Raw genomic sequence first — 144179 nt, 5'->3', positions numbered from 1 at the left:
ACTGCAGAGAACAAAAATGGGCCAGGAAATCCCTACAAGATTCATCCTGAGTTGTCTGGAGGTCACAGACATTTTGTTCTGAGAAGATACCACCCGCTAGAAGGAAAGACATTATCTACACCAAGGTCAGCTTTAGGAAATCTCAGAATCTGGGTGAAAATTGTACCATAGGATGGTAAGTCTCATGCAGGAACTGGAGATGCAAAAGTTACAAAACTTAGGGCAAATCATCTTTGGAGCCTCACTCTCCCACTTCCAATCAGCCAATTTGAGACCTAATTTGTGGCCTAGGCAAAAAGAGATGTAAACTCATTGTTTCATAGTGCAAAGAAACTTGTTTTGCAATCTACTAATCATTCCAAGCTCAGTATTTCCCTTAGCAGTTAATATTCAGAATATTCAGAAGCACAGCTGTAAGAAAGCACAATTCAATTTCACATTAATCTAAAATCAAAAGTAAGAAAGCAAATTGTCCCATGCTTAAAGGCAGCTCTGATCAGCACCTCCTTTGCAGTTTTCTCTTACTGATGAATGGGCAAGAGCATCAGCCTCGATGGGAAAAATACATCCTACCCAGCCATCAAAGGGACATAGAAGATGCCCACTAGCTAGAAGAAAGCAAGCTACCAGTCTCTGGCACTTCATGTGCCATTAAAAAAAATATATTCAAGATTCTGCTTTGCTGTAGTCCAATCATTCAGTTAAGGTTCCCACACCAGCTGGATAAGTGTCTGTGCTTGTGCATCTGGAGGCAGCACACAGGTGGGTTGAAAAGGATGCCCAACCAGCCTCTGCTCCCTTCACTGCTTGTGTTGTTTTTCCCTGCCAAGAGCTCACATGCCAGGCACCTCTCACCAGTCACTCACAGATCATGTTAACAATTGTGTCTGGCACCTGCGGTTATGGTGCAGAAAAGGGACTGTGGCACTGAAATATTTAGGACGTGGCCCAAGCTGGGCTGGCAGGTGCTGCTCCCCCACCTTGGTGCTGATAATACAGCTACCGGGTATATGAGGGCAGCAGGGCATTGCAGCTTGTACTGCAGCTTGTCGAGCTTAACAGTGACCCTGGGGGTGGAGGTAACCTGCATGCTGGGGATGGGAGAGCAGGCCAGATTGAACAGTGTGGCTTGGTGAAAAGGAAAGTGCCTAAGTGTTTTGTTGAATTCAAGCACTAGGATGGTGGCAGGCTACAGAGCATGTGAACATTAGCTAAGCATCTGCGGGGCACGCTGAGAGAAAGAAAGCATGTCACTGAATTAGTGCTTGTGGGCAACCAAATGCCAGAGGTGTAACTGAAGAGCTGGGAGGTGGCAAAGGACAGTAAGGACTGTGTACGCAAAAATTGTTCATTCAGGTCAGAGTGCCAGGCTCCCTGCACCACTTCCCATACGTGCCAGTTCAGTTCTTCTTGGGCACACGAGGGAAGGGCACCCAACAAGAGATGCTAAAGAAAATCAATAGCCCTTGCTAGCTGCTTGGTTTCTCCGCTTTTTTCCATGCAGGAAGATCATGCTGTTTTTTCTACCTGAGAGAAAACCTGGGCATCCATGCATCCACGCCAGCACTGGTGCACGCAGAGTTTCCACCGTGCCAGCCTGCGCTGCGGCGTAGACAGCCCCCCGCTGCTGTGCCTCGCTGCCTTCTGCTCAGCTGTCCCGTGCAGCAGCCCCAGGGCTAGGGTTACAGGACAGTTTCTAACTTTGTGCCTGTCCCAAGGCATCAGCATGGAGGCACATGATTTGTAATTTATGAGGACACCCATAGAGCTGTCACTTTCAAGGCAGGTGTTGAGAAACTGGCCAGCAGCCCGAGCAAAGAAAAAGACTGACCTCACCCTGAAATAATGGTGGCCAACATGGTCACAGGACAGAGAGCATTGACATAAGCGGGCTTTAAAAATAAATAGGTCATCCCACTAGACTAGCTCACTCTCTTATACAAAGAAGCCATGAGGTACCAATTTATAGTTAAAGGAAGAGTATAAACAGCTATTCAAGGCTTTGACAAATGTGTAGCGTTTTGAGTCATGATTTTATTTAGCTTTTTTAATTCTCCTACCCAAATCAAATTTTAAGTTGTATCACTAGGCATATCATCAGAATAACAGGCAATCTTTCAACGCCCATGCTAAAATGAAGCAAAAGACCATAAACATACAGACATTTTGATGCAGAGGAAAAGGTGTTGAATGTGTGTTAATACAATCTGGTCTTAGGAGAAAAAAAGGAGAGGAATTCCAGAGAAGAAATGACTATTTCAATGGCTGATCCAAAATTCGGGGGAAAAAAAAATAAGGCAGATTGTTTTCCCCTTCATTCAAGTCTGTGGCAGGGCTGGGTGCCTTCACACAATTGTCATTTTGCAAAAGATGTTTCATACCTCCTTAAATCAGGACATTTCGGACTAATTCATAGAAGGAGAGAAACAGGATTTTGTTTAGCCAGAGAATTCAAACAGTTTCAAATAGTTATAGGAGTTACAAAGTGCCAATAACAACCTAAGTTTTGACATTCACCCATCACACATCTACCTCCTGGATTTGCTGCACCCAGTTAATTCCCAACACAGTTCAAGAGCACCTGTTGCCGCTCCTGCCCTCTCCAGCTCTTTCATTCATTAGAGAGGGAGAAAAGGTAACTTCCCTATAGGAGACTTTCACTCTTTCATACCACCTGAATGGTTCAAAAGGAGAGGACAAGAACAGGGACAAGGTACTAGCTACTACAGCTCTGTGAGAGCACAGACATTGCGTGCCCAGGAACATGAGAAGTAAATTCATGTACTGGTTAACTCTATTGGTTTTGTCAACAATGTAAGTTCACAGCAAATTCTTCTCAGTTCTTGCTTCCTAAGGGAAAACCATCCCTCAGCACAAGGATACAGCACCCGTGCATTAGCAGAACTGCTTTTCCTCAGTCAGGAAAACAGAGAAACAAATAATTCCAACATAGAAAACACTTGCTTTTGCTTAGACCAAGAGTCCCTTTGAGTCAGCTGTTAATGTTTTGTCACATGGTGACTGTCCCTCATGTGGGTAACTAACGAACTACCATAAAAAGTCCAGTATCGCTGGCATTAAGTCATTTGTCAAGCCTGTAAAGCAGTTGCCTAAATCAAGACATCAAGTTACCAGAGGTCAATAGATTGCTATTTCACGCTTGTTTATTTCCATGCTCCCTCTAAAAAGTACTTTCTAATTTTCAGTTCCTCAGCTAACCCTTAATGATGCCAAAAATGTCTTGTTCCAATACGGCACCTATTCTGCTGCTTCAGTCATTCATTTTTAGCATTCTCAGTCCATTAACCCAGGGGAGAGCAACACCACATCCAGTGCACCGTGTTCAATTTACATTTAGTTCTTCCATTGCAACTCACTTTGTGACTATAAGTCCTACCTTTGCAGTTCTGGAAGACTTCAGTAGCTTGGTCTCTAAGGTGCTAAAGTGAATCGTAAGAACAGTTAAAATGAGCCAGGAATGTAACAAGCCATATGTACTTTAATGCCCTTTTAGTCAAAAAAAGGAAAGAGAATCTTCCTGTTTCTGGGACCCATTTTGCAAGGCAGGCTGAAAACAGGCTGTAAGCAGTTTGCAGCATTTCATGGCAAATTGTAATTGACAGACCAATTAAAGGAGAAAAAAACCTCAACAAAGCAGATTCTGTGAGTCCAAACATCTTATTAAAGTGACAGGCCACCTAATTAGCCTCAAATAGAATTAGGAGCTTGCTCCCTGTTTCTCCTCCAGTAATACGGCCATCCTAATTATCCATATCCTATTTCATTCATTTTGACTGTAAACACCTTTCCAATAGAACAGATCCCTTCTTAATCAGTGTATTACAGATTAGGTTTGAGAAAGCCACAATGCCTGTGCAATTGTTCCAAGTTGGTCAAGCCTCTTTGGTGATTTCTCTGTTACAACATAGCTCGGAATCATAGTGACCAGCCTAATGACTAATTTCTAGATAGGTAACTGGGAAAAAAATTACCCTGTAAGAATACTATCCTCAAGTGTCAAAGATGTACTGCAGGCTGCCACAGAACAATATTAGTGTCTACAAGGTGATGACCATGGAAACTCTGAGATACCTGTAAGCTGCCAATTTGGCTGAGTCAGGAGATACTTTGCATAGTTGCTGTCCCAGTTTTCTTTCTTTTTCTTTTCTTTTTTTTTTTTGATCTTTGCCCATTGTTTTAGTTCCCTGCTCTGTGGTGCTATGTTCAGAAAAGGGAAACTAAGTTGGGTTTCAATCGCTTATCTGAAATAAGTCCTGGCAAGTGTTTTGAGCCTGCAGCAAGAAATAGAGTAAAGCACGGCCTAGAGAGAAGATTACAAAAAGGTCTCAGCTCTCTCTCTCTTCAAGTTATTGACACATATAGTGTCAATGGTCTGATAAGTGACTTCCACAGATAATCTCCAACCACCTGTTAACTACATCCACTTGGTCTGGTATTACCCAGCCAAACCTCAGGCAAAAGCAATATGAATGGTTATTGAAATGTTATGCTGGGTTTATAGCTAGATGTGTAGCTTTTCCCTGTGCATGCACCTAATAGAGCGTGTCCTTTAGTAAGGCAGAAGCGCAAATCTCCTTGGCTTTCTCTAAGACTTGTGCTGCTAAGTTATTTAGCAAAAGCCAAACCTAACTAGTTAGAATTTTTAGATTGGAGGAAATGATGTGTCAGTGTCAAAAGACAGGAAAAAATTGCCAAGATCACATTGGTGAAAAAACGCTAGAGACAAGTCAGTTAGTTCTCACAACACAGATTCACAGACGATGAAAACCATCCACAGATTTAATGTGGGACAGCGGGCACAGCATGCAAGTCCCTCTAGGTGCAATTCTGTAATTTGTCTTTAGAGTCATTAAACAGAGCAGGACCGAACTTAGCACTGCCGGCACTCGCTACTGTACGGCAACCTTTCTTTATCTCATGCCCAGAGAGAGGAGCGGCAGGAAAATGTTAAATCACAGGGTGAAATTTGGTTTGGACTGCTAAGTTAAGCAGCCAAAAGTAAGTTCTGAACAAACTCACTGAAAAAGTATACAAATAACTCATTTCTGCTAAACCTAATGATAGTTACAAGTCAACTGTAATACATCTAGGCAGGTGAGAGCTTCATATTTTGGAGTTTTGTACCAGACTATCTAAAAAGAAATAATATTCAAACAATAGCTAGAGTTGCTGGGAGGCTACTTGCAGCTTAACAGATATTCTCATTATATTACAGGTTAAGTAGGTTGCATGTTTGAAGGTAACCTACCAGCAGACATCTTGATTAAATATTTCCAGGCTGACATCATCCCCATGTTTCACTTTTCAATAATTAATTCCATGTAGCATGTGTATTGTTCCAGTCACATAAAAGCTTTCATTATGGTCCTGATACCATCATTAACATTACACTAAATTTTGCATGAAAGCAGGGGTTCCACCTCATTGTATCTGTAGAAATAACATACATTCTCCACTCAAAGAGCAAAAGCTTTAATTTTGGAAGAGCACCGTATTTTCAAGTGAAGGTGCTCACAGAAGCAAAAATCTCGCTTGGTGGAAACATTAGTATAGCTTAAAGGCTTTGTCAAGCTAAGGAGGGTCTGAATTATTCTACAGCTATATGTTATATGCTATTTTCTAACTATATATGGGTATAGTATTTATATACTGTGGGCATGCTGATTAAAGCTTGTTGTACAATGTATAATTTGATACTCATTCTTCTGCTCCGTTTCTAATTAGCTGAGCACATTAGCAGAGAAATTAAAACAGTACTGTTTCTGATTTCAGGAAAATCCTCTTCTTCTTAAATCTCTTTCCTTGTTACTAGTGCAGTGAATGAAACACTAATGCTGGTTTTCACCCAAATGTAGGTTGCAAGTGTTCTCCTTGACACTCCAGCTATAAATGCCCACCTCCCCCAGCACAGCTTGCAGTGCCCTTAGTTTGCACTTAAGAATTCCCACTACACCCAGTTCCCCGCTTGCTCTTGTAACCGTTGAAGCAGCTCAACCACTAGGCAATAATTTTATGGAAGTGATTTTAATCACTAAAATTCCTTTGCTGGGCTACAATACTTTTTGCCTACTCTTTTTCCCTAACCCTTGCAATCAAGGATGTTTTCAACTCAGATATTATTAGGAGAAGAATACCTGCACAAGCAAATATCAAAGGCGCTATACACCAAACTAGGTCTAGGAGACTTTCTAACTATCATGTCAGCCATCTTCCACCCAGATGGGTGGCCGAGAAAATAATAAATTTGATCCTTGCAAAGCAATTCCATGCAGTCTCATTATTGAGAGTCAGACACAGGATCCAGTTAACTAAATCCTCTTGGCATGCCAAAAGACTGCAGTTTTCCTTAATCTCCACCCAGTGACATTTGCAGTTCTTTATGGCTACACCAACGGACCGGTCTGTTTCCCCTGCTCTTCTCCGTACCCTTCACCACTCTGAAGTCAAAATATTTTCTTTATGTCAGTCACTGGAATTTCTTCTTCCAGTCTACTTTCTGAGGCTACTCTGTAGAAGTTTTCCCTTTTGCCATATATTTGGTCCTTTTTTTTTTCTGGAGTTGCAGGATGATCAGTAACCTAAATTAGGCTGGCACTGTTGCAATGGGTATTCATGCTGGGCTTGAGACAAATTTACTCTGGTACTAGCAAAGTAATAAAGTATACTTCAAATTATTAAAAACAGTTGATTACACTAGACTCAAAATTTGAATCTGACAGGGAAGAACTTACAGAAGTGTTTCTACTTGATGAAATATTAACAGTTCAGAATTAAACTCGGAAACCTGCAGTTTATGTTCATCAGCAGATTCATTCCTTAGTTAAAATATTGTTTCTTTTATCAGCTAGAATAATCCGTCTTGTCCTTCCATAGAGAGCTCTGCCTGAGATGCCATTAGCCTCTTAATACCTGCTTTATCCCTAAGGACTGTGTAGGGGTAAACTGTTACGAAGTCTAATGCAATGAACTTCTATTATTAAAGCTCATTTCATTAAGGAACCATAAAAAATATTGTTTTTCTTTCCATGGGAATCAGATCAAATTCAGAGACCCATTCGTTGCATTTCGTAGAAGAAGCAGACAGGAAGCAAAATGCTACCTCAGAAAGCCAATAGCTTAAAGTACTGCTTGAAACACTCCATATAGCTGGAAGGAAGATTTCTTGGCTTTCAAGAAATATCTTTAGAAAGAAATCACTGTGGTACTGCTCGTATTTGTAAATATTTAAACTGATTTAAAGAAAAGTACCCAACATCTCTGGGAAGAAAGGCTTGGGAGGACAAAGTGGAATGGCTGTCTCTCAGAGGAGACCTTGTAGGCTCATATTTCACAACCCTGTCTGTCCCCATTAGTTCCAGTTGCTAGATGGTTTGAATGGACTTTCCATTAAATGTTACATTTATCTCCCTCACCCACATCCTTCATGCAGCCCTGCTCTTCAGAGGAAAAACTTGATCTGAAGCAAATATGAATTGCATACAAAATTATATCTTGATTTAGCCACATAAAATATTTTTAATATGCTAAAATGGAAAGTACTAAAGAGTCCATAAAGTAAGACCATCCAAATGTAAAATGCACAAATATGCCATCAGAACTTCATTGAGGGAATTAGTATGAAAGACTTTTGGAAAAAGGAACATGCCTTGGACGTAAGATACCATTTATTGGAAATAGCTATTATTTCTTTAAATGAAAGCGTTATTGGCCTTTTTCTTTGGCATCACGAATTTTATACATTTATGGCATGAAGTAACTGTCCACTGTCTCTATTTTCTAAAATCTCCATTCCTAGAGGCATTTAACTAAGTCTTTGGGTCCCTTCCTATTCAAGAAACCCACTCCTTAATGATGGATGAATCCAAGGACACTTTAGCATATGGTTATGTTCTTTTCTCAATTACAATTTAACATTTTAAATCTAAAGAAGCTGCTCTTTAAAAAGTTTTTCATTTTGTACAGAAACAGTTAGCTGTCATTACTTCTGGTGACCTAGTAAGTAGAAAAGATAGGATTTAGTGTGGCTAACTGAAAAAAAGAGTAGGCCAAAGTTGTGGGCAATAGCCAGGTTGGCATGGTCTGGCAGCGAACGAACTGTTCTAGTCTCAGCAGCTCACTGCAGGCCTTTCGCTTGTAAATCCTCGGCGTGAGCGAGGCCTCCCTCAGCCACAGTCAGTTGCTGCCTCTCATGGCAAGGAAAATGAGTTGGTGGTCTCAGACCAGGTGCTTGTGCATGGCAAAAATCCCCAGCACTAATCGATACCCTTGATGACAGAAGTCACAGCAGAAAGGCCCAAGACCAAAATGAACATAGAAATACATTAGTGAGCACAGGACTCTGCTCTCCTCGAAGGGGGTGGGGGAGACATGAAGGGAAAGATTTCTGGAGCAAGTCGTGCAAATGGGTCAGTGTGGCAAGAATCAGTGCTGGCGCCAAGCTGTACCTTTTTGACACAGAGGGCTCAGATTCCCAAAGAAAAACTTGAGACGCTTTTGTAGACAAAGTAAGATTTTGCGCAAAGAAAGAGGCAGAACGTTAGCATACCACGCAGGCAGTCTGGAGATAGCAAACGATCCCTAACTAATTCTGATATACCAGCTGCAAAAAACCTGGTCCTGTATTCCTGCAGGACAAATGGAGAGCTAGAAACTTGATAACTTGCCCCTAAATCACCTAAAAAGTCTTCATCACAAATTAAAGCAAAAATCCAGGAATACTCACTCCCCAAAATCTTGTTGCTGAAACCACAAGCACAGCCAAAGTCTTATTCACAGTAAATTTTTCTTTAATTCACCAGACGGCAAAGATGAGGAAGGAGGAAGAAGCAGCAAATTTCTGTTTATGGTCCATCTTCCATCATTAAGGAAAAACTGGTCACAGGCGCAAAATATTTATGGCTGATTATACAGAGGCAGTCAAAAGATGGAAAACATCGGCTATTAGGTAATGCTCCAGCTCCTTTGATCTAGCTGAAACACGTTACCTCATTGTCTCATGCGCATTCCCAGTCACCACTAAGTCATTACTCGTAGACCTGCCCCTTGTCCCTAAAAACGGCAGATGCTGGTGCTATAACGTGGATCTCGTGGATGCGTCCCCCCGTCGGCCCTGCCACGGACTGCCAGCCCTGCGAGAGGCTCGCAGGCATGGTGAGTTAAGCCTAAGATTCTCAGGATTCCCCACAACATAACAGTGATGCTTTGGAGAGTTTCTGCAGCTTGTTATGGGGGATGCCATGCATGGTTACTAGAGGGTATATTTTCATTTAGTCTGAATGCTTGGCACACTCAAACCGTAAACAGAAGCCTAGGTAGAAGTAGATGGAATTATTTGCTTACACTCACAGTGATGAAAATGATTAGTCAATTAACTTTACTAATATACAGTATCTTGTGAGAAGATAAGGCGCCAACAAGCAACACAAGCTTCCAAATTGTGTCAAAAAGAACAAGCTCGCTGGCATTTAGGCTGATTTATGGTGAACTATGACAAGTATGCAAATTATGAGAGTCCCCTTTTATGTTTACATTTGTGCATTTTTCTTTGGCTATTTCTGATGATAGGCAGATTAGTGCAGCTACTTATAATTTGATCTCATTGACAGAAGTGCATTCAGCTGGAAAGATATTCTCCAGTCCCAGCCCCAACTTCCTGTTACTACAACAGACTGAATGCACAGTGTTGGTAAATATTTTCAAGGGGAAAATGGCAGCTAAAATTAGCCATGATGACATTACAGTGATCACACAAAAAAGCCCAGATGAAAAGTTTATAACATGAGACAGGTTCAATTAGTTACTCAGTTCATTTAAGTAGTTCAGTTGGACAATTATAGACAGCTACCAATTCCATTACATAACCGTAAAGCAATGTCCTCATGAACTTCTATTTGTGCATCACTGTATCTGTCCAGGATCTCTAAATCTCTTTCCAGTCCACTTGTCAAATCCCTCACCTTACATAGAATTTTCTCACTCCTAGGCTGTTAACTGGGGCATGTTACCTGTGCTACATAGTTTAATCTGTAGGTGCCTCAAGTCATAGAGGCACCTTAAACCTTCTCCAACTGAATGACCAGCTCAGGTACTAAATGTGATATAATCACAGGTTGTTTGACCTGAACCAGATGCTACCATTCATTCTGTGCAAAGATAACCTTAGCATCCTGCACTCCCGTGCTAATGGGCGTTTTCACTCCCCCCATGCTAATCTGCTGCTCTCGTTCAACTGAAGGAAGGTGAGCCTTATAATACACAGCCAAGCAATGGGCTCCCCTCATGTGCATCCAGCTTTGGGACAGAGATCTTAAGCAAAAATGATTAAGGAATGAATTTTACAGCACTGCCCCAAACTCTGTTTGAAAAAAGTCCCATGAGAAGTCCTGCTACAGTTGTTCCAAGAGAAAGGAGCAGTGGTCATGCAGAAGAGCCAGGACATCATTGGTGAAAGGCTTTCATAGCTGTAAAATCACTCTTGGACTTCAATGGCTCACCTAGTGGCTGAGTTATAATAATGTCATTTCTGGAAGCCATGCTACAGGATATTATATTTGAGACTCTACTACTTGTCCCTGTAAATTTTCAGAGGGCCAGTGAGAGGATGATGAATATCTCTTCAGCTTTATCTGGTTAGGGACCAGCCCTGTCCTCTTGCAGACCTCACATCTCCAGATATTTCTGTGCAAACTTGGAAAGATTAGGAACTGCAGTGGAAGGAATTTTATGAGAGGGGATGCTGAGTACCTGCTTTTTCCCCTCCATGAGCTACAGTGAAAGTTCTTCCCTCCTGTGTGGTTAAAACACCCTACAAAGTCTCTTACAATTTCCTGAATGGGGAGTGCTATCCCAATTGGATTCAACTCCCCATGTCTTTGGTTTCAGTGGGCAGTTTTGGTGAAGAGTAAATCCAAGGGTTATGCTCTACAGAGAGCATGCTTTAGAGATTTCCTGTGAATATTCGTTTTCCATTTTTGACAAGAGTCATTCAAAACAATCTGGGTGGTTTTGGATACTGATGGTCATTTTAGATGACTGAGATGGTTCGCTCTAAGTGAAGGCCAACACAGTCCAGAATATAAGGAGCAACATACCTACACCTACACTTGTCCATATGCCTTTTGGACAGGCCCTGCTCCCTTGTCCTATTTAAACAAGGTCCAAAGCAGTTTTATGCAGAGCAGGTTGGTTTTAATTTCCTCTGTGATGTTCCAGGCTCAAAATTTCCTGTCCTAGTAAGGAAAATGCTATACCTCCCAGTCTGCTCTGATGTGGTATCAGAGCCGGCCATGCCCTCACCAATGGGTGCCATCCCACAGGGTCTGACTACAGCAGGCAGAGCAGGGAACTGGCAACGGGAGCCATTGGCAAACCCAGATATGGCAAATCATGAACCAGGGCCAGGGGCTCTCCAGGGGCTCCTGTCAGGAGCAGAAGGACATGGGGAAAGGGACAGGGCTCGGCACAAGCTACAACATCTGATCGAGGGATTCACTGAGGAGAACAGCTACCTACAGCACAGTCAGGTCCATCCAGGATGCGGGGCCGGAGCTGGCACCACTGCAGTTTCTGTGCATCTGGATATCTTGTCCAGGTAGTCCTGATATAGGTAGCTTTGTTTGTGAGGACCTTTCATCAGGTATGTGTCACAACAGTTTGAGGCAACATCCAGGCCATTAAAAATACATAATATTAAGGAAAGCCTAAAATTGAAATGAGATTTATCATCTACGTAATCAATTGTTGAGTGTGGGCATAGCTCATAGTGGACAGGAACATGTTAAAGCAGCCATTTAGCCTCAGCTGTAGTAGCTCATATTCTAAATTCATCATGTCCCCCAATTCAAGCTCAAACTATAGACCAAAATGGTCCTGTCACAATGAGGTAAGCGGTGGTAACATACCAGACCCATTTTTAGATCTTCTTATATTTTACTTAACTGAATGCTTTATGTAACTACCAATATTCTCTTTTTTCCGGCATTTGTCTCCAGTGCACTGTGCTGTTATCTATTCCAGAGTTGTCAGTATTGCCAGCTACTTGTGCATATTTTTTCATGTAATCCTCTCCCCACACTGAAAATTAAAAAAAAAAAAAAACTCCAAGAGACTTGTTGAAAAACTGCAGACAATTTAAGATTTATTAACATTTTCATGGATGTAATTTTGATGTAGGTATGTGCAAAATAGCTGTTGATTTCAAAATTCATTGTATCAGCAGGAAAAAAATTGAACTTGCAATTGCAGGGCTATATGAATTATTTGAAAGACAGTCTCTGCTGAAATTAAATAATGCTCTGCCTCACAGCACTAACCACTGCTGCTAGATTCCCCACAAAACTGAAAGGCAGTTCATGATGGCAGCCTACCCTAGCAGAGGCAGAAAATCAACTCCAGCTTAATCTTTTCCAATGAACATAGTGCTCCAGCATGATATGCAAAGCTAACTGGCCACCAGCATTTCCAGGCACCCCAGTGAGAGTTCATTGGGTGAGCAGACCCCACACAGTCCCAAGTAAGCTCCCCAGGGCAGCTCCCTCATCCCAGCCCTTTCCCATTCCCCTGGACATGACACAGGCTTCTCCTCTGGCCTTGGCTGGCAGCTGGACATGCAATCAGCCCCCTTCATCTCGGTCATTCATTCAAGCGCAAGGTGTTTGCCTATGTTCTACCTGGCCACAATTTCTTCCTCTTTAAGGGAAAGATAATAATAATATATAATATAATAATAATAATAATAATAATATAACGGTGATGAAGAATTATATGGGGGAAAATAAAAACACATCACACTTCCAAGCAATGATTACAGTGTCATATTAGACTATTCTAGGCTACAATGCCAAAGAAAACCAGATTATTTAGATCTGATTCCAGCTTGAACCTCTCTCACATCTATAAAGTCTGTGAACAAAACTGCATGTCTCAACACTTGCAAGCCTTGGATTCAGATCTAAACATTGAACAGGTCTGCAAGAGCGAGGGTGATGCAAAAACTCTCTCATCTGAGTGGACCCTGAGCATTAGCCAAGCACAGTCACAATTCCTTCAGGGGATGCCAATATTTTCACAGCAGCTTCCAGAAGAGTGAAGAGGAAGAGGCAAGGTAATGCCATCATCTTTGCCTTCTTGTACAGCTGCCATGTATACCAACAAGTGACGTCCTCTGCGCCAGTCACCACTCGGGAGGTACAGCACTTCTGCTGGATTCCTACAGGCTGCTTACAGTTGTGAGGGTCTGGGAGAAAACCTAGAAACTTACAATAGGAAGCTGTTTTCTTCGCCACTTGTTCACAGAACTGCTGAGGTTGGAAGGGACCTCTGGAGATCATCTAGTCCAACCCCCCCTGCTCAAGCAGGGTCACCTACAGCACGTTGCACAGGATCGTGTCTAGGCGGGTTTTGAATATCTCCAGAGAAGGAGACTCCACCACCTCTCTGGGCAACCTGTTCCAGCACTCTGTCACCCTCACAGTGAAAAAGTTTTTCCTCATGTTCAGATGGAACTGTCTGTGTTTCAGTTTGTGCCCGTTGCCTCGCATCCTGTCGCTAGGCACCACTGAAAAGAGTCTGGTCCCATCCTCTCGACACCCTCCCTTCAGATACTTGTACACGTTGATAAGATCTCCTCTCAGCCTTCTCTTCTCCAGGCTAAACAGGCCCAGCTCTCTCAGTCTTTCCTCATAAGAGAGATGCTCCAGTCCCCCAACCATCTGTGTAGCCTTTTGCTGGACTTGCTCCAGTAGTGCCACATCCTTCTTGTACTGGGGAGCCCAGAACTGGACACAGTACTCCAGATGTGGCCTCAGCAGGGCTGAGTAGAGGGGGAGAATCACCTCCCTCGACCTGCTGGCAACACTCTTCTTGATGCAGCCCAGGATACCATTGGCCTTCTTGGCCACAAGGGCACATTGCTGCCTCATGCTTAACTTGGTGTCCACCAGCACTCCCAGGTCCTTCTCCGCAGAGCTGCTTTCCAGCAGGCCAACCCCCAACCTGTCCTGGTGCATGGGGTTATTCCTCCCCAGGTGCAGGACCCTGCACTTGCCTTTGTTGAACTTCATGAGGTTCCTCTCTGCCCACCTCTCCAGCCTCTCCAGGTCTCTCTGAATGGCGTATCGGCCACTCCTCCCAGTTTTGTACCATTGGCAAACTTGCTGAGGGTGCACTCTGTCCCTTCATCCAGGTCATTGATGAAGAAGTTGAACAAGACTGGACCCAGTACTGACCCCTGGGGGACACCGCTAGCTACAGGCCTCCAACTAGACTCTGCACCCTGATCACAACTCTCTGAGCTCTGCCATTCAGCCAGTTCTCAATCCACCTCACTGTCCGCTCATCTAGCCCACACTTCCTGAGCTTGTCTATGAGGATGTTATGGGAGACAGTGTCGAAAGCCTTGCTGAAGTCTAGGTAGACAACATCCACTGCTCTCCCCTCATCTACCCAGCCAGTCATTCCATCATAGAAGGCTATCAGATTGGTTAAGCATGATTTCCCAAAAATTTGACATTTATTGTAACACAACTTACATGTATAAACTCATCTGACATGTCATATCTGTTACATATGTGCAGATGATCCATTTAATGTTTGTGTCTCACTCTTTGTTGCAAAGTTGTTTATTTGCCCAGTAATATGTAGTGAAGAGCTTGTACTAGATATATGCACACCTCAGGGCTGCGTGCTAAGAACACAGTGAAGGGTTATGTCACTCCTGCCAGACCAAAAGAAGCCAATTTTCTTTTTATCCAACCTTGGGGAGTACACTACCACCTTTCAAAGATGGCATGTTACGTTTTTGCATCAGCTGCTTGAGTCTCAGCCTAATTTCTGTATGATCAGCAAAGACATCGAATATCTTGACTGCTGATCAACAGGAGCAGTCAAACTTGTATCCATAGACTCCAGTCCCAGAGGACCCACTGATTTTAATGTCCGTGTTAGATGCTCAAGCATGTCGAAAATTCAGATTGTTGAACTCCTACCTTTTGAACTAAACCAGTCACTGAGTCTAATTAAATGACCAGTTCTTACCCTCTCTATGGATAAGTCACACACAGTGAGGCATACAGTTAAACTCTTCAGGAGCCAGTAAGACATTTCTTTCTTAAAATCAGTTTATTACTTTAAAAATGAAATAGCGGGTAAGTCTGAATGAAGTATATCAGTAGAGACTCTGAAACTCTGTCTTTTGATATAATCAGAGTTTCAGCAATAGCAGGAACTAGATCTTTCATAGGAGCCAATCAATGCTACTATGGAGCAACCTCCCTCAGTAACCAAAAACCACCACTGAATTAAAAAGTCTCTGCTGCAAGCACACAGCTCATTTCATACACACTTGGCCATGCAGCAGCATTTATGTCTGTGTGCCTGCATATTACTTTTAAGATACCAAAACAAAAACCCTCTACTGTGCACATGATCCTTCTGGCCTAAAAGATGAGAGAATAAGCCTGTGACAAGTGTTAATTATATTGCCTGAAGCAACACCGTAAGAAACTTGGACAGTCTAATGATGAACATGCAAACTGAATGTATGGAGAGCAGAACTGAATTTTAGCATAATATCTCTGAACTGGAATTTGTGTAATCAAACTCTATAAAACAAGCATAGGCTTGCCTGCTGCTAAGAATAGCACCAATGTGAACATAAAGCAAACTATATTAATTTCTGTGTACATTGTAGCTGAGATCATGCTGATGGTTGTTCATTTTAAAAGGCAAAGTAAGGTATGTGATCTTATTCATTATAGCTCAAGCTCAGCAAAATATCTTAACTTTAGACACATGCTTTGCCCCAGAGGACCTGTTTGCTCAATGAAGGCTTGACATGATCCGTGCAAGAGATAAGAGAGGTTCAGGAGCTCAGGATATGCACTTCTATAAAACTAAGTTTGCAGGACAGTGACAGGCACCTCTCCTCTTACACGCACAGCTGCTCCAGAAATACTCACTAGTTTACTGTCTGCAGCGGGTGTGCAAGGAGAGCACGCCTCTGCTGCTGCGCCGCAATTCAAAGGCGCACGTAACAAGGGGGTGCGTGCCTGCCGAATCCTCCTGTCAGCAGATCCTCTCAGTTTTCACTTCTTCTTCGCTACTTTACAAACTCTCAGTTATTTTTTCCTAAGTTGTAGCACGGGGGCTCTTAGAGATTATTGCCATTCTCCCCCTGCCTGTCATACACCTTGTTTCCAAGTATGGTCACTATGAGGGAACTGTCGCTTGGAGCCTTTGTGGAAAATTAATGGCAGACAGGAAAGGGCAAAAAAGACAGGACAGATGGCTCTGTCACCACCAGCAGCCTGATGCCATGAAAGAGGTTCAGTGCCTTTGCAAATGCCACTGTTCCGCAGACTTGCTCTGAAGTTGATCCGATTGCACACTTGGCAGCTGTCTTTTTCCTTTTTTGTAAGATTTTTCCTTGTACTTTTACTTAACAGACTCATGCACATGGCAAATGCGAAAGGTCAGTTTTTAAATCAATGTCTGGGTGCTGATAATCTGAAATGCTGTTTAACTATAAGCATATTGGAATCCTGCTAGAAGTAGACAGTGTTGAATAGTATTGTTAATAGGGCTTGTTTACTTGCTGGTTAAGATCCAACTCAGGTCAGCTGAGACGTGAAGGGGCAATGAGTAAACTTCTAACTTGGTAGGTGAACAGGGTGATGTTACCTCACCTCTTTAAACAGCTTTCTGTCTAGTTTCACTTTCACAGTGAAATGCACACCCATATTATATCGGGTGCACATTGGAAGCATGAAGAGTTGTGTCTTATTATGTGAGTGATACTGCAGTGTGGTTCACTTTATGCCCATAATCAAGTAAAGATATGGTTACGATTTTATGTGTTTAAAACATGATGAAGCCTCAATAGGTTTTAGCAAATTCTGATGCGACAATGGGATCATGCAATCCAAGTTTGCAGGGAGAAAGCAATCACCTCGTGCTCTGGAGAAGCAGGGCTGTAGACTCTTGTTAGGTAATTTCAGCCTATACAATCATCACTATAAGAAAAGTTCTATGTTGTATGCATCCCAGACTGCACAGGAATATTTACAGTTAGGATGGGACAGTTCATGTCAGGCATATTTGCTTGCAAAGTCTGGTATATTTGTAATATTTTGTTAATTAGATGCAGGATGACGAGTTTTTCATTTCCACCACTTTTGATATTAAAGGAAAACATTTTTCAGGCTCGCATAAAATTATAAGAATAGAGAATTAGACTGGCAACTGGAAGAGCTAGGACTCCAATGCAGATTGGAGTGGACCCATTTGTCTACTTATGAACATGTGTCACTGTCCCAAATCAACACACAGTGTTTGACTGCAGCTACTTGATGTGAACACATTTCAGAGATCTTGCACTTAATTGGGAATTCTGAGACAGAAGTCAACAGACCATCAATCACTGGTAATTCTTGCCATTCCTATATCTCACTCCCGAAAAGAGGTGCAGGCTGTTTCCCTGCAACTAGGTCTAGACCCTGCGTACTGTGGCCTTTTCACACGAGGTATTTGCATCAGACACCAACACTACTGAGTATTTCAGTATTTGCTGAAAACATAGCTACAGAACTGCAGGAAGACAGCTGAAATCCCAGCTTCTTCTATTGCTGTGAAGAGTTTGTTTCACCATCACAGCACCATATCACCAGGCTGATGACACCATTTCTTATGTGGAAGCCTGCTATCCAGTTGCTCAAACAGATTGATTTTTTGTTTTCCTAATCAAAATGATCTTCAAGCTTCATTCAATTAAAGTTTAAGGTGTTAACTTTTTAAGGTAGGGTAAAGATCTAGTTTGGGCAAAAAATGTTCATTCCATAATGATAGGTTCCAACTATGCCTGAATGAAAAGTATTAAAAGAATTTACATGATCTGGGTGGAAAAGGGACCTGAAACAACTGAACTTGCTACATTGTGCTGTTGAGATTAGCAGCATCCAGCTTTGTGCCATTAGTCCACGTATAAGAGAAGACTACTTTGTGATAATACACAACATGGCCAAGTATTTAACAGCAGGATTTCATGAATATGCAGGATAAGGCACTCTTCCTATCATAAAGCAGTTACTGACAAGTTTTCTAGATTTAACTGTTTGTTCTGTATTCCTCCTGCTCCTCTGAGCAGGAACCTGTAGCTTGGTTACACCATTCCCAGTAGACCTCACTTCTGCTTCATATTCGGCCAGATCAGAATGGGAGAATTTTATCTTTGGGATCTACAAAGCAAGATGGTGTACACAGTGAAATTCAGTGACAATGCCACTTAGTAGGTTAAACAGGGAAAGATACAAGTACTTGTATGCCAATATATCTGCTTAATGAATTGGTGTCCTTTTCTTGTGAAGTCTTCCCTGATATATCAGCACTTAAAGCATGAACAGTAAGCATACTGCTCAACTGCAAAGTCTACTGTAGACAACGCTATTGAATCTGTTGCAACCAAAACAGGCTCACAGAGCTGTTCACTTTGAGGCCTGGAAATGTCCATTTGTGTATTCCTCTCCCTGTGCTAACTTTAATCAGAAGCTGAAAGGAAAAAGAGGGCTGGGAAGGATATAGAAACATGACTGCAGTCCAATATTCACTCTTGACACTGGATGTGCTGTACATGTGAGGTACCATGCTACAGTCCCTAGTGTAGCAACTCTGAATTAACTCATATATGCAATTTCTTGTCTCATTAATTCCAAAGGCAGCTTCCACACTCCCTAAATTTACTGAGGGTACTGCAGTCATCCTCTTTGCCTTTTCCAGGGTGAACCAGAAATATCCTCCTTCCTTTCCTGATGTTTTTGCCTCATGATCTCTGTTCTTCTCTCTTCTTATCTGTCTTGAAAATTCCCCTAACACATTCCCCGTGCTCCCCCTCTTTAACTGGTCAGGTATTCTGTCCTTTGCCTAGCTAGATAACTTGGCTTTCTCAGTCCTGGCCTAGGTGTGCCAGTTCTACTTTTTATCCTTGTGGAATATAAAGAATAAAGTGTTGCTCATAGAAAACAAGAATAGGAAAGGACATTTCTCTGAGGAAAAGAAACCTTTCAGCTGAAACCGTAAATAAAGGACTTAAGGCAGCTTTTTGTTTATAACTCTCACATTGTGTTCTATAGAGAAAAACCGGCCATTAGCTCTTGCTGTGGTCTGCATGTCAAGTGGGATATAACATCTTCCATGGCTAGAAGGAACTGCAAAAGAAAGTAAGGACTGTATGAGTGTGGTGCTTATGATCATGCTTGCTTAGAATCAGAGGGTGTTTGGTCTATAGCAGAGTAAATAAGCACAGGACTTTTGTTTTTGCAGATGGAAGCTTTTCTTCATGTTCCCACCTGCTAGATATCACTTAGACATATCAAAATGCATCAGATAATTTCCTACTATTACATTTTCTTGTCTGCAAGGCCATAATCCCCACATGAAAGTTATGTCATGATGAATGGGAAGGAAGAGCCCACCGTCATCCCCCTGCGAGGACAGGTACAGTGCCGCTCCTTATCTTCACTTTTGCATTGCAGAGCTTTCTGGCAGCCCAAGATCCACACCTTGGTCATGTGCAGTTCTTGTTCCGTATTCCCTCTTTATATGGCAATAAGGATATGTCACTGCCATGAGATCTCATTAGGATGGTGGCAGAGGGAGTTTAGGAATATCAAGTTCTTAGGCAAACCACAAAGCCTAACATGAGGTTACTTTTTCCAGGCTGCAAGCCTGCGTCAGGTGCTTAATGGAGAGTAACTAAATAATATCTGCCAGCCTAGAGCATATGTTTGAAAAACAAAGGTGTTGTTAGAGTAAGCCTGGAGTTATGTGCACAAACTTGGACTGCAATTCCTCTCCTTGGCAGTAAGCCTTGGTGCTGTGAAGAGCCTAGATGAGCTTTAATGAAAAAACAGGGTAAACGGTAAATTTACAATACTTGTGAATTTAATTATTTCATTTCCCAGACAGATAAGAGGAAAGACCATTTTCCAAAAAAAGCTTAGAATTTGAAGATACGGCTATAGCCCAAGATTGACCGGTGGTGGTAACTACTCAGTGGCAGTGTTTGGAGGATGAGCACTGGAGTAAGACAATGTTTCAGGGACAAACCCATCGTGAGTGGGGAGATGGAGCCCCCCTACTCCATAGGTTCAGATAGGAAGGCAGAGTGTGCTCCCTGGACTCCCAGCCAGAAAGGAGAGTGCCACCCAGAGGCGTAGTCACAGAGTCAACAAACTGCTCACTGGTGGGCCGAGAAGAGCTCCAGAAACAGCTACGGGAAGTCACATTGCCTCTCCCTGTCACCCATGTCTCCTGTTTTCCCACTGTGGTGCTGACCCCACTCAGATTCCTGCAACAGCACTCCAAGTGTTGTTGCAAGGGAAAAGGAAAAGGAGATTAGCAAGTGAATAAAGTCTTCCCATCTTCACCACTCCTAAATTTACAAGCAATACTGGTGAGCTACTGCTAGCTGCAGCTTCTTAGGAGAGAGAGAACCCTTCCTCCTGTTTTTTCTCTGACAAAGAGTCTGTTGATAATCAGAGACTGACCCTTCGCCTCTTGCTGGAGATGGCTGAATGAAGAAATCACACGGATCAGAAGTGACATGGAGGACAGGACAGTCACATCACAGTGACAATGGAACTGTTCCTGTGTCTACCTGACACACAACTGCGTCATACTCGTTGTAGTCTGGGGAACACAAAGAGACAAGAGCTACTCAAAATACTAACTCCCAAATGTCTCATCAGATGCACTGTGTTGCAGCAAAGGGCTGGAAATAAGAAGGTTATGTTCAGTGACACAGAAGTCATGTTCGGTGTACGAAAGTAATAGCGAGGAGGGGGGGAAGAATGGGAATGCTACATGGGGCTGGAAGTGAAAATGTTAGAAGTCAGGACTATATGAACGTGACATGCACATGGTCTTAGTTGTACAGGATGCTTAGAATACACAGAATACCCAGGAGGACATAAACAAGGTGTTGGATGACAAGTTATTAAATGTCAAGTGAACTAAAATGTGTTCTAAACTGGGTCAGGTGAGCACTAATTAATTATGTCTGTGTCAGCAAAATGGATAAGTACTTACAGTTGCTCTAGAAGGGCAGTTACACGAGACTGAATAAGATGTCTGTATCACTTGGACATTCATAGCGAGAGACATGGCTTGCAGCATATGATGGTTACAACGCTTTTGTGAGGCAAATTTAGTACTTTTGAGTGGCAAATGAGGAAGAACCTGGAGAATATCACTGAAATTGTGAAAATATATTTGAAACCTAGAATAAGGAATGGGATAGGAAATTAATGCAGTCTGAAAAAATGATTTGGATAGCTTCTGTAATAGAGGAAAATGAATCTAAAGCACAGCTTATATGAAAGGAAGTGCATGTGGACATATGGGCACACATGTGCAACCTAAAGGAAAGGAGGTGGAGAAACAAAGTGGCCCCCATAAGAAATCACAGCCAAGGACCTAATGATGCCCAGACTAAGCTACCTGCTCACTAGAATTTGGAACTCATCAGTTCTTCACTCAGCCCTATCTGCTCGCTAGTATCAAAGGTTCACTGCTCTAATATTCCCTCAAGAAATCCACGTTACTCTGGTAAGCTTGCAGATATCCCACGTCTCTTACCCACAGGTTGGTTCTCATTATCCAGAGGAAATGCTTGGAAGGGAAGGGTTTCTGGGCCCATTTTATTCATCAGTTTGGAAGTACTTCCCGCCTACCTGTCTCTGAAGTTTGTTTTGGAAGAGAACCTCAAGAACCCCCAAAATGGCATTAATGTTTGGGCGGGTGGGGCAGGTTGGAAAAAGAAGCAGAGAAAGTCTCACCAACAGTTCTGATCACAGATAGGAAGTTCAGTCAGCCTGAGTCAGCCACATCTTAGAGACAGTTCCTCACCGAGCAGGCAAGATCAAGGATGGACTACAGGGCTTCAGCTTGTGCAAGACTTAGATACGAAATGAACTATGATAATAATCCAGAGCATTTAACAAAGTGTCAAATTAAACCTCTTGCTTTTCTTCCTTCCCATTCCTTCCCTTTTGCTAGGAATAATGCAGGGAAGGGTGCTATTAATTGCAAGTTTATGGGAACAAAAGTACAGAGCAAGCACATTTTTAGAACATTCTCTCTAATATATTGTGAAAGCCATATCAAACCAATGGAAATAATTCTTCCATATTTCCAAGGGCCCTGGGAGTTCAGAGTGTCCCTTAAACACCATCAGCTTTTATTATTTGATCTGACTCTTTAAATTTTGGCAGGAGCAATTAGTCAATACACGTATCCAGAAAGACAAGCATCAATAATGTCAGCCAAAGGAGATATGTGAGTAGCTTCTGTATATAGATGACATTTGTCACTACTGTGGGGACAGAGATGAATAGTTCTATGTGACCAGACACAGCCCACAGGCTCTTCACGTCTGCAAGAGCTCCTTCATGACAATTCAGCCATCTACACCAATGCACATATTTAAACTTTTTCAGAAAGCCACAATCCACTTGCTGTTTAATTAATTGACAGCAAAGCCAGTCTCCATTAAGCTTTTATTATAGAAAGTATGAAGTAAAAAGGAGGCAATAAGCAACTCAGAGGTGGAAGGAATAATAGCAGTTGGGCCAACAATGTTCAAGTCAACTGGCAGTAGTGAATGGGGAAGGAGGGACCAAGAGCAGGAAGAGCAGACTCAAAAAATTTGAACAGAAAGACCTCCCATTCAATTAAACCCTATGCTTTTGAAATGATTTAGCAGCTCAACTCAAATAAGCAATGTAAATGCTTGAATATTTGAGGGAGGAATTAATCTTCTGGCCTTCCCCAGACATTCATGACCTCTCTGTGTCTTTGCTATCCCATTGTCTCAGATCAAATAAATGCTGTCTCTCCACCTCCATCATGTTCGCAGAACAGGACATTCAAAACAGATCTTGAATATTGTTTTTCTTTTTGATCAAACAGGATGACAATGGTGATGAAATCAAACAGAGAGTTTGCTTTTGTATTAAAAACAGAACTAGGGAATTCTATTCTGAGAAAACTGTGGACAATTTAATGAACTGTTCAAGATTCTAAGCTACTTCATCAGGAGAGAGGAACCTGTAGTATCTCTTGTAATAGCTTATCATTCCAACCAATCAGAAGGCATTGAGCAATGCTTAGGAAGGTCAACATTTAAATTTATGCTAAAGAGAAAACATATCACTTTTGTTGCAGAGGAGGTCAAATGATGAGTGAACAAAAGTAATAATGTGTGTTTTAAAGCACCCAAAGAACAGTTTAGACCTTGCATGGTTTGGATAAAGGTATTACTATTAAAGATGGATTTTTGCACACTTTTTAAAACTCCGGATTCTGCTATCAAAACATTCTGTACAACTTGGCTGAAAGATATCAAGCAAAAGATTTAAATCTTAAGAGTTAGCATTTCACTAGTGAGGATATACATATAATCACTAACCAGGTCTAAAATGTGCAGCTCCTCTAACCCTGTTACCCTTGGTGACAGCCCCCTTGCCAGCTGGATACATCAGCTCTGCCTTGCATGGAATTTTCTTGGTTGTCTCTCTTGAGTGGCAGCTCCTGGCACCCAGCAAGTGTGAGGAATTCGCTGGCATATTGTGGCTTGGGCACAGCAGACACCCGAGCATAGCAGAAAAGCCAGCTGAGACCCTGCTAACTAAGGGCAAAGAGCTCTGAAAAAAGAAAGAAAAGGGAGGTGGTTACTGGACCAGTCCTGAAACATTAAAGGTTTTCTAATTAGCTTCTGTCCGAATAGTAATCAACATTGTGCACCATTTCTTGCCTGCACTGTATTGATTAAACACTGCAATGACAATGTGTTAAAATGCACACACATGCACACATGTACCACTGCTGCTGAATTCAGATGCTGACAGTCACAACCAGCTCTCCATGGCTCCAGGTAACAGTAGGCTGGAATAGCCCAGATAATCAAAAAGCCCAAATTACCACCTTCGGGTTCAGGCTAGTGCTTCAGACCCCCGCGCTTCTGGCTCTGTGTGGGCTTACTTAGCCCAGGCACAGCACTGCCAGCACCCCTGGAGTGAGCTCAGGGCCAGCATCAGTAGAGCTGCACCTCACTGTCCTCTGAGTCCAGCAGCAGGATGGGCAATGCTGTGCAGAGACATCTAATGTGGAAGCAATGTCTAATGTAGCTCTGCCTGGGCCTCCTCTGACCCAAAGGGTAGCACCCCTTGGCATACCTGGAGTGCCCACCACATGTTTCTGTGCCTCTGCAGCATCGCTTATACCCGCAGAGAGCAATCTGTCCACAAGGAATGAAATCAGCTCTGTCTATGCCTGGGTGCGCATGACTCCGCAGATGTATTTCCTCTGGCTCCAAAGCTTTCATTAGCCTGGAAGTGTTTAAAATACCAGACTGTTAATAGTGGCAGACATTTGCCAAAGAATAGAGGGCACATTTCTTACTGCTCTGTTGTTTAGTAAGTGTATTTCTTATTAACTTCAAGTATGCTTCTTTGTGCTGTAACTGAAGACCTCTTGGAAATTTCTGTTAGAGCAACATATCTCAGGCAGTCTGCCTAGCAGAGTTTTCTACAATGAATGTGTTACTCAAGCCTGCATTACCTACCACATTTTTCTCAGGATAAAAACTAAGGTCTCAGTTTTAACCAACACATTTTTAAGCAGCTTGGTGTTAGATTCCTTAGAAATAAGTTATTTCTTTATGCTATTGGCAGAGATCAGATGAGGCATCTCCTGTCTACATCTCCCCAATATCCCAGTAGGTATCTCTAAGCTGCTTTGCTCTGAGAGAGGGAGGCTGCCTGTCTTTGCAGAGAGGTATTCCAGACCTACCAGCCTGGGGAGCTGAGCCCATGCCCATGTCAAGGAGAGCTGTCCCAGCTGGGTGTGCCCTGAAATGTTCTTGCTTTCCTCACTGGTGCCACTCTCAGCCTGGAGAGCTCGTGCAAAGTGTGCACCCTGTGATGCAGCGCTCAGCCTGTCCGAGAAGAGGATAGGGACTAAAACCTTACACGTGCTTGTAGTCTTGTCCTTAGGGAGAATGCTTCAGCAGAACAACTGAGATCCTACTGTAAATACTGGAACTTCATAAAGGTAGAGGATTTTAGTTCGACTCCCCACTGGGTCTCTCCGGTGCTCCAGAGGAGGCTGGGGCTTTTCAGGAGCCTGGCAAAAGGCAGCAGCAGTGAGGGCTGTCTTGGGAAGCATGGGGTATTTAATTTAGTAAGTTTCCTTCACGGTCAGTATTGCACAAACATTCATTAGGGAGAAGGGGGAAAGGGAAATGGAAATGGAAAGGGAAATGCAAATGCAAAGGGGAAGGGGAAAGGGAAGGAGAAGAGGAAGGGGAAGGGGAGGGGAGGATATAGTAGTTCACTTAACTTTTAAAAGGCTTTAAACAATTCAAAATTTTAAATGGCTGACATGACTGGGTTTGAATGGGTGCCTGTGCAATGCAAGGGCTCATTACATGACAGAGCAGATCAGTTTGAGCTCCACCGTGCAGGACATCTCCATCAGACTCCTCTGTTCTGAGTCATCACTGAACGACACAGAGGTTTGTGGTGATGAGGAAAGGTACAGTGTCTACATGGAAATGCATGTTCACTTCTTTAATTCATTATAATTAACTGTAATTAAACATCGATCAACACAATAGCCAACTCACCCAGCCTGAAATTACCTGGCTGATTTCTTAGATGTCTATCAACATACAGAAGGGGTTTAGGAAGGGATCTCAAGGACAGGCAATGGTCTTTCGTAATGGGTTCAAGAAGGTCATTTTAGGCCAAGGAGAAGTAGGAAAAACCCAGAGACATTGTGTGGGACAATGCCAAACAGGCTGCCATTGCTAGTGTTGAAAACCAAGCAGAGATGTGATATGAGAGGAAACAAGTGTAATTGCTATCAGAGTGCTGTGTCCAAGGAAGTAGTCCTTGCACAAATGTTTGGACTGACTCATTTTTGCAAATGGAAGCACTTGATTACTGAGCAAGCCAAAATGTTTATTTTCTAACCAGCTAATGTGCTGCTGTTTCAATTTCAAATTAGCTTTCCCAGTCAAAGTATGACCTTGTGGAAACCAGATGCCATGATTCATCCTTCTCAGGTAAGGAAAGCCCTGCCATCATATGACTAGATCATGTCCGGGTAAGAAGCCAGGGCTCTGGATTTCTACCATGAAGAAACGAATGGCATATCCTTACCTTTAGCAGACATTGTAGGAAGTCTGTGGTCAGAAGGGAGCTAGAAAAGCCTGCTATGTCCTCCCATGAAGTAGATCAGCTACCCTCTGAATTACAGGAGCCCAAACTGATGAACTACACATGGCGCTGACATTAAATCATGGTGCGTCTCGCTCTTTTTTTGGTTTTTAAATATGTCTACCCTCTGTCGGAGAGTCAGCATGTGCTGTCACAGCTTGGCTGCCTAATTTTAACCACTAACAGGGCTTGCTTATCCCCAGGATCCAGATTCAGTCCAGAAATAGGGAGCCGAGTGATGGTCATGTGTTTGACAAGGAGCCAGGCAGCGGGCCAAAACACATTTGAGCTGGATGGAATTTCTTGCCCCTGTGAAAATGCGGCGCTAACTCTTCCTCCCCCACTCGCCTCTTTATACACAAGTGGAGTGCTGCGGTACAGTGAACTGTCACCCGAAACTAACAAGGAGGATGTGTCTCCCGGCAATCCGAGCTTCGGTCAAAAGTTCACCGCTTGCCAGCCTGATGCCAACTTGGACCAAGATTTCTGGAATGGTTAGAAAAATATTTTAATGTAATTCAACTTGCTACGCTATTTCATTAATAACCTCTAAAAATGCAAAGAGTGCGGCCTCCAAATTCCTTGACATCCTCAGCATATGACTAATAATAATGAAACTTTTTCGCTGGAGGTGGAGCCTCTCCGTGAGTGCTCTGCTTTTCCCTGGAGTTTCATGGGGTCTTTAGCAAATGCAGCACATTTGCCATGTCCATTTTTTACAGCCTAGTAACTGCTGTTCAGCCAGGCTCATCTGAGCTGGCTCTTTGTCCACCCCACTAAACTGCATTTTCTTTCCCCCCTGCATTGTGCTATTTTTCTCACAGAGCATTTTGTCCAGGCATAATTTGGACATGCATGAAAAACTCTTTTACACGTTACCTCTTTCTTATTTTCTCTATATTTGTTTTGATTCCAGTCTCTCAATGTCTTCCAAAATATTTTGTCCATGCGAGGCACGGAGTTGTTACCAGTTCAGGATTGTGTGCACTTTGTATTGCATTGAGTGAAAAGGACTCAGCCATCGGATCAAGGCAGAGCATGTCTGACATGCCATTATATAACATGAAACCAATGTATACAAGCCCATCTTTAAAAGAGCCTTTTACAGGGATCCCTATTTTTATATCTTGCTTCAAACATTTCTTTTTAAAAATAGTCTTTTGGGAGTCAGTGGACCAGATTCTGATCACTCAGTGTAAATCCAGAGCTATGGGATTGCCTTCTGCTCAGTGGTTGGATTTAGACTATCACAACCAGGAGTTTTATAAACAAGTGGATGGTACCTAGAATTAAAATAATGGTCCAAGAGGCAGAAACAGAGCAGAAATGAAAGTGTTCAGTTCTCAACGCCTCCCAAACTTGGCCATTACACGAGCGGTTCAGATAATGATTATTTTACATTTGTGATTTGATAAAGCTAGTAATAAAACAGAAGTCTTCTTATCATCAGGTTCTTTAAACCTTGTAATAAAGCCTGATTAGGGCCCACGTGGTATACTCCCTATCCATCCTTGACAGGTCCATCTATACTACAGACCAAAATCTGACAAGATCTTTTTTCCACAGTTCCCAGTTGACATGGGAGTATTTGGAGATACCATGCTAAGTCACTGGAATAACTCCTTTAGCCAAATGAAGATCCCTTTGCACCTGGGAGGTTTACAAAAGGGATATGAAGATATTCTTGGGAGCTGGTGATGATTTTCCCACCATAAGAAGGACTCGAGAGAAAATCAAGAGTACTACCAAAAACCATGAGCGGTTATAATCCAAACTTACTCTCTCCAGCAAGCTTAGCCAGGGGAAACGGTTCTCTGAGGGTCATCCTAGGCACTGCACAACTGCCAAGCTGCCCTATTTTGTATCAGGAGTCTGTTCATACCACACTCAGAGGTAAACAGGCAGATCCAGGAATGTGTAGAAAGCGGAAGTGGCTTAGAACTATTTTTATAGCCTGATGAACTCCCAGGCTATAAATTATTCTAAATTATTAATTCTAAATTATCCCTTTCCTAAAGAAATCCCATTTTTCCTAACAATGTCCTGTGTGTGACGCAATTAACAATTCATTTTTAGATTAAATGTGATGTTCACGAGATGTGCCATGTGCACTGCAAACTTCTTCCTAAGACCTTCACTAACTAACAAATGCAATCTTCCAACATAGGGTGAAGTTGGCCAGTGAAACACTTTTCCAGAGATGAAATGGAGATGCAATAATTTTTTCCAAAATATTTTCCTGTTTGCTCGATTTTTTTCCTTACTTGTTCAAAAATTGGGTCCAGGGAAAACCAGAAACATTCCAACCTGCTCTAGGGGTAGGCAAAAAAATGGGGAAAAGAAACAGAAAAATGTATCAACCATAGCTTAATGGCATTTTAAAGTCCAGAATCCTCCTGGACAGCTGTAAATATTCCTAACCCCAGTCCCGTTGGATTTTGAAACAGCACCGACAATTAATGGTGGGCTTGAGAGTACAGTTTTTGTGATGTGGAGATTTGATTTGCTTTGCAGAAAACAGAGACCAGCTTTCCTCTAAAGTATGATCAGTCGTTATATTGACACCAAACACTGCTATGTGAACATGAACACTCTTTAGGTTTTTTTTTTTCCCCACAGGTCCGACCAATGCCTCCAATCACCAGTTTGTAAACCCACAGTACGTGGTGACGAAGCAGCTGCAGTTGGAGAGCTCCTACGGAGGGGGAGAAAGCATTCCCTTGCAGGTGCTATCTGGGAGCAGCCACTTTCCGTGACCTCCGGGGTGGAAGTAGAAAGAAGGAACTGTTTCTGGCATCTTCTGGTTTCAGAGAAGCATTAATTACTTGGCTGGGTTCATGTTTTATGTTGAGACATTTCTTCTGCCAAATACTACATTTTTTTAAGAAAGTTGTCCTTTTCCCTGGTTTTGGTAGTTTTCAGGGAAAAATATGTTGGTTGCTGACAATTTTCATCCCCAGAGAATGAAAAATAGTGTGTGTGTGTATATATATATATATATATATATATATATATATAAAAATACATATATGTATACACATGCACATGCATATACTATTCTTTTTTTAAAGTTAGTTTTTTTTTTGGAAAGTCAATATAAAATTAAACTTTTTAAACAGTCTTATTGTCTTCTTCACAGGAAGCACTTCTACTTCCTGTTCATTTGTCACAATGATATATTGACTCAGGGGGATATCCCAGACAGCTAGTATAGCAGCAGTGTACCATTCTGAGCAGTCTCAAATCCCATTCGACCAGTTAAGCCAAATGTGCATGTGTTGTATGCAAATTGATCAGTGGACAGAATCCAATGCATGCAAATTAATCAAGAAGACGGTTTGGGGAAAGAGCTATGAATATAACAAGCATTTCTGCAGGCTTATTCTCACTGCACTGGTATTGGCCCATGATGCTCATACTGATTAAGTGTGCTTCTGAAAACTTCTGTAAACCAGCCCTGTTCCTCCACTCCTTTTCTTGCTCCTTCCCTAAAGGTCCTGCCCATAGCAAACCATTTTCTTGTTTTTCCAACTGTTGTTCACTCTGGGTCAGTGAGTCTGTGAAGCTGAAAAACCTCAGTGCAGGTGTGAGCAGGCTGTCAGAAGCATTTTTCACACATCAACAAGACCTGCCCTGAGTAGGTTTACATAGCATGGTGTCAAAGAAGGCTGTAGCAGCCAGCTGGCCATCCACGCTAGGAATGCTGCTTACACTGGCAGGGCTGATATGAGGGTGCAAGTTTCTAGGAAAATGTCCCAATCCAAACACGGAAATGCAGGGCACCTATTGAAGGCAGATATGCAGCAAGATGTTGCAGATCTGTCCAAGAAAACTGAAGGAACCATCCTGGGACCTAAAGGGACTGAAACTTTAGCTGACTTCAGAAAAAACGGGCAGAAAGGACAGCTCTGGCAGAGGAGGAGAGCATACATTGAAAGTTCCCCCCATGATAGAAGTGCAAGCATTAGGAAGCAATACCAGCTAATGAATCTATGTAGGGTTTGTAAAGATGTTAACGTTAACAACAGGTAGCTTTCCAACTTTCTTTTGAAAATAAAGAAGGGGGGGAAATATGGACTGGGTAGAGTTGTGTGAAATGAAGGGTTTTGGTTTGCAGCAAGTGCCTGCAAATGACAATGGCGAATGCTATGGGTCTCTAAAAGAGAAGAGACTGGAGGTGAATCTTGTCTGTGAAACTGCTGCATGTTACACTGCTGGCTGCTGAACTCTGGGGAGCTGAAGTGCTCCTTCAGATCCGCAGTTTAGAGCTCACCCTGCTCTATCTTACAGCTCTGAAGGCTCAACTTCTAGATATTAGGAGCTCAGCCTTCCCTTTCCATGAAATCCCCTTCAAATAGTCTCTACTTGGGTATCCAATAATTGTGAGAAATTTGAATAACAGGCAACCTCTGAAACTCAAAGGAAGAGCAGGACACACACCCCTAACTGTCTGTGAGCAAAAAAGCAGCTGTAATTTTGCATCTAAGGACTATGGGGTGAGAGAGAGCATAGGGACAAGGGGACTACAGAATATTTTTCAACACTGGCTTCAAACAGAGTAATAACACTCATAGGTAAGGTGACCATTGCCATGGCACATGGTTGTATTTTGATGAATAATCAAAGTTGTTCTCCTCCCAGATGAGAAGAAGATGCTCACCTGGAAAAGAGCACAACATCTAGCAATTTGAGTTGTAGTTGTGTTTCCCCAGAGCATGGCAGCAAGCTGTGCTCCTTCCTGCAAGGGGCAGGAGCGGGACGCCCCGTGCTGCAGGAATGCGAGGACTGTGGAGTTTGCATGGTGCTGGAAGGCGAGACACTGAAGTATGGCTTGGCACACACATGCTGGAAAGCCACAGCATACTGAAAGACATGCTTCTGCCCTTGGGCGGGCAGGAGGCTGGGGCGCAGTGCTGGGTGGCTGTGAGAGCAAAGAGCACGGAGGCATTTCCAGCACTCCTGCTCTTCCTCTGGAGCATGGAGATGGCAGACTTCCCCCCCCACCGATGGCGCTTTCTTGCCCCTTTCTGATTTCCCTGGAAACCAGCCTCAGCTCCTGCTTCTGCTGGGGCAGCTCAAGCCACTACATGCCTGCCTTGGGAAGGCACCTGAGGGACCCCAGGGACGGCAGCATCCCTGCTGGGCAAAAGAGGCTCCACAGGCACCCCAGGGCCCAAATCGGAGAGGGGTGCTCCACAGGTTGGAGGGCACCTCAGGAATGCAGGGTAGATCAGAGCTAGAGTCACACACACCGTCAAGCACGAAGTCGCCCCCCATGACCAGCAATAGCCAGTATAACAAAAAGCAGTGCCTTAATGGAGTGTACGTCTACTAATGCAGCAGCTGTATTACACCTTCAATCAGGGGTAAAGAAATCGCTTTAGCTGCCTTCCCCTTCCACTCTGCCAGCTCTTCAGCTTTCATATTCTCCTCAACAATATGCCATCCAGCCATCTGATCAGTGTGAGTTCATATCGATCGCTACAAACCGTTATTCAAAAAGTTATGCCAAATTCTGTGCCTAAACATTTTCTGCCTATTCACTTCTTGTGAAGCAGCATCTCCAAGCATTTGTTACCTTATGATTATGATTGCCCTATGTGCTTAGCTCTCATCGACTAATACAGAACTCCAACAGGAACTTAAAGCTAACTTAAAGAGATTTCCTGAATCAGGATTTTTTTTTTTCTGAAATGAGCTTGCATTCTCCATTATCTAGTCTGAAAATCAACTAAAACGTTGTGCTGTATAAACTAGACCTGCATTTCTAAAGCTTAATTTGGTATGGTACTATCTCCATGAAGTCAGCTCAGTAGACCAGAGATACCTTAATGAATGTGAGTCCTTTTAAGGGAAGAAAGCATTATCATAGAAGAAGGTATAAAATGACTTACTTTCTCTAAATTCATGACTCATACCTCAGTGTGAGAAAACATCCCTCCTAAAAGTGTACAGCCATCATGTGTGAAGATCCCACCACATGACCCCCCCATTACGATTTCCCATTGGTGGTGTGTTTATTGCATGGAATTTTATACCTATTCTAGTATTTTTGTGTACAAGCAGGGATGTGGAGCAAAGATTACATGTCTACTCAATAGTGTCTGGGACATCATTAATTATTACAAATCATTCATCTCCGTACTATCTTCTTATCCTTAAGTATTAAATGCGATAAACAAACAGAAATACAAATGAGAAGCTATGGCAGAGTTTCCAGTGTATGGGTTGGGCTACAATAAATAGGTATTATTATGAAAATCAAATGATATTTTTTCCTGTTCTCCCTCACATAGACTGAGTGCATACCTTCCATGGCAACATCTTCTTTTCTACTTTTCATCCTTTCTTAGCATCTTCCTCTCTTTCTTGATTGTATTTCCAACTTTATTTCTAAAGATGGGGTTTGCTTTTGCAATTATTAGGACTAAGTTTTCTGTTAGGTGTAGTCACAAAAATTTTAAAATATGGGCTCTGTAAATTTTCAGAAAATTGGGTTATTTTCCAACCTTTTATCAAGAGGGGGATATTTCTGAAATCACACCTGTTTACACTCAAGTCAGGAACTACAATTCCAGGAGATGAGAACACAATTCCCTGTACCATGGCTCCACCTCCAGTATTTTGCTGTTAATTTTCTTTTTAGCTCATTTTGCACTTATTTTATGTAAAATATCTTCTGTTGACATTTCATAATGGCATTTTCTCCAGGCTTAGCCAAATGCACATTGAAGTAAACAGAAAGACTCCTATTTACTGCTGTGAGTTCTATATTAAGTCTTTCATGAGGGGAAACTTTTATGGCTTGTAGTGGGCAATATTATATCATTCCAGAGGGGTTCACAGCTTCACTTCTTTTTCCCATCTTAGTCTCATCTTGTCATTATTATATGAAAATCTGTGTAAACAAAAAAGTATGCACCTTACTGTTTGTGCTTTAATGAAAAGCTGATAATATTATCATTTCCTTATATCAAGCCACTTACTTACTTCCTCAAGCTGCAGTCTCTCTCTGCCATCTACCTCCCTCTGTCTGAAATATTAACTAGAAAAGTGGTAAGGAAACCACTTCTGAGATGAAAACATTTGTAGGGATAAAGGCCCTCACATAAAAACAATTTCTTTTGTGAAACAAAACAGACACGTGTATGAATGCACACCATTAAAATTCCTGAGGCTCCATATTGCAGAGAACCCACATGTCACATTTCCTTGAAGAGTTTAGTGCACATATTGCATGAATAGGGCTGCTGCTTAAACAACTTTGACAGAGCTTGGAATGAACACAGCCTGACTTTACTTTTACATGATAGCGGTCAAAAATGTAAAATAAACCAGAAAAAGACTATTTTGTGCTGATGGGTTTGGGAGTCATTGTTAGGGGCCATTTTGTCTGAAGTTGCCTCTCTGGCCTGAACACAGCTCTGGAAATATGCATTTCTATTTCTGACATATAAATATGAAAACACCCCTAGAGCATCTTGGTGACTGCATCTCCAAAGGAGGCAGCCTCAGCCTCCAGGGTTGCAGTGCCGGGGAGGAGAAGTGCGCAGGGATACCCTGCAGCTCTGCATGGGCGCATTTGTGAGAAAAGCCACTAGCTCCACCTCCGCGGCCAAAGTCGAGCCTCTTCCCATATAGATTCATGGGAAAAGTTCTGTGAGTTTTCATGGTGAAAAAATCAAGTCCTAAACTCCGTGTGTTCTCAGACATGTTAATATATTCCCTCATGATAGCTCTAGATTTCCCTTCCAGCCCTGCACGATGATCTCTTCATCTGCCGCAATCAGTAGAGGAGAGACAGGTGACGCCTGCAGCACCCAAGCAGGCGCGCGCGGCAAGGGCTGGCTCGGGCGAGTGAGTGACACACACCACATGCTGCGCCCCGTTCCCGGCTGCAGCTCCCCGTTAAATACATCATTGAGGAAAAATCACCATGTACATTCCAGCTGCTGCAGACTGTGTCACTGGAGTAGATGTGCTGTCACATATACAACCATGCACCAAATAGTATCTATGCGCGCAATTAATTAGAAGCTAACTGTTAATTTTTAGAGCTGCAGGAAAAAGGAAAAAAAAAAAAAGGAGGGAAAAAAAAAGCATACCCTTAAAGGAAAGATTAAAATTAATTCTAAAATGTTTCTGATCTCAATTTTTTTTTTTTAATGACACTGTGTTCCTTAAAGCAGTGAAGGAGACAAGGAAGTCAGTAATATGTGTCCTGATTCTACTTCACCATACCAATTTTTATCTTTAATTTCAGTTACTTCAGTGCCCATGAAAGCTACCGAACTAGCAGCTCTTGAGACTGAACTCTTCTGCATCGATATAGATTTAGCAACTGCACCTCAAAAACCCTGGGAACACCATGGTAACAGTTGCCAAGTCCTAAAAAAAAAAACCCAAAAAGCTTTTAGGGAGCCTGAACACAAAGACTAACAGTATAAGAAAGAAGAACAGCAATATTGATCTTAGTTCATTTCAGCCAAATTTGACCCATGTAAACACACAAGTAGTGCATTCAACTTAAAGTGTGCTGAATTCTTTTTGATGGATTGAGAGAGAATAAAAGAGTGCAGAAATAAGAAGTCCAGTGAAAACTGAAATTATTGTCTCATAAAGGAGGCACAACACAATAAAAATGGAGCACACAGCAAATGGACAAAAAATTGTGTAAAACTGGAGTCAGGAGAAAATCCTTTTTATATAGGAGCATTCTTATTAGCTAGGTTGTGAATCATTCAAGATTCATCAGTAACCTGAAAGTTGATATAAACTCACAGAAATAATACAATGGCTAGAAGAATGGTAAGTAAGACGGGAAATGGAACATATGAAAAGACCTTAGTCTCTCGGAAAGTCTCTTGGCACTTTCAAATAAACAGCATGTGAATGGCACCATTGGCAGCGTTGTGCATCTAAGAACAAGGACCGCAAGCGATGGAAGGGATCGTGGAAAGAATGACTCTGCAAAGGCTCATTAACAAGTATCATAGGATTGCATGGGATCACCCACAGCAATGAGTCTGGTTACCTGCAATATCCATCAGCCATGTGAGAGCTTGGAAGAAATATCCCTGTCATGGAATGGCAGAAATAGCCCTGTACTGACCCCTCCACACAGCAAAACACTTGAGTTTTACAAACTCATACCAGTGATTTTGAAAATAATGTAGAGATCACAGTGGGAAAGCAAAGCAGCATGAGTTCCTTGTGTTTGATTTTGTTGTGGAAAAAAAGAGTAATCCTCAAATGTAAACAGAATTTGCTAAGAAGGGATTTTATTTCTGTGTATACCTTTGGCAAGAGAGATATTAAATCAATAACAAATTCTAGTGTCCACATTTTTAATACAATATTGAAAAATTTTACAGGGTACAAGAAAAAAGGCTACAGAAATTATCTGAGACTGGAGAAACTGTCTTAGAAACTTAAGGAGCTGGATCTGTGTATTTTGGCAGAAAAAAAAAAGTGCTATGTGGAATAAAATAAGTGTCATAGGAGAAAGTATTACATATGAAAGAGCTTTTTAGCTAAGTGAAGTAAGCCATTACAAGAACCAACAGCTGGAAGCTGAAGCCAGACCAACTCAAACTAGAAATAGGAAACACTGAAAACTGTTAAGCACAACAACAAATTGCTAAAGGAAGGGCTAAATTTTCCATCCGTTTCAAGATATCTTCCAGTCAAGAAAGCACACCTTTCTGAAATAGTGTAATTTAGCCAGCAGAAACTTTTATGAGCTTGCAACAAGGTATATTATCAACATGTGCATGAAGCATATATGTGATCAGATTTAAGAAGAGAACGATCCTTTCTGGCCTTATAAATATTTAATCTCCAGATTAGACATGAGGTTCTCTGGTCAAACTTTTGCAGACTGGGCAGACATGTTGGCATTGGATGTACTATTTCCAGGGAAGGTAAGCAAAAAATATAGTTGGACTATCATGTTTTCATTACTTTTTTGTCAGTCTTTATGAATGTTGATGCTTTGTTTGATGATTTGTTTGCTTGTCCATTGAGCCATTCACAGTAACACCCGATTCTTCTTTTGTGAAAGGGTATTTCATTTTTCTTTTCACATTACTGCTGTGAAATATTACCAGTGTATGACCATAGGACAAGGCCCATGTCAGTGTGTTAATGGTACACAGCTAATTCTAACCCATATCCTTCCTATAAGTGTTCTTTCCTTCACTGCTGCCGTGATTTTCTCTGGGAGATATGTCTCAGATGTTTTTTCCAAGCCTTTGTAGCTCCTTATGTGACTCAACCCACCCAAAATTCTTTAGTTAGAACCAAGAAAAACTATTTATATATAACTGTAAATATGCAGTGAGATCATTAGTGAATATAGATAGTTTCTGACCCTTGGTTTCCAGGATAATTTCCTATACAAGTGCATTGAAAAGGCAAGGCAATACCAGCACTTTTTCATGAATACTTGTACTGCTCTGCATTAAAGCATTCGAGTTTACTTGTGTCTTACATTAACCAGGTTTTCAGTCAAATAGCTGTTTATAAAAGAAACAGAGTCCACACCAAACTGCATCATCAGATCTAATTCCACTACCATGCACTTGAGTGTGAAGTAAACCCACCAAATTCAGCCCTCAAGGAGAGATTCTCCAGGGTACACAATCTAGACTATTTGTCACATCACAACACATAGCACCATGCATTGCTTCTACAACTTGGGTTTCTTTCTTTATATGAAGCAAATGCTCTGCCTTGAAAAGTGTCAGGTACTGCCGCTCTGGATTTGCACAAAGTTGCTTGTGAGGAGCTTGTTTAAGTAGCAGGAAAATACACTGTCTTTTAGCATATGTATTTGAAGCAGACTTGCCTTCTAAGAAATGGACCTCTTTTTACATATCACCCAGCATACTGTTACCTTTGAGACACACACAGATCTCTCCACCATGGAGAAGGCGACATTCAAGCTGCCAGCCTGTCCTACCTCTCAGGAGAGGGGTAACACAAAGAGCAGCAGAAGCGAGGTCCCATGGTCCCAAGTGAGGTCCTTCAGTCTCTTGCTGCAAGGAGCGGAGCGGCTGTTCCTTAGGAGACTGCCTTGTTTTGGATGCCAGCCACAGACTGAGTCCTTACTTTGCTGCTTCTCTCTATCTACTTCTACTCAGAAGAAATAAAATGGTAGACAACGAGATGCATTTCCTTTTTAAGGCCTAATGCTAACAGTTCTTTCCCTTGTTCACTTCTCAACCACTGACATGAAATAGGGGAAGGAGCTGTGCTGGGGCTGAACTGTGCAGCTGTTCAGTTCCAGGTGGAGGTTCAACATGAAAAACAGATTTACCAAACTGATGGAGGGAGAAAATAAATGTTTGAAATATGCATCTGCAACTGGAGCAGAAAGATTTTTAAATCATACTTAGTGGTACTGAAATATCATTTTCAGCAAGGACAAGCATTCAGAATAATTCCTAGCACTTGGAATATAAATAATATAATTTTTAGAGAAACAGACAAATGTTCATTTTTAAAGTATGAGGGTTTTCTGATAAAATTCAGTTAAAGAATTCGAGGTCTTCAAAATTTGAAATGCTCGTTATTTTTTAGATTTTTTTTGCATAATTTTGTAAATAATCAACATTTGAAAAGCAATTCCTTCCTTCCTTTCTCTTTCTTTCTTTCTTTCTTTCCCTGTATTTTTGTTGACTTTATTATATATGCTTAAAAATGAGAAAAATGGATCTCTTTTCACATGGGTCTCTTTTGACCCATACTACGAATCTGAATGTTTCAAAAGGTTGGTACTGAAATGAGAACTTATGCCTCTATGTTGCAAACTAATCTCCCTCCTATGCCTCGTCGTCAAAATTAAGAGTTAAGACGCATTCATCAATTCGTGGCTGCGAAACTATGGGCTGCGTCCAGTTTACCTCCATGACAATTTGTTCTTTTCACGTGCTCTTTGCCCCAAGCGCTGTTCCAGTCCCTGCTGGATGCGAAAGAATCTCCATTGCTGGAATTCGTCGTTATTCAGAATTTCTGAGCAGTTGCTCCTCGTGAGGCAGCTAACCTTTTCCTGCTCGGTCTCTCAAGCCTTCGAGCCCCTGCCACTTTCGTGGCGGCGCCCTCGGGCTGACACGGGACCCCGCGGCCGGAGTCGCGCCAGTGCCCCGCACCACGCGCGCCGCTTCGCTGCTCCGTGCGCGGCCGGCTCCGCGCCGCCGGCGGACGCGCGCAGCGCTGCGTTAGGCAGCGCGGGCCCCCGCGAGTCTCGGCGCGGGCCGCTGGGAGCCTCTGCCCGCCGCGGGGGGGGCCTCCCTGCGCGGCCCGCGCTGAAATGCCCCGGCGTCCGCGGAGCCCTGGCGCCCGCCCCGCGCATTTGCGGGCGTCTGCGTGCCGGGAGGAAGCCGCGCTATAGCGAGGGAGGCAGGGAAGGAGGGTCGGCGGGGGGGTGTCACCTCGGCGCAGCGCGGTTTGATGCCCCCCTCACTCCTCCCACCAAGGAGCGGTGCCTCTTAACCCCCGGGAACCTCCCTCCCGCGAAGCACTGCTCCGCTTCGCACAACGCGCGTTGATGACAAAAAAAATTATTATTGGCCGCGCTCAGCCATGAGCTGTTTGGATGTTATGTACCAGGTCTACGGTCCCCCCCAGCCGTACTTCGCAGCAGCCTACAGCCCCTACCACCAGGTATGTGCGGGGGCAGCGGTGAAGAGGCACCGGGTGGGAGGGGTGTCCTCTGGAGGATGGCCGTCTGGGGCCTTACCAAAAGGAAAAAGGGAAAAGGAGAAGGGGAGGGGAAAGGGTGGGGGGAGGTCTGGGAGTCTGCGATGGTGATCGGAGCAGAAGTGCATCCCACCTTTGCGCGGGGCTCGGCCGGCTGCTCGCCCGGGGTATGTCCGCCGGCGGCGACTTAAGGTCTGCGGGCTGCTTCGGGGGCGGGATTTTAACCCTCGATGTGTTTTTCGGTGTTGGGGTGGTTTTTTTGTTGTTGGTGGGTTTTTTCTGTGCAGTTTGGGGGGTGCTTTTTTCTTTCTTTCTCCGAGGCGGGCTCCAGGCGAGCGCCGCGGCGGGGGGCAGCGATGCCGGTGCCTCGGGGGCGCGGGCGGCGCTCGGGCGGCCGGGGGCGGCGGCGGCATCCTGCAGCCGCCGCGGGGAAAAGCCTCGCCGGTCTTCGGGCTGCTATTTTACCACCCCTCTGCGATGGGGGCCGGGGGGGACGCTCCTGATTTTCCCTCTGGAAGTGGGGGGTGTGCGGGTGCCGCGGAGCCCCGAGGAGGAGGCTGTCGGGTTTCTCCAGCTGGTTTGCGGGGGAGGAAGCCCCGGCTCCAAGGGGTGCGCAAGGCTTCTCGGAGGGAGCGGCATCCCGGGGATGCTCCCCGCTCCCGGGGCCCGGCGCGGCGCGGCGCGGCGCTGTCCCACGGGCCGCCCGGCGGCGGCGGTCGCTTTCGAAACACCCGCGGCGGTTTTGTGGTTAGGAATAACGTCTCGCCGCCGAGCTGCGTGCAGCTCGGTCCGGGTTATCAAGGGGATCGATTAATCCCAGGATTTCGATAAAATGATACTGCCAGACGCGGGAGTATTTCGTGGCATATAAAGTCCGTCGAGAACTTTGCACCGCAGGGTGTACGCTATCCCATCAAGATCACGCTGTCCCATCAAGATCACAGATCATTTTCTCCGAGCTGCACCTGCTGGACAATACTTTCTAGCTCTGGGTTTCTCTCTTTTCCTCCCCCTCCACCTTATTGCTTCCAAAAATGGAAAGAGGGATATTCCAGCAAACGAAAAAGGGGCTCGATAGAGACAGAAGCACCCCGAGTCCCCGGCGGGCGGCAGCTCCGGCCCTGCAGGGCCGGGGCCAGGCAGCCCCGCTCCGCTTCGCCCCCCGCGGCTCTGCGCAGCCCCTGGCGTGGTGCAGCCCGTGTGACACGGGGCTCCGTGACCCACCTCCAGCGCCTGGCACAGGGACCGGAATACCTGTTACAAATAGCAAATGATGTCTTCCCCCACCTTGCTTCCCCCCCCTCCCCACTGCTCCGTGACATTATTTAGGGGGATGATTATTACCTCAATGGCCGAGCCGGCAGCCAAGTGGAAAAGCGGTCATCATGAAGGAGTGACATTATTAAATATCTCGCGTGTCTTGGCCCCGGGCGCTGACCTGGCTCCCGCCCGCCCGCCCCCTCGGTGCTTCTCCTGCCGCCCGGCCCGGCCCGGCCCAGCGCCGCTCCGCTCCGCTCCGCCCGCACCGCCCAGCCCGGCTCCGCGCCCCATCACTCGTTTCTAAGAAGCTCCCGGCAACTGCGAGCACGCTAACGCGGATAAAGAGAACATGGGATACATCCAGCAAACTTCTGAATGCTCTTTTTTTCCTTCTTCTTCTTTTTTTCCACCCTCAACGGAATCCAGTAAAAACAGTCTAATCTTGTAGGAAATACCTGGAGCTTCTTGCTTGCCAAAGAAATGCTTTTCGCCCTGAAATGTGTTTGAGGCTGCCAGCCCTTCTTCTCCCTTCCTCCTCCTCCTCACCGCTGTGGTTTACAGGACACTCCTGGGGGGCAGATTTTGTCGGCAGTCACGTTTCTGCGAGCCGGGGGCCGAGCGGCGCTCCCCTTTCCCCGCGGCTGCCCGGGGCCGCGCCGTAGGTGAGGGGCCGCCGTGCGCCCGCGACCCGCAGCGCCCCGACAGCCGGCCCGCAAAACGCCTTCGTGTGCGGAGCTCCGGGCTGGCAGCTGAACTCGCCGCTGCGTTAGCGGGGTCCGGCCCCGTCCGGCCGCGGTCTCTGTCCCGCACGGAGCTCTCTTGCCCCAGCCGTGCAGACGTCTCCTGCGGTCGGAGCTCCAGCCGCATTTGCAGGCTCTTCGCTGCCCCCTCGGCACGTGGGGGTGCGGAAATGCAGCGACGTGGGGGAAGGACGATGAGCTGCTGCTGGGGCCCCTCGCTGGCGGGCACCGTGGCGGCGAGGCGGCTCTCGCATCCCCGGGGCAGGCTGCGGGAGCGGGCGCGGGCGCGGGCGCGGCGCCGCACCTCGCCCGACACAGGGAGGGCCAGCCGGACCTGCGGCCGGTGCCCCTGGCTCCGCTGCACGGCATGACCGCCTGTGTTGGGGTTTTTTTTCCCTCCCCTCTCCTCTCCCTCCCCCACTGCCCGACAGAAACTCGCCTTTTACTCCAAAATGCAAGAAGCCCCGGAGAGCGGCAGCAGCGCCAGCACCAGCAGCTCCTTCTCCAGCCATGCCCCGGCCAGCATCAAGGAGGAGGACTGCAGCCCCGAGAAGGAGCGACCCCCCGAGGCCGAGTACATCAACTCCCGGTGCGTCCTCTTCACCTACTTCCAGGGGGACATCAGCGCCGTGGTGGACGAGCACTTCAGCCGGGCGCTCAGCCAGCCCAGCAGCTTCTCGCTCGGCAGCGCGAAGGCGGCGCGGAACGCCGGCTCCTGGCGGGGTGAGCGCAGGGCGCCGCGCAGGGCTGCGCAGGGGAGTCGCGCCCTGCCTGCGCCCCGGCGCACGCAGCGGGGTGCCCGGCGCGGCGGCGGGGAGGGAGGGTGCTCGGGGCTGCGGTTTCCCCTGCCGGGGGGGGGCGCGAGGCAGGGAAGCAAAGGGAAGCCCTGCAAAGGGAAGCAAGGCTCCACGAAACCCCAAGGGGAGCCCGAGCCGCAAGGACCTGCAGCGCTGAAAAGAGCCTCCCCCGCCGGTCCCTGCCGGGGCAGCTTTAAGATTAGCGCGTTGATAATCGAAAAATTGAAACGAAACGAACCAAAAAAAAAAAAAAAGTGGAAACGATTTCACCAGCTTCCCACCTTTAAAAAGCAAATTGTTTATGTCCCTAAATCTCGCCCTGTGCATAGCACCGCCCTGATTGGTGCTGGAGCAGAGGCAAGGACCCTAAATCGTCGAAAACGGAGGCGTTCAAAGAGCCTGCCGCGCAGCTTCCCGCGGCGCGCTGCGCAGGGCGGCCGCGGAGCCGTCTCAGCGCGCCCGGTTTTGCCCGCGCCGACTCGCGGGGACACCCGGGGGACACCCGGAGTTAAACGTCCCCGTAGTTTCTCCTCTGCCCTCTGAGCCGCCCGGCGTCGGCACTTCTGGATTTTCGGGGGCCCTCCCCGGCGGGGCTCCCTGCCCAGCCGAGAGCCCGCCCGAAGATTTCCCAGCCTCTCCATGAATTTCTGTCGGTGGTTACGATGGCTGAAATATTTCACGGGCGAAAGATATTCAGCTCTGGAATTGATGGCAGGAAAGGAGATTTCCTTGCCCGTAATGAACCACTTCCCTTTCTCCTGAGTAATGCCAGAGGTGTAGAGCTGGCGCACCTCCCTGGCAGATGTGTATTACGAGCACGTTTTTATTTGTCTCCAGAATGTACAGCATTCCCAATCAATAATGCTTAACATCTCTGTCTATGCTGTTAATATTCACTATTTCATCTTGCCCACTGCTTAACAGGCAAAGAAAATGCAGGGTCCTTGTCCTTTGTCCTGCTAGTCCTAATAAGATCTGCAAAATGCTTTCCAAATATATATTAATATATACCCGAGAAACAGACATAAGTCCAGTGTAATAGATGGGGAAATTGCCCCCAGGTGTTCAGAAAATTCAAGCTGACCCCTAGTCAAATCTCATCCTGCTCTTGCCTTCTTCGAAACTGTGCTGAGAAGCAACCGGTTTCCTGGCAGGGTCAGGCATCCTCCAGGGTGCTGGGTGTAAATGTGTAGATAGGGAGATTATTGCAAAGACGAACAAGAAAAAAAAATCTGGAAACTACTGTGGGGCGGTAGTTTCCAACTCAATTTCCACTATTGAGCAAAAGAGACGTCCCTCACCTTAGTTAAGTCTTTTCCTCCAAATACCCACCAAAAGAAACTTGGAACAAATGGTTCCAGTTTCATGGATAAGCCCTGGGCTAGGTCTGTTGGATGTTTAGCTGGAGAGGTATCTGTATTCGCCCGGAGCAATTCTTATGCTTGGCAGTTGCCTAGGGGATGAAGGGAATCAGAGGGTCTGGTTTTGAGTAGGGGGTCTGGGGAGGGGCAAGAGTGCTGGGGAAGGAGATCAGTGTTCGCTGGGTGTTCATGCTGATTTTCCTCTTTCGCTGTCTCCTCCGCCCCACTCTCTTCACCTAGATGGCTCCTTCCCTATGAGCCAGCGCAGCTTCCCGCCATCCTTCTGGAACAGCACATACCAGCCCTCCTCCGTCCCCGCCACCCTGAGCAGTCCCTTGGTGGCTGCTGCCCACAGTGAGCTGCCTTTTGCCACCGCCGACCCCTACTCACCGGCCTCGCTGCACGGTCACCTGCACCAGGGCAGCCCCGAGCCCTGGCACCATGCCCACCACCACCACCACCACCACCACCACCATCACCCCTACATTGGGACACAGAGCAGTGCCTACCCTCGCCCCACTGCCATGCACGAGGTCTATGGACCCCACTTCGACCCCCGCTACAGCTCGCTGCTAGTGCCCACCGCCTCTGTCCGCCCCCACCGCCTCACGCCTGCCTCCATGCCCGCGCCGGTCAGCCCCCAGTGTGAACTGGGCAAGAGCGAGGCGGGGGCCACTGCGGCCTGGACGACGCCAGGACCCTTCCCCAACACCGCAGGGGACATGGCACAGAGCCTCAGCCTCAATGTGGATGCAGGTAAAGAGCTTCTCTCGGCCCCTTTGGGGTCCCCCCATCTGAGCTCGACCTCAGCCCCCTGTCTCCTTCCTCCCCACTCGCTGTCCTTAAGGTGACAGGGAAGTAGCCCTTGTGGAGTGGGAGCTGTGGTGCTGCTTTGGGTAAATAAAGTAGGGGAGAGAGAGGTCTCACAGGAGACACTGCCCTTGGTGCCCCTCTCAGGAGACTCTTGAGCCAGACAAGCGAGGAAGAGGAAGGGGGAGGATGGGACCAGGCAACACATCAGCTCCCCCAGTACCCTTTGAATTGCTGCAAACATGCCCTGAAGAAACTGGTCGCTTTGAAGTGCTCTTGTGCTGGCCCTAGCCCTGTCTTGTGTCAAGCAGCAAGAGCTGGGAGCAGGATGGAGCCACCTCAAGGGGTCGCTCCCTCCATGGGGGCACAAGTGCAGACCACCATAAAATTGAAGGTTCATTTCTAGGCTTTCCTTAATTTTTCTCCCACTTTTTGAAAGGAAAGCACAATTGCAAGTTGGTACTGGAATCTCATGTCTGGTCAGGTGCCTGGATGTAAGGCCGGGGGCCACAGTGGGGACAGGAAGGTGACGCGGGCATAGCCAGCACAGGCAGTTCCTAAGGCAGTGGTGGTGGAGACAAGGAAAGCCCTCTCTCAGAAGCATTACTTCATACTGCAGTTTGGTTACTCCATCCACAAAGGGTTCCCTTTGGTGGCCTCAGGCTAGGTGAAAAGGGCCATGTGTCTGTCTCTGGTTTAGTGTGGGTTCTTCTCTTCACTGCTTCCTTCTAGTGCTGAGGAGTCTCTGGCCTCTTGCAGCAGTAAAGAAGTTTGTCTTTCTCTGTCCTAAATGCCTATACCTATTTTTCTTCTTCCTCTTTTTTTTTTTCTTCTCTCCATTCTCAGGTTTACAGCCTCAGGATAAAAGCAAGGATCTATACTGGTTTTAGAGCTGTCCTTCACTCCTCTTCCCCTGGCTCTCCCCTGTAGATCTCTGCCTGTTAGACATGGTGACATTCAGAGCTGAAATCGGGTCAGTTTGTAACAGCTTCTGGTCTTGGTTTGCAGCTCGACGTTACTCCTTCTGTGGTGGATCCCTTCTGAGCTGATCTGCTGCCTCAAAGCCTCCTAGATCCCCCTTGCCCTTTTCCAAGCCCACTGTGGCCCTGCAACTCGGGGAAAGACAACGGGACTTAAAACGACCTGGCAATGCAAGGATGGTACTTTAGACTCATTTTGGAGAGGAAAATCCTTCTGTTGAAAGAGGAGAGCCAAAGACTTTGAACTTTTATTTAAACAAATTACACACCCAGAACTGCAGTCAGACTACTTTAAAAGAGTCAAATGACATTGCAGATGGTGATGCAAAACCACTGGTCTTCTTACAGGGGACAGAGGAAATCTTTTTTTAGTGGTGTGAATATTTTTTTTATGGCAGTGAAAATTATTTCTTGAAAGCAATGTGGGAAAACTATTTAGCAATTTTTACTTTACATTATAGAAAAGTAAAAGGAGAAGAAGTCGGGAATTCATGAACGTTTTTGTACTATCAAAAAACTGGTCAGATCCTTCAGCTTTGTGGTTATGAGTGGCAAGTGTCTAGCTTGGGCCACCTGCCTTGGGCTTATAGAAATGCAGCTGTTCCACGGACAACTGTTCAAACTCCAGAAATATGAAAACCGAGGTGGCACTTCTCAGAGTTTGGCACAACATTTGCATTGGATATATATCTTTTTTTTTTTTTTTACAAGAAACATTTTATCATGAAAGAAAAATCCTATTAAAGAAGGGTGAGGGGAGAGAAATGTGAAGAAACTGTTCCACCCCAGCTCAACGGCCTTTAAGGGGAACACCAGAAAGAAAGGCACATAAGGGACAATAGGTCTGGGTTGCCTCTAATACTGCTCTTTGTCTATGTGTTGGTGTCATTTTGTCACTTTAATAGTTGGGGGTTTTTTTGAAGGAGGAAATAAGATATCTATTTAACTGTAGGAAAGCTGCATTAAAAGTATCTTCTTCTTTCACCCTGTGTGCTTTTATGAGGAATTTAAATTAAACAAGAGGAATGAAGCAAACTAGAAACTTCAGGATGAAATAGGAAAAATACCTGTAGTGTGGATGAAGTGAGTTATTTTATTACTTTGCGTTAAAGCTAAATAGAAATCCTAACAGTGCAAAATATTATCTCAAGAAGTTATAAACTATAGCAATAAATGCAAAAGAAGAAAAAATGCAGGGGTATAGCAATACTATATTTTAGTGTATGGTATATCTGTAAGATGGTTTAAAGCAAGGATGCCATTACATAATAACACATTTCTCAACAGACCTGATAGAAGATGGGATTTTAGGTATTATAGAGTGATAAATAATTAATGACAACAGTGCAGAAATGGCAATTTCCCCCTCTACCTAAAAGCAGGCTTTTTATATGCAAAGAATCTGATCCCAACACTACCATGTTTTGTTTGGGTCTGGGTTTTTTTGTTGTAATGTCTTTGAAGACTGACAAAGTTTGGTGTATTCAAGTGGAGAGTCCTAACGTCACCTTTTTGACACTGGGAGAAGCATCTGCCCTGTAGTAAATGATGCAGTAGAAAATACACTTTTGTACTGTGACGAGAGAGTTTGTTACCTTCCGGCGTTCTGACATAACTTGGGAGGGAAGATTACTGTTATGCGAACCATGTGTTGGAAATGGAGTTATGAATAACTAACTTGCCTCTCCTAGGTTTCAGATCAGCAATAACTGCAGCTATGGGAAAGAATAGGAATCTTAATAGTAAGAATAAAATAAAGCAGCGTGAGTAAAATATTACAGGGAGCTGGCAAGGAGTTGCTCTGGAATACAGTGTATGCAGAGCATCCCCAGCCAGAGCGCTGCAAATGGCAGCAGGTGACTTGCCGTGACTCTTTCAGCCAGACATGCCCATGAGAATTTCTTCCTTAGTCTCCAATTAGCCAGATCCCAGAAAAGCTGCAGAGGGCAAGTGAAGGACTTCAGGATTTATATTACCAGTTAGACTAAAAATGTTCTGAGGCTCCTGTTAAGAAGGCAGCAGCACTTTGCAGAGGAAAAGTAACTAAAAATGGCACCTAACTTTGTTGCGGTAGAGGCTTGGGGATGACAGTATCATTTTGTTAACATCTGCTTGCTGTTTTTCAGACTTTTTTAAAGTTTAAAAAAAAAAAAGATTAATCTGGTTCTAGTGTTAACTGTGCTCCACTGCAACTGGTTTTTTTTTTTTTCCTTTCTTTTTTTGCCACTGTCCTCTGCAATTCCTAAGGAGGAGGACTGGACAATACGGCCAAAATATATTTGGAAACATTCATGTAAGCGAAAACCAGTCATTTACTTCATTGGCATTTACAATTCCTTTCGACTGTGAACATTTTCAGCATGAGAATTTATGCAACAAATACATAACTATTGGTATCAACACTTGTTCTCCAAGTAGTTGTTTCTTGATGCATTGTGAAAGCAGGCAAACACCAAAGTTGAGACTGTGGCTTAGGGTATTAGGCACTTTACAAACTACTTTTTAAAAGTGCTCCTACTCCGGCGGGATTGCAATCTGAGAGATTACATGCCCTGTCCTGGCTACCCCTGCGGAGTTTTGCTCCATGTAGGTTATTCTGCTGTCCCAAGGGGGATCGCCCCCAGCACCAGGTTAGTTGCTTAATCATGAATGTTTGCAGGGAGCCTGTGAATACAAAAGGAACACTTCTTACATATATATATATGTCTTATATGCCACATGCTTGTCATACAAGAGAAGAGTGGGGCTGTAAGTGCCCAGTCCTGCAGCCTAAAGAGCAGATACTCACGGTGCCCCTTCTGTGAAGATGGCACCAGGTTAGTACCGCAGTGCTTGGGCTGTCTAGTTAGGGAGCTAACAAGCAAACTAGCCCAGCTGCAACAAGCACACGTGTCTCCTGCCTCGTTTGTGCAGAGCCTGGGGAAGGAAGCAGAGCAATTGGCTTTGCGGCAGTGTTGCAGCACCAGGCATATGGAGAGTATCTGCTGGGGCTGAATGTGAGCAACTTCTAAGGGTCTGTAAAGTGAGCTCTGGCTATATTCACTGCAGACATTTCTTTCCCATGCAGAAAATAACTGAAGCTTAGCAAAGCACAAGGAAATACTGTTTTAATGAACTCTGAGGTTAACATTGATCTTTGTCAGGGAAAGGATGGAAGTGGGGATGGGATATACTATTTATGGCAGCAACCTCCACCTTATTTTAGCGAGGAGCTCCCTTATAGCAGCACTTGGGAGAATGCAGTATAGAGGTTTTTAGAGAGATATATAGGTGCCCCAGCATTTACAGTAGACACAGCTGGCTAATGTTAGCTAGCTTTAAGATATTGTTTCCTACTTCCTGCCTTCTTTTCCAGTGTTTTTTTTTCCATATGAGCCCCTGGAGAAGGAGGTGGGGAGGAGAGGCAGGGTCTGAATAATCCTCTGTGCCTCCCGCGGATTGTGCACTGCCCGTCTCCGGGGAAATGTATCTGCCCTGTCTCCTCCTTGGGTCAGGAGGGGCCGCCATGCCTTCTCACTTTCCCTTTGAAGTCCTATTTAAGTTCATGCCAAGTTCTAGCACGGGCTTAAAGGTTGGTCCCTTCCTAGAAGGGATGAGAATGCTACGGGTGTTTTTGGATGCATCAGGGCTCTCTGACTGACAGTTCTCATGCACCTTTTTCTGGGCAAGAGTTGTAATTAACATGCCCTTTTGATTGCAGGAAAGCGAGCCAGCTCCTCCGGGGGATTGTGGTGTCCTGGCCGGCTTCCCTGGCCTGCCACCCAGAGGAGCAATTGCAGTGGGAGAAGGAGCCGGACTTTGTGGTGTGATTATTTGGAGGACTGGAGTACTTATTTTGTAGGTTAGGCAATTTTTCACAGAGAAGCAGGGGAAATAGGGGATAGTAAAAGAAAATGAAAAAAAAGAAAACAGAAAAGGGAAAAAAGAAAAGAAGAAAAGGGAAAAAGGAAGAGAAAAAAGAGAAAAGGAAAAAGGAAAAGGAAAATAAAAAGAAAAAAGAAAAAAGAAAAGGAAAAAGAAAAAAGAGGAAAAAGAAAAAAAGAAGAAAATGAAAAATGAAAAAAAAAGAAAAATCCTGCACTGTACAGGGAGCAGCAGGGACCAAGTCCTACCACCTAATCCAGTGGAACAACTATTTTTTTCCACCAATGAAGTCCTAAAGACAGCCTGCGACAGTCCCAGTTGCGCACAGACACAAATGATTATTCTCTCTTGACAGACCTGCACAGCTCCCTCCATGTATTTAACTGCAGCCACAGTGAGCTGGATCAGAAAAGAGACACTTGATAGCTGCTGTTTCCGTGGTTGAAATATTTGTGAAGTTAGTGCATAATCTGAAAGCAGAAGCTAATAAATTATAGGGTGCTAATTGGGGCCGGAGTGGAGCTGTCAATCATATTATCCTAAACACACAGAGACCCTCATAACCTAAAAAGGCAAGAGAGACTCCAGGAACAGCTCCCAGTTGTCACTAGCCATGACCTCCAGTGAGAGCACAGAGAGTCAAGGCAGAGAGTTTATTCTGCTAAGAAAATGCAAATCCTATGTTTAAGAAGGCACTTGCATGTGTTTTTGTTTACTCTTCTCGGGAGCATATTTCCTAGGGCACCTTACAGTTTTGCTTTGCCACTTAGCAATTTTGCCACTCTTGCAATTTTAAAAAATGTGCAAATCATAGGAATTTGTAATCCTTACATTTGCATAGCCCTTAGAGTAAGTCACACGTTTTTAATCACAGCCCAACACCATTGCACATAACTCTGTCTGCTAAAAGCCATATTATTGTTCACATTTTTTGTTTGTTTGTTTCTTATGCCTAGAAACATATACATTTCTTAAAGGCTTCAGGAGTCTATGATTTGAGCCAGAGCACAATTGTGCAAACATGGTACCAATAGGGCAGTCTCAGCTCTGGTCACTTCGTCGTCACACTTTCCTATGTTGTTTTCATCAAGATTCTTGCATTTTACTCATATGATATAAAATTGAATCAAAGAAGGTTGAAGAGATTTTTGGTGACACTTTGCCCCAAGTAATTCATTTCTATCTTGAGACAACGAGAAGGTATTTCAGAAAGCATTTCCTGAGGGAAAATGTTGAAAAAATTAGGAACAACCCAAAAGTGAGGAGTGTGAAACCTTGATTTTAGCGACAGTATGACTAATGTATGCATGCCTGACAACTGGACTACAGTAAAGCCAAACCCTTTTCTTGGTGACACCTCACCTGGCCCATAATGACTGCCTAATCTTACAGCTGCAAGAAAACGACACAACTAAGTGTGCAAAGACTATTGAAGGTATTTCCAAATGTGTCATTTTTCCCTCATTTTTGATGCCTATATTAAGTATTTAACATTAAAATTGAATGCTGGCAGGGAGCAGAACCAGTAGTCCCTTCTCAGCTTGCTACCGTGAAGACAAATGTCAGCATCTAACCAGGTGACACTGCCACTAAAGCCAAGAGCCACCTCTGGGTAGAGTAGGCAAGAGGACGTGTTTGACAACTGACTGGCAGCGGAGATGGCTCTCCGCTCCCTGACCTCTCTGTGCAAAACAGGAGAGCGGAGTTGTTTGTATAAGCTCATCATACTGTTGCAGTGTAAAGCCTTAAAGAATGGCAGTGTGAAAAGGACAGAAAAATAATCTAATTTGCCTGTCCTCAAATAGAAGCCAAATGGCATATTAAAAAAATTGTTATTAAAATATTATTTTATTATTAATTTATTATTATTTTCCAGCAGCAAGTATGTGGGAAAGCTCAGACAAGGATTAAACATGTGTGACATACATTGCCTGCTCCTAACTTCTTTCTGAAATCAGCCCATGATCACCTGCACAACCTAATCTTCTCTCCTGCCAGTCAACGGCAAAATTCTCACTGTAGCACACTGGTGTCAGACCAGACACTGCACATTTATGTTTTGGAAAGTTTTGTTCATGAATTAGAATCACGCAACTGTACACAATGCATAAAGTGCACAATATGGACCAATGGGTTTTAAAAATTTGGAAGTGAAAGCAGTGGGTGTAACAATAATTGTGCAGCTGTTGCTGGTCTCTTCCCCCTGTGTAGGGGAAAAGTGTATTTAACAGCTCCTGCATACAATGTGGTGGTGTGAGCTACACCTTTCTTGATATCACAGTACTCAGACATTAAGCTGTTATATTGATTCTTACAGATTCCATCTAAAAATGTTTATATCAGTACTTTCTATCAGCTGGACACGTTGTGAGTAAAAAGTCTGTGTTTCAAGATATGCAATAGTCTGGCACAATGAGTCTTATCAAAGCTTTCCCAAAATTAGCAAAACCCCCCTGTCGTCAAATATAGAATGGAGATAATGAAAGAAAGCCTAGAAGGTACAAGACTGGCATCTGCGCTCATGTATTTGTGTACATGAACCAATCCACTAACTTTGTTTGAGCAGTTTCAGATAGAGGAAAATTCTGGAATACGCTTAGTGTCTTCAGCAACAGAATCAAAAACTGTAGAATAATATCTTTGTAACAATGGCAAAGACCATGTCAGCAAACAAACTAGAAAGCACAAAATGTTCTCATAAAAGGTTAATTCTGTGACTCCCAGAATTCTGTAACTTCTGTTTCTGTGTAAAAGAAAGTTAAACATACTTGTGACTGGAATTTACTGAGAATTTACACAGGGTCAGCCCTCCTGGAAGGGTGCTTGAAATTGGGCTCTTGAAGAGAAATACACCAGAAGGTTAATCAGAGTAGTGGGTTTCTGGTGCTAGAAATGAACATCGAAACTCCACTGAATTTCCTATAGCACAGACAAATAGGTAAGTGTTCTTGCTTATCACACGATGTAGGAGAATAAAGGTGTTTCAGCGGCCACATCTCTAACAACCACTTAATGTCTTGTACTGTCAGGCAAGATAGGAGAAGTTAACACATTATAAAAAAGGTTATTTTATACGGTAGTATCAGTCATGTCACTGGCAATAATGACAATATTTTGGCATCATCACTTGGCCTTGAAGCACTGGGTTTCTGGTTATTTATTAGAGTTAAAACATAATGCCAGTTAGAAGTGCCAAGTGTCATTATAAATAGAGCCATGATAGTTTCAAAAATCCACCCGGCACGCAAGCTCCTGCAACTCACTCCAGTGCACACGTGTGTGAGAAAAAATAAAAAAAAAACAATAAAAAGAAATGAAGGTGAATTAGAACTTTTAACCACTAACAGAGCTATAGAGGCTCTTTTACAGACATTCTTTTCTATAACAACTATTCTTATATCTGTTATAGCTAAGACCAGCTTTGTGTAGAGAAGAGGTAAGTTTGAATCTAGAAGAAAGCTTGCCCTCACAATAAGATTAAAATGACTAGTCCTAAACCCAGATCACAGAGAATAGGACTCAAACCATCATAGAGAGCATGCAGAAAATAGTTAAGAAAATATCTAAGAAAAAAATCTAAGAAAATAGCTAAGAAAAAAAAAAGAAAAATATCTAAGAAAAAAATAGGAAAGAATGGAGACACTAGTTGGTTCAGGTCAATGGTAAAACTCTCTTTGCTGAAAACAGCTGCAAGATGTCAAGCAAAGGTGCAACAGCACTGCTGTTATGAGGCCTTCAATAAGGATCTTTGTGCCTTCCTTGTGCCTGGGATAAAGGTGGTGAGGGAACCATGTTTTGAGGCATCTTGTGGATTTTATTAGTCTTGTTATCTAGGGTGCCAGGAAAGCTGAGGAATATCAACTTTGCCGAATGGTGAGGAACCTCCTGCTCTCAAGCCTGGGTTCTGGCTAGAGCTTCTCAGATAAGTGAGGCTGCAGTGCACACAGCTCTTACCATCCCTGTCTCCACCTATCAGTCTTTGGAGGTGAGATGCTTCTAGAAAACACCTGGGTTATCAATATAGCAGTATAATCTTTCTCCTTTCTGCTGGTCATTTTTAAGTTTCCTGAGTCTTGGGACAATGCTATTAAACTATAGATTATAGAGTCTCCCAGAGTAGATGAGTCCTGAATGTTAAATATGAAAAAGAAAGAAAAAGCATCTTAATGCTCCAAATTTTTCAGTCCCATGCTAGACATTGTAAAGAAGCAATGACAAGCAAACCCCTCTTTTCTCTCTCCCATCACCTCTCAGGAATTCCTCCTCTCAAGCTGCTTGAGTTTTCTCTTCAGAGCTCCTGACAGCCACTTTGCCTTAGCTCTCATTTTACATTGCTGAGCACTCACTCCACCTGCAGCACACAGGAATAAACCGAGTGATCCCACTGAAGCTCAGCATGTCTCTCATCAACAGCTACACACAAACAGGCCATAACTTTCTCTTTCACCCAATAAGGTGTTTCTTTCATAAGGCATCTGTTTATGAATGTAAGATCTTGATTGTGGTCAGAAACGGAAAGAGCCAGGTAATCAGTTTTTGGACAGATTTGGTCACTGGTGTGCTGGGTCAACATCCCTTGTGAGCAGCTCTGAGAAAGAGAAATGCAAAGATGGATAGGTGTTGTCCGGTGTAGACCAAATCACTGCAGGGACTGAACACAGTAGACCTGCTATGCCTTAAAACATAGAAATGATGCCACTGAAAATTCTACCTTAGTAAATAAATAATATCTACTGATTCTACCCTGGCCCTTCACATTTACAAAATAATTTACAGATATTAATTAATCACCACAGCATGTATGTTATGCAGTAGTAAATACTATTTATAGGTAATAGTAAATATTCTTCATCCACTCATATGGATGTCAAATTTGCAGTTGAGAGGTTAGATAAGTCATCTAAAGTCATTTAGATGTCCATGTCTGTCCAAGCGTGGATCAGAATTCAGTCATTGACAGTGGAGAGCCTGGCACTAGTAGGTCACCAGTGGTATCACATCTGAAGCATGCTAACCATTGGGGCTCATTAATCTCGCCAAGTGACTGTGCTGGGAAGGACAAGGAACAAGGAAGAGCCTGAGACACTCACCTGGCTGCAGCTCAGAGACTCACCTGGGGCATTCCCTGATCAATGCCTGGGGACACACAGCTCCTCCTCCCAGGCTGGGCAGCAGCAGCAGCTGCCCAAGAATGGTCCGGTCCCTCTGCACACTCCCAGGCCAAACCAGAGGAGGCTAACACTAGTCCCCATGGGTGCTGAGAAGAACCACAGGCAAAGCAATTGCTAAAGCCCTAAAACTCACTGCAAAGTACAGTCTAAACCATGGCACTGATGTCTTTTATATATAAATAAGTTACAGCATCCTGCCCATTTGCAGAGTATTTTCAGCTTTCTGAATTTCAGTCTTGACAGAAGTACCTAACAGGACAAAGTACCTAACAAGAAAAGAGAGATTAAAAATTGAAAAGGCACCAGATTCTGAAAAAGTCAACACTGATCTCATACAGTTCAATCTACTTGGGAAAAGCTAACAGACTTTGAAAAAGGCACTTCTGTCTCACAGGCTGACGGAGTTCTCTGAACTGATCAACAAACATGGAAAAGGATGCTCCAGCTGAAATAATCTAATCAGATTTCCAAAAGGCTTTCTACAAAGTCCTCCACCAAAGGTTTTTAAGGAAGCTATATTTTCCATGAGGAAGGCTCCTCGCCTGGATACATAACTGGCTAAAAGATTAGAGAAAAAGGATAGGTAAAAATGGTCAGTTCTTGGAGGGAAAGGGATCCACCAGGAGAATTTCACAGGAGGGATTAATGCTGGGATTTGTATCATTTGGCATAGTCAGAAACAACGTGGTGGGAGGGAGAGGACACTAGGACAGTGAGGAGGAGGCCCTGTGAGGAGCTGAAAAAGGACCTCACACACCTGAGTGACCAGGAAATAAAACAGCAGGTGAAATTCAAATATAGAATGATTCAAAGAGAAAGTGAAGTAACATGTCAAAATTATAATCACAACTTCACAAATAAAAGGATGGGCTCTGACATGGCCATTTTCACTCAGAAACAACATATGGGGATTAAGATAAAGAATTCCTCAAAAATGTCATTCAACGCTCAGAGAGATCAAAAAGCAGATAAAATAGAAGGGATCATTAAGAAAGGAACAGAGAAGAAATGAGAAAACACCCTTATGCCACTATATAATGCATCTTGAATAAAATGTGCAGTTTGGATCTCCCCCTCTCAAAAAAGAGATTGTAGAACTATACAAGGTCTGAAGAAGAGCAGAGAGGATGACCAAGAGTGTGGAGCAACTCCTCTATGAGGAACAATGCAGTAGATCAGGTTTCCTCAGTGTGGGAAAGAGACAACAGCCCACAGGTGAGTGTGGGAATGATAGAGGTCTGTAGAGTTATGGTACCACAAAGTAGGAGGAGAGGGAGTGATTGTTCCCTCCCTCCCTATAAGAACATGGAAATCTACTCTAGTTATCTGGGCTCCTTCTGTGGTCAGTAGAGACAGTCTCCTCTAAGTGGTGGCATTTGCACAGACCTTGCTCCTTCCCCAGTCCAGCTAGTTCTATAAAACCAGCACTGATTTGTGAAGAGCAAAGATGAGCTATATGATAGGTCAACATGACACTACACTAGATCAGAATTTGCTTTACCATGTCATGTTACAGGAGCCTTCAATGCCTCTTTAGGGCAATTAAAGAAATGTGCAATACAAATAGCCCTACATAATATTCCCCCCAAAAATGCTCAGTGCCAAAAGGAATATTCACAGGAGAGAAAGCAGCCTGGATCTCCATGGGAAGGAGAGGGGAGAACAGCACAGCCACTCAACTGCATCAATGATGCAGAAGTTTATAACATACCATATTGTAACCAATAAAGGAAGAAGGAGGTGTTTAATACTCTGAAAACCTCTAATAAACCCAAGCCTGATCTATGTGGCAGAAAAAAATATGTATCAGAGTTGTTCATACTGAAAATGAAGATTTTGCATACAGAACTTTGCAAGGGTGTGAGCTATAGTTCTAACTTTTCTTTCACATGCTCTTTTCTAGAGTCGCAGTAATAGCAAGGTAAAGCGCTCTCTTGACATTGAGGTTTAAAAGTATCTTCCCTTTGATCTTTACTTCTCAGGTTTCTGGGATGTTGCTTTTGTATTGGCTCGCATGAAAGAAGTCAGAGTTTGGGTATATGCACTGTCTGACTGCAGTATCACATCACATCAACTGTATTACATCTAAAGTAGCACCGTTATTCACATTTCTCTCCACTTCCAATTCTTATTTGAACAGGGATTTTTCAACACCATGCCAGCCATAATCTCTAGATGACTGATGCTTGTGAGGCCAGGGTTTTACACTGCACTGAAATAAACAAAATTTGCTTATAATGACTAAAGCAGTACTTGCTGAACTCGTGCCAAATCTTGAGAAGCTAAGCACTGGGAGGCAGTTTCTCCACTGCTATATATCAGCATAGCTTAACATATTTAACTTGATTTACAGCAGATGAAGATTGCACCCATCTACTTTATAATAGTCTGTGAATGAAGCTTTTATTAAGAACCTTTCAGATTTGCTGACAGCAATCGCTACGCTCAGCACATTTACAATTCAGACTTCAAACATCACTTGCTCGTTCCTCCAGTCCTTGCAGAAGGAACCTTCCCAGGAGGGGCTTCTGCTTTTATTTAGGTGGTTTCCCCTGGCTAACAAGGAAAGTCAGGAAGAATTTTCTTACTACATAGATATCACATGCTAGACCTGGCCTCAATGTATGCCTTAAAGAAGGTAAAAATATACAATATTGCCTCTGCACTTGAGGCTGAGGCTCTCAGCACACTAGTGCGGTCATAATGACTGTTTCACTTGTACCCTTATCTCAGATTATACTTTTTTGATATATCAGGATTCTTTTCTCCCCAAAATACATCATTTCCCTAAAAAATAAATTATCAACCCTTGAAATCTACTTACATTTATCTAAAAACCTCTAGCCTTGAAAGTCAAGACACTTGAAATTCAAGGCTTTCTTCTGAATCTTTACCTTGATCTGCCACAGCAGGCGGTGCCAGCAGTCAGAGACAAACACAGGGCAGGTAGTGCTAGTTTTCCTGCCAGGAAGAGAATGAACTATAAAAGCCTTGTATGCTCTTTTCCCCTTACATGTGTGGCTCCTCCACTGTCTCCAGAAATAGCTATGAAAACTGCCATTAGGGGCTGCTTAAAGGCAAGAGGTGACTTCCTGATACTGAACAAGAGTTGTTGGACAGAATGGGAATCATCACGAAGAGTTTGAATGTGAAAGAGAAGATGCATCACTTCGATGAGATAGAGAAGGTGAAATGACGAAGACGTGTAAAGAGGAGGATGATACGGAAAAGTGACAGGTTAAGAAAAACACTTTTTGCAAGAGGCAGTATGAGTGCAAGGGAGGCAGGGTTGCATGCATCAAAGTCTGCTTTACCATAACTCAGTGAAATACTTGTGTTTGCCTACTTCCTCTATAGCAGGATAAGGAAGGAGAGGGAGAATGGGGTGACAGGCAGGGCCAGGCCCAGAAGTGACAAATCCCACCAAGAGCATGCCTCAGAGCACTCTCCATGCACAGGGAAGATTATGTATTTTGTCCTCCACTGATTTCAGCAAGCTATAGAACATGATCTTCATATTTGGACTTAGAGATTTGTGTCTTACCCAGTCCAATCCATTTCTCATACTCTCAGGTGCAAAAGGCATAGATCACTTGTCAATGTGATGCTGAGCTATCACTATTGGTGATGCATTGAACTTGACACTTTTTTCTTCACTACAGTGTGATAAACCCTCCATCAAGACTAGTCTTGTCCAGCATAAACTCACAGAACATGGCCAAGCCAAGACTTCTCTCCTGTTCTACACAGAAGAACATCTTGTCCTCGGTTCTTTCTACACAGCTTTTGGTATTTATGACTACTTCAAGACTGTGAGGGCATTTCTTCTGACTACATTATTCTTGCCATGTGCCACTGACTCTGAGCTCACCCACCAACCCAGTTTCCCCATGTTGGATAGGCTCTTGCATGATTCTTTTCCAACCCAGACCTACGCACGAGACTGAATCCACTTGGGTTTTCATATTATGGACGTAGTCATGAGGCCCATGAAAAGTGTTGCCTAGACAAACTTCTTGGCAGGATTCAAGGCTTCTCCTGCTAAAGAAAAAGAGACCATATGAAGTCACATTGATTTTCAAAATCTTTGTGATTTGCTGACTGAGCAGTATTCTTGATTTAAGTGAAATTACACATGAATGTGAAATCATCCAGTGCGGTGACTATAGAACTGGGATCTTCCTGGTTTCTGGCTAATATCTGTTACTGGTTAGCAAACGCTACTCCTGTTTAAGTCACTAAAATAGAAGGAATGGCTGTACAATCAATCAATCAGCACTTGATGAGGATGGAAATATTATACCATTATTTATTTATTTATTTATTTATTGGTCATTCATGGTATGGTGAGCATAATTTAGGAAAAAAGTACTAGAAGTGCTGCATTTGTTGTTATTACCAAATCCTGCTTGTATGCTTATTTGTAGATGCATACAATTGATTCATATAATTATAGACCATTTAAATGGGCTTTGTTGGGATTTTAAAAGATCTTAATTAAAAAACTCTCTAATTTTTACTTTGCTTGAGTAAAATCCCCAAAAGGTCAAAAATCAAATTTCCTGTTCCACTGTTTTGGATCTCCAATTAAGAAACTTTTGAAACCTGATTTCAGTTTGGCGGTGCATCTTAAAAATCTGTACATACTGACATCAGACTGTGTTTTTAACTCTCGCCAGTGTCCTCCATTATCAAATATTTGCATAAAAGCAAGCATGATTTTAAGATTACTGACAGATGCCAATAATAGCTGTGCATAATTAGCAAAATACTATTCATGAAGAAATTTTCCCAAAAACTTATTGTTGCCTTTTATTCAGTATTCATTTTTTCTGTTGTTTTATTATATACTTTGATTTGATCTCCAAACACATCAAGGTAAAGTATTTCCCTTTATCCAAAGGTTCAGTCTAATAAGAAATGAGAGGATGATTGAGATTAAAAAGGAAAAGGACAAGAAATGCAAGAAAAGAGGTTCATCTAGATTTACAGATCAATTGTTGTGCAACTTAACATACAACACAATTGCAAAGATTTTTTTTTAATTAAATAATAAAATAAACTATCCCCAGCAGTGAAAAACCCAGCCACCTTTCTTCAGTTGCTTTCTGATTTGGATTTCATAAAACCACAACTAGAATTTAAGCTAGTTTTTCCAGTCCATAAAATCTTTTTTCTGCACAAGACTAAATGGATTTCAATTGTTTTTGTTTTCATAAACCAGTGGGTCCCATTGATGGGGATGCACACCAGGACTCCTTTTTAAGCAGGACAGTATGTGTGCCAAGGTGTACCAAAAAGCTGAGGTACATGTGGTTGAGTAAAGTTAATCAACATAACAGTAAAATCATTTGCCATTTGATACAAGTTTTATTTCCTTAAACTATCTCCTGTGAAACACCCAAACCATATTTAGAAAATCTAAAGATATGTAATTGTCTTCTTATACTCCTACACATCATTCAGTACCTTATGATACTTTCTAGCAGTTTAAATATTTTAGAAAGGTGGGGGTTTTTAAGTCATCTTTATAAGTATGGCAAAGTGCACAGTGTTTTTCTTATTACATCTTCTTTTGTAGAGCTTTTTCTTCTCTCCTCAAACAGAGGCAACCAGACTTAACTAAGTTCAGTAGAATCGACAATTCCTTGATCTTGGTTGCTGTCTTTGACTAGTACCAAATAATTTAAGCCTTCTTGATTCCTTGTTTCCATTAACATGGCTGAAAGAATACTGTCCGAATCTGCACATGGAACGTCGCTATCTGCATTTAAAACAAAAACAGCCCAGTGATACACATGCAGTATTAGAAAGCAAAAAATGTCAGACAGCTGGTAGAGAAAGTTTGTCTAGTGACCATATAAGGAGTGACTGATGATTCAAATTTATTTTCTGCCTGGATTATATCTTCAACCAAATCACTTAGGAATGGTTGGTCATCACCACTCATACCATTAGAGGTAGCAATGCCGTTATGAATATATGATTTGCTTCTTCTGGTAGTAAAGATATATATAAGATATATAAACATATAACCAGTGTGATTTTAATCTGTACCTCTATATAATCCATTATGCTAAAGTGTCTTGTACTGCAGGCAGTTTTCTACCTACTAAATTATAACCTCTCTTTCTAGAAGAGTTATAATATTGTCTTTCTAGAAGTTTAAACTTGAAAATCCAGCATGTTTTTCCCAATTCTAACAATTTTTTTTTTCCTAATTTGGTGCTGCTCATATAGTCAGAGTTGCCCAGAATCTATTGCAAGGAATACATCTTTTTTTTAAATGTAAAAATAATTAACTAAAGGCTCAAGTTATTATTGTTGCTATTTCATGTATTTATTCTTAGTAACACATACCTTTTTTTTATTACAGTCCCTCCTTATTTTACTTCACAACTGGAAAACGAAGCATGTGATATTCAGGGTCATCTAATCATAGGAATAACAAGCATTGTACTGTTGCACCAGGCAACATACAGTTTACTATGTCACCATAATCACCACCTCCCGCTCCAGCTATGAAGTCAGAAGTCTGTTCCACATGCTAGAGTCAATTAGGAAAGATTATCAGGAAAAAATATGAAAGAGAATTTTAATTTAAGAAACCTATTAGCAAGATGAGGATTGGGATATAGAACAGACTGTGTTCACATACCACAGTGACTGACAGCTACGAAAAATCATTTGATACTCGCTTTGTCAGTTCAGGACTATTATGGCAATATTTAGTAATTCAGTCCTCACCAAGCCTTCACGAACCAGTACAGCTTTTCTTTGTATTTGGTTTTTGTTTAATAAAGCTTTTAAAGGAAACCCTCAGGGGCAAGCCACTTTGGAAAAGACATGCTGGCAAATGCTGAGGGCATGTTTGCAGCAAACTCTTAAGAGAGAAACCTTAAAATAAGGACCCAAGTAAAACCGGGTATTTACAGACCAGACATATGCCGGCTGACCTGCCTAAGTATAGAACACTAGAGGAGCATTCAGATTTGTTTCCTGTATAAGTATCTGGAACTGATGAGGTGATGTTTATACAAATGTGAGTATGAGGTCACTGAGATATTTTTACCAGATATATAGATACATTACTAATTCTTTCCCCCACAGGTCTGAAGAACTACAGAATATATAAAATATTATAATCCTCTTTTAGCCTATATGCCACTGCATTTCTCATTATACAGAAAAAGAGCTAAAAAATTGAACACCTTGCCTTGCTTTTTACTTTTTGAGCTTTGCAGACAAAATAAGCACGAAAGACTATTTTTGCAGAATATGCATTAACCCATTCAAACACAGGAAGAATATAAAGCTGGTATCCTTTCTCCTATGAAATGACACAGATAAGCTACATATTGCCACTTTCACAATGAGATTTTTGACTGCGTATGCCCTTTCTTTCACTGTTGTGTCTTTTCCTGTTAGCAGAGCATTTGGAACCCATGAAAGCTTAGCGCCATGTATACTGCTGCATAAGCCAAAAAGTTTATGCAAATATGTCAAATTATAGAGTACAATGCTTGCCTCTCATGCAAGTCAGCATAGGAAGCAAATAATTTTCTCATATAATTAGTTATATGATGGATGGAGATAGAAGATACTGAAAATGAGCAATTGAGAGAAAAAAATGTTATATGCTGTGGAATTTCCCCCAAAACGTGAGGAGTAGAAGCAGCACCAACACTGGGAAGCCATAAACCATGGTCAGCAATGGAGAGAAGTCTGCATAATCTCAGAAAGCCCCTTCCAAAAACCCATAAGAATTTAAAGGAAGGTAGAGGGAAGCTGGAGTGGGGATACAGGTCAGCATATTCATGAGATATCATTCTTTTCTTTTCAGTTTTAACATTGCTAAAATTAGTTGATTGATGTATAGTCATGCTGGGTTATACGTGAGTAAATGCAGGATAAACCATGTGATGTGATCCCCTCAGATTTCACAAGCAAAGCCTGGCTGACCTAACAAAACACCCCGAGAGTAGGCCTCCAAGAAACACCTTCATGGAACCTGAAGTCGTGCTGGGAAGTCAACTCCAAATGCTTAAATCCTGTGGGATTGTCTACACCGTAGACTGCTGCATAGTGCAGAGTTACCCATGTTAGTTTTAAACAACTTACCTCAGGACATGCAGTAGACTAAGTCCAGATCTATGTACAGGCTAAGTACACTGCTGAGAAGCAGGTCCCCGCTAAAATTTGTGCTCTCACAGATAGACTCCTTCCAATAACCAAAACGGCATGTTCAAAGCTCTGCACTGTAGTTGCACAGACATCTGTCTCAGGTGTTAATTGCATATGATCTTGAATTTTCTGGGCACTTTCCCTAGCAGAGGCGTTAAGCACAACATCCTAGCCAAGCTGCAGGTAAATTAATTACAATGCACCTCTTCAGGGGCAGGCAACAACCTTACTCTAAAGAACACCACATCAAGCGGTACAAGAAACTATGACCTCTTGGCTCATGCTAATGAGGGATGGAGTTTGTTTGCTTTGTCTCCTCCAAGAAGACTGGTCCTAGTCTGGTAAAATCTGTGTTTCCCACCTCCAAATCTCAGCATCTCGCTCAGCTGCTTCCTGTACCAAGCCAGCATGCAGTGCCACCCAGGCCTCTCAGGCGGGTCATGGATCCTACCTCGGGGGAGAGAGACAATCACAGAGTGCATTTCATTGCCTGCTTGGTAGACTGTGTGCATTTACTAAATGTTTTGAAGTCATTTGCGGAAGGGTGCAAATTTTTATGATGTCTTGATAAGTAGATGGTTTGGGGGGAGTTTAATTTCAGAAGGTGACAACGTATTAGGAAAAAAAAGTCAGTAGAAAAGCTGATTGGTAGAGACTGAACAAACTGATCTAGAGATGCTAATCTTCTACTAAAACTATTTCAGGGTCAGATCCTCAGCTAGTGCAAATTAACATAGCTCCATAGAAACCAGTGAGACTCCAGTGATTTACACTAGCTAACTATCCACTCTGAGATGTTACTAATTCTAGGTAATACATTCACATACAATTCTTAGCAGCTTCATATGGGAAGGATGACTTATTTCAGAAGTGCGGTCACATTTACTTTTTTCCCATTAATATCCTCTTGTTTTTCTCATACATGTTAGATTCTGGAGTATTTTATTGAAACCTGTTGATCACCTGGAACTGCAGGTCCTGTGTTTGGGCTTCTGCATGCTTCCAGTGAGCATATAAACAGAACAAATATATATCCATTTTAATACTTCATTCTGTATTACATATCAGTTGAGATATATCTGTGTTTCCTGTCTAATCAAGCACATCATTCCACATGGTCTGAGGGTGACTCACTAAGCTTTGCTGTTCTGTCAGGTGCTAATGATGCTAAAAGTGAGGATTTTGCTCATCCTGCATTTCCACAGCACTAAACTGCTTAAAGCATTGACTGCCTATCTTTCCTTTTATTTTAATAGATTTTCCAAAGATAAATTTTTGGATAGAAACCTGTGTGCAAGATGCTGTCATGAAGAATACAGATATAAGCCTGCTAGAGCTGTTTATTATCACATATTATTTGTGTTACCTAAGAACACCAAAGAAAGACCAGTTCCACATTTGTGGCTATACAACATGGCTTTATAAACAGGAAAGCACTCCCATTGTCCAGGTCACAGAGTAGGATTAATTTTACCTAGTTTTAATCATTCAGATCTTATATGTCCAGTTTAAGCTCCTCGCTTAGGCTCCCTTTACAGTCAATGGAAAGAAAGGAGGGATGAGTCACATTGAGGAGATGCTTATTTTACACACTTATCTTTAACAATACTTTACCAGTACACAGTCAAAGTAACAGCCTCCGAACATGGCTACAACTCTCTGGTCACTATCAAAGAGCCTAGACAGCCAGGGTAAACTCTGTGCCTAAGGTTTAGTTGGCTCTATCTGTACACCCATAGTACACAAATGTCAGCTATTATTATTATAGCATCACATTGTCTGATCGAGTGTTTTCCTCAATTTAAAGCAAAGTGTTACATTACTTTTCTAGCAATATCATACTGCTCATGTGTATTCTCTGGAACTAAACAATATTTGTCTAGGGGACAAATAAGAAATGATAACTCCACCAAGTCCCCTTTTGCCTGCAGTGTTGTAACCACTCACTGTTTTGGAAGAAGCTTTCGTGCTGACCTCTACTGGCTTTGGGTCAGCCACTCACTAAGGTAAGTGGGGAAGAGGATTATTGACTTTCAGAAAATACAAAGGAGACTAGATACAAGGTTTAAGAACTGTCTCTTATCTGCACATCTGCTTTAGAGAAGTTTCCGTTTGTCCAAGTGATTACTTCAAATCCAGAGAGGTGTGCAGAATAGTTTTTAAAAAGTAACTGGTTTTAGGAAAATAAACGGATGACACTTACATGGGGAACAGAAGACAAGTACTATTCAGCCAGCAAAGAGGGCAGAGATGTAGTTAAAGGTGAAATCACTAATCCCAGATTTTAATACCAAATCCCCCTGAATACAAAGTTTTGCACCAAGATTTTAAAGGACCTAGTGACATTTTTAGCAAGCACTTTTCTTGCTGAAGAAAATAAATAATCTAAGTGACTGGCTTTGGAAAGAAAAGCAAAACAAGGAGAAATTAGTGAAGTCTAACTGGTTTTTGTCTTCCTTCATTTTTCAAGGAGCATCTCCAATTTATGGATTAAAACAGATCTTTTTCTTGCCAAATGTGTTTTCTTTTACTCTGTTTAAAAAATATATATATGGCTTTTAAGTAAAATGAAAGATTGTGGGCAACTGCAACCAGCTTTTGAGGGTTTTTTGTTTCAGTTGCTGTTCATGTCCACTCAAGTCAAAAGCATTTCTTTCCCAAATACTTTTTCCTATTCAAAGAATGAACTAAAGAAAAACTGATTCACATAGTTTTACTGAAGAAACAGCACTCAGCTCATTACCAGCTTTTTTATAATGTGAGCTGATTTAAAAATCAGCACAGAAGAAATATTTTTGAGCAATAGATTTGAAGATGAAAGTTGTTTCCTATCCACAAAATAGATACAAGATAACTGTGGAGATCGGCACAACAGGCTGCTCTGGATTTCCTCAGGCTTCTTCCAACTGTTTTACATCTGCTCTCATCAGAGGCGCCACTTCTAGCAGCCACAGGGGAGTGATCTGACAAAATTTCTGAGCAATTACACGTTTTCCTTTTAGATCCAAAATGGATTACGGAGAGCACTTAGCAGCAGCCCTGATAAGAACAGTCCTCCTGGGTCACAAAGGCAAGGAGCCACTTAGGCTGCTTAATGCCCAGTTGCCTCATGTAGGTGAAGAGGTCTGCCAGAAGAAACAGGTGTTTCCATCCGAAAAGAGGGCACATTTGGGAACTGAAAAAATACAGCGCTGTCTTGCAAGAGTAAAAAAGTGCTTTTTTTTGTACAAGAGTAAAAAGTTATGTCTGCAAATAGATTACTTTCACAGCAATTCAGGACTATCCTGTTAGCATGCTGATTCATGACACTTTATTTGCACTTTTTGAAACAGCAGTCTTATGTTTCAGCAGTGAATAGGGGACTTTGGTGATCTGGGAGTTGATTCAGCCTCTACTTTATAATTCCTATCTGATTCAAAACCATTTAGGTAACCTACTGGTGTCTCAGTCCTCCAGCTGGAAACTGCTTCCCTCACTCAAAAAATGTTAATGAGTCTTGCCTGCCTGCATTCAATGTCCTGGGAAAGTGCATAAGAGCAAGAAGGAAAAACTCTAAACTGGTAGAGCTCAGAACTGCCGTGATGCAGAGCACCTGCAGCAACCACTGGGACTGGTATTGTGCCCAGTTGATAAAATGCAACAGGAACAGGGTATAGATGGATGCAGGTGCATGACTCTCACTGACACCACTTCCAGTTGAAATCAGTGAGAGGTTGGTGAGGAAATACCCAGAGTCCAAATAGAAATGCAGAAGGCATTTAGAACAGCTGGGGCTTTATAAAATACTCACTGCAGTGCTTATTCTGCAGTCTGATACCCAAGAGAAACAGACTGGTGTTCTCCAGCCTATGATGTTTGTAAAAACGGTGTTGCTCTGGGACCACTGCTGCTACAGCCAGAGAACTGCTCTGCCCGTCCCAGTGGGCTGCTGCCTGATCTCCTGGTCCTGGAAGAGGTCCTGCAACCTGTAGCCAGCCACTGCGACCATCCTTTGATTGGGACCGCAAAGTCTGTCTCTTACAGGGATTCCTTCCCTCCCTTCCAGGGAGCAGTGCCAGGAGCTGTTGGTATTGCTCAAGCATATTTGCTGCCATCCGATGCCTCCTTTAGAGGGGTAACTCCTGCAATGCCAGAGCTGGTGTCCCTTTGCCATCGCCGTACTGTCCTGTTAGCATGCTGTCCAGGCCACTAGCATACTATCCGTATTAGTGCACCCACACTTGCAGTCTGCATGTCATACTCCACCGGCATTAGTGTTGATGAGAAAATCTAGTGTTTTTCAGCTCTCCCACCTATGAAATAGTGATAATAGCATGCACTGACCTACTAACGGTGTGGCTAAATACAGGTATGTAAAGATTCAACAGAATTTGGAAGATGTATGATCCAATGTAGGGCTAAGTATCACAGTTATTTTGAGGCCTATCATTTCACTTTGCTTGACATTTGGCTCTTTCTTTTGGAACCAAGTCTCTTAGTGAGAGCAAGCATTTCTTGGCAGGAGATTTATGACAGAAGTTTCATTACACACAAAGGCCAACGACCACATAACATTTTTGGAAAATGTTGTCTGGGATAACCTATCATGGAACTGTCTTTTGGATTATTTATTTTGGCTGTAATCTTTCTACTACTACTAACACTGGAGGTAGTTCATTTAGTCTCAGCTAAAAATGAATGCAAATTTAGGGTTATTCTTATCAAAAAATGCTTATCTATTATAAAGCATTTTACACATTGCAGACCAAGACACAATCCATGCCCCAAACTGTTTACGACAGAGTCATTAAGGAATGCACATTTTAGTCTGAAAGTCTGAATGGAACCTGAATTGCCCGTTCCTGTTTAAATCAACCACACTTCTGGAGCCAGCATTTCACTGAAATCCATTGCAAGAGATTTACTCTGCAGGCAGATAAACAGCTGAATTAGTCTCTGGCCTGAGGGCTACAGAACACCAACATGCATGTATCCCTGATCAGATGATCCAGCAACATTAAAATACTGCCAGGACTCTAGACCTTCAGTCACCCACAGTACACAGCATAATGTTTGAACAGGCTTATAAAGGCTGCAGTTGAGGAAAGGAGATAACCTATAGGTAAACTATCAATATATGGGGAAATAAGTATGCATGTTATAGGGACATGTAAAGAGTTTATCAAATGTTTAGTCTTTTAAAATACATCTATATGAAAGGATGATAAGAAGAAAATTCAAGTTACAGTGCTGTCTGGTGGGCGTTCCCTTTGTGATAATCACCAAATGAGCCAGAGAAGAAATATGGAGGAGTTGTGAGAACAGAGGCATGAAAAGATGAAACAGAAGCATGAAAAAAAGTTTCCTTGATTTCCCATCCCAATGCAGATCCAGCAGCAGGACTGAGGCAACAACAGCCAGGCAGAGCCTATTGAAAGAAAAGTGCAGAGGGAAGCCGGAAGAGGGAACAGGGCCATTGCGGGGAAAAAGGGTAAAGCTAGAGCATGCCAGGCAAAATAGGCTCTGGCTCTGAGAGCTATTGCCAAAGCTCTGCCTATACTGAGTTGCCCTGCTTACCAAATGGAACAGATTTTACCAAATGGGGTATTATAAACAGGCTTAAGGGAGTCTGATTTCAAAAACGGCCACTACTGACTGATCCCTGAATGTAACCTACATTATGCAGTACCACTAACTATTATTAAGGCTACCCTGAAAGTCCATTACACAACCATGTTTTCTGTTGTAAATTACTTTTCAAATTTTAACAATTCAAACTTTTCATGGCAGATGTCAGTCGCAATGTGTATTTTCATCTTCAATAAGTTGGTCATTTCTAAGAACATTATTTTGTCTCTGGCAAACAAATCAAACACTGCTTTTTTCTTTGTGATCTCTGCTGTGTGTGGCAGTATCTGAAATTTTGGTAAAAGAATGACTTTTGTGTTAAGAATGACTTTTGTGTTAAGAATGACTTTTGTGTTAAGCACATGCATTTGTCATCCCAGTGAAAATACTGACTTGCCTAAATTGACCAAGTTAACAACATGAGGAAAGACCACAGTTTGCACATGCTAAACAGAGACTTGCACTGTGTTACATCTGTGCCAGGCCTGGTCCACCAAAAGAATGACAACCTATATTCCAAGGTTTCCCCATCTCCCAGCAGCAGAGGGGCAGGCTGCATAGGTAAAAGTTTCAGCCCTACTGAAGATTCAAAAGCCGTCTGAACAAGGTCTTGGGCAAACTGTTCTAGGCGACCCTGCTTGAGCTGGGGGGTTGGACTAGATGATCTCTAAAGGTCCCTTCCAACCTCAACCATTCTGTGATTCTGTAATTTTAACAGATACTGATGCCACAAGAATTTCTTAACTCTTTTAGTTTTCATGTGTCTACAGTCAGTAGAGTTAGGGAACACAGAGCAAAGATGTCTAAGCTAGGAAATCACATTAGCTCAGAAGTAGATGTAAGCAGCCAAACAGCACAGCCCTGTGTGCAATGGATGTTGTGTTATAGTAACCATCTAAAAATTAAACAAGTCCAAGATGTTGTGTACAAGTTCAATGTGGCAAGTCATCCAGATTCCAGCTATCATCAATAGAGAGAACAGCAAAGGGTGACTCCTTTCATATTATGATACATGTCTAAAATATGAGAGACGTCACTCTCTGGAGGCACCTGTTTCTCATCCTGACTACAGAGATATCTAGAAGAATATCGTAGACCAGAATTCCTAACTTCTAGACAGCTGCATTTAGGCGAGATAAAGTCCATCCAAAATGTAAGGCCTATTAGCTTGGGCAAAGTGCCTAATTAATTGGTTGTACTACTTTCCTGAGCCAACGCCAGGCTCAAATGTGTGCCAATTTAAGTATCTCTTTCCCGAACTCCGTTATTCAGAATGAAGATGCCGTTAAAGAAACTAAGAAATTAAATTACATGCACATGCACAAAGCTCTTCACTATGGGATAAAGGGTTGTGAAATCAGCTGTTAAAAAAGTAGGAAATGCTAGGTTGCCAGTGCTAGTTTGCTTTGGTCCCATCATGCCTATGATACAGTCTTTAGCCTTATAATGACATAGTACATTTTCCTCATAACCTCAACCGATATCATGCACAGGCTGGGTCTGATGTAGACAGAAATTATGATGGGGTAGGGCAGACTGACACTTGTAAAGCTACACTGAGTGATAAAGATGAGCAAAATATCAAACAGAACCATCATTAACTGAGCATTGGACAATGTCTGTGAATTGAATATAGGTAGAATCCTATAGAAAAAGAACTACTTAACTGTGTAATTAAAGACTATACCATACCTAGAATCGATCAGGATATTTTTCAGTAAATCACGAAAGTATTGATGTATCAAAACTGTTTATGAAACAGGGTCAGTTTCCAGTCCAATAACATTTTGTGAAAAATAACTTTAGAAAATTTAGAAACATCTGTTTTTTAGAGTGGAAAGCAATTCTTTTAGCAGGAATATTTTTCACTAGAAAATCATAGTATACAAAAAATGTTAAAGTAAAAAAGTTTGAAATAAAAATGAAATATTTCAGTTGACAAAAACCTTCTTTTTTTCAGATTTTCAGACCACATTATTTACTAATGTTTCACTTTTTCCTGTATTTAACCACTCAGGAATTACTACAGGATGGGACAAGCTTCTTGTTCAGGTCCTGTCAGGATGTTCTTTTCCATGTTTAGAGGATCTGAATCACAGTTGCACAGACAACTTCAAATTTGGTATTACCTAGTTTTTTAATTCCAGTCTTTGAAAACTTAATAATGATTTTATAAAATGGGACTTTGTTGTGCCCTTAAGTATATATTCCCTAACATCAACATATTTTATTTATTTACAGTGTGCAGAGCACACGCATGCTGTGATTCCTGACTGGGGCTATCACAGTTCAGGCTAGAACAAAGCTTACTTAAGAACCTTATTTATGCTTTATTTTCAGGCATCTACCGAACCAGTCCTTCTACAGCAAGTGCCTAACTTCTCTGTTTATCTAATGGAGAAAGCGTAGATGCCTTTTAAAGTGGAGTGGATTCCCACCCAGAGGCCTTCAAAAGCTCTCCTGACTCTATGAGAAACATAAGCACGCACTTTAGCAGAACGAGGTCATGAGATATCTAAAATTTAGGCGCAAGTTGGACATTTGCGTGAGGCAGATTCAGTCTCAACTTCATAGGGTTTTTCTGCTTGGTGATCTTATCTGCTCTTTACCTAATGCATGGTACCTAACACATCTTTACAAGTCCATTATGAGAGAGGTAAGTCTTATCTGTGCCCATTATATAGGTAGAAAATTCGAGGTAGTGACAAATGCAATGGAAAGAATTGCTGAATCCCACTTGTTGCAGTTCATGGGGCAGAAGCAGTGGGAACAGCAGCTGCTGGCCCAGACTCACCCTCAAAGGCTTCGTTGATGATTCCAGTTGCTGCCTTGCTGTCTTCAAGGCAGTGGATGAAGCACAGTGGAGACTGTCTTATCTCTTGCAGTCTGTCCTGAATATAAAAGAAAGTAGGTCTGTTGTGAGGTTCTTGGGCCCAGCATCTTGTCATTAAATCACATCTGCAAAAAAAAAAAAAAAAAAAAAAAAAGATAAAATGCAAATATTAAAGATAGTCAAATCATTCATCTCCAAACACAAATCATTAAATCCTCTGACAGGCAAGTTCAGCCTAGATTTTCAACTGCTGAAAACTTCATATGTGGTGCAATGATTTTCACCAGCTCATGAAGGAAGGAAAAGCAAATTTAAGGTCAGTTGTCAGGAATACTTACTATGAATGTTTTTAATTTTTACAAAGCTGGATATTTTTGAGATTGGGAGTAGCTATAACATTTTTGGAAAAAAGACATATTTGCTGGTAATACCTGCTCTCACCAAAGAAGTCACTGGTATTTTCAGTGAAAGCAGAAAAGGAGATATTTCTCTCACAGAAAAGAAGGGATCTCTAAAAACAGAAACGAAACTGAACTCGTTCCACCTCAACCTCAGAGGAAGTTTGAGGCAGAATCCAGAACAGAGAGGGTTAATTTAGACTTCTGCCTCCAGTCCAAAACAAATACAAGTAGGTTTTCCCATCAACGGCAAAAACGGTATGAGTTTTCTCAGGATTTAGGGGAATCCTCACCCATCTTGCACAAAACTTTTGGTACCATTCAGTGAAAAAAACTGCCCTCCCTGCTTGTCTAAAGGATAAGGCTGATTTATATTGCTTGCTTGAGGGCATGAATTGTGGCAAGTCCCGGCTACACAGAACCAAATCCTACAAAAGCCAGGGTGAAAACCAAAATGTAACCAGCACCTGGATGTGCTAAGTGTTCAGAGGGGAGAGATGTGTTAGGATTTCAAAACGGGGAGTGTAACATTTGAGTAGTCAGTGAAAGGATGATTCAGGAAGCTGTTAATGGAATGCAGAGTATTCACCTCTAAGCGGTAAATTCAAATCCTCCCCTGACAAGCAGCGTCTAAGACTTACTGCTATGTGATACCAGGCGTTAGTGAGTTATGTGAAATGAATTGGCTTGCTCAGATCCTCAATTATCCTTCTTAAAAGGAAGGAAACTACTGTCCTTTTCCACAAATGTGTATTTTACAAAACTCTTGATAACAGCTGAGAGATATCTTTTTGACTTCTGTTTTTTCAGCGATATTTTTCATTAAAACTTTGGATTTGAATGAAAACCATGATTAGAAAATTTGTTTCAGAACCTTTTTTCATTGACTTGTGTCATATCATTGCAGAACCAGACAGAATGGTTCTGTTTTTTCAAAACAATTCAGTGAAATCTTGAAAATGTGTTTTAAGAATCTAAAAAATGGTAGTGACTCCCTATCACCCTGAATCTCTTCAACTCCTTATTTACCTTCAGCTGTACTAATTATTGATGTCACAGGAAACATAGGTGAAAATGTACTAACTGGGACTCAAAATGAAGTGAAATAACTCAAGAGATTTCCTCTTGCTGCCAGCAAAGTGTTTGCCACATTTAATTCGAAAGTCAGCCTTGAATGACAGCAGCCAAACAATTTGCTTTCTAGTCATCTGTGTTTCCAGGATATCCTAGACAAGAACATCAGTCCAGGTGCTGTGCTTCTCCAGGTTAGTGCTCGGGCTCTCATGAGCCGAGCCCTGTGCGAGTTGTAGCAATGTACTAAAACAGCATTAGAGCTTAATGAACACACTTCTACTCTAACGGAGAGAAAGAAATGGACTGCCATAAGCAACAGAGGGAGAAAGAAATAGGAAGTGATACGTAAGTCATTTAAGAAACAAGAACATGACAAATGTGAATTCTGAATATTTTTGCATTCCTAAGACCAATTTTTGTCTTTTTAAACAACTAACTTTTTAAATAGACAAACTACTTCACAAAGCCATTCAGGTTGTTATTGATTGGGGGCATCCATTGTTGATAAAGTCAGACCTGGAATTTTCTCATTTTAGTTACATTCTGTGTTCTTATTTCCTAAATCAAATTACTTTCTGGTTGGTTTAAAATATTAATACCAGAATTGATATTTTCCACAAAGTATTTAATTCAGACAGGTTTTTGGTTCCTAATAACAGAAACTCTCACCCCTTCTCAGAATATATCTGTAAATTTTGCAGGGACAGCTATTTTCAGTGTGATATTTAGCTTAAAAGGCTTGTTGTGACATCCAAAGTTTTAAGTCACATGGCATAAACTTTTACTAGCCCAGAAATGCACCAGCAAGAGATTGATCAAGAAAGTAAAAGACAGACTAATACACCAAGCCATACATGAAAGACAGCTGCAGCACATTCCTATATTTTCTTTAGGGTCAGATATGGGCTAACAAAGACCGAACTCCTTCAGTATGAAGAAGAGGCTCAGAGGATTCCCCTACTTGACTGGGAAAGCCTTACAAGAAGAAATGAAAAATAACAGATCCAAACACTACACCAGGTTTATGTTAGGTTTAAGAACCTATCTGTACACCTACACTTTACAATTGTATTTTATCTGGGCTGGACAATAGGTAACAAAATTTCCAACAGAGTTGCATCTGTGGAGAAGATAAGGACTTGAGAGCCCAGAAAACCAAAGGACTATTACTGGTTAACTAATATTGGAGACTCAAAGTGAATTATCCCTGAAATTTTCTGTAGTGCATGTGAGCTACAGGATATTACTAATTTTCTTTCATGCAAGATGGAAAATACCATTGATGTGGGGATTTTCTTAAAAAAAAAATCATTGGGACGAAGAAGTGGTTCTGTGAAGGTTCTCTGCCTTCATTTTATGCATTTGCATTTTGAGCAAGCCTTTTTTGTCTCTCACCTCCCAAATCTCCCAGACGGATTTTCCCAGAACCGGAGAGAAAAAGCCTTTAGTTATCAAGGTTTTATCATCAAACTCAACCATGTAATTTTACATAGGAGTGAGCATTTGGTGGAACCACAGCTTCAGGTCAGCAAGTGGTACCACACTTGTACAAACTCTCCTAACTGCAATCCACAGCCTTCAGGGTATACGTGAGGTGAGCTCAGTTCACTTGTGCCAGATGTGGATCTCTGACTACAAAATGAGTGCCATTCATACACCTGATTCATATTGCAATAGATGTGAACTTGTTTGTAGATCCCCAAGCCCTTTTTTCAATTTATCACCAAACTTTACCCACTCCACACTCCACTGCATGGAAGCAGATGATTATCCCCCTGGAGCAGCATTTTGGGGAGAAGAGAGGAAGAACTACTTCCTTTCCCCCCCTCCCCCGCCAACACAATCCCACTTCCTTAATGCTTTCTTATGTCCCAAGGTTTCTGTCAGCCCTGCTTGGACCTGCAACGTAAGCCTACCACAGATTCCTCAACACTTCTCAGCTGAAGTAGTTTGGCCTTTGAACTCTCTTTCTATCAGTGATGGTTTGTTTTGTCAAATGACAATGAGCAAGCCAAAGTGCCAAGGAGACAATTACTGACTGCTGATGTCCTGATGCAGGTTCAAAACCACAGGGCGGGAAGCAGGAATGTCAAGAATCCCAGCATGCCATTAATGACGAAACAAAGTAGCAAAAGCTATTTACGCTACTGACAGAAGCTGCATGCAGGTGCTGAGTGTTCACCAAATGAGATACAAGATGGTACAAGAGTCTAAGAGCTCATTCGACCCCTTGGCTTTCAAAAACGGGGTTACTGTGATTAGGCCCTGAATCCTACAAGTTAAAACATGCAGACCAGCCTTTAAGACCTACCAGGTCCTACCTCCTACACAAATTTTTAGGGACTGGGACCTTGAGAACTACTTCAATCAAACATAGTTTTCATGATTCTTCTGAAGATCTTGCCACTCTTTTTAAAAGTAGCTTATGGGTTTCTGTGTGGGCTTGAATAACAAACAAGTACATGGATATACTTTATCACCTATACCTTTTATTCACGAGACAGCTGTCAGGAATTTTTTGAGGAAAAATTTATCAGCAAAAAAATACTGAAACTGAAATTGCCTCTCATTTGCTCTGTCATTTCCAGTTCTCCCTCTGCTCTGAATGCAAAATCTAATGTCTTCAGTTTTTCAGCTCCTCTGAGTGATAAAAGTTTTGTTCTTGTTGTTAATATAGTATTTCTGCTATCCCTACATAATGAGAAATTCTCGTCAGCTCTGGAACTTGGAACATTGTAATTGATGTGAGACCTACCAGACAGAGCAGGTTTGCCAATCACCGAATTATTCCTAAATCGTTTCCTGAGTCACAAGAGTAAGAGTTTTACACTTTGGCTAACTTCTCCTTCCATTCATAGGATCAGCTGTAAAGTGCATTGCTGTTACTGCTCATGCAGAGTGGGTAATATAGGAATTGAGACATGAAATTAGATAATACTGAATGATCATCAGGATCTGCTTCAACTTTCTCCCTCATACACTTCAGGATAGTATGTGTTTGATACACTATCTATATTAACATTTTTTTTCTTTTAATTGCATCTGAATTTTGTGCTCAAGAAACAGTTCAAAATTGAAAGTTTTGTTTATCCAGTTCAATTAAATACTAATCAGAAGTGCAGACTTCTCTCTTGTTGTTCTGCTTGAGCTTTTCTTATTGGCTTTTGTAGGAGTTATATCTGCAAAGAGAGCATGGTTCATTTTCCACATAAAATCTAATGTTAGCATATTTCTTGCAGCTACCAATGAGAGAACCAGTTATATCCAGTTATATCATAGGCACATGGTGTATTGGGACCAATAATTTCTCTCTTAAAGCCATCATAACTTCTAACCAATACTGAACTGGTTGGATTCAAAGCTAAGCCCCAGTGGTAAAAGGATGTTCAACTCATTACCCCTTATTTCTTTGATTCAGCTATCTTTTTCTGTACAGATACTTCTCAGCTAAAAAAAAAAAAAAATGCAATGTCTGTGCTCAATAGGTTAAATTTAGAGATAGAAAAACAGTCTGAAAGCACCTCAGAATTTAATCAGGCACTCTTGGCCTGTTATCAAATTACTACAGGATTCAAGCCCAAGACTGAATTTATGTTGTCTCTGAAATCCTGTTAAGAAGACCAGTATGCATCAACCATTCAACTTGAAGACTTAATTTTCAGCTGTCACTGAATTTCTCACTCACAGGCTGAGTTACTGGATGAGTTGGTAGAGGGCTCGTGGCTACACATGCAGGCTGTTTTATTTGAACAAAAAACGGAGGATGTTGAACTCTGCATGGGTCTAAGTAGACATTTAAAATTATGGTCGCCTGGCAATAAGCCTCTTGCTCTTGCTCTGTCTTATAAATATTACCAACATTATTCAAACAAAGTTAACTTACAAGTCATCAGGACAATTGTTTGGAGATTCCAGCCTTCCTCCTGATTGTACATGGTGTAAAACTTCCGTATTGGAAAAACCTGGATATGGCTGTTGACCCAAGGTTAGTGTTTCCCACATTAAGATTCCAAACGCCCTAAGAAACACCAACAAATAATTTTAATTACCTTAGTGATCATGAGCAATCTCCCTATCAGCAATTAACTAAAATGCCTCCAACCTAAGAAAAAGCTCAGTTAGAAAAATTAGGACTAAGTAGTTTTAATTTTATGTGAAACAATTCCTACAGCCTTAAGCCAACCTCTCGGATAGTTAAAGTAAATATGTGGAACCAACACACTTTCCCAGACTCACTGAGATACATTTCAGAAGACTGAGCACACACAGCTTCTCTAGCCATCACTCTCCATTTGAGCATGTCCTCACTTAATCAAGGGTTTAGATATCTCTAGAGGTGTCACTGGAAATGGAGAGAGTTACAAGTTCTCCTAAGTACCACTCACAAAGCAATCAGCACCTCATAGGGTTTGCTATATAGAACTAAATGGTTTTCTTAGATAAATGTAAGAGTGGCAGCTAAATGGTTAGGTTGCAGGTGCTGAAGACTTAGATAAAAGTTTGGTGGGCTACAGCCTACCCATAAGTGCCTATGCTTACCCCAAGTCTAAATCTATGTGAATCTCAGGTTTAATGGATCTGTTTTCTTTTGTTTTTTTCCATGCGTCCTGTCAGGAGGTCTCTGCTTCTTCATCGTAAACTCAAACCCACCCAAATGTCCACTTCAACTATACCACTGCAACAAAATACTATGACCTTCCCCTGACATTGCTGAGAAATTTAGGTCTAGATAAAGGCCTAATGACACATATGAGCTTAAAAATAAAGAAGTCACTAGAAGAGGGTGAAACTATAAGGGGAAAGTATTTGCCTGTAGGAAGGAAATGCCAATTAATCTAATGGAAGACTGAATGGAAAGAACAAGATGTTGGTAGCCAATTCACTGCCCAAACAAGCAAAAAAACATACTGCAGGCTTAGTATAATATTGTTTAATCAAATGACACCAGTTCTTTACAGCCAGAATCCAAAGGTAGATCCCAAAGCATTAAGTGAACAAATATATACATGCAGGTACTGTCATAGTGCCAAACTATGAGAAAGTTATATTAGAAAGATATATGCCTTAGCCTATAAATGATTAGAGATGGCTATATACAAATTCATCATTGCTCTGGTAAACCATTCTTTTTCTCTGTGGGATTTAGCATTATTATTTGCGCAATTGTATGGCTGCTAGAACTCACCAGACATCAGAGTGATTAGTAAAGACACCATCAATGAGGCTTTCAGGGGCCATCCATCTCACAGGGAGTAGTCCTTCTCCTCTTTTTCTGTAATAATCATTTTTGTAGATATCTCTGGCAAGTCCAAAATCACCAATCTTTACTACCCGGGAGCAGCTCTCATATTCCTTCACAGATACAAGGCAGTTGCGAGCAGCCAAGTCCCTGATTTGTAAAGCAGAAACAAGAGGATGGAGTTAGCATCACAGAGTAACTCAGGCCAAAGGGATCCTCTGGAGATCATCTGGTTCAACCTCCCGTTCAAAGCAGTGCCATTCATGAAGTCAGATTAGGCAGCTCAGGGCCTCATCCAGTTAAGTTTTGAATGTCACCAGGGATGAAGACTCCACAGCCTCTCTGGACAGCCCATTCCAGTGAGTGATCCTGCTCACTGTGAAGAATATTTCCTAATTTCCCTAGCTGCAACCTGTGCCCATCACCTCTTGTCTTTTCCCTGTGCCCCTCTGAGAAGAGTCTGGCTCTGTGTCCCCTATAACTACCCATTAGGCATATGAAGACAATAAACAGATCTCTCTGCTTGTCCTTCTCTTTGTTGCTAGTAATATGATTCTTGCCTCCTGTGCAATGGGTCCTGGGTTCAAATCTCAGAGTAGCCCACCACTTTGTGAGAGAGCTGAAGATGATTCTAGCAAACTAACACAAAATTATATTGTACTCCAGTGCTTTCCCCTTCCCATTATATTGTGACATCTTTCCCAGGAAATCTTTTCCCAGGTAAAATAATTACTCCTGGTACTGTGGGTAAGCATAGGAAAACTGAGGAAATAAGCTCTGTACCTGTGTATGAAACGCATTTTCTCTAAATAGACACAGCCTTTGCAAATATCCAAACATATATCCAAGAGATCAGTCACTGTCAGTAAGGGACTCTGGAGCTATAAGAAACAGAGACAGAAGTTAGCCCTGTCTTCCAGCTTTATAAGCTCAGAAAGACAGCTTTACTATGCCAATATGGTATTGTTTTCTCATTTGAAACTCATAGGACTTTTCCAAAACATTCAAAAAACAGGGAGGTGCAACATCTCTGTATGTCAAAAAAGCAGACACCAATTACTGGCAGGGTAAACTGCCAAATCATTGCCCTGCAAGGCAGGAGAGCATATCCTGTTCTTTGATGTGGGGCTAAGAATATCCTGGGACCTTCAGAATTGCTTCTTTGCTGTAGCAGAAGAAATGGGATCCTGAAAATTTTCTCCCCATATCAGGCTGCTGTATTTATCAGTAGAAAAGATTATAGTGCATATCTCTGAATTCAGTACTGAGTATGGACTTGATTTGATCATGCAAATGAACAAGGCTATTACTATAATGCTATAAAATTTCAGTGTCGAGTCTTTTTGGCCTGCATTCCTACCATCCATATTCTTAATTTGTATGCTGACTATGAAAAAAACGACTTAATTGAAGAGGTTTATCCCTTTCTCTTTTCCTCTTTCTTTCTAAAGCCTTTGGGTATACAGTGTCCTCTTCTGTACTTGGACTCTGCCTAGCACATTACAGATACTTCTGCTATTCAAAGAAAAAAATATATATGTGAGGTTTAATAGACCAAATACATGACCACCATTATTTATGATCACTTTTCAAAGCACTGTTCATGGCGTGCATAGAAAGAAACTCAACAGGCATCTCATGACTGAAAAAAGAGTTTTTGTCAGTGGCCTACTGACGTTCAATCCATTTCACAGCACCTCTAAATTCAAATTCTGCATTTGAACAACACTGAGGTCCCAGGGCGTTAGGGAAAAGTCAGGTCAGAGACTGCAGACACAGAAACAGCTGGACATCAACAGGGCCTTTAAGGAGGAAGAAAACTGAGAAACAGTGGGCAGCTACAGGTTAAAAAACATATCAGTTGGGTTTCCTATCCTACCTTTTGCTTCCTGGCTCCTCGTAAATAGCTAAGTAGATCCCCTCCTTCCATCAGCTCCAGTATAAGGTACTGAGGTTCATTTAACAGACACACTCCAAGTAACTTCAGAATGTGGGGGTGATCAAATTTACTAAAGAGAAGGAAACGACTGTGAGATTATGTATGAAAAATTCCAGTTTGTTGATAGCTAATAACTTGCACATAGCTGCCGGCAATGAATGAGCAGTTTGACTTTTACAATCCTGCCTCTACCAACAGTGTGAACTTACAATGTTTGAATTTGCTCAGTCATGGGGAGAGTTCAGGGACATTCATGCAAAATACAGACTTACACTATATTTTGGTGGGCAGTCTAATGCATGTACGCATATTAAAAGCACACTTCATCATGTTTCTAGGAAAAAGGAAGTAAAGCAAGGTAGCCAAATGGCAATCTCAGCTAAGAATAACATGGGAATCTGTAGTATTTTAACAGACTGCTTTTACTACTGTAATCACAGCAGAACTGTTGATTCAGAGAAATGTGCAGAGAAAGGTAAAAGCACGAGGTGCACCATATTATTTACACAGTCCAAAGGAGAATTTTCTCTCAGAGTACATTTTCAAGAAGAATAAAATATGCAGGAGGAGTATTTGGAGTAAGGTATGCTACATACTGCTTTGTGTGTGTCCAAAAAGACAGGGATTACCACAGAGCAATCAGCAGCCTGACATTTAGCACTTTTCAAAGAGCGGAGAATATTTACGGGCTCTGTCAGTGCCCGAGCTTTCACAATTACATGTCTTGTGTTTGAAAATGGTTTTCCCTTCTGACTGCTGTGTGAAAGGACTCACACCAACAGTCAGAGAAACTTGACTCTACTGGGGAAACTGGCGGTGTCTAAAGTGCTGTCAAATGCACCAGTGTAAACAAACAAATAAAGCAGAGAAACATTTTTCTTCTAACCTCTTTCAATTCTAGTAATCTTAGGTGTGGTCAAAAACTCTTTAACAAGAAGTGTGATTCTGAATTTGACAGTTCTCCCCTTACCCCCAGCACATACCTCTCAATCAGACAAACCCTGGCCCTCACAAAAACAATAACCCAGGAAGGAGCACCTGGCACTTTCCTTACAGCTCAGCTCACCCAGCCCTTTCTCCAGTGAGCTGTCATTCATTAGTTCCCAAGTGACGGGATATACCCAAGAATTTGCTACATGTATTTGGACACAAATGACTTGCCAATGTCCAGCATCAAGGGACTGTTTGCAACACAGGTAACTCAAATATTTTCCCACTGCTGCATAGTAAAAATAGAAGAAACAAATAGTCCTTGCTTAACTCGGACAGTGTGCATAACACTGCAAGCTGAATTTTAATATGCTTTCAAAAGGGCAAGCAAAATAAAAGTTACATTTAAATAATGAACATGAGGATTTGCAAATAATCAGGTATGCTTGTGTTCCCCTTCTGCCCTTGGATTAATTTAAGAGATCTTATAGATGAATATCAATAAGTATCACTAAGCCCTCCAAGAGAGAATTAAATCACTCTTTTCTAGATAAAAAAAAGAAAGCTTTAAAGCATATAAAACATACCAACTTTTTTCTTGATTTAATGACTATTGGGTATATGTAATATTTAAATTTTCCTATTCTCTTGGTTTCTTTATCTCACGGTACTGGTGTGTATGTGGGCACACAATAGCATTTACATTTAAATACAGTAATTTCCAATTACATATTTTTCCTGGATTTCTGTTTTTGGACTATATTCTGCAGAAAGAAAGCAGAATTGGGGATGCTTCTGAGATTTTCAAAAGGCTTTATCCTCAGTCAGTGTCGAGTAGGTGGAAAAAGTTAGGCAAAGAAATGCAAGATTTTTGTTTAATATGGAAACACAGACAAAAAAGAATTTTCTGAAAATCAATTCCAAATTTAATAACACTATGTTTTCTGCACAGAATATAAAATCCTCCATTTCTCAAAAGATGCTTCTAATTCTGCACACACAAAATAGAAGTCAGAGAAGTGCAGATCAGCAGATCTGAAAATGAAACCCTCTTCTTAGTCTTATGCTACCAGCTGAAAACTTCATCTCAGCTTCTACTAGTCTTTGTGGAGACTCTAGAAAAACAGAGTTTCAGCAGAAACACAGACCTTTCCATGTAAAACTCACACACTGCTGGCAGGTATTATCTGCTTGCATCCACCTCAGTAGAAGAGGCATGTGGCAGCCTCTAGTGGTAAACACGTACATTTTTAAACCAGATTTCCTCATTATATTGAAACTTGAGGCATCAGCTTGTGTTGATAAATTTATTTTGATAAAATGGGATTAGCGAAATGTTGCCCAGTTGTCTTTAACTAACTAACTTACTTCGAGGGGAGTAAAGATGCTGGACTGTCTCAGTTCAAAACCCAATAAATCCACGATATAAGCATACCTAAACTGCAGTTTGCATCTTAAATTTTGCAAATCAGTTTTATAGCTTTGCTTTCACCAGTAGTGATACAATTTCTCAGCAGAAACAGGAGGGCTCCCCAAAATGCCACACTAATTTGTTCAGAAGAATGAAAGCACCAGTATCCTCTAGAAGGCCACAGCCCTCACGTGTACTGGCTTTAAAGAGTGCCTAGTAGTAAAGTTGTCCTTACCTCATTAAGTGTGCTTCCTTCAGGAATTCACTCTTCTCATGGTCTGTTGCACCTTTCTTCAAAGTCTATTCAACAGAAAGCAAAAAAGTAAGGATACTCAGGACACCACCACTACTATCATGCAGCACTTAACTTAAGCCATCAGACACAGACACAGCCTTACATACACTCTTAATATTTTTCAGGGATCATACGGTGATAGTCTCAGCTTTAAGTGAATTGTGCAAAATACTGTAATGAAATCACCTAAAGCTCTCAACTCCCATTTCTGTGGTACAACCTCTCAGACAAGTTTGTCTGCCTATCCCATTCTGTTGCCAGAGAAATATGCAGCTGTGATTACCTTGACTGCTACTTTGGATTCTCCACTTCCATCTGCCAGGATATCTACTGCAGTCCCTTCATATACCTCTCCAAATGCTCCACTTCCCAGCAATTTGTATAAGTTTAGTTTGTCCCGAGGGAAAGCTGGCAACGATTCAATCTCTTCTGAAGAAGGAAGAATGCTACAAAACAGGAACACTAGTCACTTTTTAATAGTTAAAAATGGTTGAAATGTTATTAACATTCTTCCTCAAATGCATCTGGTACTGTCTGTCTCATCAGACATATTTAAGGGGGACTTGGGTGAAGTCTGGATGTTTTGGAAGCTATTGGAATATATCAAGTCTTTCCCTCCCCACGCGCTCGCATTTCCTTTCCAAGTGAGCATGCAGGGTGGCCTAGTAGAAATCAAGGCCTCCTCCAGCTGGCGTGCGTGCCAGGGGACCAGCACAGCAAGGCATACTTCGGAGAAGACCAGCCCTGCAGTGCAGATGTGGATCTTAACTCCACCTCGATGTGTCAGGGATGAGCACACTGATAAAAACCAGTCCGGGGAAACTCTCTTACTCTTTTTGTCCTGAAAACACACTTGCTCCAAGGATATACCTGACAGCATAACAGGCATTGGCTAGTCCCACTGTCTCAGCCACCTCCCTGAGCTGAGCTAACTCTTTATCTTCCTTGACAAGTACTATCTGGCCAGGTGAGACTGGTTTTCTGGATTTCCATCGTTGGTGCCATACTGGAATAGAAAAGCAGAATATCAGATGTTTCACTCTGAGAGCATCCCAGCATGAGATCAGGCTGAATGGCCAGGTTATCTGCTGCTCTCTTCATTACGACCTTCCAGCAGCCTGTGTACACAGGACATTTCTATCTGGCCAATATCTTTTCTCTACAGAAGACAGAGAGAACAGCTCCTTGAGCAGCAAAATCAAACACTCGCTTTTGTTTACGGCAAGACCCAAGCCCAAAGGGCTGGTGCTATGTCCCACGGAGAGGATGAGGGATGACAGGGCAGGTCCAGCTTAAGTCTGGACTCTTCTGTTAGGGACAAAGCTTGAGGGGAAAAAAATAGGACCCTTTGGTGAATAAACGTAGTACCCAACTTGAGAATTACAAGGTACAAGTTTTCATAAGGAGATACAAAAATATCAGAGCTCCCTCAGCATTCCTGTGCTTTCCCTGCAGGGAACCAACGGAAAGAAATGCCTGAGGATGGAGCAAGCTGGTATCCTGTCCCACATACTGCAGACATAACCAGCCATTTCTAGGGCTCTGAAGGACAAGAACTCCTGAATTCCCTCCAGCTCCCACCCCAGGGATTGTTCAGCATTTCTTTGAAATGGGGAAAAACCTGGAAGCCTGTCATTTCCTGCCATTTGAACTGCCTTTTGTTGCTGCCTGGCAAACCCAGGAGATGCAAAAACCAGCCACATACCAAAAACAAGCAGTATGACCACAGTCAAGCCTAGCACAACAGTTCCAATCATAACAGCGACAGCAATGACAGTGTCTGGAGAGGTCATAGTATCTGTTAAATAGAGTTGGAGAGTTGGTAAATGATTGTGTATACAAACCGTATCATCCTACTGAGCTAAGCAAACCTGAGAGAACCGCAGGTTCACTTCCCTTGAGCTGCCTGCTGTCTTCATCTATGCAAAGCTCTCTTACAGGCTATATATAAACATCTATGTTTGGTCCAACTAATTCTCCTCCCCCAGATCAGGGCCGTTCCTTTGGTGATGATCTACTGTGCATAAGGAAAAAGAAAATGCTGAACTGTTTAACCACTTAAGGTGTGATTTTCAAAAGCACTCACTGAGTGTGGGTCTAACATTCCTGCTGAAGGCAATAATTAAGTTCCCACAGGCTTAGCCAGCCTGGACGCCTACCTTTACTTCAAGACTTATCTTGTGATGCAGAGTACAGGGGCACAGAGACAAACCAGTATAAACAAGCAGAAGCAAAGCTCAGGCCCACCGTCCCATGCAGAGAGTCTCTATGAGCACTGGCAGCTAGGCTCACTGGATGAATGCAACCTTTTACCATCCCTTAGACACATAACTTTATCTGTGCAGCAATATCGTCATAAAAATAGCTGGCGTCTCTTCAGAAATCAGTGTAATTCTTCTGAATAAAGAGCTTGATTAACAGAATACGAAAGTACAGGACATACCTTTGCCCAAAACGATAGCCTCGCTGGTGTCACTATATTCACCAAGCCCCAGCCCATTTGCAGCTGCCGCTCTGAACTGGAAAGTTCCTTCTAAGTTCTCGGCCTTCCACGTGCAAATGCTGACGCAGGAGCCGTTGTAAACCACCTCCCACAAGGACTTCATTTTGCTAGTGTTGTCAGACTGCTTCCTGCAGAGGGCACAGCAAAGTAACACAGGTATATTATTAATGAAGGGAGTGCTGCTGCTGCTTCTCTCCCACTACTCATTTCAATATCACAGCTTTCACGAAATCTCTCTGCCTGCATGAAAACTCATTCTATTCATGGGGCTTTGGCTACAGAGCAGAAAATCGTACCATGCTATTTCAGCAGTGCTGGGAATCACACATCTTTAGCCTGGCAATGGAAATGAATTGCTAGAATCTTTTAGACATAAAAGGCTACAGCACTCTTCCACCTGCTTCAGTGTATGCCTCACAGCCAAGATTTCAAAACCTTTTGATTTAGCTTTCAGAAAAAAAAAAAAAGCATTTATTTTGTGTACCACGAGAGGTTTTTGTTTTCCTTGGCCTAGAGTAATTCAGTGGCTCTTGTGCATCAGGTTTCACAAGCTAAACAGGAAGCAAGTCATTGGCAGTGAAGACACAATTCTTTAGCTAGCCAGTTTCCCATAGTATCTGCTGACTGCTGGGTATATTTCTTCCTTTCTCCATTGGACTGAGATTAATTGCTCACAATAAATTCAGAGCTGATTATTCACCAACCAAAAGACAACCATTTATTTAAACTTGAAAGGCCATATCTGAAATATCATTTCATGTCACACAGGATTGTAATATTTCATGTGAAATGACCTTCATCAGTACATCAAACGCTCTTCCCACATTCTTTAATGCAGAAAAAAGGACAAACATTTCTAAACCAAAAAGATATGTGAAAACTATAATGTTCGTGTCCTTGGCACATTCACATCCTTACCATAGCTGTGTGAAAAGCAGGGGTTATATTTTAAAGGGCTATAGTTTCTTGAATACTATTGGTTTGACTTCACATTTTTCTACCTGGGTTAAAATGACCACAAGGCTCAATGTGAAATTCAGTCAAAAACATCAACATATGCACATTCTAACCACAGGAGAAAAGCATATTTCATTAAACTAAAACAACCTCCGCAATGCACTATGGATTCCAGAAGATGAGTAAGAAGCTGGAGCCTGGAGAAAGCAGCAACTAAAGCACAGCCATGACACGGGACAAGGGTCTGTCCTTTCTTTATCCATCCACAGTCAGACAGGTACAAACTGGCTGTTCGCATATCAAAATTATCATGGTCTCATAGCATGCAAGTCAGTGCTGCTGTACACTCACAGAACTGTACAGAGGAAGCTTACAGCACCAGGAAAATATGTCTGGGTAAAAACTTATATAGGTAAAGTATGCCCAGCTCCACAATGCCGTCAGTCCTTAACTGTCATAAGCGTCGAGTTAACTGAGGAAAAAAATCCTTGCTGAGTTTAAAATTTCGTTTTCTTTCATCACTCCTCTTTTAAATGATGTCATACGAATATCTCAGCAGGTGGAACCTCTTCAGTTTTAAATAAAGCCTTGCACTGACTACCTTAAAAACACCTCTCCAGCATCCTGGTCAAAAATTAGAAGTTTCAAAGTCACTGCCAACACCAGTATAGTCTAATCTGTCCATTCAGCCCCACAAGGCAAGACTAAGTGTGAATTCGCACTGTATGGATGCCTAATGAGCATGATATGTATAGTCCCGGTGATCTGTATTTGTTCACAGAACACTTGAAAAATTATCTAGTCATCCTGTCTTGGTGGGAATACCTTATGATCCTATCTGGTAACTGTAGAACATCTTTCCATAAGTCCTCTGAATTCTAAGATATTCCTCTATATATTTTCGTAGAGATTATTCACTAAATGCTTGAGAAATCTTATTTGAAGATATTTCCAAAGCTTCTTCTAATTCACCAATATTTATCCAAATATATCCCTGTATCTCAGGATTGGCCTGGAAATCTTGTTAACATATATTTTCTTCTAAAATTTTTAGGAATTTCTGGAGATGATGGGTATTGAGTTTACCTGAGGAAGAGATTGCATGAAAAGGTCCATTTGGGTCACTGATATTTCAGTTTTCCCATCAGAGTCAAACTGAAAGCCCCTGAGATCTCAGATCTATATTTGCAAGAATGATCAGTTGTATCAAGCACACTTCAAATTGTCCAACTTTAGAAAAAGTGATGAAGAGCAATTTTAACACAACCCTAATTTTAACAAAAAATAACACTAAACTGCTGACAATCAGAACAAATTAAATTGTCTTAACTTGTATATTCAAAATGGAGAAAGCAGAAATTGTTAGTCAGTTTAGAAAATTCATACTTATGCTTTTGATGCCCCTAAACTTCCTCATCAGGTCATGAACCCACTTACTCTTTAATAAAGAAGTACAAAAGAGGTTGAAGTTACAAGCAAGAATCATTCCAAGATACCAAAACACAAGGCTGATCTTCCCTCCTTGTCTGCCCAGAAGCCCAGTCAAAGACAATTTCAAAGACACAAACAACAAACTTTCAGGGCTTTCCAAAATCTGAGTTTTGTATTCAAAAGGATGCTCAACAGCTATTTCTCAGCTAGCACGCTAGAGTCGAAGTAGCTGTCATGTGCCTGTCCCACGACTCGTAGTCTCATTTCCCAAGAAACAGGTCAGCAATACGAATTGTTCGGCAGTGCAAGAGCAGTGCACCCTACCCTCTGCTTTTCATGGGGACCCTGCAGCTGTCCTCACCACCTTGGTCTTAGGACACGCAGCTGTGGAGGCCATGTGCCACAGTGAGGCCACGTCTGCCTTTCAGACAGGAGAGTGTGCTGCCAGAAATGCTGCTGCTGCTTCCCAAGCAATTTGGCCCCAGCACTTCTGGTCGCCCTCCTTCCTTAGAAGCAGTCAGGGATTTTTCTTGACCCGCATTTGCACATCATCCCAGGGCTCCCTTGGAGGGAAGTGGACAAGTGCAGCACCTTTGGCACCTGAATTAGCCAGCCAGGCTATCTCACTGGAAAGGCCAGACATAGCTGCTGGAGAGCAGCCTGCTGTCCCTCCAGGCCTAGGTGCGTCCTGTGCCAAAGAGCGCCTGCACACACAGCTTACCTGCTTTCTAAGATGTAGTAGGTCAGATTGCTGCCATTGTCTTCAGCTTTTTCCCACTGTACAGAGCTTTTAGTGTCTTCTGCTCGTTTTGGAACTCCTGGCTTACTGGGAACACCAGCTTTTGTCGAACAGAGGGAAGAAACAGAATCCTTAAGAAGGGCTAATGGGTCATAGAGCAAATTTAGACGTGCACATGGATGTGTAGACGTACAAAACAAATGAGGATCTAGACCAATAATCCTCATGGAGAATGAATTTTTGGCCTTCTCTTTGCAATGAACAAATTTCAAAATTTTCATTCACATGCAGACTTTCACCACTTATGAGTTCATATGGACATAGATATTTAATTTCAATTTCCTTCACTCTTTCCCTCTGTTCCACTTGGAAGAAAAGCTCAGTTTCCTTCCTCCTATTACATTTGCAATTGTGTGATGTATTTTTCAAACACACAATTATTGGTTCTTAATACAAGAAAATTACCTGCTAAATATTGTGTTTGATTCTTTATGTCCTGAAAACAGTCTTAAAATCTTGTTATCTTACACTAAGTGCTTACCTGTAGTTTTAAAGCTTGTTGAAGAGGAAGTGCTTTTCACTCCTGTCACATAAACTACTGTTGCTCTTACAAAGTAGTTGGTAGAAGGAAGAGTTCCTGTGAGATTACACGTATAAACAGGTCCTGCTGTGCAAGTAGTGCTTGCAGAAGAAAACCAGTCACTTTTTGTTTGCCACTAGAAAAATAAAATATCATCGTGGTCAAATTTCTCACTCTGCTGAAACTGTCACAGATCTATTCCTGGACAGATTAGCTACTTTGCCACCTTTTAATACCATAGGGGAGAGATTATGCATATGCTGTTTCAAACATGGGACTTTGTCCTCTTAGAGACCAAGGGCACAAAAACTAGTGTTTTCTTTGTTTTCAGGAGACCTACAAGTCTTGGCAGCCACAAAGGACAACAGATTAAGTGACCCCTTTGCACAGCCAAAAGGAGCCTTCCCCTCGCTTATCTCCGTGCAGCTTGTATTTCTGGCTCACCCTGATGTGCCTGTGAGTTCAGCTTGCCATGATGCAGTTGAAAGAAGGTGGTTTACAGGAACTGTGCTATGATATTTGTTTTAGGGCAGATGGTAAATGTCTGATGTAGCTCTAATGAACCTGATTACCTATATTAAGGAATCTGTTTGATCCAATTTAGCATATGACATTTTCCACATCCAGTGGTCCAGACATTAGATCTGAAGCCTCCATCCATGTTGCTATCACTGCAGCACTTACTTCCACCTTGCACACTACAAGACCAGTTTTCCTCTCCAGCATTTTCTCCTAACCCCTATCACAGGAAAATAAAATTCAGATGCTAGGTTGTTTCTGATATTTAATGTTGAAATCTCATTTCTTTTCTTTCTTGTGCAGAGCTCAGACACGATTTGTAGCTACCAGACAGTTTGGGGAGGGCAGGTAAGAAAAGGGAGGGGACTATACTGAAACAGGAGACCCGCAAGGAATTCTGGTGGGGTCATCCAGGATGTCCTTTGGCACTATGGGGTATTAAATGCTGCAGCTGCAACTCCCCCTTGTTCCTGGCAAGCACTGCCTCCATCCTGACCCCTTTGAGCCACTACGACTGATGTCACCATGCCCAAATTGGCCACTGAGACACTTCATATACATCCTGCCACCCCATCCTGCTCACCAGGACAGAATTGTGTTAAGTTTGCTCTGATATGGAAAAAATACTGAAGTGTATTTTTACCTTCTGCAGTTCAAACCAGAAGCTGGTTACATTGACGTGCAGAGGAGCTTGCCATTCTAGCTGGAAGCTGGTATTTCTGGGCACTATGTTGACAGGTGCAGCTGGAGCCTCAAAAGTTGTTGCAAAGACAGGGGCACTTTCAGAAAACCAGTTCTCATCAGGGTGAAAAGCAAGAACCTAGCAAGGAAAAGGATGAACTGCACAACACAAGACCAATTGGAAAGCTGGCTTTAGCAACTCAGATTGTTTGGAAAAACAGGTGTTTTCAAACAAGGCAATACTCAGGCAATGTGGGACCAAACATTTTGAGCCTCACAACTTCAGCGTTGCACATCTTCAAACTGAAAGTTCATGGTTTCTAGGATCCTCCCTCCCCAGAGACTCTTCTCAGTTTCTCATTTCAGCTTTCTACCAAGATTCTTCTCTTTTTTAGACCTATCTTAAATGCCACAAGCTCTTATACAGGCATGCAGATGTCATCATCACATCCTGGGCAGTGTTTTAGAATCACAAAAACACTATTTGAGAAGGGACCTAAGCCCACTGCCTTCCACTAAACCATGATCAAATAAAATAGATGTTTGTGTGCACAAATTTTTATATTTATTTATATGTATATATATATTCCCCATTATACCATCCAAATCCTTAACAACAACAAAAAAAATCTAATTAAGCACAGAACAGATCCCCAGCCATCAGCTGAATGTTTTCCGAGTCCAAGAGTGAACTGCGAAAACTACTCTCTGACTTTATTTGTGCATGTACCCAAGGGTAAGTCTGTAGACCCCATGTTTACTTGTTTGCTTTTGAAAATGTCCCTGTGATGTTAGTCTTGCTGTCCAGATGCATCATTTATTATTTTCTTCTTAGCCTAGAATTCCTTCATCTGTAAAGGGAGAAGTAATATGTTTTGTTCTAATGAATCCACATTGGAAGTTTTTAATTCCCCTGTTATCCTCTAGTTGCTTGTATACCAAAAATTTCTCCTAATATAGTCCTAATAATACTTTCGGGTACTGAAGTTGCACAAAAGTGGCCTTTCCTTTTTGAAATTAGGTGTTATATTTGCTTTCTACTAGTCCTCCGGGACTGCCCCTCTTCCAAAAGCTCTAGAAGATATTTGTGAATGTTCAGACTATTTTAACTAGTTTCTTAAGCAGTGTAAGGCCATCAGATTCTGCTGATTTGAATATGCACTACCACTAGCTACATGCAATTGTATTAAATACCTAGTCATGGGTCTCCTGTTCATAAAACCTTTTTCTTGTTATTTAGAAATCCCTGTGTTCCACCACCTTCTTGATTTTATCACCATGTCAAGCTATTCCTTTATGCTCATTCTTACAGCAATGGCACATGTGCTCAGGCAATTATTATTGGGATTATTTAAGGGGCTCACCCCTGCCCCAGCTGTCCACAGAGCCTCTCTGCCTGAGTTCCTGTCTAACAGCAGGACTGGCAGAGGAGTGAGGTATCTGCACCTCAGTTCTCACAGTTCATAGCCCAGCACAGCAACCCAAGACACCAAAGATTTCGCATGATGCTAACATGGGAGTCCATGTGAACAGTGGCAGCTGAAGGATGGATATCGCGTTCTGCTGTTTCTGCTAGACCTCCTGGTACAGGCCTGTTATTATATTTCCTATATTTCTGAGATCTATAAAAATTCCCATTTCAATTTGGCAGTTGGCAGAAGCATATAGATCTTCCTCTATCTGTAATTTGTCTGGAAAGTGGAAGCAACTACTTCTTCTATTGTACTGACAGCAACATATTTCAATGAAATCCAAAATCAGCAGGTTTGCAACCACCTTTCCATATTCTTTTCTACAGAGATTTTCTTTGAAGGCTACCAAATAGTCAAGGCCCTATCTGCATTTTTAAGTCACTGTTCATCTTCTGCCTTTGTTAAAGAGTCAACACTGATATATTGTTCTTGTTTTGAAGTCTGCATGCATATTTTGTAATATGCTTTTCTTTAAAAATGTGACTGCTGCAAGACAATCAACATTGTACTCTGTCAGCTATTAATTCAGACATGACATATATCTGCAGATTTGTCAGATGATTTTTGTGTTATGGAACTGAGGAAAGATTGTTTTTGCTAAGTAAAAAGTTATTTATTGAGGGGAAAATATCAATATCCCTGCTCTCAATAAAATAAACAGAGGTTTCTCCTTCATTAAAAGTTTCAAAACTGTTGCTTTCCTGAGAAAAGTCCTCGTCATTTGAACATGCCCTATTTGCACTCTCATAGCCTGTTTATTGAACTACACCTTATGCTTCACAAGCCAGTCACAGATCCAGGTGCCCTCCTTTGAGAGCAGACACTTCCTGTCAGCTGAGCAGCTCTTAGCATGTTGCTGCATCAAGTATCAGGACAATCACGACAGGATTGCAGCAGAAATTCCTACTTACTCTTGAGATCTGTAATATGCCCCCAGAGAGAAAAGATCTCAGTTTTAAGGATTACATCTGAAAAACCCATATAGGAAGAAAACATGATGTTTAACTTTCCTTGGTCAGAAGACTGAAGGAGTGAGAGAAGTCTGTCAAGTTTTGAGCTCATATTTTCAAAATGCAAATATAGCCTTACTTTAAAGAGGAGCAGTCTAAAGACTTGCAGGCTAATGAGCAAACAGAAGAAGCTGCTTATAACTAACTATACCTTGAATATATTCTTTGTTCTAGGCTGGAACCCACTGACAGACCAGGCAAGTGTTCCATTTGGAAATTCACTTTTTCTCAAGGGTGTTGCTGGAACAGGAGTTAATAAATTGACAGTGATTTGATAGCGGATGGATTCTAGAGGTCCATTTGGCTTCGGAGGTTCAGTCCAAGATATGTTGATAGCAGTGTCAGACAAAACCACTGTCTGAATGAAACCGACTGCCTCCGGTACTGAAACAGAAAGAAAAATGAATCACTTTTTAGGTAAGGATTTCATGAGAGAGGTTTTGTTTATTTGCTCATTTGTTTTAGAGAAGTCAGAAAATGTCAATGAGGAAGGAAAAAAGGTTATCCACACATATGATCCATTTCCAGGAGTTATACTCTACATACGCAAAACCCATATTTTTGTATAGTCAGTCAGCACACAAGTTCAAAAATATTTTGAGGGACTATTTTAGTATCTCCTTGACTATCCTACCATGCCATCAGGAAAAAAAAATGCCTGCTCTCCTATATCTTTACCTTTATAGTCCAATCACAGAACTCCTGCTCTCTTTTAGTTTCTTAATCAGCATCTCAGATCTGAAATTAGCACGATGCTTACTTGGATATGCACTAAAAAAAGTACCCATGCACTACAGCAATTGGAAAGTCTTTTCACTGATAGAAGAGTCTGAACAAAACACGGATATAACTTACAATACAGCTTATAAGGTATATTCAGAGAAGAGTTAAATTGTTTAATTCTGGTTCTGTAAATTCCACACTCAATATAATGTGAAACTGCTTTAATTTTTTTGTCTGATCTAAAAGTTAGATTTCTTTAAAAGTTATTTTGAAGCACTTTATATTGAAATCTCTGAAAGACTTAAGGTTTTGCATCGCTTCTATTTATTCCTCCTCTCTTTAAAAGGAATCATAAAATTCAAGACATTTCATATATTATAATGCAAGAGCACTTCCTCATATGACCTGAGGTTGGCCTTAGACAGACAGCCTAAATTCATATAAGATGTCACTCTTTTCACAGTAAGCCAAGAGAAGATAGATAGACATAGATATAGATAGATAGATACAGTAAAATATCATGCACCCAGCTAACGTAATGAGCCTTCTAAACTTTGGAGATGCACTACATCCATTTTCTGTGGTAAACAGAAACACTATATTCTGGCCTGTCAGTCAAATGGGCCACTAAGTAGTTTGTAAAAGACGATCAAAATATTTGCAAATACATCATGCAGGCAGGATGGAATGGAAGGGGCTATTAAATTAAACAAGGTCCCCAAAGTTCATTTCCCATAAGTCCGTATATTCCTCAGCTCTTTGTTTTGCCCAGTTTAGAGTTTCTCAATTAAAGAGTTTGTTTGTTTGTTTTTAATTTCCTTTGAGAAAAATTTCCAGAGTCCAAGAACAAAGTTATATATATTCAGCAAAATGTTATATAGGCTTTGTACAAGAAGCAGCCATCAGAAAACTCCATTTCCTAAGCATTGTTTGCCATCATTTATAATTTTGCTCAGAAATACATGCTCTAGCTTAGCTGTGTAAACGAGAAACTGTGTTGTGGGTCTGATGTCCATGCCAGCTGGTTACTCACTAACTGTTTTGGAAAAGTCAGTCCTTCTTTTGAAGCTTAGAGATCACAAGCTTTGAACTGGCATATGACATGCCCAAACTCTACATTAAAAAATTCTTTTTTCCTATTGAACTGTCCAGGTAGGAAAAAGTTAATAAGGTTTTACACTATCTAGATTCCAAAACATATCAGGATGATGAGTGCATATGTTGTTATTTATGCCTTAGCTGCAAGACTGCAGACTATTCAAGCAAAATGTGCAGAAGCTGGATGAAAGATAAATTTCCTGATTTGTTAGCTAAAACATATGTGGGGTAAGAGTGACACTCTGTGGCAAGAGCAAAGCATTTATTTTTCCAAGTCTTTTTTTTTTTTTCCTCATTCCCTCTATCTTACTATTTGTTGGAAATTTCAGATTAATCCAAGCTTTTTTCATTTTGTTTCAGAATTAAGAGAAAGACAGAGGGAGTTCACGGAGCTTCAGAGGTGTTAAATAGCTTACACACTTCAAGTGGCTCTAGCAGCATCTGGTTACAATTTAAACTAGCAGTCACATTCATGAAATTGAGAACATAAGTGCCAGGACAGATATACATGCTGGCTACATCTGGTTGGAAATTTTTCAACAAATGCAGTTTGCCACTGGAAACTGCTGTTTTGCCAGAACTGAAAAATGTGAAAAGCTCTGGATGGTGACAAAATTACCTATTAAAAATGTTCAGGGTTTGGGGGGGGGTTGTTGTTGTTGTTGCTGCTGTTCTAGGACTTTCTTTTATTTTGATTCTAGTGTTTCATTTTGCCCTGACTAGAGAATCCTGCTCCGAGTTTCATGTTTTGTGTTGACTTGAGACTGAAAAATTCCATTTCAGTGGAGTGACTCAGTCTCCCATTTCACGTGTTATCTTTCCACCAAAAGGATGCATATTGCTGCAGGATGGCTCAGATTACCACACAAAAAAGCAACAGTGTGAATACCTGCTACATCCCAACAGTACTCAATTTTATTCAGTCAGTGGGCCCTACAAATTTACCAGTGGGGACATGGATCCCTGTGCAAAATAAATGAAATCTGCTGATCATAGGCCAGCTTTTCTTACTTTTTTCTACAGTCTCCTTAGGAGTAATTTCATCATCCACATAGGATGACAGCCTATTTGCTTGATACTGCAGATGCCCAGAAATCTCATCATTAGGTGATAAAAAAATAACAAGGTTGGAAAACAATCTCCAAAGTATAGCAGGTCTTATCCCTAGAGCAGAGTAGGTTTTTTGCCTGCCCCTCTTGTTCCACTTTCTTTGGCAAGATGAAAAGATGGACTTAAGCAGAAGTTCTCCTAAGGGCTCTTCTGACCTCACCCATTCTCTCCCACAGAAGTTCCTTAGCTGTCTTCTGCCATAATTAGAGATGCTTATTGATGTACTTATTTATATTTAGCTAGTCCCTACCCTGTCCTTTTTCTGCCCCAAATGACACAGTGAACATGCAGGTCAAAAGCCCTATTTCTAGCTTTCCCATTTGGGTGTGAAAGGGGCTGAAAAGAGCACACTGTAATTATTGAAGTAGACCAAAAACATGCTAGTGGTGTTCAGGCCCAGAGATGTAAAAATGAACTGGTGTCTTTTCAGCTCAATTCACAGCGGAATAAAACTCAATATCATTAGATTTTCACAGGGCAGAACCTGTATTACCCTAGGAAGCACTAATTATGAGAGCAGTGTCAACACTGGCAGCCAAGAAGAAAAAGTCTTAGTGTTGCATACATCCCACACACACCTAAACACGTATAACATATGCATTCAAGCACAGCTTATTGAAAGGATGGTCCAAGGCAGAAACTGCAACTGTTTAGCCATTTTTAATCATAGTTTATCTTTCCTCAGGAAGACAACAGCTAAAAGCAGTAAAGAACATATACATTTCTTATGACTCTTACAGATTCCTCAAGTCTGGTCTCCAAATCCTTCTGAAGATTACATTTTACCGATTACACAGATCACATTTTAAGCAGAAAATTTCTGTACTTTGCAATTTATAACCAAAACCAATGCACACCTTTCTTTGAGATGAAAATTCCAAACAAAATCAGAACAAAGTGTGAAACAAACCTCCATAAAGAGTTGTGCCAATTATCTCTTTTCCTATGGACAGCTGTTCAGAAGAATCAGAGTAGTAGTTTTTTGCTGCAACTTGTATGGCATAACTTGAAAATGGCTGTAGGTTTTCTATGACTGCTATAGGCCCCTGAAATTCCTGCAACTTAGAATCAGATAATAAGCATGTATTCTTAGAAAAGAGACAGCTACATGTCACCCCAATCAACTGTCAATGAAACAGGAATGTTAAAAAAAATAATGCAGTAGCACTTTTGTATTCTAATACAATTTAGTGTGTATAAAGATGATAAAATGACAGTTTGGGAAATAGATCAGTACAATCCTAAGGATGCGATTTAGGATACCAGCAAAAAAGCTGAGGCTGTAGTTAGTGTGGCTATAATACCACACTGTTCAGCAGCTAGTACTTGAATAGAAAATGGTATAGTTAAAAAAAAAAAAAGTAATAGAAAAAAAATTACTAGGGCAAGTACAACTACCACAATACACAAAGCCAAACCATATGGCTGCCAGACAGTCTCAACAGTTATTTAAACAGATTAATATCAACCACAACTGCACTTTTTACAAGTAGAAACTGAAGACCAGTTTCAACAAAATTTTAGCAAGGGCATGTTAAAAAGTTGAGGAGTACTTGTACAAAGGAAAACTAAGAAATCTACCATTTAAACAAAGAACTCCAAACAGATGAGAATTGCTGCTGGCTATATAGCAGGGGAAAAAATGTCTGTGAGAGAGTTCCAGAATGGTTCATAAAATTATTAGATGTGATATCACATCCCCTGTCAATATATATCACATCACATGCCTTTTTGTTCCAAAATAGCCATACCACTGTTTTTTGCAGTATGCCAGACAAATGGTAGGTTGAGCTCCTGTGGTTTTTAGTCACTCCTTTGAGAAATACCAGATATGTCAGCGTAGGCTGGGATATGCCAGGGCACAGCTGCTGTGGTGAGACAGATGGCAAACTTAACACAAAACTGCTGTTCGTCGTATTAAGTATAGTAGGTTTCTCAGTGTCTGGTGTTAGGCTCAGGCATCTTTTATCTAGAAAGACACCCAAAATTTCAAAAATATAATTACTGCTAGAACAATCCAAATTTGCCTGTTTTTCTACCACCATTCATATGAGAAAGTAGTACCAAAAAGTGTTCCCTTTTCTTTGGTTTCACAAATATAAACTGAATGTAACATGAATGCAACATGTTTAATTGTACCTGAATGTGACATATTTGATTACTTTGGTGGCTGCAAAAGTAGCATTCACCAAAATAAGTGCATGTTTATCTTTCATAAATGAATACAGACTTACTAAATTATTTAGGTTCTTCTTTAGGTACCTAAATACCTTGGAAATCCTAGTCTTAATTGCTGTGTTATCAAGGGCAGTATAGACTGTTGAGTCCAAACTTGCTTGTCACAGCAAAGAATTGCAGAGTAGAGGGTAACTTTCCCAAGCAAGGAAATATTTTCTCTCTTTTCTTCCAACAGGTTCTCAATTGTAAAGTTCGTAGTAACAATAAGGAAAGGCGAGACAGGTTTTGGAAGGAGAAAGGGTGCATATAGGGAGAAAAGAGTAGAAAAATACTCTTCAATAACATACAAAGGGTAACAGAAGACAAACCTTATCAGTGTATGTATTTTTAAAAATTAATTAAAACTATATATTCAAATGGACTTGCTGCCAAGAGGCTGGAGGAAAAGATTAAGGCATGTACATGGGGGAGAGGGCACTAGGACAAAAGTTTGCCCTGAGGCCTGAACAACTGACCTCCTTGTCAGGATCTTTCCTCCCTACGTGAGCAACCCTTCCATTCCCACCAGAGGCAGGTTCAAGTACATAAGGGAAGGAGAATAACAAAATCTGTTTGACAGAAACAAATGTAAGGTTGAGCTTTTGTCAATTTTATAGTTTCTTAGAGTAGTAACATTCCCATGGGAAAAATCCCAGATGGAATAAAAAATTGAGTCATTTTCAGAATTAAAGTTTCTGTCAGGCAGTTCCACAGAAATATGTTTACCCTGACAAGAAAATCCTTCACTACATATTCAGTCCCCTTCCTCCTAACCCTGAAGAGAAATCATTCTCTCACAAAATCTGTGACAGGACAATAATTTTCACTGAGTGCTTCTGATGTGTTAAATGATCAATTGACATCACATCTCTAGATAGCAATTAAATAGGTTAGAATGAAAGAAAACTCTAGCACAACTGCATGCACACATCATGAAAGCAATAAAAAGCATGACAGTCAACCCAGTTGGTCTTTGCAAATATCATTTTTTCACATATACACCATTTGATTTCAACACTGAGGAGTAAATAGGATTTTTCTTATTTTGCTGCTTTCATTTCTTTTCCTCTTAAAAGCTTTTGTAGACAATTCTGTGCATTTTCCCCCCCCCCTTCAGAATGCCAAATCAGTGTTTTCCTCTAAATATACTTCTAGGAGTCAACGTAAATGAGAAGAGCTCTGTGGGGATCTCTGGGTAGAAACAATCCCTGAGGACTGAACTTCAGGGCTTTCCTCTCTTCATCAACTAAGCCCACATAGCCTGGTGTCACTGCAGGAAACCCTGTCCCTGTAGATAGGGATAGGGACTGGTACACTCTGCACCAGTGCCAAGCCCACACAGACCTCATGGGGACTACCTTGCCCAAAGTGCTGGTAAGAATAGCCTGGGCACTGGTCAGAGCAGCTGTGAGCAGGAATAATTCTACTGGATGGCCAAAACAGCATGAAATTCTTTCATTCCAAAGAAGTCCAGCCCAAATAAAATATTCTTTTGTATATTTGCCAGATTCTTATGCAAAATTTAAGTTAAAGAATTATTTTTCGTATATTCAGCATTCTAGTATGCGTTTGAAACCTCCCCACTTACAAACATAATTGCTATAGGTACCATGACTTGTAAAATTAGTTTTTATTTTTCTTTTGTTATGCTTCTATGACAGTTTGTTCAAAACATTAGGAGTTCTAAGTGAAGCTTGGGTCTACTAGCATGTAAACTGTAATTGCCTCTCAGGCATTTCTTTTCAAATCACTTTAATAAGCAGAGTTCTTGTTTGTTTGTCTCTGGAAATGCTTACATTTGTTTTCAGCTTTGCACACTTCTGAACAACAGCAGAAGTCATCATCATAATGGGGATCGTTAGCAAACCCTTGCAACAACACTTTGTGGCTACAGACCATCGTTGGGATACAGTGTTTGCTGGTTTTCTGTGTTTCAACATTCGCCACCTTTTCTAAATCTGCAAGTTCCAGTCAATTCTGAAAATAGATATGCTCTGGCATTAACATCCTGAGGCTTTGAAGCATGGGCAATCTTAATTATCATGACCTCCCATGTGACCTCACACAAGGCCAGTCCTTATTTTCATCCTTTTTACAATGTGCATAGTGAATTGTTTCCCTCTTGAATGTGTCTGCAGCCAGCAAGCATATTTTACATAAATACATGTACCATGATTTGCAATTCGAATGCATGCTCTGCAACAAATTTGTTACATTTACAAAAAACCCAAATCCCTGCTACCTGGATATGGTTGTACTGTTGTGCTGTAGGCGAAGATTTTCAACTCATGATTTGCTCTCCTCTGAAAATAGAGTTTTTTGCTTTCTTTATTTGCTCGATGAATTGCAGTGTACTCCTTTGTTTCAGCACTCCAATATATAAATTCCTTATCTACAGTCAGGCTGCCAACTTTCATATCTGTGGCAAAACATTGTATATTTAAGTTTTAGAATAAACCCTGAAAAGACAATTTTAAAAGAAAGTATGTATGTTTGTATTCACTGCAAGTCAGTGTGGGTGAGTATCTCAATCATACCATGTTTTCAGAGACCTTCCCTGGAAAAGATATATTTTCTGATAGGTCTCCCAAAACGGAGACATTTTGTTATTTGGGTTTACAAATGCGCATTTGAGGGCTTTTCATTATCTTTAGTTATGAGAACTGCAATCCAATTAACAAACACCACAAATCATGTAATACAAGAATGAAAGTCATCTGTAGAAACTTTCATCATTTTTCCAAAATGAAAAATGCAAAGCTCTGCCATCTCCCAGGAACAATTAAGGCAGCTCCTTTGGTAAAAGGACAATTTTACACAGCACTCTTCTAGTATAGAGCTGAAAACTGAGCAATGAAGACCAGGGTTTATAAGACAGTCAACGCAGATGAGTTGCCATACAATACTCTACTAGCATGAAGTGCCCTCCCCACATCTAACATTAAAGTCTGCAATGCCACTTTCAGGCATAACCTAGTATTGTATCTTCTTATACAGATAAGCTGTAATGGGCATATCTGATATTATACTACTGCAAAATAATGTGCTAATACTATAAAGTGATATCTACTGACAAGTAGCCTTTGATGTCGTAACATCTCCATTTGACTGACACGCTACTAGAATACACATATGCATCAACAAATATCCCCACACCGCTTTCCTCTGCTTTGTATCAAGAGGGTACAAAACTGAAAACACAGAACACAAGCCTTTTTGTCTGCCTTGCCTTTAGAGGAATCAATTTTCCAAAGAAAGTATGTCATAAATGTTATTTTACTGAAATGAACATTATTTAAGGGAACAGCAACAGCAGCAATCATGAACTACCTAGAAACATAACAAAGCAGTCTGACCTTGAAAACTTGGTATTCTGGTAATTCTCCAGCAGTGGCAACCATCCACATCTGAGGCCCATATTTCATCTCTTCCTCTGATAAAGAGCAGCTGAGGTTTCTCGAAGTCAGATACATCGATACTCACAGGTCTTCCTAGCTCTGCTTCTGAGACATTACAGCTGCAGTAGTTCCTCACATGATCTTCTGCTGATACGTGTCCCAATATGTGGTGCACGGTGTCATTCATAAGATCATAATAAAACATCTGGCAGCCATAATCAAGGACTTCCATCCAGTACAGACGACTATCAAAAAAAATGCATTGTTTACAGTAGAAAAGTTTTGACCTGAGCAGTCTGCCCTAAATGCAGTCCTGTAAGTGACTATGGTCACAAACCTCCCTAACATTTATAACAAGATAACTACAGCAGAATACTTTCAGAGTGATTCTAGGTATTTTACAGGATATTTTTCAACAGAAGATCACAATAACTGATTTTGTTGAATAAAAAGGTTACTTTAAAAAATTGTTGCCTGGTACTGACTTCCATTTACATCACTTAAATAGTGATAGCCTATCAGTATGTAAGGATCATTCGACATCTTCACTCAAGAACAGACATCTTTTTAAAGTCGCATATAACCAAGCTCAACTAGCAGTGTAAAAGTAGAACTATACCCAGAACATTCTATGACTTATAAAATGTAAAATACTCACTAACTGTAGGAAGCCCTTTTTGGCCCTTAGAAGCTGATGATTTCATGAAAATCATGATTCAAATATGTTTTAAAAAATATATTAGTAATATATGTCTTACCTTAAGAAAGGATAGGCCAACAGAGATGATACAGTTGAATTCCTGTTACCCAGCTCTATGTTCAATGTTTTTAAAGATTTTATCTTGAGCTCAAGATCAATAATAAACATTTGAGTTTCATTCCATGATGTTCTCAGGGCAACAAAGAGATGTCTTGCAACCCAGTCAATTGTGATGGCTGTGACATTGTGAAGAAATGCATCTCTGAAAAACTTCAGAAGAAAAATAAACTATTATTAAAACTGCTTGGAAGCAGAATTTTTCCATTTGATGAGAAGTTAGGACATTCTGAAATTTTATTTGTTTCACAAATCATTTCTACTTGGAACAGAAAGTCAAAATATAAAAAGATGCCACGGAATGAAAATTCTAATATTTTTATAGAAACAAAAACTGTTGTTTCAATAATATCAACTGTTGTCTCTATTTTCTTGAGTTAAAATGAAATTAAATGACAGTTGATACTAAAATTAAACTTCTTGTATTTAATAATGTGTATTTGAAATTCAAATATTTTTGCAATATTTTGCCAAAAATATTCCTCCTGATAGAGCTGACATTTTCCAAGAAAAAAAGGCAAAAAGAAAAAAAGAGAGAAGAGAGAAAGAGAGAGAGAGAGGAGAGAGAGAGGAGGAAAAAGTCATACATCGATAAAATCATACATTTTTAATAGGAAAACTTTTCCCATGATATGTTCTGGCCTGTTCTAATAGCTATTGATAAAAAAATCTGAGGTGTAAATTTTATTATATTTATTTTTATTGTCTTGCTAGAAAGATAAATTATCCAGTCATTTGTTTTTTTTATATTAACATCTCATACCAACTGACCACTGTTAAGAATATAGCATCTTTCCAGTTCTGTTTTCTCCACTGCATTTTGCCATTAAAAGTGTTTTTATATCATGTTTATTTTTTCCTGTTTAAAATATGCAGTTTTCACTTCTTCAAAACATAATTAGCCCCAAAATAATGATAATAATAGCCACACATTTTCCTCAATTTCTTCAAGCAAGGGAATGAACAAAAGAGTACCTGAAACCTTGAAGTACTCTGTATGTTCAGAAGAAAAAGAGAATCTTCTAGGATATAGTACACTGTGTCATCATTAGCAGTATAGCAGATGTCCTTTATATTTTTCTTTGCCAAAAGGTCCCATATGGTACGATTATTGTCTATGTCAGTAAGAATCAACTTGTTGGCAGAAATGGTTATAAGAGTTGGAACAGGGAAAAGATCTAGAAGGAAAATGGTACAATGGAATTGACAGCAAATGTTCTAGACAATAGCAGTCATTCATAATAAAAGCATGTACAAGATAAAAATAAATGCTGGCCCTGCACAAATTATATTTGATAATATGTCATAGCAAATATATGCCCTAGCAAATAGTTGTATGCATAAGGTAAGCTTGATGTTGCCTTCTTGACATGACACACAGACTCTTAAGAATTTTTCAGTGGCCTTGTGGATGCTTACATAACAAATTTAAGCCTAGTAAAATATATATTTCCTCTCTTAGTCACCTTTCACACCCCAATTAGAAAGAGCCTAGTAGTCGGCAGATTAAAGACCAAAAACTGCTGTTCCAGCCTACTCTGGGGTTGCTTAGAAAAATTAATCTAGTGCTGTTCTGAGAAAAGGCTCAAAATTCACAAAGTTTAAGCAAATTTTAAGAAATGTGTTCATCATTTCCTGTGGAAAGCTGCAACTATTTCCTCTGTGGTGCCTACCATAGGGTGAAGCAAATGTCCCTCATTTATCATGTTACTAAGTTCCTGTACCATTGAGTTCACCAGCTATTACACATAAAGCATAAGAAGGCATCTGAGTGGTCCACACCTGATGAATTCCTCTCTACTATATCTGTCAAAGGTCCTGGACCTGCAGAGGTGCAAGCTCTCACCTGTAGATAGATGGGACAGGAGATTGTTAAGTATGTTAAGTAGCAACACTCATAAAGGACAGCATTCAGAGAGCCCTTAGAGGCAATATTGACAAAAACACAACCAGATCCCTTACTGCCCAAGTGTAAAAGCTAAGAACATATATGACTGAAGGCTATTGTTGGTCAGTTCAAAGGCTATATTGAAGGCTGGACCATGGCTATGAAAACAATTTCCAGAAGTGGCCCAGAGGGTGACAGTTCATGCTGCATCTACAAGTTAGAGTCGAAAGGAAGCCAGACGGTCTCTCTCCATCCCCAGGTGGGAGGAATTCCCACCGCCGGGTGATGCTCAGACCTGTGGTGTGCTCCTCCATCAGCAGCTGGCCTGCCACACGCTTTCACGTTTATAACTCAGTGTCCTTTGAGCACACATTCTGTGTTCCAAATTTTTTATCATGATGGAAACATGGCCTCTTGCCAAATTTTAAGAGAGAAGTCTCATATTACAGACCTCACACAAATCCCTGCATTACTCCAGCAGTGGAGCTTCTCTTGATCTGTGGCTGTTTTATCCTTCACCAGCTCAACAGGATCTGTGTTTAACCTGCAGCTATTAGCAAGGGCTTTGGGAGACCTCCAGGAAGGCTTCCTTTTGGCCAGACCTAACCTGCGTAATACTTCAATATTATTTTCTACCTTCCATAATGGGCAATACAATATACAGAAAGGTTAAGCCAGGTACCCAAGGGTGAGTTGGTGAACCAAGCGAATGAGTGGAGCTAAGAGCAGAAACATGTTACTGCCCAAAGCCCAATACCATCTCCTAGACACACACTTCAAGCTGTACAGATAACATCTAAGAACTAGATAAGCTCAGCGCTTTTTCATACCTGAAACCTTACTGTGAGCCTGGGAAGCACATCCTTGAGTGAAAAGAGCATCAGGGTGGGTTCAGTGTTGCTCATGTTCCACGCTGGGGAAGCGGCAGTAGTGCTGCTCTGATGCAACAGCTGATAGTAAATCGTGAACTGCGTTAATACTCCATTTTCCCTTTCAGGCCTATCCCACCTGAACTCCACACGGACTTTCTCATTGCCTTCAAGTGGGTTATTAGGTAACACATATATTCTAGGGTTTAGAGGGGCTGAAGGAACTGTATTAAAAAACAAAACACAGATTAAAGTACTTCTATTAAAACACACACTCTATTTCCTGCTTAACTGATTTAGTTTTGAGCCTGAGCTCTGTGGCCTTAATGCTGACAGAGAGCGAGTGGTGAGGTGCAAGTTATAGAAGAATATCTAAAACTTCGTGGTGACCCCTTTCTGTTTTGTATCATCATATGGATATCTGATTTTAGTTCACTTAACAAAAAAGACCTACATGACCAAACAGACTCAAATGCACTCATGCGCACTTGGGTTGGCACGTCTGTTTAGCTGAGCCCTGTAGATAACAACAGAGCTGCAAGAATTTTCACAGTGTAGAACAAACTCCATCCCTCCTCCTGCCTACCTCAAAACCTACTGCAGCTCATGTACTTTCTCAGTGCTCCTGTCATTCAGCAATATATCTTAGCTGATTTAATTTTGAATATTATGTGAGCAAAAGTATACACTGAAGTTAAATGTGCATACCATTTATTAAAATCTTAATAAGAGCTTCAAATACTACATGCAGCCTTTAATGGTCTTTGTAACAGATCTCAGTTTCTCATTCTTGCTCATAGTCATAGGTATGTGGTGGATATTTTCATGTGCTTTCTGCTCCAAATTCTGTTACTGCAACTGTGTTCATTTACATGTGCAACAGATAATTGACAAAAATATTTAAGAACATGTCCTTGCAACTCCACTGACAGCTGACTAGCCCTGAAAGCAGCTCATTTCTCTCAAGACAGGGTTTTACTTGTTAATGTAGACCCCGTTCCAGTACCCATTAAAGGTTAGGAATGGGATTTGAAATACTGGTACCTCCTTCAGGGGCTCGAAGGACTACAGATGTTGTTGGTCCCTTGCCCCAGTATGTGTATGGAGTGACAGTAAAATTGAAGAGTACAAACGGTTCCAGCCAATCAACTCTGTAGGATGGCACTGTCAGGTTATGCGGATGGAGGCACCGTTCACTCTCCAAAGACTGTAAATGGAACAAAATAAAACAGAACAAAATAAAACCTTTTTTTTCCTCTCTCTCAGGAAGCCCTTGAGTTTTCCAAAATTCCCCTCACCAACACTGGTTAATTAAATCAAGGCAGAGCTTCTCTTGCTGTGAGTGATCGCTGTTTCAGTAACTCCTGTGGCACTGTAACAACATACAGCAATCTGCTAGCAATCTGCCCTTTCAGTTGAAAGTACAGCTTGTCAAATGTGCTAAAATTAAGTGTGGATGAAGGCTGGAATTCACTTTCAGGCAAAGGTTGTCCCACTGGCAGCTCAGGGGACGCTTCCATCTCTGAGTTACTGTGAAGGCTTTCTCACACGCCTTCGGGCGCTGGAAGCTCCTCGCCTGGCAGTTCACACCCCAGCAGCTAACCCGCAGCTATTGCTAAGCCCCTGCTCCTCCAGCGTTGGCTTCAGTGGTGGAGAAACAGGACAGTTTGCTTTATATTTACAGTTTAGTTCAGTTGCTTGACTGATTCCTAAATGCTTGAGAAGAAAGAAACTATATTTCTGTTTAAAAATAGATACATCAGCAACTAGATGCAGTAATATGTATAGATAATAGGGAAGAATTGCATAAATACTCTCTCTTGTAGAGCTTTTGATCCCACGCAGTAGAAGACAGTTCCCCATTCCACATTTGCGGAGGCACTCCAAAAGATGTGAAAACTTGAAGAATTCCCTTTAATCCTAAAGGAAGACTCTGGCACTGAATCTGGAATCACCTTTGGTATAAAGGAAAAGTTTCCTGTCCATAAAGAGAGAGAAAAAATAACAACAATTTAAAGAATAAAAGCAATAGGTAGAGTTTTCAAACCTGATTATTAAAATATTAAGGTACTATGGAAAATCTGGTAAGTTGTCAAGGAACAGCACACTAAGTATTCTCTTTAGCCGTACTTATTAGCTTTTATAATTGCACTTATCCAGCTATAGTCTGATACATTTATTAATAAATTGCTGTTGTTCATATCTTTTGTCAAATGACTTTTAAGAATTTTAAGAATGAAGAATTACAGATTGTCAGTGAGTACCTTTACTGAGGGGTTTAGACAAAGAAACTAATATACCTGGCAAAGGTTTGAGTGATTTATGAACAAGGGTAAAGGCTGCAAACTCTGCTGGTTGTGAAAAGGGAATGCTAATGCTCTGATTGACTTCTTGTGTTGTAATGAACTGAAGGCTATTAATCCAGAACAGCCGTCCACTGTAGTATTCCAGTGCACTCTGAGATATTTCTGAAGTACTCCATGCTGCAAATTCTGTGACTATGGCATTACCGCAACTGTGAAAACACGTATGACATTAACAAACTGAAAACACACTGTGTAAAGAGAACAGGATTTATGCAATGTTTGACACATTAATGTGTTTTTCTTCCTCATTCAAATTCTTAATACTGATGGAGAAGGAAGGAAAATAAATCAAAAGGCTTTCTTTAAGTTCTCTACTGCAGAACACTTTTCAGAATGATACATTGCAGGAGCAACAAAAATAAATCCTTCACTCCTTTGGTTTCATTGGAAGATGATTGCAAAATGGCTCAATGTCCGAAAACCTAAAGAAAGTATTCTGATGAATGCATGTAGAAAATTGAGTATTTTGAAAAATCAGCCCCTTCCTCTCAGCAATTCCAGGGAAACAATTGACTCTCCTTTCCAGTGAGAGATTAATTCTACTTCATTAAAGCAAGTCTCCAGATGAATTTGACCCTGCTAGTTTTCTTGATAACCTTCCATCATCTATAAAGCTTTATTACCATTTTCCTCCACCAGAATCACTGGTGATTTGATCTGTCTTGTTATTTCTACGGCAAATCTTAAAGGCCTTCTTTGATCCCAATTTATCTTCTGGGTAAGAGATTAAATATATTGCAAGAGGCTTCATTTTACTGTCTTAGAAATGTCTTTCAGCTTAGACACATGCTATCCAAAGCAAATTTGGAAAAGCTTTAACACACCATCAGGTCCATTAGGATGGATTACTTCTAATCTCTCTGTTCTGGCACGACAGAGATGATTTATGGCCGGCAATTGGTTCACAAGAGCTCCATGTTCTAGCTAAAACTACTCAACATATTTTGATTCTTTAAATGTTTACCATTGACCATAGGAAAGTCTAAGATCAATCAGAAAATGAAGCTGATTCCACATGAAACAAGTTTGCAACATTATGAACACACACACATAAACATACATTAATTTTAAGATATTTAATCTGATGTTTGTAGAAAAAGGGCTACTCTCCATATGAAAGGGAGCAAAAATACAGTTTAAGGAGCTACTCACCAACACCGTAAAATAGTTTCTGTATGATAGACTTGGCACATATAGAAAAGATTCCCATTTGCTCTCATGGTCTTATCATCGTATATCTGAGTTGGCCCATATACACACACATGCACACACAGTTTTGCTCAATTTTTTTCAACTGACTTCTCAGGTGAGAAAGTAATGTTTATTCAAGTCCCAAGCTCCATGCAAGATGAACAAGTTACAGCTCTTGGCATTTGAAAAGTGTCAGATGTTGTAAATGCCAATAGAAAATAGAAAATAAATGGTGATTATTTCCTAAAACTAAATTTAGAAATCGATGAGCATGACCTCAGTTCACTCAAGGATCCTATTCACTGTATGTTTCTCACACTAAAACCATGTTAACAACCACCTCATAACACACAGTTTGCCATCAGCTAGGTGTGACCTTCAGCTCTTCTTTTTGTCTGTTGTTCAATTAGTGACTACAATGTGCTCAGCATTGGATAAAAATCTGTTTTTTTAAAGACAGAATTGCAAAAACTAGGAAGCACAGACTTTCTTACCTGTGTTACACATTTACTTACCCTTCTTTACAAAGAGAAACTCTGTATAGGTTTAGACATAGACTATCTTGCACAAGCCAGTAAAGAAAACCATAGGTGAGATCCAAAGTTAGACCTATCACCTTAAAAAAAAAAAAAAAAAAAAAGTAATTTGAACACTTCTGAGGGAGAAACCCTTAGGCATGGGTGTTCTCCAGACAGCATCATGAATAGCTCTTTATTGGCAAAAATAATACTACTACTACCATAACCATTTAGTCTAATAAAAAAAAGAGGCAGTACTAGAAAATAATCAGGTCCTTGGTGGACCCCTATTTATAGCAGCTGATGGTTTTCTAGATAGCATTTTATGAGCATCTGTTACAGTGTTCATCCCTAAAGCATCTGATGCCTTCAGATATGATGGCAATAGTGTATCAAGTGGTTAGTGAAACTTCCCATCAAAATTTCCAGAACACCTCTGGTATTTTAATATTCTTTGTCTGAAACAGATGGTTGATATCCAGTCTGAAAGTCAGGATCACTTTTTGAAAGAAATATTTCAGATCTTCTGTCTTTTTTTTCCAAGGTTTGATTTTATGCATAAAATATTTAATGTGATACATTATTTATGGAAAATACATGCTAATTTGTTGGCAAAATGTTCAATTTAAAAATGAAATTCAAATGTTTATATTTTAGTAAAACATTTATTATTAAATAAGAGTCAGAGCAAAAAACAAAACAATCTTCCTGTTCATTGCTTCAATATTTCTTCTACAGTTAGACTAGCTGCAGAATTTTTTATTGATTCTTTAAGCGGTTCTAATATTCAAAATAGAGCTTTCTTGCTTTTGCAATAAACAACAGATTCAATACCATATACAAAAATAATAGAAATCAAACATCTAATAATCTGTTTTGTGAGTGACAAAGAATTTGCATTCACAAATTAGACTGCTAGATATTATGTTCAGTACATGTCATGTCATCAGCTCAGCTTACAAGTTGGTATGGGCCTTTCTGAAAATGTTTTCCTGCAGCTCTCAAACCTTGCATTCTCACATTCTCATCCAAAAAAAAAAGTTGTAGCTATTCTTTTATAAGGTTAAGTTTCCATTATGGATGTAAGGGGAGCCTCTGTAGGTTTTTTTTTTTTTTTTTTTTTTTTTTTTTTAACTCTTCATTAATAAACTGCAGAAGATGTTGACAGGAAAGCAAATGTCGTATCACTTAGTTGTCTGTTGGTCCTTACGTAAGTACATTCTTGACATATTTCTTTTGATATTGTATGTCAGGAAATCAAGGTTTGAATGATTGCTCCTGTAGGGTTCCTTGTTAAAAAATATCTCACAGTATGCATGTGCTTGAGAGTATATTTAGCAAAGCATGCACTATTTTATCCCATTTACCTAGCCTCCCTCCCACATTCATCACCAAGTTATAGCTTCCTAAATCTACCTTGACTTTTATTTATTTATTTGTTTGTTTATAGTTATTTGAGTCTTCTTTCCTTCCCCCACTTACTTTCTGCAACTATTATATTTTCCCACAGACATGCCCATCTTCCTCCTCTCTACCCTTGTACCCCTATCAATAAAAGGCAAAGAAGTATTTGTACTATTCACATTCAGGGTTTGGACAGTAATGTAACACCTCCCTTCTCTTATGCTTCAAAAATAGACAGACTTTTTTCCATTTCATGACAGGTATTAGTCTCTGGACATGACATATAGTTGGGATCATGCAATACAACTCCACATCATAAGATGCGATATAAATCTCGCTACTTGAAATACCCCTTGACTAGCAATAATAAGAGGCAACACTTAGAGGGTTCTAGCCCCACCTGCACACAGCACACTTAGACACAGCTCCTCTATAAATTACTTACCTCCCAGGCATATTGTACACTGTAAACTACTTAAGTGCTTTAGACATTCTGGGCCAAATCCTAAACTGCAATATGTCAAAGTAGCTCTACCAAAGTCAATCAAGCTATGCCAACATGCACCAGCTAAGCTGTACAACTGATTGTAAAATAAAATAATTGTCATAAAAAGACATGGTTCCCCCCAAAGAAATAACTTTTAAAGCTCTGCCTTCATATTTATTTAGGAAATCTATTGTTTCCATAGTAGGGATCTTGTATTCACATTACTCAAATTTCAAGCTAAAAGGAGGTGCAGCTATACACTGCTGAAGATCCTGTGCTGACCAACTGAATGGCTAGTCTTTATTAGAAAAGCATTTAGTAAATTCCAGCACAGATCCAGTTTTGTAGAAAGCATTCTCTAATTATTGATAACAGCAATTAACAGTTACATCTGTGTTTTAATATTGAGGTAAGAGGTACTCTTTTCAGGATAAAGGACTCCATTGCATGAGGGAGATGCATATTTTTACTTGTACAAACTTGAACTCACATATTTAAATAGGCTAATAACAACCAACTCAGTAGTTTCACCATTAAAGTATATTCTACTCTCTTGTTTTGATGGGCTTGTTTTGCATTTTATTTCAATGAATAAACACCTGTCAGCTATAACTGGTCACTTCTCGATCTAGACATGTTTACTTGGCTTTTTTCCTATATGTATCACAGCAGGAGGCTGAGTTCAGGGAAGTCAGTGCATAGATTAGGGCAGCATGGAAGCAAGAAAAGAGATGTTTGTTTGTAGGAGGTGTGAATAAGTGGATGGTTGAAGCCTGGTATCACTGACATAGAGGAAGGTACAGAAAAAAAAAAAATGACAGCAGCAGACAAGCAGCCTTCTTGCTGCCAAGGGCCTTGAAGCTGAGGATGAGAAATTTGAGGTTAGCATGAGGCAATTTAGAGAAACAGGTAATAAAATCAAAAGAGGAGGGCAAGGAAGGTGGCTTTAGCAGCTTAGATTGAACTGCCAATTGTTAGTTCTTAAAAGCAGGTCACCCAGAAGATATGTGATAAATTTAAGTGTGCTTTTGGGCTGGGAAAGCATACATCTTCCCGTGAAGACGTTCCACACCAACCACTGAGGAGAGGTGCGAGGCTAGTCCTGGAAAAAACAGTAACCCTTTGCAGCACAGAAGTTATTCTTTACATGTGAAAAAAGTTTTTCAGTTCTTCTGTATTTACAAGTATAGCAGGTACCACACCAGAGCCAGCTTTCCCTTTTCTCACCAAATCCTCTCACAGAATGAACGTAACAGAGACCTGTGAAATCGGCTGACCTTTCTGAATGCTGATTGCCTGTCAGAGACTAAACCAGGCCAGACTTTTTTTTTCCTCGGAGAAACACCTGCATCTTTTCATCTAGGCAAAGAAGACTGAAATGTTCTGGGGAATGACACAAAGCTAACCAAGAGATAACCTTTAAGGTTCAGAAAGGATTTTCACTAAAGAACATGTGTTTAGGTAAAGTGGGAGTACAATTCATAGGACATGTAGAATGAAAGAAAAAGGTTTCTTTAGCAAGAGTCTTAGTCTTAAAGAAAGCTTTTGCAGTAATAATATGTCTGAGGAGAGTTTTGTGGGTTTTTTTGTATTTTTAACACTTCTGTGGCAGTCAGGTTATGCCTCACTCCAGCTCTTGGGACAGAGGGAGAAACCCCACAGAGGTTTGAGGTGGGGAAGCATTCAGCTTTTCTTTGAGTCCGTAGAGTAAAAGCACTGCAGTAGGTGGGATGGCCCCTTAGCCTGAGCTGCTTTCCTAGGTCTGGGGCTCTGATCACACCGACCCCTTGTGTCCTCTGGACCCTGTTATGACAGTAAGAGGTTTTCTTGTCTGGGAATTGGGTCATCCACCTCCTTTCTCCCAAATTCACAGGCAGGGGGAAGGAAGGAAAGCAATTGTAGCTGCTGAGACCCTGGCAGATCTTTACATAGGGGGAGCTCAGTCTCTAAGCTCCTTGGCTGCATAGGCAACACTGAATCCTGCCTCTCAAGAACAAGGACAAATCCATGGCATGGCAAATCCCATGTAGTGGCAGTAACAGGATGGGTTTGGGGAGAGCAAGGATGATCTATGAGGAGTCAGAAGTGAACCAAGGACTGAAAAGGCTTGATAGGACTTCAGAGAGGGGTGAAAGGAGAAGTGCCTTATCTCAAAACTGGCCGTGTCAGGACCTGCAAGCTGGGGAACAGTACAAAGGAGGCAGGATGCTATGGAGCACTGAGCTCCGGCTCTTTTCTGTAACAACTTGATGGGAAAGCCAGAACTGACAACTAGAGTTAAGCCCTTTGGGAAAAATAAGTTTGGTCATTGAAGGAACATAATGTTCAGCTGGTTATTCCTGGGCAAGTACGTTTCACATGTGGGAGAGAGCGGCCTTACAACTACAAAGATGTCTTTAATATCACTTTTTGCTGCAAGTGTTTGGTTTTAACATTAAAGGCCAAAGTTTCCGCATAGCTATTACATTCAAGGCATGTTTTTCTTCTAGTTGTAACAAGGTGATTTGGACAACCACAAACACTGACTGTATCCTAGAGACCTAATCACTAAAACACACTTTAAAAAAAAAAAAAAAAAAAAAAAAAAAAAAAAAAGGTCAGTCACCTGTTTACCAGAAAACTGTAGCTGTTCTTGTAACATAAGATAATGCTCTCCATTCAGTCTTGTGCTCTCCACTGAGTACATTGTGGCCCAGTAAAGATAACCATTTATTGAATCCACTACTAGATCCTTCACTAGGAACACAACACGAGCCACAACATCCATATGGCTTCCCAGCAGCGATTTTCTGAAGATCTAGGGACAAAAGAATTGCTTTTAATATCACACCTAAATTATCAGCCATGATTTTTTGAATATACATAAGTACTTTTCCACAGTCTTTATCTCAAGCCTATGCAAGCCTTAGGCTTTCAAAGCCTCAGCCTTTGCATTTAAAGTGTAAGACGAGGAATAAGGAAAAATTATTAGTTAATGTTTGCCAGAAAGTAACAAAAGAAAAAACTCAAATTTCTATCCCCCTTGTCTTTCCTAGTTTTGGCAGCCTTCTGTCTGACTAAGTTTCTCACCCACTTTGTATTCACTATTCACAAGCGTAAATGAGGGTGCAAGGCAGTGTGAAATCTGGCCTTCTAGCTCTGGTTTTTAAAACAGCTTCTGACTTTGCACTTAAAAGAAATGAAAGGCATAATTTGACAGCACTGCATAAATTAGCACTGCAATTTTGAAGTCAAATACCTTTTAAATAATTCACATGTCAATATTCCTGATATAAGAGCATACCAAGTGCAATTGTTTTTTTTACCAGCAGGTATCTGCAAAATATCACATTACAGAAGCCAGTCTTGAAAATCCCCTGTAAACAAATCATATTAAATTTGCTACAAATATAAGGATTAAAATAAAGTCCATCTGGTTCTTACCCAAAAGCAACTTGGCAGTCTCCATTTTCACTATCTTCAGTTAGTTTTACAATATTGAATTCTACAAAACTATTGACACCACATTTGATTCGCCTGTTTTGCACCTGGAATTCAGTGTCCTGCATTAGCAAATATTAGTGAACATTTTACTCCATTTACTTTTGTATAACTGTGGAAAACCTCACAAGGGGAGAAAGGCCTCCTTGTTGTGTATTACTATAGCAGAGGTCCAAATGCATCTCAGCTTGAAAGAAGTAAGGATTATCTTCACAATTACTGTTTTACAGTCTTTCTTATTAGCTTCAGGTTTTAGAAGTGCAACTCTACCTACCGTATTTGCTTTGCCAGCCCAATACAAGCATTGGCCCAACCAGTCAAAGGCCAACAGTCTTGCACTTCTGATGTCAGACACATAAGTATTCTCAGTGGTACCCTCTCTCCTGTTCAATGACCAGGTCAGAACTTCCCCCATGGAATTGCTCCAATACAGAGTATCATTATACCAGTCAAGGTCTTGAAGAAGGAAGGGAAGATATTAAACATTTCACAAATATACCAATTAAAAAAAAATTTTTTTAAGAATAAAAAGGAACCAGACACTTCACAGTTTTTAAAAATCAGTATAAACAAACACTAAGGCTTAGTTAACATAAAGATAGGTACTTTCCTATAGGAATTACACACTTGCATGTATATAGCTCCAATGATTATAAATATATTACATATACATTGGGATTCTGAAGGCAAACTGTTTAGCCCAGAGAGCTGAATTCAGCTCTGCTGTAGCTGTGGTGAAATCAATAGGGTTTCTCTAAGAATTAACTTGATCCATAAAGTAGAAAAAAAAAGATGATGGGCACAAAGGCTTGACTCAGTGAAGCCTCCTTTCTGCACACTCAAGTCCGGACGGCCGTGATGAAAGCTTTTGTCTTTCAGTCCTGTTGATTAAATTTATGGAGTTCTGATAAGTGCCGACAAATTGGTAGCAGCAGCACTCAGCTTGGTTAGTATTTACCTGAAACATTCTTTATATCAGGATAGAGGAATTCTCCTGGCCCATAGCTATCCAACTGCTGCTTCCAGAGCCCTTCAGCCCCCACCGCCAATATATATGGTTCATCTTCAGCTGATAAAGACAGAAAACTGCAATCATGCATACCAAGAAACAATTAATTTGTAATATTTGTATTCTAATAACAGGGGTGTCTATTTCTAGAAAGTTACAGAAACACAGTTAAAACTGTCCCTGCCTTAAGGAATAATGGAGGAAGGACAAAGGCATGAAAGTATAATAATGAAAGTATAATAATTTGAAAAACTGATTTAAGACAGGTTTAGATCCAGAACCTTAAGGTGATTTGAAACCTCATTAGATGCCTGAACACTGCAGTGGGTTTGGTCCTTGCCTTACCCAAGTCATGCAAAAGTCATCCCAGATCTCAGGTGCCAGTCCAGTGCCTTAAGTTGAAACCTCTTCTCCCCGCAGACATAGGTTATTGTGGGTAAACAAGGTTTCAAAAAACATTCCAAAGATGCATAATTTCAGATATTGTGCACACATCCATTTCCCCCATTGTCTATACAAAAACCAAGGGTTCTCAGCTATTTCTTTTGCTGAACCTGCACTATCCTGAAAACTGTCATTAATCCCCAAGACGCTGCTCAAACCAAAGACAGCTGTTCTTGTCACTTCATCACAGAAAGTGCTTTACAGAGCACAGGAAAGCATAAAGCCTCTCATGTATGTGTTTACTGGACAGTGCATCAAATAATGCATTTTCTATTATATTCACATTAGAAAAATTATATAAATATTAATAATACATAATATCAGTATATAATTAGTGTACTAACTATATACTAATATTAGTATATAGTATTCTATAGTATTATATACTATAATATAGTATATATATAGTACTGTAGTATAGTATTATATACTAATCTTAGTATAGAATAAAATACCAATGCTGTAGTTTTAGAACCTTACTACTCTAACTAAATGCTAACTTACTTAGCCCACATTTTTTAAAGTTTCTAAGACAATCCTTTCCGGGTTGCTCATTTTGTGGTCTTCGCTCAATGCCTGGGCACCTCACCAGGTGGAAAGCTGTACTGACTCGTTTTTCATTTCTCCTGGGTGAAGAAGCAATTCTCACCTTCTTCTAAAGTCATGCCTCTAAAGAGCTCTGACCATGGTCCTTTACCAGCAGGAGACACGGCTCTGATTGACACTTCATATGCTGTGAAGCTGACCAGCCCCTTCACTGTAAACCTGGCCTCACTAATGTTTGAAACAACTCGTTCCTCATCAGAAGGGCACTGAGATGATACTTTCACATCGTAGGTCCAGTTCTGCCAAGCGTAGGGACCTGTGAGATGTAAACAATCACATTATTAAAAACTGGATGACTGCAGCAGAAGACATGTAAACTTTGATAAAACTGAGTTAGAGACTCATTTCAAAAAATGCCAGTATCAGACAAATTAGGAAAAGGATAAGTTAAAAACTTACATTTCTCCAGGGAACTAGCAAGAGCGGTGGCTCTTCCCCCCATGAAGATGAACTAATTTGGAAGAACCAAAATTTTCCCCAACCCAACCTGATGTCACTGTTTAAACACGTATGCACAGAGGATAGAGGCCATAGTACATTCACTGATCAAAAGCCACTACGTTATTGGCAGGCATTTTCTGTGTGATATCAGCAACCAACCGTACTGTCACTCCACACCACACTTGAGATGGAGCCTTGCTTAAAATTCCTTGCAAGTAATACATAAGTTAATTCACTAAAATAAACTTTTATTAATTTAGCCAGACAATTCAGTTATTTTATTGGCAAATCTTGGGTTAAAATTTTCACACTGAGGTAATTCCACATGTTCTAGCAGGACAGGCTACTGAAGTCACTAAAGCCCCACAGCCAACAGAGTCATCAGGAAAAGGAAAATCAGGAAGTTATTCCTGTAGAAAGCAAAGGACTGGACTTTCAGGAAGAAGCAGTTGAACTTACTGGTCCCAATAGTGAGTTCAGGTGGTCCCCAGCTGATCACAGCTTGGTCTGATCCAAACAGCACCATGACAAGCCGAGGAGGAGTCGGTAAAGGAAAAGGCTGAGTCGACGCCTCGTAAAAAAGCAAGTTGCCAAAGCCAAAGTACTCTGGATATGCCAAACTGCAATCCACTATGTACTCATTGAAGCTAGAGCTTCCCACTGGAGAGACCTCCTCATGGAAAATTGCCCTGCCATCTGTGACAGTAAATGTGTTATCTTCATAAACAAAGCTCTCTGTGTTGTTAAGTGGCACATGTGATCGCAATACATGAAATTCTGAACCATCCAGAAAACCCGACACAAAAGTCTGTTCTGTTTTGTTGAAGAAAATGAGTCTCTTAGTCTGGAAGTTGATCATGAAGTCTCTCAGAGTGCTAGATTTCACAACTGGTGAAGCTGCAGAGGCAGCCTCAGGAAAGAGAGGAAGATTTGCTCTGTATATGCCATCCTCCAGGAGACAGAAAATATACCTGGCCATGGAGCAAAAAAGACCCACATAACTACAACACAAGAACTGTGTAGATGAGTCACAAATATTTTAACAACTCATAGACATGCTCGTCTTTACACAGACGATAGGAAAATGCTTTTGGTTCTATTACTATATGTCCTATGAGAATTAAGGACATTCATTTTCACTTCCTGTGTATCTGGCTGGTGGATTATTTGAGAATATTCTTCCATAATACCTCAAGTGTTAGGTGCAGACATTTAAAGTGCAAAGAGCTTTATATTCATAAAGCACTGATTGTCTAAAAAACCAAATTTCTGCACTGGAAATTCTTTATCTCCTCTGACAGCACCCATGGGAGAGAAAATGCAGAAAAGAATACCGTACAGTGCCACTCTTTTTCTGACTGTTTCATACTTTGTTATTTGTTACCATTGTACTTTTTGGGGGGTAAGGGAAGACTTTGGAACAGGAAATAGATGATTAATGAAGAAAATCATAGACAAGTTTTATAGAACCTCTGACACAAAGTTCTCAAAGGAGGACACTTACCCATTATAGGGATCGGCTATAACCTTCTGAGGGGACATAACTGAAAGAGGAGTGATGTCTTCAGCCGCCATGCAGTTCTCTAAATGGCAGACATGTATCTAGGGAATCAGAAGAGAAACTGGTGATGCATTCATAGGGAGTTTGCTAAAGAGCAAACAAGCTGGTCTGAGATCCCTCCAAAGGCGTGAGGCTGGAAATGAAACACCTTTCACACTCTTAGGTCCTTACAGACTCCTGTGTTGTCAGCCACCCAAGTACAACACCTGCTCAGCATGGCAAGCATGAGAACTTACCCCAAAAGAGCTGTCAGGCACTTTCCTCTTAACCTCCTCTCTCTAAGCTGGGGAGAAAAGCCTGATTTTGGGTGCAGGCAAACTATGCTTTGAAAAGAATCTGACAGGGAAGGCACAAGAGGGAAAGAAGCCCTCTCCTGATCCTGGCAGCAGTACCTCAGGACTTTTCTAATCTATAACGGCTTCAGAAAGCTCTGCCGTCAATCTGCTAATCTACAGCTGCCTTTGCATAGTTTTCTCGCTACCTCTCTCCTCGCTACCGTATGTTCCCTGAGCAATAAGTGAAAGGTCAGGAATGGCAAGAGGCTTGTGGAGAAAAAAAAAATCCCCCACTGCCCATTTAGGGCAGTTTTCTTGTCCTTTGTGTGTTAGAGGAGCAAGAAGGGCGTGCAAAGTCTGGCTGTTAACATGAATGATGTTTGCGAGTATTCAAGTTTAACAAGTGCAGGGTTGTGATCTATATTTTTACTTCAAGTTGAAACAGCTGTAAGCTGAGCTGTCATCACTGGAATGAAATTCTTTTCCTATTGAACTTTTTTTTTTCCATTTATGAAGAGTATTATAATCATTAACTAGTTATCACACCACCTTTCTGAGGCACAGTAGGAACTGAACAGGCTAGATGGAAAGCAGAGCAACGGAAACAAAGTCACTCATTTTGTCTATGACCTGGATGTGAAGTCAGTCTCAAAAACAATGTAGCTGAAACCAAAGCTTTTTCTTTCCTGAGAAGAAAAGTAAGACAGAGAACCAGAGTTCTGTACAGCCTGTTTACTTTAAATATGACCTGAATTCAAGCTTATTCAGCTATTTTAAATACCTGAAATATGTGAATATTATTAAACTAAAGAATGTATTTCTGTAATTATACTTTGCACATGTGTATCTATATATAAATCAGATTTTCTCATGCAAAATAAATCACAGTAATGACTCATATGAAATAAGAAATTAATTAAGTTCCAGAGCCCTACCTTCTCATTCATGACAAAGTATATCCTCTGGTAAAGCCAGTCTACTGAGATTGATGTAATATTCCCCCAGCCAGCATAAAAGAGTGTTAGGTCTGACACATTGGACATATTTGCAGCACCTTTCATCCAGATAGAATTCCCCTCAGAAAAATAGACAACTTGCTGATAAACATTCACAGAAATTCCTAAAAGTAGAAATATATGTGGAGACATATAATATAAGAAATAAAGTTTCAATTTTTCAGTAACTTTTGTCTAATTGCCTTAAAATGAGGTACTTTTCAATCTGCAGTACAACATGATTGGAAAAAAGTTAACTGTTTCTCTCCTCCATTTCTAGTCTTCATTCAGAAAATAAGGAAACTTTTCTGTATGTTATGCAAGTGACATTACCATAGACAACTGCTCTTCAGAAAGGTAATCAGAGACAGGATAAATAACAAGCAGACCATCTGATACTGATTCCCCTTTCCCAGGGCAAAGAGATGCAGTTTGCATCTCCTCACAGAGCACCATTCACTCTAATTCAAGCTAGACATTATCTGTACTGCAACATTACTATAAAAGGGTATTTAGTCTGGGGCACCATTCATTCTGCTGGCGTCTTTGTGGATCTGTGAACTATGGTAGATAAACTCAGATTTCCCTATTGTCTCCAAAGACCAAATACAGCAACAGTGCAGATAAGAGAGATTAGAGCCATGGCCAATCTCAGAAAACATGGTTGTCTGGTGACTTAGACTACTAAATGCCTAGTACAAAACTCTTTGCCCCAGACCAGCTAACACAGCAAGCATACTTTTTAGCCAGTATGCTTCGACACTTCATATAATTTAATCCTTTAGTTTGAACCAGTTTCCTTCCTCACATTCATATTGAGAGAATACATTCATTAATAATAGGGAAACATCTGATCTGGCTTCATCTTATCTCATTTTAGATACCTACTGTGTAGAAGTCCACCTCAGAACTAGCTGCCTAGGTTCAGTGAAGGAGAGGTGGCACTTAAGGGGAACAACTCATTTCCTCACAAGGTCTATTACATTAAACAGGTCAAGTCCTGAAAATTCCTATTTCTCCCCATTGGCTATAAAGGGAAGCTAGACTCTCCTTCAGCCTAGATGAGGTGTATTCTGTCCTTGGCAAATATAGAGGTCTAAGCTGTAATTAAGAGAGAATGAGAGAGCCTGATGCAATTTACCTGTAATATTGTGGTGTATAACATCGTTCTGCAGGCACTGGGCTGCTTCCAAGAAAGATTCCATGTATCTCTTCCTTAAAGACTGGTTTCTGGATAGGAAGAGCCATTTTGCTTTTTCCTTAACTAACAAAAGGAGAAATTCAGAATTAAGGCAGATAGCTGAAGCACAAAGACTCTTGCTAACTTAGATACGTCATTAATATATGTGCATGTATGTATGTGCATCTATTCTTACACTAGCAATGACTGACTAAAATTAAAACTCTCCAAGCGTTGAAAGTGGATTGAGTTATTCACCATTACAGTGCCCTCAAGCTGTTCACACAGGGTGAAAATGTGCCACATGAATTTCAGACCATTATTTCCTGTAACACAAGTGAGTCCCTAGTGAAGGAGGGGAAGCCGCGTTTCACTGCAGCAAACAAGACCCTACTGACTCCCAAGAAAACAGAAGCACTAAGACATCCATGTCACCCCAAAAACCAATGGAAGTGGGATATTTCAGAGGGACTCGGGGAGGGCTAAAACTCCAGTCAGGCTATAATATTATCCCATATAGCTGAGGAAGAGCAAAGCAAGTATGTTTAATTCATGTATTTCATCATGCTAACTGGCAATTGTTTGAAGGAGCAAGTAACCCAATATTCAAGAAGTTTTCACAGGTAAAGGCTGATAATAGGATAATATTATCTTCTTCTTCAGAGTAGATTAAACTTTAATTAAAAATAATATTTTTAAATAAATTAAAGGGCTTTAAGGTCAGGAAGGAGAGTTATGGACACATAACCTGACTTCTTGCTTATGCAGGCCCAAGTATCTTACTTAAAAACCTCTGCAGCAAATCCATATCTTCTGTCTGAGCTATGCATAGCTCTAGAAAGGATAGCTAGCCTTGCTTCTGTATTTCAAATCCCTGAAAGTCTACCACATCCCCTCCTAAATTGCTTCATAAACTAATTACCTTCATTTTAAAGACTGGCACACTATTTCAGGTCTGAATTTGGCTAATTTCAGTTTCTAAACAATCCTCCACATTTGTTTTTTCCTCTAGTTTAAACTACTGTCTGTTATCAGACAACATTTTCTTATATGGGTACCAGGAAACTAATCAAATTCTATCTTAATTCTTTCCTGGATAATCTAAATAGATGGAGCTGCATATACTCTCACGTGATGCACATATTGCAAGTCATTTTGGTAATGATCTCATTAGAGAAGAGAACAAGAAATTAATATTACTTCCTTATTTCCTTTCCAGAGACATTCTTTACAGATTCTTTTCCCTATTCAGGTCTCAAATCTATGTAGCTCAGTATCTGATGCAGTAAAAACATTTCTGAATGTAATACAGGCAGGAAGGGTGGCTCCCGTTTACATTATCACAGAACGAAAGCACATACCAGTGGAACTCAGAGGAATGAACTGAGGTTTTATGTGGCAACTAATCAGGGCTTCTGCTTCCCCCCACCACCACCAGAAGGTGTTTCTTGGAGGGAGAGTTGTTTGTTTGTTTTTTAACTTTAATTAATTTGTTGCTAAATGGCTTGAGTTAATGAACACAGTCAGATATACCAGTCTGGACACTTCACAAATGGCACAAATACTTATGGCTCAGGCTCAGCCAGTTCTAGAGCAAACCTCTATGGACTATGCAGACGAGCACATATCAGTGTGTTAGCTAATTTGAGTTAATTACAAAATAGTTTAAGTCACATTTTTAAAAGCATTAATGAAGATATAAACTTAATTTCTCCAACCAATAGCAGAAGACAGGTGATTCAGAGACAGAGTTAAAGTGTTTGCTAGAATTTGGCTAGCAGTTTCCAGGTATTTGACAACCAGAAATCCAGGTGGATTTCTTCATAGGGGGTAGCAGTCTTTTGCTTTTTTTCCTAAAGATATATTTTGGTAACATTGATTTAATTCTCACTTACACTTTTATCTTAACACATACTTTTCTCTGGCAAATAATTAACATTTCAAAAAATTTTTGAGTGGTACCTATAGTATACCATTCCTTTTATTAGTAGTAAGTAGATGTAATAAAAATAAATACAGGAATGAAAGAGCATCAAAAAAAATTGATATGATTTCACATATTTGGCATGAGACAACTGAGGACTTTTTGTCAAGAGAGTCTAATATGACATACTTAATATTATTAGAAGACACGCATTTGCTTCCAACTGGTAAAGTCTCATCTTGAAAATGAAAGTGTGACCTCTCAGTCACTGCCTCACACCACTGAGGTGTTTTTCATCTGTAACACAATTCAAGCTGAATTTGTTTGGGTCTACCAGAATCTCAAGTTATTACTGGGATGTGTATTCCAGTAATGTCTACAGCCAAAGAACAGGACTCTCTCTGACGTACTATCAGCTCCTCAGCATATAACTCCTGACTGTTTACAGTCTAAATATCACTCTCTTCTCCTGGGTACACCGCAACCCAGTGAATGTGACTTTGCCCCCGGGAACAGACAGTGATAAGGACTCTGCTAGTTTTGTACCTTTGGATTCTGGAGTTGTGATATTGGCTTCTGCAGGTGGTCCAGCACCAGCCTCATTCACTGCTACAATACTGAACCTACAGGGAAAAACAAACAAACAAACAAACAAACAAACAAAACAGTTTTTGGTCTGGGGTTATCTTTTGAAACATTGCTTGAAAAACATTTTATCAAGGACTGCAACTGTTACAGAAGTACTCTTCATATTCCTCCTTTTGGAAAATGTGTACTTAAATAAAATGCTCTGGAAAACTTACAGTAAAAATATAACCAACCTGAATCTGAATTCCCCAGCTTTGAAAGGTGGAGCAGCAACAGCATCTGGTAAACAGAGATGCCAAATGGGGTCTCAGATTCAGATGGGCAACCCAGTTTCACTTCAAATGAAGGTGTGCATTTACTCATGCAAGCAGAATGTAGCCCTTCGTGTTCAATAAAAATGACAGAGATTTTGCAGATGCTTAAAGAATCAGAGAGGGTTGCTCTATCGTTCCCTGAATACACTGAAAACATGCCACACAAGCTTAAAAATAAAAAGGCTTCAGCAAAGAAAATCCAGCCCCTTGGCCCTGTATCAAATTGCTTTTCCTTCCTCCCAGTTCTAATTACTCCAGATGAGATGACTGTTTATGTGGAAGTAATTCCATTATCTGAATGAAGATACCCTTGTTTTTGGCAAGAACATAAGTAGGAAGAGAATTTTGCCCCCGAGAAGTGGTATTTGGGCATACCCTGTACTATCGAGGCAAGAGGTGCAACAGACACACTTGGTCATGCTGGTTACTTCTTTTCGTACCTGTAAGTGTTGTTTGGTAAGGTGGAGTAGAACTGAAAGCTATGCCCTCTTGTTGCTCTCAACAGTTCATGATTTTTGCTGGTCAGGAGCAAGTTATATCCAACAATCAATCCATTGGGAAAAAGTGGTGGAGACCAACTGACTTCAACAGTGTTAGGACTTGAACTCTGAATATCTTTGATGACAGGAGCTGTAGTAGGAGCTGCAAAAGACAGAAGTAACTGAATTAGGAGTGGCATTTAAGACATTAATTGTTTTTCATTTTTTAAATTCATGCCTGTTAATTTATACTAATAAATATGATCAGGGACAGTATTAATTCATACATATTATATAAGCTGTTGAGAAGTTAGACATTAGGACCAGGACTGTTTCTAAATGATCATGCAAAATGGCTAGACTCCTTGCACATTGCAAAAGGCAAGTAATTCCCACTTTGGGTGTATAACCTTTCAACTCTTCGCTCCCAAATGTATGCCTCACTCTGCTACATGTGAGAGAAGGCACAACAGGAACAGTCTGCGCTATGAGTCACTACTCGATGTTGAGCATGGTCTTCAGTGTTGCATCCTTATCACATTTTCACTGAAGCTTATTTGGCATCTATACAATGACCTTGCTGTAAAAAGAAAGAGAGAGATAGACCTAGCCTTACGAAATGGCTCTTGATTTCTTACAAAGCTGGAATCCCCAATATAGTATACATGGGAGCCTGCTGGGAGCCAAATCTTCAGCCTCCGTAGACCTTTCCCTATATTGTATTCTCTGGTCGGATGGGTTTGTCACAATCCATAAAGTACAAACCCTGAAGTTATTCATTCCTTCAACCTTCAGTTCTGAGGATTTATTGCTTTTTTTTTATTATTATTATTTTCCTAAACAGGAGATGCAAGATGAAAATGAAAAAAAGTATGCATTTCCTTTAGGGATACGGAACAAAGCTTTAGTAATTATTTCAGTATTAAGCTCAGTGAAGCTGGAAAACAAAACCATTTGAAATCATCCATATTCTCCAGCTTTTCTAAAGGGTTATGTTCACTATGCCATGGAACACAAACTGAAAAGTTATGACACCTTCCCTAGTGCCTTATTCAAGAGCATAACTAGTTCTTAAAAAGAAACTGTGCACATATCGCCAATAGAAAGGAACTTGTATCCTGTAAATTGCTTCTTTGTAAGATTCCTGATAGGGAACCATTTCTTATCTCATTTCTATGAAATGCTGATAACACGACCATGAAGTCACATATTTTCCGTAAGACAATAAAGTACCAGGAAATTATATTAAAACCATGTTTTTTTCCCCACGATAAGAATACTACCATCTTTTCCCCCTTCTCTTCATGATGTCTTAATTAAGGAACATTGTTTATAAGTCATTTTTGTCTCTAACAGGGTGCTGGGAGTTTCCTGTCTTTATGTTGTAGATCTACAGACTTTAAAGTATGAACACATTATTTGATATGTCATAATCAACATTTCAGCAACAGTTAGCTTCTATGGGTATTTGGGAAAATGTGTGTGTATTCCACTTAAAGAGTTCATGCGTATAATTATGCATGAAAGTTTTGACCACCGCCACAGTTTTGACCATGTACTTTTCTGGACATGTTTTTAAAACTAAAAGCAGGAAACAGTCCTAAATCTTTTAGTTCAAATAAAAGAACCTGTAGTATTTTAGTTCAGTCTTCTGCAGCTACTGAGCAGACAAGGTACATATGCTTCTGAAGATTAAGCATCAGTGTTTTCTATTAAATGAACAACAAGGAAACCTAAATGTTTCTGATATGGTCCTGAAAGGTGTTATTAATAGTGCAATTCATTACCTCCAAAAGCATGTGTCCGATAACTGGGACTCGATGGAGAATGGAGCTGCAGCTGAGATGTGATAATCCAAACCACTCGAAACACATATTCTGTGAAGGCTTGAAGGTCTTTGACTGCATATGAAGGTTCAGATACTACCTAGACCAATGCATACACACAATCATTTTCTTCCTACCTCCACTCTGGAGTTGCTGTGTAGGGTGTTATCAGCCTAAACAGGTCTGATACAACAATATATATATTTAGGGATAGTAAAGCTCAGCATCCTAAATTTAAATAAGAAGAAATTCTGGGAGATATTTTCACCACAGACATTGATTTTTCTTCCCTTCAGAACTTTTCCGCCTTCTCTTTTCTTCAGAACAAACTACCAAATCTAAATGATGATTGGATGGATGAAAAGATGGATAATAGTAAGTCTGAAGGTAAGGCAAAAAAACTAAATTAATAATACATTACAGGCAATATGTTTTAAGCTTTTAATACATATACTAAAGGTTTAAGATTCAAAGGCTTCTGAATAGCCTAACATATGCATGTCCTGAAGTCATCGTTCCCCATTATTTCACCAACTGTTGATTCAGAAGAACTTCCTACTTGGCAAATGATCTTTAACTGTGATTTTTGGCACCAACTTGCCATGCTCCGTAAATTGGTCTGATAGTGGTGAGATAACAAGCATACAGTTGACACAAAAAAAACATAATGTAAGAATGACCATACAGAACAAAGGACCATCTATCCAAGTATTGTGTCTTTGACAAGAACCAAAAGCAGTTCTCTAGGGAAAAGTACAAGAACAAAGAAAACCTGCAGGGATATTTCTCCAGAATACTCTCAGTCTTGGCATTTTATGAGCATGGATCAAAGGCTAACGACAGCAATGTTTGTGTTTAGTAGGAATCAGGTTTCTTGTCCCATTGATTTGTCCAGTCTCTTTTCGAACTCCTCTAAATTTTAACATCCACATGTGTCAGGATGCAACTGAACACCTTAACTATACATTCTGTAAGGAAATATCTTTGTCTGCATGTTTTGAACCTGCTTGTTTCTATCAAGGTCCCTAGCTCTTACGCTGGAGAAGACAGGAAATAATTGTCCACTTCTCAGCTTCTCCACGTTACTCATGATTTCATAAACCTCTGCTATGTGCCTAACATAATATCCATTTTTGTCTAACATAAAGCATAATACAGCCAGTGCACTACAAGTACACAAAGAATCCTAACACATTTCACCTTTCTTAGCCAACTGCTCCAAAAAGACAAGGGAACCAATGCATTCACATTCAGTCACTTCTGCTTCAGATTCTGGTCTTTACTATCTTTCCTCTCATCGTTTTAGATATGATTGCACTTTGCTAATAATTGTCACTTTCTCCTAGTGAAACAGGACTGCATTATAAATAAAACCAAGAATCCATTTCCTTGCAAAGTAAAAGGAATTTTCCTCCTTTACCTCTGTATACCTCCAGTCTCCGGGAAGCTGGCTGAACTTCCACTGGATAATGTATTTCACCCCAGAGATGTTAGCTGGTTTCCATCCTAATGTCACATTGTGGCTCCCAATGGTAGATGCAAATGGTGCTCTAGGCTTGTTCAAATAGTCTGGAGAGAAAATACAATAATGTATTAATGGTAAAAACATATTACCTTACACCTTAGGGCCATGAAGCCAACAAAAAATACAGAAAAAAGTATATTAAAAATGTTGTAGAATAAATCACAAGACACAAGGCAAACACATACTCTGATAAGCAAGCCTGAACTGCGTGAAACTCAATGCTAATAAATGTGACTACAGCTCTGCACTTGGGTAAATGCCCCTTTAGTCATAGGTACTTAGTAAATTTTTGATGAATAGAAACCTAGAGAAGTTATGAGAGATTTCTGAAGACAAGATTTTCAAAGAGCCTGTTTCAATAGCACTATATTGGCCTAATTTTTCCCATGTAAGTCATAGGAGCTTTAGCTGGTAATTGCAACAGAAGCAGTCAGATCAAAGAGGAGTGCTCTACAAAGTACCATCCTAAAGAGCTGAAGTTGGATTCAAAAGGTCACATGTTCACAGGGAGGGAAAAAACAACTTTACTGTAAGACAGAGTTAACTTCATTATATTTGCCAAAAGAGAAAAGGGGAGAGTGGTAATTTTTTGATGAATGAAAAATGACAAGACATTCCTGATTTTGTTCAAAGAAATCCAGATAGTGAAGCAAAATTATACTCTTAAAACTGAATTTATCAGATTGTGACTCAGACACAGCAGTACGTTCAGACTTACTCTGTACTTCAACACCATATGCATCTTCTGCACGGCTACAGCCAAACTTGCAGGAAACTCTCTGTTTAGGATACAGAACTCACTGGTTAGTTTTCTGTAAATGCAGTCTCCTACTAGACATATGAAGACACTTTTTGAATACATACCAATCCTGTGGAAATTATTACATTCATTCTTAAAAAATAAAGGTATCACAAAATTCACTCTGAGGAGTTTACTGAAAACCTTTCCACCAATTTCACTGGACACTAAATTAGGGTCTTCATTGTCGCCTTGTGGAAAGCACAAACATGGGGCAATTAAAGGTGGAAATAGACTTCGGTGACAACTGTGGAGTTTGGAAAAAATGTTTTTTAACTTGATAATGATGTAGTCTACATGTTGGGTTTCACTCTTTCCCACTTTGAGTATTTCCTCTGAATGCATCACATACCCATGAATGTACTGCTACGAATTTTCAAAATGGTTGAAAATAGTACTTTTTCAAAGCAGCCCTGGCCAACTCACACTTCCTTGTTAGTAGTTACTCACAGCCTACAGGCTGCAATCATGACAAAGATCCCAGGGCAGTGAGTTCTCCACATTCGCATCCTAAGAATTCAAAGAGTTTTCAGTTTAGGGAGGGAAGGCGTATAGTGTTACCCTGTCCTGTAGGTGAAGAACTAAAGAAGAGGTGGTAACATTTTACAAAAGGAACCCAGTAGCTTAAAAATGACTTATAAGACTGAGTCTCCTGAAAGTCAATACAGAAGTGATGGTTTCAGCTTTTTCTAGACAGGCATTTTATTTGGGCTCATTTATTCTGTGAGCTGATTTGGCTTATAAAAGTTTAAAGTTTGCTTCATACAGCAGCCACCTTTTAAGTGATAATTAACTTTTCAGTCCTTCTGAGGCAATTCATTATATTAAGTGGCTGGGTTTTTTTGATTGCCGTCTTCCTTTGATTCTAGGAGAGACACTTCCAGCACCCTATGGAAACTGGTAAGACAAGTTTTTCCAAACAATTCACTCACAGTTGCAGCTGAGATGTATTTATAAACTAGTTTATAAATATATTCTGATATAAATTATCTCACATCTAGACAATCGGTGCCAAGTGCGAGCTTTTAAAGAAGTTTTTCCATGTGTTTTCATAATCAGAGAAATAAAACACTTCTAAGTAAAATATCAGGATACTTAGCAGGCAAAGGTTTGGGTATCAGCAGATATCAGTTATCAGCTATAAATTGGAGCTTTCCTTTTCATCCAAGAAAAGTTTACTTTGTAGAGGATGGTGTCCTCAGATTTACATGCTGATTCATAGCACTTTCAGTTTCTTTCAACACAGACATTTCCAACCATTTGTCTTTTTTCATGTTTTTCTTTATCCTTCTGATCTTTGTCAGAGCCATAAATCCAATCTTTGCTTGAAGTAAGAGGATTATTGAAGCTCCTACTCCTAGAAATTTTGAGAGAAATTTGCCATCTGCTGTCCTTGAAAACAAGAAATCCTCATATATTCTCCATCCATAAGAACTACCCCTTAACAAGCCATCTTCTGATGCCCTTTCTCATGAATGTTCCCACTGAATTCAGTGGCATTCCTCTCTTTCTAGAGGAGAGGTAATATTCAACGGGAGTAATACTACCAGACTTGAGTACCAGGGCATAGTCCCACAATAGAGCTGGGCCAATACCAAAGAAGAAGTCCCACTCTCATATCTCCTCCGCTGCCCTGCAGACTGCAATGACCTCTGCATGCACTGGTCTGGTGCTCGCCTGACCACATAGGAAGACAATTCAGCCAGCTGATCCAGCAGAAAGATAATCCAGCAAAAAACCCTTGCAGAGTCAGTGAGTTGAACTAGCATATTGTGCAACCAGACAGGGAAAAAAAATAAAAATAAAAAAACAGACTAATTCCTTGTTGCTACAAAGTAAGTTGATTACTCCTTGGACTGTCCCTGCTCTCCAAAACAAATATTTAGTGGATTTTAAAGCCATTGTCATGTTCAGAATTTCACAGATTAAAAAGCAACCAAAAAGAAAAAAAAAAAAATCAATCCTTTCAATCAAGTTTTCCAGCCACCCAGTATGTTTGTGTTGTACTTGGGATTCTCTGCAACTCCATCGCCAGCTTGAAGTGTGTAGCCCCCATCTAGACACAGCTTTCATACTGAGGTCTCAACAGTCCCAACCAGAATCTTGCATTCGTCTCATCACCGTCCCATCCTACACGCCATGTTCATGTTAAGAGACCTCAGGAAGGCACTGTCTTTTTATCAGCAGCACTTTGTTGACTTGTACTTATCACTCTAAATGCCAGTCCATCTGCAGCGCAGATGGACCAGGCACTCCCCACTTTAGCCTTGCACATTTTTAGATCTCTTTTTTAAGGGCAACACATTGGTCCTTATTGAATTGCATTTGACTTATTTCAGACCCTTTCTCAAATCAAAAGAATGTTTTGTATTCTAGTCTAGCTCCCACTTTTTTTTCCCCCCACTTCTCCCAAAGCTGGTGTCATATCAGACTTAATAAGTATCCTCTCCAGTTTATCTTTCACGTTATTAATGAAAAACTGAATAGAACAAACCTCCTGTGAGAGCCTAGAAAACAGTTTAAACAGGTCTGTGCTGTGTTCCGTACTGGTATGATGAGACTGCTTTAAGGCAATATTATTTTTACACAGCAGTCTTCAATGCAAACATGTCCTTAGTCACCATGCTAGAAAGAAGGGATTATATGTTCAAATACTTATCTCATTCTTCAGTTTTATAGAGCACAAAACAATCAGAGACCTAGATTCATAAATTCGTGTATCTACATTATATTTCTTAGCACTGTATGAACATTGTAAGTGAACATTTAAAAAATATATGATTTTTAAGTTTGTATTGATCTGATAGCACCTAACTTACCTCACATTCTCTGGTGTATGTCTTGTTCTGCCAAGAGGCAAATTGGAAAAACAGTAGATTAGAATAAATATAATCACAGAGTATTTCAAACAGATAATATCACTGAATTACAAATTTCTTACAGTGAAAGGTACACTACAAAACTTTAACATTGGTAAATAATGAAAGAAGGAAAACCCACACCTGAAAAATTGCAAAGTCAGCACTAAAATGATGCCAGGGCTGATGAGCTTCAGTTGTTTAAGAAAAAGGTCCAGAAAAAGAATGGTTTAAAGACTTCCATGGCAGTTGTCCCAAATCTGTCCTAATTCACCTGATTTGGTAAAAGCAAGAAATCAACCTAGCAAAGGCATGTGCTGCATTTACATCTGCATGTAACTTTGAGACAGGCCCAAGAAGGGTCAAATCCTGAAAAGTGGCACTAACTCAGTGGCACTGCCTGAAAATCTGGATGAGAGATTGAGCTTAATGAACTCTAGATTGTCCCCACATTTTGACAAACACAACAAAAGTTTTTAATGTTACAAGTGACTCCTATAACAATAATTATGAGTTTCCAAACAGAGAAATTATAAACATACTGAAAAAACAGATGGACATTACATCTTTTATCATAGAATCATGGGTCTGGTTACATTTTGCACGCCTACCCTTAGATAATGTAATCGATGGATTCAAGACAAGTGCTGTGAAACCACAACTAAGGCAATACTCACACACTGCAGTGGGCAGCTGTCTTGCACCATTGCATTCCAAAACTGACATCCCTCCGTGCACTGCAAAGAAAGATGGTGACTTTCAAAACTTGAAAAGGACTTAAAAAAACACACTTTTAAAGAGCAGGGATGCTTTACTGTTAAGGGCATGAGCACTACGGTTAGGGAACTTGAGTTTGGTTTCCAGCTGCTGTATGACCAAATAATTTATTTTCTCCATGCCCTGGTTCCCTATATATATATATATAAAATTTATTTATATAATTTTATATTATATATACACACATATGTATATATTAAAAATATAAATTTGGGATTTGTAACACTCTCCTATTTCAGAACATTGTAACAAGAATATTAGGTATAACAACGATGGGGTAATGGGGTTATGTTGTATAATGTCCTTCCCAACGTAAAATCAAATATGGAGTAGAAGAAGGAAAAAAAAAAATCTTTCTTAGAGGTTGGTTTGTGCAAAATAGTACATGCTCAAATACACATCCAGCTCCAATAAAGACTAATACTGTCACCTGTACTGAGAAGACTGAAAGGACTAAAAAATGCCTGAGAGGACTGTGACTATCACCTGGGAAGAGCACTTATCTTTACACAGGCCTTGAGAGAGGGCTGATGCAAAGCCCCAGGGGCAGAAGGAGATCTGGCCAAGCCAGTCCACGTTCAGTCTTGCTCTGGGAATGAGGCACCCGGCCAGCCATGACGTGTGTGGCCAATGCTCCTTCTCTGCCAACTGTACTTTACCACTTGTTCACTGGGGGGAAGTTACAAATTTGCAAATGCAAAATTCTGTATGATGCACGGCCAAGTACAGTCAAAAGCCATTCGTCCAAGCCCCACACTCTCCAACAGGCATGGCATAGGCTTTAAAACCATGAGATTTCAAAGATGTAATATAATATATATCATGTGGTTTGTATTTGATGTTAAACGTTTCTTGCTCATTCTGTGCCATCCTTTTCTTAGAGGTCATATGCATTTTTCTTTTAAAATGGAAGCTGGAGTGGAAAGACTCTAGAAGCAGGGAGTTCTGACATCAAATACTACAAAGTTTCATGAAAAAAAAAAAAGACTTGATAATGCTGATCAAAGATACACAGTAACCTAAAGAGGCAGGTCGAAGTTGCTATGTATTGTCATGACAACATAGCCTTTTATGATCCCAGGATCATAAATTAACCAACCTCGCTAGATACCAGCTGCTGAGAGGCTGCTTCCCGCTAGTCTCTGTGGAAAATATCGATGAATTCTCCACAGCTCTTCAAAGAATATGTATAACTACCAGCATGAATTGCATTTGAAAACTGAACTACAAGAACATCAGCTAAAGTTCTTACAAGAATGCTTCCATGGAAAGCTCATGTCAAGTTAAAGAGTCCCCCTCTATAGAGACAAACATTTGAAGTCCTACAGAACTCTAAAAACAAAGTTTCAATAGTTGTCATTTTATGTTTCCTCCCATCAAATCCATGAGAAAACAAAATAAACAATACTTCCTTGTACAAGGCTAGCCAAATACAACAGTGTTCCTGATTTGCATTTTGGAGGGAACACTGGCTTTGACCCATTTTCTCAAAAATGACTAGACTGTGAATTTTGTAGATCACAAATCTCAACAGGACTCACAGCAGAGACTAACTTTCTTTAAACAAAGAAAGGAGTTGTTAAATAATTTGAGCCAAATCTAAGCATTCAACATAAGGACTTATGCCAGACAGAGAACTGTACATATTTACATAAAGTTTTTGACAATATGATCATTGTATCCGGGTTATTCAAATAGTAGTGACATAAACTATTGATAATTAACAAAGCAAACCATTACTCACCGCCCCAGTGATGTCACTAACATTGCAAAGATTGTTAATTCCAAGTTCTCCTTCCTATGAGATAAATATTTATATTTTTACAAAAAGTCAAAATGTTTCCCCAAAATTCTTTGATTAAAATATATTAAAACATCAGTTCCTTGCATAACAAATTTTCCTTAGCTAATGTTTCCTCATGTGAAGAAATTTATTAGAGACACACCAGTAGCTTCTTACTTGAGAGTGATTTGAGAGTACCATCAAAACAAAGAAGTCTGCGGAATCAGCTGGTGTTAATTAAATTATCTCAGGTAGGAATTTGGCCCTAATCTCCTGATTCTAGTTCACTGATCATGAATGCTTCATGAATATATTGGGCATAAATGACAAAGCCAAGTGGTTTGACCTCTTAGGAGCAAAAAGATTTTCCTTTAAGCTAAATGCCTTTTGTCTGGCCTCCTTTTGAAGGGGATTTATACAGCCATATGGTGGGTGACCTGGTCGCCTTCTCTTGCCAAAAGTACTTCAGAGCTTAGGTGCCTATTCTTTCACAACATCATTCAAAGTGTGTAAAAGCAATCACCTCCTGTGAAGTGCAAATGTTTTGGGGATCTATCTACCTATCTAACAACCCCTAAACAGCTGGCTGTTAGGTCTTAAGTTTGGTCCTGCAAGAAGGTAAGAACGTCCTTAACAAGACAACTCTCGGGAAGAAATTTTCAGCACACGGGACATAACGTGACAACAGGTAAGAACCCCAGCCTCACGCAAAGCTGTCGCAAGGCAAACGCGAACACACAAGCATATTTGGAGGAGAAAAATGAGATTTACAACTCTCAGACTCCAAGATTACCTTTTTCTCATGTTCACTGAACTGAATACCATTTGCCTGTCTTTCAAAGCTGATAGGAGAGCAAACTATTTCTTCTTCTGAATTAATTTAAGCTTAAATCAAAGAATCCCCTTTAAAGCTATCATTGCATACGAGGCTCCGATCAGGGATGGCAATTAGCTCTTTCACTGGTGCCAGAGTTGACTGTGGCTCAGAAGCAGTTTTAAAGGAACTGTCAGACAAATGTAAGAAATAAAACAGAGCAGGAGATAGTCCTTTGCAGTAGCTTTACAGAGTTAATTAGCCCCAGGGCACAAAATGTCCTTTTCGCAGAGCAAAGGTACATGGTCTTCTAGACAACATCAACATCTAGGGCAAATAAAAACAAGCAGGTAACTTCTTAAAGTCTGAAGCAGAATTATTTTTTCGATTTCAGAGTTTTTGCTTATCTTTGTTATGCATCAGTAGAAGGAAAAATAATAAATTCCACTCCACTACTCAAAGGAACACTAAGAAAGCATAACATTAAGTCTCTAACAACTTACTTTTCTTCTTAAAGATATAGTCACAATTAAAAGCATGGACAATTTAAAAGAGAAGCTGGAACCAGTTCAGGATGTTTATGCAAGCCACAGGTCCCTAGCCAATTTCTTATGAATTTATAATTTTCCTAGTTTTATATAAGAAAAGTCTTAGACTAGACAGAAATCCACAAGTAAACAGAATATACTGAAAGAACAAAGGACTTCCTCCTCCACCATCCAGGATCTTAGCATTTACAGTAATATCAGCAACTGTTGGAATAGAAGGTACAAAACAGAAACCTTGCAGTCTGGTTAACGTGATTTTTTCCTTACAAGGTGCTCTACAAATTCAAATGTAAAACAGAACTTCTCAAACTCTGCTTTTACTCAAATACATTCTTTAAAAACAATTTCAAAAACCTGCTTTGTAAAAGAAAATTCTGACAGAGCTAACAACCACATATGTTTCAAAAAATTATGTATAGTTTTTAAAAACTTACCAGGTTACTTGTACATAAGTTTTGACAATTTTTTGAAAAAGTACAATACACTGCAGAAATCCATACATAGTAAAAAGCAGCAAGTCTGTTTAGCGGGAGATTCCACAGGCAAACGTTCCTCATAACTTAAACAAGTGCATCTGGCAGTCTGATACTTTCCTTGATTCAGCCATACAAATTTCTTTAAGTCTAGATGGCAGAGACTCAACAGTGAAACGTCTACATTTCAATTTATTAAATATTTTTACAATCCTTGTTTACAATCCATTCCTTCTACAACTTTTCAGCTTCCTGGAGCACTTGTCTTGAAATTGCGCAACATCTATTTCATAGTTTCTTATTAAACCACTGAAACAAAAGAGGTGACCAATGAAAGTCAGCGTATCTCCTTACATAAATGTCATTAACATGAAGAGGAAACTAAGTGGACTACTCTTAATCAGGTGTTGCAAACAGTAAAGAAAGAGGGAAAGAGTAGGAGAAACCTGGCCTGAACTTCATTTCTACCATGATTAAGCTATTTCTAAATATTCAGGCAGTTATAACTGAGAAAGTTTATTCATGATGAAGAATAATTTTGTTGGAACACCCATAGCTACAGTCCATACCATTCAGCCCAAAAGTGTTAATTAATTCTATTTTTAATGACTGTTTCCAAATATTTTACCAAATGTTCCACATCAACACCAAAATACCACTCAAAGCAGACCCCTCTTTACCTCCTGAGGCAGTGTAGACACAAACTAACCAAGGCCAGTTTACAAGGGAGTCTATAAAAGCAGGTACAATTGTACTAGTAACTTTGTGCCCATGCTATGAAAGAAAATTGAAGCTGAGAGATATATCATATATCTGATTCAGAGAGAGGTGAAGAGTCCTAAATACACTAAAGTTGGAGATTCATATTAAAGAGGTCAGTGGCAATACAAGTTTAAGATATATCCAGCTCCTTTCAGTCCCCACTCTGTGGCACTTCTCCTCTGTTGTACTGGCAGAGCTATCCACAGGTTCATTTTGTGAACAGGATCAGGAAATTGATCCAACTTATATAAATATATATACATATATAAAAATATATATGTATATGCAAAAATATATCATTTTGATGATCAGTTTAAGTTGCTAAATCCTGTCATTGCTACTTAAAGAGGGGGTTTGCTTTCCCCCATACCTAAATACTCCCTTACCTTCCCAAGCCCCACTCTCTTGCAGAGCAAACATTCATGTGGCCGTGCAATGAACCAAAATGAGAATTTGGTTAACACTAACCCCGTAACAACAGAAACAAATCAGTCAGCATTAACCAATGCTGGTTTCTCTGATTCAGGCCATGGTGTGGTCCCATGCACTGCCATGCCAGTACATGGTAGATGCAAGGAACTGACAGCACAGAGGCAGGAGCAAAGGTTGATCTGGGCTGGGGAGAGTTGATCAATACTGCCGAGCACACGGCGCCAGGTGGCCCGAGGAAGGAAGAGCTTTGTGGAACAGGCTCCTTCCTCTCCTTCCACATCTGGAGGCCTCCTGTGCATCATCTCCGCCTCCTCGCTGTTGCTCAAGAGATCTCCTAGGTGAGAGTGACTGTGGGCTTTCAGCTACATCAGTGAAGGAGAGTTACTGCCCCATCTGGTTGTCACCATTCCTCTCCAGGAGGACACTGCCCTCTCCAATCCACCAGCAAAGCTGCTCAAGAGGGAACTCATTAGGTCCAGTCAAAATGAGCCAGGTTAGTCTGACTGCTTAAATAGTAGCTCCTTGGTAATTCAGCTCAATTTGGCTAAAGAAAGTTCACAAGAGTTCACAGGAGCAGCAAAACTGAAAAGGGAGCCAGTGACAGGCAGCTATAGCCTGGGGTTTCCTCTAGAGGCAGAGCAGTCTGTGCTTTAGATTGATTCTAGGACCCTCAGAATTTGGTCTCTGTGGCTAGTAAATTAAATATGCCCAGGCCCATGCTCTAGCATCCAGGCCAGGTGGCATGGAATAGCCCACATCCTCACTCGAAAACTCTCTTGCACTCCAAAAGAAGATGGCCACAACCAAAACACCTTTGGAGAATGGTCTCTAGCTAGCTCCCAAACTGTTACTGGAAATTTTTTGGGATAGTGCTGACATGGACAAAAACCATGCCAGGGACCTTTCTAAGAACTTAACTGTTGATCCATGTGGTCACTCAAAACCTACTGATCAGGAATGCTCCCTGGCACAGTTTTGATTTACTAGTTTAGATGTAGCCTGGATAAACATATGTGTCTATGTTCAAATCTTAAAAAAAAGCTCTTTTTGAATTGCTTTTAGTTATTCAATACTTTTTTTTTTTTTTTTTAAGAAATTGATTATTCATTCTGGGGTAACACCAAAGACACCATTTTGCTATATCTATACAAACTCTGAAAAAGTGTACAGTGCAGGAGCAGCCAAACCACAGCTTGCTTTCTACAGGGACTGCTACTGCTCCCCAGCCCTATTTTAGCACCACTTACCCAATACCCCATCCTCCATGGCAGGGAGTGGAAGGAGACACAGCATCAGACACCTGCCCACGTCAGGTGCCCATGAGGACAGCTGGTGACTGTGCTCTTAGACTGCCAAGGGTCACACTGTGCCCCTGGATGCACCACTGAGCTTGGGCCTCCACTCCATAATGTTACGTACAAGGCGCAGCTGGTTGGCAGATCACCGATCAAACCTAATAACCACATCCAACATGTGGGATCGCAGAGCTGAAGAAACTCTACAGCACAAGTGTTTGGGATGGGACAGGTAGGTCGCCCTAGCTCCTACTGCCCTGCTGGAGGGAAAAGACAGTAAAGGTCTAACACTGCAAGCTCTTCACAGGTCTGAGGTTATAAATATCCAGGATATCAGGAGCCTGGAGGGGGTGCAGACGGGGCTTGGGAAGGCTTGGCTGGTAGGAAGAACAAGGCTGGGACACAGGAGGATGTGTCCTGGATCTTGTTTGGGGATGTATAGGGAGTAGTGGTAGAAGGGGGGAACAGGAGGGATCAAGTTAAGGTCCTGGTGAGGAATGCAATCAGGGTGTGGCTGAAGAAGAGGAAGTTTGGCAGCCATATAAAAATAATGGCATTTGGCTCTAAAGGCAAGGAAATTGGGCTACTATATTGTAGTAGGGTTAAGGGTTAGGGTATGCATATGCCAGCTTGTATACAAAACAAAACTTCAGCTGTGTTAGAGATCGATATAGACTATTTCAAGCCCAGGGGAGTTACAGGGGAGCGTACATTCATTACTATCAAATACATGTAACTAACATTTTCTTTATAACTGGAAAGATTTGTCATTACTGATGCTGATAAATCTTGTGTGAGAGTATTTGCATATTTATATATGGGTACTTACATGCATACCTTGCACAAATGGGCTCTTGTCCCTGAGCAGAACTTCTAGCCATTACCGCAATACAGATAGTTAATGAAATAATAATATTAAAGACATTATTCAAAAGAACAACTTAAAAAACAGATTTTTTTCTTAGGCTTCAAACACTATTTTCCACCAGGTGTCACTGTAACATGCCATAAACCAGGATCTTATAAGAAAAAAAAGCACTGAAATATCTCCTTCTCTTATGTTCCTTCTAACACAGTGGCCAAACAAATACTAGTAGTCATCTGAGCCTCTGGATTGTCACCTAAATATCAAGAACTGCCTTCAGGGAGAGAGTATTTATGGACTTTAGAAAGTGAACTTTAAAAGGAGGGTTTGTAAAATCTGTGAATGGTGGAATATTAACTCGTTTATTATTTTTAAGGTCATCTCCTCCATAAAACACAAAACTAGGAATTCAAACTCTATGAGACTTGTAGCACAAATCTCACTACTTGCAGCCCATCATTTCCTTTATCCTTAAGACCAATGTTAGAAGAGAAAATTCTAGGATCTGTGAAGGAGAAGATTGCGAAGGAGCAACAAAATAACAACATAGTGACTACCAGAGAAAAGTAAATTCTGTTACAATTCCCTATTTGAAAAACAGCATATATCAGAGCACCTCACAAACAGTGGTTTCGTCTTTAAAACTCCCTTGAGAACAATAGAAATATATACAAATGAATGATCAGCTCCGATAGGTATGAATAAGGGCTAATATATCTTGAGGGGAGAAAAACGTACATATTACTGCCAGCAACACAAGTAACTAACATTTCCTTTACAACTGGAATTATCAGGATCAGTAAAGACAGTGTGCGTGAGTGCACACATGCACGTTTGTGCATATGAACAGTATGAACATATACAGATTAATGATCTCAGACACAGTTTTGTGCTCTGACTTGCTTACAGCAGTAGGCCAAGGTCAGTTGCTCAAGGCAGGGGGCAGCCCCAGGGCCCAGACACGGGGTGTTACCCCTACAGCCAGAATGACTGATCCCTTTGGGAAGCATTTCCTGAACTACCAAAGGTTACAGCCAAACACAGGAATATCAGCTAATGCCATCTCCAGTTTATCTTAATAGTCCAGAGCAAAAGCTCTTGAATTTCAGGGCAGCTCCTGGCTGGCCGGGTCCAGGAGGCGTCCAGCCCTCCCTGCTGCAGGGACCTCCGTCAGAGGGGCAGGCCAAGCTGCCCCAGGTAGTACCCACTCCAAACATTTAATTTTAATCTGCTGTCATGCACGAGTCCAGCTCCTAAAACCTCGTCGAGTAAAACGTTTGACCACGTGCTGCCATTTAAACACAGTTTCACAAAACTACAGCACACAGCAGCAATTGGGAGGACTGAGAAAACAGGAAAGGGAGTGCCTGAGGAGGCAAGGGGGAAGACCCCCCACCCAGCCCCAAAACATCTGCATCTAGTGTGGACAGCCTATGTCCAGTTACATAGCAATAAAAATTCCTTGAAACTACTACAATGTTTGTGGATACTACCTTGGGGAGGGGAAAGGGGGAGATGGGAGAGGGGAGCAAGGAGAGACTGTCCATGCCACAGCCAGCCTACTGGGCAGAGAGATGAGAAGGAAAACCTCAGCTTTTACCTATTAGTGTCTAACTCCTTTGTCTTCCGGGGATAGCCCTGAAAAGATACCCTGATATGAAGCCTTTACTAGTGGTGACAGATTTTCACTCTTTCCCAAAGATCACAGATTATTCTCATTTCCCCTCCAGCAATGGGCCCTCATTAGCCTTCGAATTTCTCAGGAAAGTAAGTAAACAAGGACCCTAAGGGCAAAGAGCTTCCCGGCACTGCCCCTGCCTCCCTCCCCTTTTATTTGTTAGTGCAACTGCTCAGGCAGCTGTTTGTCTGGCAAAAACAGCCAACCGGTCAGGGAACACTTTGTACAAACAGAGGGAAGAGCATACAAGAGAAACCCCCTGGAGTCTGGCTCAAGATTTATATCCATCTCTGCAGATTAGGGAAGTGGAGAAGAAAAAAGAAGAAAAAAAAAAAAACAGACTGTTAAACTGGATCAAATTGGAAAGACAGTCATGCATGAGATACTTAGCTAAACCAGTCAGGAGACAGGGATTTGTTTCTATTGATTTGCAGTAATGATGACTGGAGAAATGTCTCATTAAATGATGTACAATGACAGATTTCAGACTGAGCAAATTTGAGTTGTGGAGATTAACAATAGCAAGAGATCTAAAAGCTAGGCCAGAATAGAAAATATAAGGAATGTCTAAAGAGTATTGTGGATCTATAAATAGGCCAAGTGTATATTATGATTGGTTACAAGAATTAACCCTAAAAAAATCCTTAATTGTTAAAAAGATCACATCTAAAGGAAGAATATATTGAGCTTACTAAACGATGTTTGTGTAATCATCTTACATGACACCGGGGAAAAAGAGCTAGCACAAAGTGACAATAGAAGAAAAACCTTCCTGTTAAGTAGACAAAACTTGCATCGCCCTTTGTATTGCTTTAAAGAGGAAAGGTTGGTGAGGCATTTGCAATACTCTTTAGAGATTTGTTCAATTATATTATCTATTAGGAATCTTCTGATGGGTATTAACTAATTGTGTAGTTTGAAAACTGAAGAAAACTAGATTTCAACATATACAAATATCAGATGGGACAACAGTTTAAGTGCAAAACGGCTTGATGCAACCTCTCTGAAGCGGATTGCATGGAAAGGATTTGCAAAGGTTTTTAGAGAGGAACAGAAGGAAGAGAAGATTGCTTAGTGCAAAGGCAGTGAATTATTGCTTTGAGCACGTAGATCAGTGCATAAGAAGGTATAAAGCCAAGATTAGAAGAAAAAGACAAAAGGAACAGGAGCTATAATGTAGATTACATGATCTTTGTAGAGAGCCTCAGAATGGTCAAATGCTTAGTCTGCTTAAACATCTCCCATAAAAGGCTTCACCTCTAGCACCTCCTGGCTTCTCTGGTACTCCAAAATACCTGAACATTTTATCTCCTGGTAGTCTCATAAAAATAAATTTCTCAGCCCGTAATCCAGAAGAGAGTCCATTTGTATGGAGTCCATGACAGCCAGAAAAGCTGCAAATCCCTTGGAGGGGAGCAGGGGGGCGGCAGCAGGGGCTGGATTTGACCATTTCAGTCACCTGCAAGAGGGTTGCTAGAGTGCTGTTTGGATGCACCACTCACTAACCTTTCAGGAGCTATCTGGAGTTTCAGTCCCTGTGCCCCAACACCATCTTCCAGGAAGAGAAACCCATTGCCCATAGGGATAAATAATTCCCTTTCTCCACGCAAGCAAAAGCAAAGCTGCTTGTAACTGAAAAAGTAGTAAAGACAGAGGTGCAAAATAATTTAAACGTTGAAATAAATTTAAACAAGCTTTCTAAAATGTTTTTGAGCCTCCAAAAGACAAAACAGGCTTGTTTCAAATAGCTGGGGACATGGTAGATCTCTTCTTATCTGAGAGAGAGCATGGTCTGATGAGCCAAGCACAGGGCTGGCTCTCAAGATACCTGGGCTACTGACACTGCGCAGCTGCACGGCATGAGGTCTCTATCCTTGTATCCCTTTCTGGGTTTTGACTGTAAATTCTGAGCCGGAAATGTCCACTAGAAAATATACAGTTAACTGGAACCACTAATAGGAGAAACTCCTGGCAATGGTAATCCAGCAAGTAATGATCACGTGTGCTAACAGGTCAAAAGGTAGAGGCTGTGGGAAAGCCAGCATTTTGTCCCAACTTGTTAACACGTGCAAACACCACGGACAGCTTTGGCTGCCCTAGGATCTTACCCTCCGAAGGTTTCCAAACCTTTCCAGAGCGCAAACAGCTGCAGCCATTCAAGATGCCTCCTTTCCTTGGACATCAGCTGTGCCCTGGTGGGAGCTGCTGCCACCAAGGGTGGGCAGCAGGAGAGGCCGGGCACCCCAGGGATGGCCCTGCCAGGGGGAGGGCACCACCACAGGTTACGGCCGGGGGTCCTGTGGCCGGGCAGGGGCAGGACCGTGGCAGTGCTGGAGCCGGCACTGCTGCGGTGTCATGGGGCAGTGACTGATGGCCCCAGGCTGGGCCAGTATGGGGCTGAGGGGAGGCTGGGGAGGGGACAGGGACAGCAAAGCCTGGTAGTGCCCATGGGGCCCTAACAGGCAGGTGCAACACCAGACCAGTGGTACACTCATGCCCGCTGGATGCCCTGCTATGTGTTCACTGACCCTTGTACCAGCACCAATGTGCTGTCAGACCAACCCTTTTCTTTGCTGAGGAAATTTCCTGCCAAGGAAGGACAGTTTCCTTCCTGAGGAAGTTTTCTTCATCAAGAAGTTAGAGAGATACCAGCTTGAGGAAGGATTGGGAATACAAAGCAGCAACCATGCCTGAAATTGGTTCAGTCTCATAGATCTCCACCCAAAAACAGAAGATGAGGATACACATCCAGGCCAAACTGATTTAATACTCCTATGAAAGAGAGCAGTCCTGCTCCCCTGCCCTTGACATTTTCTCCCCCCTCCGTGTTCTCAAGCCTCACTTTCTCTTGCCCTACCCTAACTGTGTAACCCCTTCCTCCCCCCTTTGCACTGCCTTTGGTGCCTTTTTTTTGACCCTTTATTGAAATAATTCAGCTCACTGACACAGCAGAAAGCCATTCACCTTGTCAAGAAAATTTTCTGCTGCCTTGCCAAGTTGCATCAGCTCAACACATCAGGTGAGTACCAGGAAGAGGGGAAGGGAGGCCGAGAAAAGGGCCCTGTGACCCAGCTGGTTTGAATCTTCACTCTAACAGCTGCTATTGTTAACTAAATTTGGGTTTGAGAATACATCATTGTCCCTTAACAGAGACAAGCCAGGGGAGTGGGGCCTGCTGCTCCTGATGTGTTTGAATGCTGTCTAGCACAATAGAGCAGTGACCTCTCTCTGCATTACTGTAATACAAATAATAATAGTTGGCCTTTAATTGTGAACACAGCTGAACTCCCAAAAGGTTTGCAACAATAATGACATGCTTAAGCTGTAATGACAAATACTATGCCAAGGTAAAGCAGGATAAGAGAGGGGAAGCATTAAATAAGGGGTCTCATACTGGTTCATATGTTTATCATCCTAAGATTAAAGATATAAATCGGCTGATGAAGAGTGTGTCATTTTTCCAGTATTGCTCATATGCACAAACACGTGCGTGCGCACCTCTTTTAATGCTGAAAGGAGTCAGTGGGGCTCAGTCAAGAAAAGGAATGCACTAGAAAGAGAAAAGCACTAGATCAAAACAGATATAACAGCATTACATATTTTACAACAAATGACACTGTAATAACTATTTCTGAGGAGGTCTTTCCGTATTTCTTTTCTAGCAACGTCTGGGATGTAGACTAAACTATAAACCAGAGAAAACCTATTCTGGGGAAAAGGCTATCATGCCCTTTGCAGCAAATTACTACCCACAGTAGAGACTGGAGAAAATACCCTATCCTTCAACCTCCTCATCCATTCATATTCACAGTCCTGTGTACCAGCACACACCCACCCTAAAAACACTTTAAGTGCCGGTTGAACAGCTGAGGTGCAGGCATGCGCTCTCTCTCTGGCTGACTCTGCTCCTCTGGAAAGGGCAGGAGCAGAGCAGAGCACCATGGGCACAGCACCATCGTAAACCAGTGCAGCAATATCCACACTGCCCTCCACATGAGCTCCCTGTTGTCTACACGGCACTTTAGATTAGGCCCAAGAACTAAGCGGAAGGCAAAGGCTCTGCCCAAGCAAGACTACTAAGTAGTAGTGCTTCCTTCAGTGGAGTTTCCAGGTCTGGAAAGAGCATCCATGCACATGCACCTCAATGCTGTGTGCCAGTCAAAGTTAGCTTAGTGATGTTTTGCAAATGGTTTTCAAATAAAGGTGATACATGCAAGAAATCATCTGCACGTGGATTTCCATAAAACCAGTAAAACAAAATAGCTATAAATATTATTGTTGTGTAGCAACAAGTTAGTCTTTACTCAGCAGAACAGCTGTCTGTGAATGTTATCAGTATTTCCTGATTGTGGTATCTCTGCCATATTGTTTTTGTTTCTTTTGCTTCAGTGTTTGCTATTTTATTATACTAATGCAATTTCACAGATCAAAACAAAGAAATCCACGGGACACTGAAACAAAGAACAAGGAACAGTAAGAAAAAATACTGTTTTTAAAATACAGGGAAGTAAGTGAAGGTTCACGGTCCACCAAAGCCAGCCTCTGCAACCAGAGGAAACCAATGTGGGATGACCTGTGTGTGCT

At 41.1% G+C, this 144179-nt stretch overlaps 2 protein-coding genes across 2 annotated transcripts; one reads left to right on the top strand and one right to left on the bottom strand.

The window, feature by feature from the left end:
• The first annotated feature begins 38876 nt into the window (after positions 1 to 38876).
• VGLL2 (vestigial like family member 2) lies at positions 38877 to 45010 on the top strand. The gene is made up of 4 exons (XM_067294794.1): positions 38877 to 38957; positions 41425 to 41716; positions 43392 to 43907; positions 44970 to 45010. The coding sequence occupies exons 1-4, from the start codon at positions 38877 to 38879 to the stop codon at positions 45008 to 45010; spliced, it is 930 nt and encodes a 309-aa protein (XP_067150895.1).
• Positions 45011 to 58814: 13804 nt separating this feature from the next.
• Positions 58815 to 134647, bottom strand: ROS1 (ROS proto-oncogene 1, receptor tyrosine kinase). Its single transcript, XM_013958947.2, has 44 exons — positions 134525 to 134647; positions 132690 to 132743; positions 130846 to 130905; positions 130130 to 130156; positions 127230 to 127290; positions 126407 to 126555; positions 124948 to 125086; positions 123122 to 123323; positions 122326 to 122402; positions 119817 to 119939; positions 118616 to 118800; positions 117349 to 117446; positions 116304 to 116815; positions 115447 to 115659; positions 114303 to 114413; positions 113619 to 113800; positions 112470 to 112661; positions 107971 to 108071; positions 106199 to 106413; positions 105713 to 105876; positions 104943 to 105105; positions 103860 to 104122; positions 102924 to 102987; positions 102117 to 102319; positions 101083 to 101294; positions 100283 to 100569; positions 99169 to 99345; positions 96461 to 96678; positions 95620 to 95764; positions 91930 to 92162; positions 89259 to 89435; positions 88058 to 88232; positions 87499 to 87616; positions 84330 to 84517; positions 83592 to 83684; positions 82757 to 82892; positions 82170 to 82332; positions 81827 to 81891; positions 79191 to 79320; positions 78095 to 78192; positions 77258 to 77461; positions 75956 to 76090; positions 70562 to 70725; positions 58815 to 59740 (listed from the first exon to the last, which is right to left on the bottom strand). The coding sequence occupies exons 1-44, from the start codon at positions 134645 to 134647 to the stop codon at positions 59595 to 59597; spliced, it is 6945 nt and encodes a 2314-aa protein (XP_013814401.2). The 3' UTR covers positions 58815 to 59594.
• Between the last annotated feature and the right edge of the window lie 9532 nt (positions 134648 to 144179).

The sequence above is a fragment of the Apteryx mantelli genome, chromosome 3 (assembly GCF_036417845.1).
Source record: "Apteryx mantelli isolate bAptMan1 chromosome 3, bAptMan1.hap1, whole genome shotgun sequence".
NCBI lineage: Eukaryota > Metazoa > Chordata > Aves > Apterygiformes > Apterygidae > Apteryx > Apteryx mantelli.
Note: the sequence above shows the minus strand (reverse complement) of the source record. Positions and strands in the feature narration are given on the sequence as shown.

Excerpts from the sequence above, each read along its gene's own strand:
- VGLL2 (XM_067294794.1), top strand. The coding sequence starts at position 38,877 with ATGAGCTGTTTGGATGTTATGTACCAGGTCTACGGTCCCCCCCAGCCG. Across the intron at positions 41,717-43,391 it reads GAACGCCGGCTCCTGGCGGG|ATGGCTCCTTCCCTATGAGC; the intron begins GTGAGCGCAGGG and ends CTCTTCACCTAG. Across the intron at positions 43,908-44,969 it reads CAGCCTCAATGTGGATGCAG|CTCGACGTTACTCCTTCTGT; the intron begins GTAAAGAGCTTC and ends CTTGGTTTGCAG.
- ROS1 (XM_013958947.2), bottom strand. The coding sequence starts at position 134,647 with ATGAGGAACGTTTGCCTGTGGAATCTCCCGCTAAACAGACTTGCTGCT. Across the intron at positions 79,321-81,826 it reads AAGGAAGCACACTTAATGAG|TAAATTTGATCACCCCCACA; the intron begins GTAAGGACAACT and ends CCTTCTCTTTAG. Across the intron at positions 77,462-78,094 it reads AAAATGCGTTTCATACACAG|GGACTTGGCTGCTCGCAACT; the intron begins GTACAGAGCTTA and ends TTTACAAATCAG.